Here is a 102095-nt window from a genome sequence, read left to right on the forward strand (position 1 = left end):
GATAATGGGACTACCGGGATGGTAGAAGGTGAACTCGATGGACCCTGGGTTGTATCACGCAATTACCAGGATGGTAGGAGGTGAAATCGATGGACCCTGGTCTTTGTTTGTCCAGCGACAGAAAACCTGAATTTGGCCGTTTCTCAGAATTCTGCAGTGGGTTCACTTAGAAAAAGGTAATGTACCCCGTAATACACTGATGAACAAGGTCAGAGAATGTGGAGTCAGGGGACAAGTAGCAGAATTGATTTCTGGCTGGCTTAAGGACAGAAAGCAGAGAGAAGGGTAGATATTCACAGTGGCAGAAGGTGGGTAATGGTGTTCCACAAGGATCAGTGCTGGGACAATTTACATTAACGATTTAGACTTTGGAATCAAAAACATCATTTCTAAATTTGCGGACGACACCAAATTGGGGGGGGATCGTCAATACGGAGGAGGACTGAAACAAATTACAGGAGGTAATTAATAAACTTGCAGAATGGGCAAATAATTGGCAAATGAAGTTCAACACAGATAAATGTGAAGTACAGGTAGACTATCCTTTATCCGAAAACCTCGGGACCAGCCGAGTTTCGGATAAAGGAGAATTTCGGATTTCGGAAGGTGGGTCGGCGGGGGTCCGCGGGGGGGTCGGCGGGGGGTCGTGCGCACGACTTACGCTGAACGAAAAAAACCTTCGGTTTTTTGAGGGTTTCGGTTTTCGGAAGTCCGGATAAAGGGTAGTCTACCTGTATTACACTTTGGTAGGAAGAATAGGGAGGTCACTTATCACTTGGAGGGTGTGAGTCTAGGTGGGGTAGAGGAACAAAGGGATGTCGGAGTACAAATAAACAAATCACTAAAAGTTGCGACACAGGTTAGCAAGGCCATTAAAAAAGCAAACCAAGCACTAGGGTTTATTTCTAGAGGGATAGAATTGAAAAGTAGGGAAATTATGCTAAACCTGTATCGAACCTTGGTTAGACCACACTTAGAGTACTGCGTTCTGGTCGCCATATTATAAAAAGGATATAGAGGCACTGGAGAGGGTGCAGAGAAGATTCACAAGGATGATACCAGAAATGCCGAGGGTATGCATATCAGGAAAGGATGAACAGGCTGGGTCTCTTTTCTCCTTGAAAAAAGAAGGCTGAGGGGTGACCTAATAGAAGCCTTTAAAATTATGAAAGGTTTTGATAGAGTGGATACAGAGAGAATGTTTCCACTTGTGGGAAGAGCATAACTAGAGGCCATCAATATAAGATAGTCACCAAGAAACCCAATAGGAAATTCAGAGAAACTTCTTTACCCAAAGAGTGGTGAGAATGTGGAACTAGTGGTTGAAGCGAATAGTATAGATGCATTTAAGGGGAGGCTATGAGGGAAAAAGGAATAGAGGGTTATGCTGATAGATTTAGATGAGGAAAGATGGGAGGAGGCTCGTGTGAAGCATAAACGCCGGCATGGACTGGTTGGGCCGAATGGCCTGTTTCTGTGCCGTATATCTGATGTAATCCTATGTAATCTTATGAAAAACATCAGAGAGACAGGGGCCTCAATATTAACCTTTGAGGGGTTAAAGATTAAAAGCTGGGGAACACAAACCCAACCCACCGCATCCGCGCCTGTTCCATTTTTACAGCGGGTTCTGTGCCCTCCAGAGGCAGGTCCGTCATTAACCATATTCAAATCAGGCTCCCACAGTGCAATTGGGAGCTATAAATTTAACAGCTGCTGGCCGGGTTTTGCAGGGGCTCAGGAATTCCGGCAGTAAAAGAGAGGTGGGAGCTACCGGCTCCAGAAAGTAAGTGTCTTTGCAGCATTCCCTGTGGGCCAGGAGGAGCAAGCGCCCACCCCCGCCCCACCCCCCCAGACCCCTCAAGGAAGCCTTCGGCCTCACCATGTCCCATAGTCAGGTTGAAACCCACAACCTACTGGCTCAGAGGACAGAGGCAACATCCAACCAACATCACTACCAAGTCCCCAGCACAGAGCTATCTAGAAGGCACACGACCCTGGTTCCAGAGGTGGATAACAGTGTGTTTGGAAGCCCGTGTGAAGAAAGTGTCTTAGCCCATCTGCTGCTGAAACCCTCATCCATGCCTTTGTTACCACCAGACTCGATTATTCCAAGCTCTCCTGGCAGTCTACCACCTTATGTCTGTAAACTTGACATAAACTTGAGCTCATCCAAAAACTCTGCTGCCCGTATCCTCACTCGCACCAAATCCTGTTCATCCATCATTCCTGTGCTCACTGACCTACCTTGGCTCCTGGTCCAGCAATGCCTAGATTTTAAAATACTCGTTCCTGTTTACAAATCCCTCCATGGCCTCACCCCTCCCTATCTCTGTAACCTCCTCCAGCCCTACAACCCTCCAAGATCTCTGCGCTCCTCCAATTCTGGCCTCTTATCCATCCCTAATTTTCTTTGCTCCACCATTGGCGGCCGTGCCTTCAGCTATCTAGGCCCTAAGCTCTGGAATTCCCTCCCTAAACCTCACTACCTCTCTTTCCTCCTTTAAGACGTTCCTTAAAACCGACCTCTTTGACCAAGCTTTTGGTCATCTGTCCTAATATCTCCTTTTGTGGCTTGGTGTCAATCTTGTTTGATAATCGGTCTGTGAAGCGCCTTGGGACATTTTACTCCGTTTACTCCTATTCTCTACTGCTAACCATCTTCTTAAACCCCGCTCCCCTGTCTCCTCCACCCTCACTTCCGACAACAAGTGTGAGGAGCTCATGGACTTCTTTGTCTCTAAGATTGAGACCATCCGTTCAGCTGCCTCTGCCACCTCCCTTCCTTCCCCTAGTCCACCGGGCGAAACTTCCTCTAAGGTTCCCCCCTGCCCTAGCCCTGAACTCACATCTTTCTTCAGTTTCTCTCCGATCTCCCCTCATGACCTCTCCGCACTCATCTTGTCCATGAGACCCCCTTCCTGCTCCCTCGACCCTATTCCCACCAAACTGCTGACCACCCAACTTCCTTTCCTGGCTCCCATGTTAGCTGACATTGTTAGTGGTTCTCTCTCCTCAGGTACTGTCGCCCTCTCCCTCAAATCTGCTGTCATCACCCCTCTCCTCAAAAAACCAACCCTTGACCCCGCCGTCATTGCAAACTACCGCCCCAACCTCCCTTTCCTCTCCAAAGTCCTTGAACATGCTGTCGCCTCCCAAATCCATGCCCGTCTTTCCGGCAATTCCAGGTTTGAATCCCTCCAATGAGGTTTCCGCCCTTGCCACAGTACCGAAATGGCTCTCATCAAAGTCACAAATAGCATCATAGAATCATAAAGATTCATAGAATCATAGAAATTTACAGCACAGAAGGAGGCTATTCGGCCCATCTTGTCCGTGCTGGCCGACAAAGACCTATCCACCTAATCCCACTTTCCAGCACTTACATACGAACATACGAATTAGGAGCAGGAGTCGGCCACTCGGCCCTTTGAGCCTGTTCCGCCATTCAATAAGATCATGGCTGATCCGATTACTCCACATTCCCGCCTACCCCAATAACTTTTCACCCCCTTGCTTACCAAGAATCTATCTACCTCTGCCTTAAAAATATTCAAAGACTCTGCTTCCACCGCCCTCTGAGGAAGAGAGTTTCAAAGACTCACGACCCTCTGTGAGAAAAAATTTCTTTTCATCTCTGTCTTAAATGGGTGACCCCTTATTTTTAAACAGTGACCCCTAGTTCTAGATTCTCCCACAAGAGGAAACATCCTCTCCACACCCACCCTGTCCAGACCCCTCAGGATCTTATATGTTTCGATCGAGTCACCTCTTACTCTTCTAAACTCCAGCGGATACAAGCCTAGCCTGTCCAACCCTTCCTCATAAGACAACCCGCCCATTCCAGGTATTAGTCTAGTAAACCTTCTCTGAACTGCTTCCAACGCATTTACATCCTTCCTTAAATAAAGAGGCTGAGGGGAGACCTAATTGAAGGGCTTAGATAGAGTGGATAGGAAGGACCTATTTCCCTTAGCAGAAGGGTCAATAACCAGGGGGCATAGATTTAAAGTAATTGGTCAGAAGTTTAGAGGGGATTTGGTCCGTAGCCCTGTAGGTTACGGCACTTCAAGTGCATATTCAAGTACTGTTTAAATGTGATGAGGGTCTCTGCCTCTACCACCCTTTCAGGCAGTGAGTTCCAGACCCCCACCACCCTCTGGGTGAAAAAGAATTTCTCCTCAAATCCCCACTGAACTTCTGACCTATGCCCCCTGGTTATTGACCCTTCTGCTAAGGGAAATATGGTCCCTAATAGGCCCTACTCTTACTTTAGTTATCCTCTTGCTCTTAATGTATCTTTGGGTTTTCCTTGATTTTACTTGCCAATATTTTTTCATGCCCTCTCTTTGCTTTCCTAATTTCCTTTTTGATTTCACCCCTGCACTTTCTATACGCCTCTCGGCTTTCTGCAATATTGAGTCCTCAGTATCTGTCATAAGCTTCCCTTTTTTTCTTTATCCTACCCTGTATGCTCCTTGACATCCAGGAGGCCCTAGATTTGTGAGTCCCACTCTTTTTCTTTAAGGGAACATACTTGCTCTGATCCCTCACTATCTCCTCCTTGAATGCCTCCCACTGCTCTGACACTGATTTACCTTCAAGTTTCTGTCTCCAGTCCACTTTGGCTAAATCACCTCTCAGCTCAGTAAAATGAGCTTTTCCCCAATTGAGAACTTTTATTCCTGGACCATCCTTGTCCTTTTACATAACTACCCTAAATCTAACTGAATTATGATCACTACCACCAATATGCCCTCCCACTGATACCCTTTCCACCTGCCCAGCTTCATTCCCTAAAACTAGGTCCAGAACCGCCCCCTCTCTTGTTGGTCTTGCTATGTACTGGCTAAAAAAGTTCTCCTGAATGCATTTTAAGAATTCTGCTCCCTCTATACCTTTCACACTAATTTTATCCCAGTTAATATTAGGGAAGTTGAAATCCCCAACTATTACTGCCCTATTTTTGCACATCTCAGAAATTTGCCTACATATTTGCTCTTCTATCTCCCTATGACTATTCGGAGGTCTATAGTACACTCCCAGCAGTGTGATTGTCCCTTTTTTGTTTTTCACTTCTACCCATATGGCCTCATTTGATGATCCTAAGATATCCTCCCTCCTCACAGCTGTAATTGATTCTTTAATCAATATTGTGACCCCCCTTCCTTTTTTATCCCCCTCTCTATCTCGTCTGAAAATCCTGTAACCAGGAATGTTGAGCTGCCATTCCTGCCTTTCTTTCAGCCATGTCTCAGTAATAGCTATAATATCACACTCCCACATGTCTATCTGTGCCCTCAGCTCATCTGCTTTATTCCCTAGACTCCTTGCGTTGAAATATATACCATTTAGCACTGCCAAACTCCCTTGTTATTTATTTTCTAGCCTTTGTTTCCTCTGCCTACCAAACCTGCTTCCTAATTTTCTGCCTTCCATTTCCAGCTTTGCTTCTCTCCCTTCTGAATCCACTCTCAGGTTCCCATCCCCCTGCCAAGCTAGTTTAAACCCTCCCCAACAGCACTTAGCAAACCCCGCTGCAAGGATATTGGTTCCGGTCCTGTTGAGGTGCAACCCGTCCGGCTTGTACAGGTCCCACCTCCCCCAGGAATGGTCCCAATGCCTCAGGAATCTAAAGCCCTCCCTCCTGCACCATCTCTCCAGCCACGCATTAAGAACATAAGAAATAGGAGCAGGAGTAGGCCATTCAGCTCTTCGAGCTCCGATCTTCTGCCTCAACTCCGAGGGACCGATTCTGGGGAAGGTGGGACCTGTACAAGCTAGACGGGTTACACCTCAGCAGAAACGGGACCAACATCCTCGCAGGGGGGTTTGCTAGTGCTGTTGGGAAGGATTTAAACTAGTTTGTCAGGGGGCTGGAAACCTAAATGTGGGCCCAGAACGGAGAGAAACAAAGCTAGAAGTGCAAGTTAGAAAAGTAGTCAGCAAAACTAGTCAGGAGCAGAAACAAAGGCCAACAGTAAAGAGGGTCAAAGTGCAGAAAAATATTAAATAGGCAAAGTTGAAGGCACTTTATCTAAATGCACTTAGCATTCGCAACAAGGTGGATGAATTAATGGCACTAATAGAAGTATGATGTAATTGCCATTACAGAAACATGGTTGCAGGGTAACCAAAGTTGGGAACTGAATGTTCCAGGGTACTCAACATTTAGGAAGGACAGACAAAAAGGAAAAGGAGCTGGTGTAGCGCTGTTAATAAGGGATGAGATCGGTACGGTAGAGATAAAAGATCTTGGCTTGGCAGATCGTGATGTAGAACTGGAATCAGTTTGGGTGGAGCTAAGAAACAGCAAAGGGTGGATAACATTGATGGGAGTTGTGTATAGGCCACCAAACAGTAATGGTAATGTAGGGCACAGTATCAATGAAGAGATTAGAAGTGCATGTAACAAGGGCAATACGGTAATCATGGGGGACTTTAATCTACATATTGACTGGGCAAATCAAATTACCACTAATGGTGTGGAGGACGAATTCTTGGAATGCATGCGAGATGGTTTCCTGGATCAGTATGTGGAGGGATGGCAGGAATGACGTATGAAGAGAGATTGGGTCGATTAGGCTTATATTCGCTGGAGTTTAGAAGAATGAGAGGGGATCTCATTGAAACTTATAAAATTCTAACAGGACTAGACAGACTAGATGCAGGAAGGATGTTCCCAATGGCGGAGGTGTCCAGAACCAGGGGTCACAGTCTAAGGATAAGGGGTAAGCCATTTAGGACAGAGATGAGGAGGAATTTCTTCACCCAGAGAGTTGTGAACCTGTGGAATTCTCTACCACAGAAGACAGTTGAGGGCAATTCATTAAATATATTCAAGAAGGAGTTAGATATATTTCTTAAGGCTAAGGGGATCAAGGGATATGGGGAGGAAGCAGGGACAGGGTACTGAATTTGGATGATCAGCCATGATCGCATTGAATGGCGGAGCAGGCTCGAGGGGCCGAATGGCCTACTCCTGCTCATATCTTCTATGTTTCTATAGAACCAACCAGGGAACAGGCTATTCTGGATCTGGTACTGTGTAATGAGAAAGGGCTAATCAATAATCTTGTGGTAAAGGGGCCTTTAGGGACAAGTGACCATAATATGATTGAATTTTACATTAAGTTTGAGAGTGATGTAGTCCAATCTGAAACTAAGGTCTTCAATCTAAACAGAGGAAACTACAAGTGTATGAGGGACAAGTTGGCCATGGTAGATTGGGAGACTACACTAAAAGGTATGAAGGTGGACATAAAATGGCTAACATTCAAGGAAATAATGCATAATTTGCAACAAACATATATTCCTCTAGGGCATAAAACCCCCCCCAAAAAAGTGATCCAACCATGGCTAACAAAAGAAATTAAAGCTAGTATTAAGTCAAAGGAGGAAGCTTATAAAGTTGCCAGAAAAAGCAGTCAGCCTGAGGATTGGGATCTTTTTAGAAATCAGCAAAGGGGGACCAAGAAATTGATAAAGAAAGGGAAAATGGAATATGAGCACAAACTAGCGAAAAATATAAAAACAGATTATAAAAGCTTCTATAGGTATATAAAAAGGAAAAGACTGGTGAAGGTAAATGTAGGTCCTTTACAGTCAGAGACGGGAGAATTTATAATGGGGAATGAGGAAATGGCGGAGAAATTAAATACTTTGTTTCTGTCTTCACGGAGGAAGACACAAAAAACCTCCCAGAAATACGAGAAAACCAAGGGTGTGGCGAGAATGAGGAACTTAAAGAAATTATTATTAGTAAAAAAACAGTACTAGCAAAATTAATGGGACTAAAAGTCGATAAATCCCAAGGACCGGATGACCTACATCCTAGGGTTTTGAAAGAGATGGCCATTGGAATAGTGGATGCATTGGTTGTCATCTTCCAAAATTCTATAAATTCTGGAATGGTTCCTGCAGATTGGAGGATAGCAAATGTAACCCCGCTATTTAAGAAAGGAGGGAAGAGAGAAAACAGGGAACTACAGACCTGTTAGCCTCACATCAGTAATTGGGAAAATGCTGGAATCTATTAAAAAGGATGCAATAACTGGGCACTTAGAAACTAATAGTAAGATTGGGCAGAATCAACATGGATTTATGAAAGGGAAATCCTGTTTGACAAACCTATTGGACTTCTTTGAGGATGTAACTAGTGGAGTAGACAAAGGGGAACCGGTAGATGTGGTGTATTTGGATTTTCAGAAGGCCTTCGATAAGGTCCCACACAAGAGGTTGGTGAACAAAATTAGGGCACATGGAATTGGGGTAATATACTAGCATGGATTGAGAATTGGTTAACAGACAGAAAACAAAGAGTCGGGATAAACGGGTCTTTTTCAGGATGGCAGGCTGTGACTAGTGGGGTACCGCAAGGATCGGTGCTTGGGCCCCAGCTATTCACAATCTACATCAATGATTTGGATGAGGGGACTAAATGTAACATTTCCAAATTTGCTGATGATACAAAGCTAGGTGGCAGTGTCAGTTGTGAAGAGGATGTGAAGAGCCTTCAAGGGGATCTCAACAGGCTAAGTGAGTGGGCGAGAACATGGCAGATGAAATATAATATTGATAAACGTGAAGTTATCTATTTTGGTAGAAAAAACAGAAAGGCAGAGTATTTCCTAAATGGTGAAAGATTGGGAAATGCAGATGCTCAATGGGACCTGGGTGTCCTTGTACATGAGTCACTGAAAGTGAATGTGCAAGTGCAGCAAGCAATTAGGAAGGGAAATGGTATGCTGGCCTTCATTACAAGAAGATTTGAGTACAGGAGTAAAGAAGTCTTACTCCAATTATATAGGGCCTTGGTGAGACCACACCTGGAGTACTGTGTACAATTTTGGTCTCCTTACCTAAGGAAGGATATACTTGCCATAGAGGGAGTGCAACGAAGGTTCACGAGATTGATTCCTGGGATGGGCGGGACTGTCGTATGAGAAGAGATTGAGTAAACTAGGCCTGTATTCTCTTGCATTCAGAAGAGAGGGGATCTCATTGAAGCATACAAAATTATTACAGGGCTTGATAGGATGGATGCTGGGAGAATGTTTCCCTTAGCTGGGGAGTCTAGAACCAGGGGCCACAGCCTCAGGATAAAGGGTAGGCCATTCAGGACTGAGATGAGAAGAAATTTATTTGGAATTCTCTACCCCAGAGGGCTGTGGAGGCTCAGTCATTTGGTATATTCAAAACAGAAGTCGATAGATTTCTGACTAGTAAGGGCATCAAGGGATATGGCGATAGGGCCGGTGAATGGAGTTGAGGCAGAAGATCAGCCATGATCTCATTGAATGGCGGAGCAGGCTCGAAGGGCCAAATGGCCTACTCCTGCTCCTATTTCTTATGTTTTTATGTTCAGGATTTCTCACATGGCACAATTGATGGGACTGAGTGGCCCTGCCATGCCTCTATATAATATACTGTGAACAACCTTGACAGAAATAAACTTAAAAACCTAACAAAAAATGCTCACCAGCTACTCACCAATCAGCTGCCTTGTGCTGACGTCACTTCTGACGTCACTCCTGTGATGAATTCCTCTCGCTGACTCTGTGCCTCTCACATGTCTGCCGCTCAGCTCCGGTCCCAGGCCTCCTCTCCGCGCTCCTTTTATCCTCCTCTCGCCGACTCTGTGCCTCTCACAGGTCCACCGCTCAGCTCCGGTGACTGTGACAAAGGTAAACTATCCTTCCTCGTCCTTCTTGACTTGTCTGCAGCCTTTGACATGGTTGACCACTCCAACCTTCTCCAACGCCTCTCCACCATCGTCCAGCTGGGTGGGGCTGCACTCGCCTGGTTCCATTCTTATCTATCTGATCATAGCCAGAGAAGCACCTGCAATGGCTTCTCTTCCCGCTCCTGCATCATTACCTCTGGTGTCCCCCAAGGATCTATCCTTGCCCCCCTCCTATTTCATGTTGCCCCTTGGCGACATCATCCGAAAACACAGCGTCAGTTTCCACATGTACACTGATGACACCCAGCTCTACCTCACTACCACTTCTCTCAACCCCGCCATGGTCTCTAAATTGTCAGACTGCTTGTCCGACATCCAGTTTTGGATGAGCAGACATTTTCTCGAATTAAATGTTGGGAAGACAGGAGCCATTGTTTTCGGTCCCCGCCACAAACTCCATTCCCTAGCCACTGACTCCATCCCTCTCCCTAACATCTGTCTGAAGCTGAACTACACTGTTCGCAACCTTGGTGTCATAGCTGACCCTGAAATGAGCTTCTGACCACAGCAGCAGCGGCGGCAGTGCGGACCTGCAGGGAATGAGGCGGCGGCGGCAGTGATAAAAGGTGAGCCCGAGGACCAGGTAGGCCCCACAGCAGCAGCAGCGGTGGCGGCAGTGTGGACCTGCGGGGAAAGAGGCGGCGGCGACAGTGATAACAGGTAAGCCCGAGGACCAGGTAGGCCCCACAGCAGCAGCGGCGGCGGCAGTGCGGACCTGCGGGGAATGAGGCGGCGGAGCAGGTAGGTTTACCAATCTCAGAGCTCGGAGAGAGAAGTAAAAAGTAATCGAAGTGTGACGTCACCAGAAAGCAGGTAAGTGATTGGTTGGTGAGTATTTCTCTCTTTTTAAACTTAAACTCTGTGGTTTATAGTTTCTAGGGTCTCTGTGGTGTAGCGGGGACTTTTGGTAATCCAGGGCCCTTAATTATATCATTTAACTGTAGTGAAATTGGTGGGATTGAGTTGTTTAATTTAACTTGAATTAGTTAAAGGGTAAGTCATGGCAGGACAGCTCGGTGCCGTGGTATGCTCCTCCTGCACTATGTGGGAACTCAGGGACACGTCCTCTGTCCCTGACAACCATGTGTGCAGGAAGTGTGTCCAGCTGCAGCTACTGACAGACCGCATTGCGGCACTGGAGCTGCGATTGGATACATACTGGACCATTCGCGATGCTGAGGACATCGTGAATAGCGCGTTTAATCAGTTGGTCACACCGCAGGTAAAGGTGGCACAGGCAGAAAGGGAACAGGTGACCAACAGGCAGAGTAGTAGGCGCAGGCAGATAGCGCAGGGGTCCCCTGTGGCCATCCCCCTCTCAAACAGATATACTGCTTTGGATACTGATGGTGGGGATGGCTTACCCGGGGAAGACAGCAGCAGCCAACTTCCTGGGCACCAGGGGTGGTTCTGCTGCACAGGACAGGAGGAAAAAGAGGGAGAGAGCTTTAGTAATAGGGGATTTTATTGTAAGGGGAATAGACAGGTGTTTCTGCGGCCGTAATCGAGACTCCAGGATGGTGTGTTGCCTCCCTGGTGCAAGGGTCAAGGATGTCTCAGAGCGGTTGCAGAACATTTTGGAAGGGGAGGGTGAACAGCCAGTTGTCGTGGTGCATATAGGTACCAACGATATAGGTAAAAACCGGGATGAGGTCCTAAAAGCTGAATATAGGGAGTTAGGAGGTAAATTAAAAAATAGGACCTCAAAGGTAGTAATCTCAGGATTGCTACCAGTGCCACGTGCTAGTCAGATTAGAAATAGAAGGATATTTCAGATGAATACGTGGCTAGAAGAATGGTGCAACGGGGAGGGATTCAAATTCCTGGGACATTGGAACCGGTTCTGGGGGAGGTGGGACCAGTACAAAACGGACGGTTTGCACCTGGGCAGGGCCGGGACCGATGTCCTAGGGGGAGTGTTTGCTAATGCTCTGGGGGAAGGTTTAAACTAAAATGGCAGGGGGTTGGGAACCTGAGCGGGGAGACAGAGGAAAGGGAAACAAGGATAAAAGCAAAAGACAGGAAGGAGAAAAGCAAAAGTGGCAGGCAGAGAAATCAAGGGTTTAAATCAAACATGGCCACAGTAAATAATAATTCTAAAAGATCTAAGAGCGTTAAAAAAACAAGCCTGAAGTCTTTGTGTCTTAATGCGAGGAGCATTTGTAATAAGGTGGATGAATTAGCTGCGCAAATAGAGGTAAACGAATATGATATGATTGGGATTACGGAAACCTGGCTCCAGGGTGGCCAAGGCTGGGAACTCAACATCCAGGGGTATTCAATATTCAGGAAAGATAGGCAAAAAGGAAAAGGAGGTGGGGTAGCATTGCTGGTTAAAGAGGGGATTAACACAATTGAAAGGAAGGATATTAGCTCTGATGATGTGGAATCTGTATGGGTAGAACTGAGAAATACCAAGGGGCAGAAAACGTTAGTGGGAGTGGTATATAGACCTCCAAACAGTAATGCGGAGGTCGGGGATGGCATTAAACGGGAAATCAGAGAAGCGTGCAATAAGGGCACAGCAGTTATCATGGGTGACTTTAATCTACATATAGATTGGGCTAACCAAATTAGTAACAATACTGTGGAGGAGGAATCCCTGGAGAGTATACAGGATGGTTTCCTGGACCAATATGTCGAGGAACCAACTAGAGATCAGGCCATCTTAGACTGGGTATTATGTAATGAGAGAGGATTAATTAGCAATCTTGTTGTGCGAGGCCCCTTAGGTCGGAGCGATCATAATATGATAGAATTCTTCATTAAGATGGAGAGTACATAAACATAAGAAATAGGAGCAGGAGTAGGCCAATCGGCCCCTCGAGCCTGCTCCGCCATTCAATAAGATCATGGCTGATCTGATCCTAACCGCCAATCCACTATCACAGAACCATCTCCTGAATCTAACAGAATTAGACACACGAAATAGGAGCAGGATCAGGCTCCCCACAGGGCCATGACCGATCTGAACCTAGACTCATGTCCAAATTCCTGCCCGCTCCCCGTAACCCTTAATTCCCTTTACTTCTAGGAAACTGTCTATTTCTGTTTTAAATTTATGTAATGATGTAGCTTCTACAGCTTTTTGGGGCAGCATATTCCATGGACCTACCACCCTCTGAGTGAAGTAGTTCCTCCTCATCTCAGTTTTGAAAGAGCAGCCCCTTATTCTAAGACTATGCCCCCTAGTTCTAGTTTCACCCATCATCGGGAACATCCTCCCCGCATCCACCCAATCCAACCCCTTCACAATCTTATATGTTTCAATAAGATCGCCTCTCATTCTTCTGAACTCCAATGAGTAGAGTCCCAATCTACTCAACCTCTCCTCATATGTCCATCCCCTCATCCCTGGGATTAACCGAGTGAACCTTCTTTGTACTGACTCGAGAGCAAGTATGTCCTTTCTTAAGTATGGACACCAAAACTGTACGCAGTATTCCAGGTGTGGTCTCACCAATACCTTGTACAACTGAAGCAATACCTCCCTATTTTTATATTCTATCCCCCTAGCAATGAAAGCCAACATTCCATTGGCCTTCTTAATCACTTGCTGCACCTGCATACTAACCTTTTGAGTTTCGTGCACCAGGACCCCCAGATCCCTTTGTACTTCAGTGCTTTCCACTTTCTTGCCATTAAGATAATAACTTGCTCAACGATTTTTCCTGCCAAAGTGCATAACCTCACACTTTCCAGTATTGTATTCCATCTGCCAAATCTCTGCCCACTTACTTAGCCTGTCTATGTCCCCTTGCAGGTTTTTTATGTCCTCCTCACTCACTACTTTCCCTCCCATCTTAGTATCATCTGCAAACTTTGATATGTTACACTCGGTCCCCTCCTCCAAATCGTTAATATAGATTGTAAAGAGTTGGGGACCCAGCACTGACCCCTGCGGTACCCCACTAGTTACTGATTGCCGGTCTGAGAATGAACCATTTATTCCAACTCTCTGCCTTCTGTTAGATAGCCAATCCTCTATCCATGTCAGAATATTTCCCCCAATCCCGTGATTTTTTATCTTAAGCAATAATCTTTTGTGTGGCACCTTGTCAAATGCCTTTTGGAAGTCTAAATACACTACGTCCACTGGTTCCCCTTTATCCGCCCTATATGTTACTTCCTCAAAGAACTCCAGCAAATTTGTCAAACATGACTTCCCCTTCATAAAACCATGCTGACTTTGTCCTATTAAATTATGATTATCCAAATGTCCTGTTACTGTCTCCTTAATAATGGACTCCAAAATTTTACCTACCACAGATGTTAGGCTAACCGGTCTATAGTTTCCAGCCTTCTGTCTACTGCCCTTTTTAAATAAGGGTGTTACATTAGCAGTTTTCCAGTCTGCCGGGACCTTTGCCGAGTCCAGGGAGTTTTGGAAAATTATTACCAATGCATCCACAATCCCTACCGCCACTTCCCTCAAGACCCTAGGATGTAAGCCATCAGGTCCAGGTGATTTATCCGCCTTGAGTCCCATTATTTTACCGAGTACCACTTCCTTAGTGATTTTGATCGTGTTTAGCTCCTCCCCCCCTATAGCCCCCTGTTTGTCCAGTGTTGGGATATTCTTAGTGTCCTCTACTGTAAAGACTGATACAAAATATTCATTCAGTGTTTTTGCCATCTCCATATTTCCCACCATTAATTTCCCGGTTTCATCCTCTAAGGGACCAACATTTACTTTAGCCACCCTTTTTCTTTTTATACAACTATAAAAACTCTTACTATCTGTTTTTATATTTTTTGCTAATTTACTTTCATAATCTATCTTCCCTTTCTTAATCAATCTTTTTGTTATTTTTTGCTGTCTTTTAAAGTTTTCCTAATCCTCTATCCTCCCACTAGATTTGGCTACCTTATATGCCCTTGTTTTTAGTCGAATACTATCCTTAATTTCTTTACTTAGCCACGGATGGCTGTCTTTTCTTTTACACCCTTTTCTTCTCAGTGGAATATATATTTTTTGGAAGTTGTAAAATAACTCCTTAAATGTACACCACTGATCATGTATCGTCTTACCCTTTAATCTATTTTCCCAATCCACTCTACTCAATTCCGCTCTCATACCTTCATAGTCTCCTTTATTCAAGCTTAGCACGCTTGTTTGAGATCCAACCTCCTCACCCTCTAATTGAAGATGGAATTCAACCATGTTATGGTCACTCATTCCAAAATGAAACAGTTGATTCAGAGACTAGGGTCCTGAATTTAAATAAAGGAGACTATGATGGTATGAGGTGCGAGTTGGGTAGGATTGATTGGGGAATGTCACTCAAAGGGTTGACGATGGATAGGCAATGGCAAACATTCAAAGATCGCATGGATGAACTACAGAATTTGTTCATCCCAGTTTGGCATAAAAATAAAACAAAAAAGGTGACTCAACCGTGGCTAACAAGGGAAATTAGGGATAGTATCAGATCCAAGGAGAGGACATATAAATTGGCCAGAAAAAGCAGTAAACCTGAGGATTGGGAGCAGTTTAGGATTCAACAAAGGAGGACAAAGGGATTAATTAAGAAAGGGAAAATAGAGTATGAGAGTAAGCTTTCAGGGAACATAAAAACGGACTGTAAAAGCTTTTATAGATATGTGAAGAGAAAAAGATTGGTGAAGTCAAGTGTAGGTCCCTTGCAGTCAGAATCAGGGGAATTTATAATGGGGAACAAAGAAATGGCAGACCAATTAAATACATACTTTGGTTGTGTCTTCACAAAGGAGGACACAAATAACCTCCCAGAGATGTCGGGGAACATAGGGTCTAATGAAAGGGAGGAACTGAAAGAAATCAGTATTTGTAGGGAAATGGTGTTAGGGAAATTGATGGGATTAAGGGCTGATAAATCCCCAGGGCCTGATAATCTACATCCCAGGGTACTTAAAAAAGTGGCCCTAGAAATAGTAGATGCATTGCTGGTCATCTTCCAAAATTCGATAGACTCTGGAACAGTACCCATGGATTGGCGGGTAGCTAATGTTACCCCACTGTTCAAAAAGGGTGGTAGCGAGAAAACGGGGAACGACAGACCGGTAAGCCTGACATTGGTAGTGGGGAAAATGCTAGAGTCCATTATAAAGGATGTAATTGCAGAGCACTTGGAAAAAAGTGACCGGATCGGACAAAGTCAACATGGATTTACAAAAGGTAAATCTGCTTGACTAATCTACTGGAATTTTTGGAGGATGTAACTGGTAAAATAGATAAGGGAGAACCAGTGGATGTGGTGTATTTGGACTTTCAAAAGGCTTTTGATAAGGTCCCGCATAAGAGGTTAGCATGTAAAATTAAGGCACATGGGATTGGGGGCAAGGTATTGACTTGGATAGAGAACTGGTTGGCAGACAGAAAGCAAAGAGTTGGAATAAATGGCTCTTTTTCCGAGTGGCAGGCAGTGACTAGTGGTGTACCACAGGGATTGGTCCTTGGACCCCAGCTATTCACAATATATATTAACGATCTGGACGAGGGAACTAGATGTAATATCTCCAAGTTTGCAGACGACACAAAGCTGGGTGGGCGTGTGCACTGTGAGGAGGATGCCGAGAAACTCCAGTATGATTTGGACAGGTTGGGTGATTGGGCAGAAGCATGGCAGATGCAATATAATGTGGATAAATGTGAGGTTATCCGCTTTGGTGTCAAAAACAGGAAGGCAGATTATTATCTGAACGGCAATAGATTGGGAGAAGGGGAATTGCAACGAGACCTGGGCATCCTTGTGCACCAGTCGCTAAAAGTAAGCATGCAGGTGCAGCAGGTGGTTAAGAAGGCAAATGGTATGTTGGCCTTCGTAGCGAGAGGGTTTGAGTACAGGAACAAGGATGTCTTGCTGCATTTGTACAGGGCCTTGGTGAGACCGCACCTTGAGTATTGTGTGCAGTTTTGGTCACCTTATCTGAGGAAGGATGTTCTTGCCATGGAAGGAGTTCAGCGAAGATTCACCAGGCTGATACCTGGGATGGCAGGAATGACGTATGAGGAGAGATTGGGTCGATTGGGCTTGTACTCGCTGGAGTTTAGAAGAATGAGAGGGGATCTCATCGAAACTTATAAAATTCTAACAGGACTAGACAGACTAGATGCTGGAAGGATGTTCCCGATGGTCGGGGAATCCAGAACCAGGGGCCACAGTCTAAGGATAAGGGGTAAGCCATTTAGGACAGAGATGAGGAGAAATTGCTTCACCCAGAGAGTGGTGAACCTGTGGAATTATTTACCAAAGAAGACGGTAGAGGCCAATTCATTAAATATATTCAAGAAGGCCTACTCCTGCTCCTATCTGTTATGTTTGTATATCCACAGCATATCTAAGAGTGCCTAATTCCAGCTCTGTAACATCGCCTGTCTCCGCCTTTGCCTCAGCTCATCCGCCCCTCTCTATCTCTGTAAGCTCCTTCATCCCACAACCGCCCCCCCAAGCTATCTGTGCTCCTCTAATTCTGCCCTCTTAAGCATCCCTGATTATAATCACTCAACCATTGATGGCCGTGCCTTCTGTTGCCTCGGCCCTAAGCTCTGGAGTTCCCTGCCTAAACCTCTCCACCTTGCTACCTCTCTTTCCTCCTTTAAGACGCTCCTTAAAACCTATCTCTTTGACCAAGCTTTTGGTCACCTGCCCTAATTTCTCCTCATCTGGCTCGGTGTCAACTTTTTTGTCTTTTAATACTCCTGTGAAGCGCCTTGGACGTTTTACTACGTTAAAGGCGCTATATAAATGCAAGTTGTTGTTGATTCGTATCTGTTGGGATGAAACATTGTCAGAGATATGAAATTCAGTACAAAATGTAAATAAAAATCTCTCCCCCACCTGAGCCCCTCCCCATTCGCAGTTATAACTATGATGAAGAATGCATCTTTTATTTTCAATTTTACTCATTTATTCAGCACAGACCCTCCCTGTTGGAACCAGGGTTCGGCGGATCCATCAGCTATCAGAGCAAGAAAGCGGCTTCCATCCCTTCACATTTCACATCACCTGCTGAATACAAGCTCTTTGTTAGAGTATCTCTGCCTAGCGGATAAAAACATCCTCAAAATCACCTCACCTTCAATCCTCAGCCATTTTCTCTTCTCCCAGTCGCCGCTCCGTTTAAAGATCTCCTGCCGAGAGAGTCCCTCACTGTCCGGAAAAGCAGAGCATCTAAACCCCGAGCACAGAATTCATCTCAACCGCAAATCCCCAAAGCAGAGAGACCGCGGAGCATCAACAATCCAGTCACGTCTAAGACAAAGGACACAGTCGGCATCGGCACCAAGACAGCAATAATTCTAACACTACAAAGGAATACTAACACAGCAATAATACTGACGTAAATAATACTAACTAATACAGCAGGGGAATAATACTAGAAAATACCAACACAGGAATAATAGCACAAAAGACAAGACTAACACTAAACCAAGGATCAATACTACACACCACAGGAAAATACAAAAACAGAATAATAATATAGGAATGATACTATCACTGCACAGGACTAATATTACACAAGACAGGAATAATACTAACACAGCACAGGAACAATACACCACAGATCAATAATGTCAACAGAGCAATGGCTGGCCTTTAAAGAGATGGTTTGGGTACAGTCCAGGTACATTCCTACAAGGGGGAAAGGAAGGGCAACCAAAGTCAGAATTCCCTGGATGACAAAGGAGTTGGAGAGTAGGATAAAGCAGAAAAAGAGACATATGACAGATATCAGTTTGATAATATAAGGGAGAATCAGGCTGAATATAAAAAGTACAGTGGAATTGTTACAGCATAGTAGGAGGCCATTCAGCCCATCGAGCCCGTGCCAGATCTCTGCAAGAGCACTTCAGCTAGCCCCACTCCCCCGCCCTTTCTCCGTAGCCCAGCAATTTTTTTCCCTTCAGGTACTTATCCAATTCTCTTTTGAAAGCCACGATTGAATTTGCCTCCACCACCCTCTGGTTGTCGACCTTTCCGCCAATGGGAACAGTTTCCGCCAATGGGTAAGCCATTTAGGACTGAAATGAGGAGGAATTTCTTCACCCAGAGAGTGGTGAACCTGTGGAATTCTCTGCCACAGAGGGCGGTGGAGGCCAGTTCATTAAGTATATTCAAGAAAGAGTTGGATATATTTCTTAAGGCTAAAGGGATCAAGGGATATGGGGAGAAGGCAGGGACCGGGTACTGAATTTGGATGATCAGCCATGATCTCATTGAATGGCGGAGCAGGCTCGAAGGGCCGAATGGCCTACTCCTGCTCCTATCTTCTATGTATCTATGTATCTATGTTTCTCTCTATCTACTCTGTCTGGACCCTCATGATTTTGAACACCTCGATCAAATCTCCTCTCAATCTTCTCTGCTCCAAGGAGAACAACCCCAGCCTCTCCAGTCTGTCCCTGTAACTGAAGTCCCTCATACCTGGAACCATTCTTGTAAATCTTTTCTGCACCCTCTCTAAAGCCTTCACATCCTTCCTAGGAGAAGTGAAAAAGGAAATAGGAGGGGCAAAGAGAGAGTACGAGAATAGATTGGCAACTAACATAAAGGGGAATCCAAAGGTCTTCTATAGGCATATTAACAATAAAAGGGTTGTCAGAGGAGTTTTAAATCTGAGATTGATCGATTTTTGCTAGTGAAGGGTTTTGAGGGATATGGAGCCAAGGCAGGTAAAATGAGTTACGATACAAAGCAGCCACGATCTCATTGAATGGAGGAACAGGCTCAAGGGGCTGAATGGCCTCCTCCACTCCCCTGCTCTATCCCCATAGCCCTGCAAATTTCTCCTTTCCAATTCGCTATTGAATGTTACTATTGAATCTGCTTCCACCACCCTTTCATGTAGCACATTCCACTCACTGTGTAACAAAATTCTTCTCATCTCCCCTGTTCTTTTGACAATTACCTTAAATCTGTGTCCTCTGGTTACAGGCCCTTCTTCTGGTGGAAACAGCATAGTCTGTGTAATCTATAATTCCTTGATACTGGAAAATAAGACCCAATTATCCCTAAAGTGTCTTCAGGCTCAGAGAGTCATCAGAAACAGCAGAGAGGAGCGTGAAGGAGGGAGAATGAGAGTGAAGGAGGGAGGAGAGTGAAGGAGAGAAGAGAGCGAAAGAGGGAGAAGGAATTGGCTTAAGGACAGAAAACAATGAGTTGTGGTAAATGGCTGTTTTTCAGACTGGAGGATGGTAGACAGTGGTGTTCCCCAACGGTCAGTGCTGGGGCCACTGCTTTTTTTGATATATATAAATGACCTGGATATTGGAATGCAGAGTAGAATTTCTAAATTTGCCATTGACACCAAACTTGTGGCAAACAATGAAACAGTGATGATGATGCCATTCAACTGCAGCAGTACATAGAAAGGCTAGCAGAATGGGCAGACAAATGGCAGATGGATTTTATAAAAAGTGTGAGGTGATGCATTTTGGGAGAAGGAACAGGGAGAAACAATACACACTTAATGGCACAGTTTTAAAGAGTGTGCAGGGACAGAGGGACCTGGGAGTTAATGTGCATAGGTCCCCGAAGGTGGCAGGACATATTGAGAGAGTGGTTAACAAAGCACATGGGATCTTAGGTTTCATAAATAGAGGTATTGAGTATAAAAGTAGAGAAGTTATGCTGAACCTTTATAAAGCGCTGGTTAGGCCACAACTGGAGTATTGCGTCCAGTTCTGGTCACCACATTTTAGGGAGGATGTGAAGGCCCTTGAGAGGGTGCAGAGGAGATTTACCAGAATGGTTCCGGGAATGGGGGATATTAGCTACAAGGACAGGTTGGAGAAGCTGGATTTGTTTTCATTAGAGCAAAGGGGGTTGAGGGGTGATTTGATAGAAGTGTACAAGATTATGGCGGGTTTGGACAGGCTAGACGGGGAAAGGCTGTTCCCACTAGTTGATGGTACAAGGACTAGGGGACACAGATTTAAGGTTTTGGGCAAGAGATACGGGGGGATGTGAGGAAAAACTTTTTTACGTAGCAAGCGGAGATGACCTGGAATTTGCTGCTGACGTTAGTGGTGGAAGCGGAGACACTCAATGATTTCAAGGGGAGACTGGATAGGCACTTGAGGGAAATAAACTTGCAGGGCTACGGGGATAGAGCGGGGGAATGGGACTGACTGGATTGCGCTACAGAGAGCCGGCATGGACTCGATGGGCCGAATGGCCTCCTTCTGTGCTGTTATGACTCTATGAGGGAGAAGAAGGAAGGAGGGAGGAGAGAGAAGAGTGAAGGAGAGGGAAGGAGGGAGAAGGAGAGAGGAGAGAGAAGGAGATAGAAGGAGAGAGGAGAGAGGAGGGAAAAGGAGAGTGAGCAGTTGGTCAGGCTGGTTTACTGTGTGTCTCTGCGAGGCTGAGTGTAAACTGAGGCCACGAGCGTTGGTAAATTATTTATCTGAAGCTGATCCTGTATCAGTCAGCAGGTCAGCATTCCATCAAACTGCTTTCCTGCTGAACCAGTTGGATCTGTGCATCAGTCTGTGCTTCAGGTATGTGTTGGGCTGCAGAAAGTCGCTGTTCAGAGACAAGCAGGACTTTAACCTGGAAATGAAACAAGATCCAAGTAACAATTCATCTGTCCAGTCTCGTGAAGAGTGACCTGTCTAATTCACCGTGAACTGCTCACAAGAACTTTCTGAAATCTTTACCCGTGTCCTTATTTCCTTCAAGCTGCTGATCGTGCCCATTGCTGAAGGTATGTTTGGAATATTTTACAAGTCTGTACACATTAGAGTCCACACCTAGGGATCAATTCTGCAACAGACAGGGAGAGAAGGAGGCCATGGTGGAAATATAAAGGGTGTGTACGTGTGTCCTACACACAGCGTGCCAATTCCTCTGGCTGAGTATGTGTGTCCCATTCGCAGAGTTTGATTTGTCTGAAATATTGCTACAGGTGCAATATTTTTCTGCTAGGGATTTCAACTGGGATTTTATTAATTATTACACAGGTCACAGTGAATTGTTTGCTTCATCTTTCTTGCAGGTAAAATTTAACTTGGAGTGAATTGTTGCCCTATTGTCAAAAGTTTATCTCGAATATGTCACTCTCTGATCATGACTCAGTCACAAAATATTCATGAGGGCAAGTACTGAAAACTCAGTATTGCAACCATGTAAGGAGGCTGCTGCCAAGAGACAGGATATCTGATATTTAACAGTTCTGTTGGTGTAAATGCGAGAACACCATTTCTGTATGTCTGAAAAACCTCTACAAGGACCTATTTCTGCCACAATACTTCAATTCCATCCTTAATATTACCTCTTACCTGTCGTGAAAGGATCTCACCACAGTTATTGTGTATTATTCCACCCTCAAATTAACACTCACTAATACTCCAAGCTTACATTAATAATGTAGTATTATTCAACCCTCTTACTCCAAACCTACAGTAACACTCCAATATTACTGGAAATCCAGTTGACACCCCAGTCCTGTATAAATACAAAGACCGTACACTCCAGTCCTGTATAAATACAAAGACCGTACACTCCAGTCCTGTATAAATACAAAGACCGTACACCAGTCCTGTATAAATACAAAGACCGTACACTCCAGCCCTGTATAAATACAAAGACCGTACACCAGTCCTGTATAAATACAAAGACCGTACACTCCAGTCCTGTATAAATACAAAGACCGTACACTCCAGCCCTGTATAAATACAATGACCGTACACTCCAGTCCTGTATAAATACAAAGACCGTACACTCCAGCCCTGTATAAATACAAAGACCGTACAATCCAGCCCTTTATAAATACAAAGACCGTACACTCCAGCCCTGCATAAATACAAAGACCGTACACTCCAGTCCTGTATAAATACAAAGACCGTACACTCCAGCCCTGCATAAATACAAAGACCGTACACTCCAGTCCTGTATAAATACAAAGACTGTACACTCCAGCCCTGTATAATTACAAAGACCGTACACTCCAGCCCTGTATAAATACAAAGACCATACACTCCAGCCCTGTATAAATACAGAGACCGTACACTCCAGCCCTGTATTAATACAAAGACTGTACACTCCAGCCCTGTATAAATACAAAGACCGTACACTCCAGCCCTGTATAAATACAAAGACCGTACACTCCAGCCCTGTATAAATACAAAGACCGTACACTCCAGCCCTGTATAAATACAAAGACTGTACACTCCAGCCCTGTATAAATACAAAGACCGTACACTCCAGTCCTGTATAAATACAAAGACCGTACACTCCAGTCCTGTATAAATGCAAAGACCGTACACTCCAGCCCTGTATAAATACAAAAACCGTACACTCCAGTCCTGTATAAATACAATGACCGTACACTCCAGCCCTGTATAAATACAAAGACCGTACACTCCAGCCCTGTATAAATACAAAGACCGTACACTCCAGTCCTGTATAAATACATAGACCGTTCACCAGCCCTGTATAAATACAAAGACCGTACACTCCAGTCCTGTATAAATACAAAGACCGTACACTCCAGTCCTGTATAAATACTAAGACCGTACACCAGTCCTGTATAAATACAAAGACCGTACACACCAGCCCTGTATAAATACAAAGACCGTACACCCCAGTCCTGTATAAATACAAAGACCGTACACTCCAGTCCTGTATAAATACTAAGACCGTACACTCCAGTCCTGTATAAATACAAAGACCGTATACACCAGCCCTGTATAAATACAAAGACCGTACACCCCAGTCCTGTATAAATACAAAGACCGTACACTCCAGTCCTGTATAAATACTAAGGGCTAGATTTTCAGTTGCTTGCGCCAGCAGTTAGCGCCTTAAGAGAAGTGATTTCCGGGCGCTATGCGTGTAGCGCCCGGGCGCAGCGCAGTTTGCGCCCCGCCCCAAATTAAGTTGCCCGTTAGCGCCGGCGCAAAGTTTAGCGCCCGCCCGGATGCGCGCGCAGAAAATGACGTCACATCCTCGTGCAACGCCCTTTGGCCGCCCCGATTGCAAACTTCAGTCGGACCGCCCCATTGTGCGGCGGGCGGCCGGAGCGTTTGGAAAAAGGAACGCAACACAACCAGCGCGGGCCCCGGGGGGCGCTAATTAAAGGGAACGTCCTCTCCAGTATAAAGGCCATCCATTATTTCAGAAAACAGTCTTGTGCAACGCATTTCTGGAGACACAACAAGGAGGATAGCTAACTGGTTTCAAGCAGCAAGAGCCAGGTATTTTTGGACTCAGGCAACAGCGCTGCAAGTGGCCATTTGGAAATTAGAGTGTTTGCCAGGATTTGATGGGGGTTGCATGGGGTGCCAACGCGGAGCTGCAGCTCCATGTCCGTAGGGCTCGCAGACGTATTGTGAGAGGGGCAGCCCTGGCTAGAGGCAGAGGGGGCTACAGGCGTCGGCCACGTAGGCCTTACCCAGTCAGGCTATACCGCCAGCAGCGCTCCTACCTAAACATGAGTGCCGCGCGATGTGTTAAAAGGCTCCGATTCCGAAAGGAGGTGATTGCAGAGATCTGCCACCTGCTTCGCCGAGATCTGCGGCCAAAGCTCAGGTGCAGGACGTCTCTGTCGGTGGAAGTGAAGGTGACGGTGGCATTGAACTTCTATGCCACCGGCTCCTTCCAATACGCTGCTGGGGACATAGCAAACATCTCCCAGTACGGCGCGCATCGCTGCATCCGCCAGGTGACCGAAGCACTGTTCAGAAGGAGAAGCCAATTCATCTCCTTCCCCATGGCCCTGGAGAGCCAGCATCAGCGCGCATTGGGATTTTCCAGACTCGGGGAATTCCCCTTGGTGCAGGGCGCCATTGACTGTACGCATGTGGCTTTGCGGGCCCCTCTGGAGCATGGCGAGCAGTATCGCAACAGGAAGGGCTACCATTCTCTGAATGTGCAGCTGGTCTGTGACCACAAGCAGCGCATCATGGCAGTCAATGCCAGCTTCCCAGGCAGCAGCCACGATGCCTTTATCCTGCGGCAGAGTACTGTGCATGACATGTTCCAGGCACAGCCTCCCCCAAGAGGATGGCTACTCGGGGACAAAGGCTATCCTTTGTGCACCTGGCTCATGACCCCGCTCCGCGCGCCCAGGACCGCTGCTGAAGAGGCCTACAACGAGAGCCATCAAACCACCCGCAACATCATCGAGCTAACTATTGGGGTCCTCAAGCAGCGGTTCCGCTGCCTTGATCGCTCCGGAGGAGCTCTCCAGTATTCGCCGGACCGGGTCTCCCAATTTGTGGTGGTTTGCTGCATGCTACACAACCTGGCTATCCGCAGGACTCAGGCACTGCCACCTGACGTTGGACCAGCACCTCAGGAGGAGGAGCAGGAGGAGCATGAGGAGGAGGAGGAGGAGGAGGAGGAGGAGCAGGAGTACGTTCCCAGGAGGGAGCGACCAGGGCCAAGGGCCGCACGACGCCACCTTATTACACGGTACTTCTAAGCCCCCTGTCAGGGAATGGCCAGGGGCCATGAGGGAAGATGAATGCAGCCGCTCCGCAAGCCCTCAGCCGGCGAAGCCAACAAACACTAAGAAGAACAACCATGGAGACTGCATGAATAAAGATAATTTTTTATTAAACAAAAATGAAAAGCCCTTCCCACATGAATCCCCAAAAACAATAAACGGGCCCCACAAAAAGCCCAACAAACGACTCACTCCCACAAACTGGGGAGGAGCCACTCCACCTTTATTGAAACCGGGCCTCAACGTCGGCCTAACGCAAAAAAAAAGCCCTCCAAAAGCACAACCATGGGCAAAATAAAGATGGCCACCGCCATATTAAAGGAAAGCTGGCCACACCCTCTACTGAGTGGCCCGCGAGGGCGAGACCTTGGCCAGCATTTTGCCTCCCCTGCCCTGCCTGCTGCTCCTTCGCAAGCTCTGCCCAGTGGCTGCTGCGAGGCTGGGGGAAGGCGCCTGAGGCTCAGATGCCCTTCCGCCAGATGCCGCTGGGGGGCGGCCTACACGGCGTTTGGGCCTCGAGGGGCCGTCTCCTGAGTGGCGCGCCTGAGCCTGGCCACCATCAGCTGCAGCCGCTTGCCCTTGACGCCCCAGAGGGGGAATGGCGGCGACGGATGGTGCAATGTGGGCCAGCTGGCGTCTGGGATGCGCTGGCTGGTGCTGTGGCGCGGTGGCACTCGGCCGGGCCCGCACTGCAGGATCCGCAGCAATCAGCCGACGGCCGGCTTGCTGGGATGGTCCAGCGCGGCGCCTGCCCTGGCGATGCCTGCCTGAGACAGCGCGTGTGGCAGCAGTGAGTGGCCCTGTGGTCCTGGTGTGCGCGTGCATCACATCCGCCAGGGTCTTGACGGCATCAGTTAGCATGCGGCCAGTCGCGGCAGTTGCTGCCCCGAACTCGCGCACACTGGTCGCCAGCGACTCGATGGCCTCAGGCATGCGCCCCACCACGCTCATGAGCTCCGTGTGGCGCCGGTCCGAGTCGTCGGCCATCTGATCGAGCTTCCGCACCTCCTCCGAAGTGAAGGTGTCCGGACTGGAGTCGCGACTCTCCCGCTGGGGAGGAGGGGGCCGAACTAGGGGACCCTTGCCGCGTTGGTGACGGCGAGTGTGCCGAGCAGCAGCACTCCCCTCTGATCCTTCCCCCCTTTGGGGGGAAGGCCGCGGGCCACGCGCACGGCTGCTGGGTGGCTGGACGCCACTGGTCCCAGAAGCTGCATTGCCCTGCGACAGTTCCTCCAGGCACTCGTCCAGTGAGGAGGTGTCGAGCATTTCCTCCTCTCCTGCGGGACGTGACTGTTCCCCCGAAGGTCCGGCTTGCTCCTCCTCCTCCTCCTGGTTGGAGGTGCTGTCACTGGCAGCCTCAGGGTCCTGGTCGTCACCAGCTGAAAGCAGGAATGCACAAGAGTAGCTTCAGAGTGAGGAGACGGCGTCAGCGAGGGAGTTAGGACTGGTGGGATTCAGCGCATTGGTGGGACAGTGGCAAAGGAGGTAGCTCGGATGGGCCAGTGCGACGCGAGAGGGCCAAAAGGCGAGGTCCTTACCATTGCCGGGCAGTGGAGGGTCGGATACACCGCACGCTGTGGGGACAATCACACGTGCTCCCATGAGCACACACACGCGCTCCTCCAGCCGAGTGAGCTTCTGCAGCTTGGCGCGGCCACCCCTGGCACGGGCCTGGCGATTAAACGCTACTTTAGCCTGCAAGAGAAAGGACGGGCTGTAAGTGCGCAGTGAAGCCCTGATGTAGTGTGCACTGCCTCCCATGGTGGAATAGCTTGGACAGAGTGAAGCCCTGATGTAGTGAGCACTGCCTCCCATGGTGGAATAGCTTGGACAGAGTGAAGCCCTGATGTCGTGTGCACTGCCTCCCATGGTGGAATAGCTTGGACAGAGTGAAGCCCTGATGTTGTGTGCACTGCCTCCCATGGTGGAATAGCTTGGACAGAGTGAAGCCCTGATGTAGTGTGCACTGCCTCCCATGGTGGAATAGCTTGGCCAAAGTGTAGAGTGCCGAATGGCCATTTGATGCTCATGACTGTCCCAATGCTGCTGGCTGAGGGCTGGCCAAAAGGACTTTCAGGTCCCTTTGCCCATCATGTCAGGTGTACATGCAAGAATGAGGAGGAGACTGGAAAGGCTACTCACCCTCACAATCCTGGTCAGATCGTTGTACTTCTTACGGCATTGTGTGTGGGTCCTGGGGGCCTCGCCGGTGAACGTCACCCTCTGGGCGATCTGCTTCCAGGCTTTGGTGTAGTCGTGGTGGGTTGGATTCCTCCCACTGTCTGGAAACAAGATCTTGCGCCTCACCTCCAGAGCTGTGAGCATGATGTCCAGATCACCCTCTGAGAAGCGCAGGGCACGCTGACGGGCCTTCTCTGGCGTTGCCATGACTCCCTGGGGCTGAGCAGTAGTGTTGAGGCCTCTTTGCAAGGCTGCAGTGTGCAGGGCGTGGCAGCAGACCAATTCGTCCCTTCCCCCTTTAAGAGCTGGTCGGCACCACGGGGTCTGCTGTCAGTGCAAAAATGACCGCACCCGTGCTGCGCCCCGCCTGGGCGCTATCCCTCTGGACCGCCGGCTTAGCGCCTAAAGAGAGTAGTGGAACGCCTCTTTTAGCGCTCCACCAACCTCTTAGGGCGAAGCCACTGAATTCCCGGCAACGGGGCGCTACTTTGGGGCGGGCGCTAACTTCGGGCGGGCGCTAAGGTTAGCGCCCCAAAACTGCCTATACTGAAAATCTAGCCCTAAGACCGTACACCAGTCCTGTATAAATACAAAGACCGTACACACCAGCCCTGTATAAATACAAAGACCGTACACTCCAGCCCTGTATAAATACAAAGACCGTACACACCAGTCCTGTATAAATACAAAGACCGTACACTCCAGCCCTGTATAAATACAAAGACCGTGCACTCCAGTCCTGTATAAATACAAAGACCATACACACCAGTCCTGTATAAGTACAAAGACCGTACACTCCAGTCCTGTATAAATACAAAGACCGTACACCCCAGTCCTGTATAAATACAAAGACCGTACACTCCAGCCCTGTATAAATACAAAGACCGTACATTCCAGTCCTGTATAAATACAAAGACCGTACACTCCAGCCCTGTATAAATACAAAGACCGTACACTCCAGTCCCGTATAAATACAAAGACCGTACACTCCAGCCCTGTATAAATACAATGACCGTACACTCCAGTCCTGTATAAATACAAAGACCGTACACTCCAGCCCTGTATAAATACAAAGACCGTACACTCCAGCCCTGTATAATTACAAAGACCGTACACTCCAGCCCTGTATAAATACAAAGACCGCACACCCCAGTCCTGTATAAATACAAAGACCGTACACTCCAGCCCTGTATAATTACAAAGACCGTACACTCCAGCCCTGTATAAATACAAAGACCGTACACTCCAGCCCTGTATAAATACAAAGACCGTACACTCCAGCCCTGTACAAATACAAAGACCGTACACTCCAGCCCTGTATAAATACAAAGACCGTACACTCCAGCCCTGTATAAATACAAAGGCCGTACACTCCAGCCCTGTATAAATACAAAGACCGTACACTCCAGCCCTGTATAAATACAAAGACCGTACACTCCAGTCCTGTATAAATACAAAGACCGTACACTCCAGCCCTGTATAAATACAAAGACCGTACACACCAGTCCTGTATAAATACAAAGACCGTACACACCAGCCCTGTATAAATACAAAGACCGTACACTCCAGCCCTGTATAAATACAAAGACCGTACACTCCAGTCCTGTATAAATACAAAGACCGTACACTCCAGCCCTGTATAAATACAAAAACCGTACACTCCAGTCCTGTATAAATACTAGGGGCTAGATTTTCAGTTGCTTGCGCCAGCAGTTAGCGCCTTAAGAGAAGTGATTTTCGGGCGCTATGCGTGTAGCGCCCGGGCGCAGCGCAGTTTGCGCCCCGCCCCAAATTAAGTTGCCTGTTAGCGTCGGCGCAAAGTTTAGCGGCCGGCCGGATGCGCACGCAGAAAATGACGTCACATCCTCGTGCAACGCCCTTTGGCCGCCCCGAATCCAAACTTCAGTCGGACCGCCCCATTGTGCGGCTGGCGTCCAGAGCGTTTGTAAAATGGAACGCAACACACCCTGGGGAGCGCAAATTAAAGGGCACTCCTCCTGCACTATAAACGGCAGTCTGCATGTGTTGTGTGGAAGGATGCAGTGTGTGTTGTTCTGAATGGCGTATTTATGTTTCCGGACACCACCACCACCACCACCTCCTCCTCCTCCTCCTCCTCCTCCTCCTCCTCCTCCTCCTCCTCCTCCTCCGCTAAGGTTAGCGCCCCAAAACTGTCTATACTGAAAATCTAGCCCAAAGACCGTACACTCCAGTCCTGTATAAATACAAAGACCGTACACTCCAGTCCTGTATAAGTACAAAGACCGTACACTCCAGCCCTGTATAAATACAAAGACCGTACACTCCAGTCCTGTATAAATACAAAGACCGTACACTCCAGCCCTGTATAAATACAAAGACCGTACACTCCAGTCCTGTATAATTACAAAGACCGTACACTCCAGCCCTGTATAAATACAAAGACCGTACACTCCAGTCCTGTATAAATACAAAGACCGTACACTCCAGTCCTGTATAAATACAAAGACCGTACACCAGTCCTGTATTAATACAAAGACCGTACACTCCAGCCCTGTATAAATACAAAGACCGTACACTCCAGCCCTGTATAAATACAAAGACCGTACACCCCAGTCCTGTATAAATACAAAGACCGTACACTCCAGCCCTGTATAAATACAAAGACCGTACACACCAGCCCTGTATAAATACAAAGACAGTACACTCCAGCCCTGTATAAATACAAAGACCGTACACTCCAGTCCTGTATAAATACAAAGACCGTACACCAGTCCTGTATTAATACAAAGACCGTACACTCCAGCCCTGTATAAATACAAAGACCGTACACTCCAGCCCTGTATAAATACAAAGACCGTACACCCCAGTCCTGTATAAATACAAAGACCGTACACTCCAGTCCTGTATAAATACAATGACCGTACACTCCAGCCCTGTATAAATACAAAGACCGTACACTCCAGCCCTGTATAAATACAAAGACCGTACACTCCAGTCCTGTATAATTACAAAGACCGTACACTCCAGCCCTGTATAAATACAAAGACCGTACACTCCAGTCCTGTATAATTACAAAGACCGTACACTCCAGCCCTGTATAAATACAAAGACCGTACACTCCAGTCCTGTATAATTACAAAGAGCGTACACTCCAGTCCTGTATAAATACAAAGACCGTACACTCCAGCCCTGTATAAGAACAAAGACCGTACACTCCAGTCCTGTATAAATACAAAGACCGTACACCAGTCCTGTATAAATACAAAGACCGTACACTCCAGTCCTGTATAAATACAAAGACCGTACACTCCAGTCCTGTATAAATACAAAGACCATACACCCCAGTCCTGTATAAATACAAAGACCGTACACTCCAGTCCTGTATAAATACAAAGACCATACACTCCAGTCCTGTATAAATACAAAGACCGTACACTCAAGCCCTGTATAAATACAAAGACCGTACACCCCAGTCCTGTATAAATACAAAGACCGTACACGCCAACCCTGTATAAATACAAAGACCGTACACTCCAGTCCTGTATAAATACAAAGACCGTACACTCCAGCCCTGTATAAATACAAAGACCGTACACTCCAGTCCTGTATAAATACAAAGACCGTACACTCCAGCCCTGTATAAGTACAAAGACCGTACACTCCAGTCCTGTATAAATACAAAGACCGTATACTCCAGTCCTGTATAAATACAAAGACCGTACACTCCAGCCCTGTATAAGTACAAAGACCGTACACTCCAGTCCTGTATAAACACAAAGACCCTACTCCACATTTGTGTGATGGGAACCCACATTGTTGTCTCAGAAGCTGGGAGGTTTGCTAATGCAACAATTCTGTTGAAGAAGGAAGAAAGGTACAAACCCATTAACTATAGATTTGGGACATCCTGAGGTTGGGAAAAGCATTGTTAAATGCAATCTTTCTTTCTCGTTTATTAGCAGTGAGCATCAATATGGGATAAAATTAATACTCAAGTAGAAAGACATGGGGTAATTGAGGACAGCCAACATGGAGTTGTAAAAGGACGTAACACATTTAGTAGCATTCTTTCTGGAAATAATCGAGTGTACTGATAAAGGAAAGGCACTGCTTGTTCAGTATATGTCTTTTCAAAGGAGCCATATAGGGAGGTTGTTGATAATGTTAAGACACACTTGGGGTAGAGTTTCAACTTGCTGTCTGGGCATTAAACAGGCGATGTAGATTGCCCGCCTGTTCCACTGATTTTATAACGAGCGATTGATCCACAACACCAGGTTCACACCAGGGCAGAAAGTTAAACATCTACCCCAGAGTGTTAAAGGGGATGTGGCAGCTCAGACAGGAAGCTGGTTAAAGAACGGACTTTTACAAGAAGGGTGCACACCACAGGAGAATTATACACACCTCACAATACTGGACAAGTATACACGCTGTACGCAGGCTCCTGCAGAATGATTATACACGTTGTACACCCTGACCTGAAATTTTCTCCTGTTGGAAGGTTAGTGGCGGAGTTGGAATAGTGCCACCAACGTGAATTCACCACTAATGTTCTACAGTGTCCTCTTGGGGCCCTTGTTTGATATGCAGGGTTTACTGCTACTCGGAGGAAGGAAGATTCAGTTTTGCTGTAGCCAGTTAAAGGGAAGCATCATTTTCTCAACAGCAGGAAGGAGAACAGCATTATCCTGGTAGGAGGACCCTCAGATACTCCGATGCATGGTTAGAGGTGTTGCTGGCTGAAGTCAGGGCCAGCAGAGGTAGGACTGCTGGGCACGGAAGGCAAAAAACCTCATAAGGAGATGGCGCAGGCTGTCAAGAGGGAGGTGGCAGAAGCAGTGCCACACAGGGCAGCACGAGGTGTAATGATCTCACAAGAGTGGTCGAGCGTTGAGATGCTGATGCCAAGCCACATCTGCCACCACTGCTACAGCCATCGCTCACCTCTTTATCTGCCATACACTTTCTTTCTCAGCATCTGCATGTCAGCAAAACTGATTTCTGCAAGGGAAATCATGCCAAAGACTCAAGCACTTTCTTTATTGAAAACACATTGTCTGTCACAGGGCTTACTTCTAGTCTTCAAGCACACTTCACTTAAAGAGCCGATGGACCGCCACAACTCACCATCATGGCATAGGAATATGGGAACACAGAAACATAGGAACAGGGGTAGACCATTTAGCCCCTCGAGCCAGTTCCGCCATTCAATGAGATCATGGCTGATCTGCGACATAACTCCATACGCCCGCCTTTGGCCCATATCCCTTAATACCTTTGGTTAACAAAAATCAGATTGATCTAGCATCAATTGCCATTTGTGGAAGAGAGTTCCAAACTTCTACCACCCTTTGTGTGTAGAAATGTTTCCTAATTTCACTCCTGAAAGGTCTGGCTCTAATTTTTAGACTATGCCCGCGAGTCCTAGACTCCTCAACCAACGGAAATAGTTTCTCTCCATCTACCCTATCTGTTCCCCTTAATAGCTTGAAAACTTCTAAATTCTAGAGAATACAACCCTAATTTGTGTAATCTCTCCTCATAATTTAACTCTTGGAGTCCGGGTATCATTCTGGTAAATCTACGCTGCACTTCCTCCAAAGCCAATATATCCTTCCTAAGGTGTGGTGCCCATGTACTGCCTTCACCATCTCCAAAGGGAGGCTGTGGAGGCCAAGTCACGGAATATATTTAAGAAGGAGCTAGATAGATTTCTAGACACAAAAGGCATCAAGGGGTATGGGAAGAGCACGGGAATATGGTATTGAGATAGAGGATCAGCCATGACCATATTGAATGGCGGAGCAGGCTCGAGGGCCAAATGGCTGACTCCTGCTCCTATTTTTCTATGTTTCTAAAGAAAACCCGCTGTCAAATCAGCATCACAGAAATAGAACAGGCAGAGCAACACTAATTTAGAGTTATCCAGGAGTGAAGGGTATCATGTAGAGTTATCCAGGAGATGTGGCTCTCATGTAGAGTTATTCAGGTGTTAAGGATCTCATTTGGCTATTACAATGCCATTGAGGTCCTCTGTTTGTATTATGGCCCCAATTTGCATAAATGTATGAAGTTCCCGCCCAATTCAGGGCTGTCCAAAAAAACAACTATGTTGAAATTAGTATCGGCAAGGGGTAGAAATTCCCCCTTTAATGTTTCCCAGAGTTATGATCAATATGATTAAACATAATCAAAAATACCATTAAATAAAAAAGGAATTGATGGATCACTGGGTGGCAGAACTCAGTAACCATCCACAAACATTCACCTTTAACCTGTCCCTTTCCAAATTTGTTTCAGGTTCAGGATGGCAGACACAGAACAACTGAAACAACGACTTCAAGTAATAACAGTGAGTAGGAAGAATGAATATATTGCCTTAAAAGCAGACTTGAAAATAACTGCAAGAGGTGGGCAGTAAAGAACTTTAATCAGTAATTGAGAAAACAGTAGGCAAAGATTTGTTCTATTAGGTAATTTATAAACAAGGTTACTGATTGTCTGCACTGGGGTCACTGTGTCTATATAGAGTTACTGATTGTCCACACTGTAGGTGTTTTTCCCTATGTCCCTTATCCTTTTTGCTTTTCCAGTTTTAAGTTGAAATGCAGAAAAGAACAAGATGTAACTCCTTGATATCACAGAATCACAAAAACCCCACAGTGCAGATAGAGGCCATTTCGGCCCATCGAGCCTGCACCGACACATATCCCACCCGATCCCCGTAACCCCACGTATTTAATCCCCCTAACACTAAGGGTCAATTTATCATAGCCAATCAACCTAACCCGCACATCTTTGGACTGTGGGAGGAAACCGGAGCACCCGGAGGAAACCCACGCAAACACGGGGAGAATGTGCAAACTCCACACAGACAGTCACCCGAGGCCGGATTCGAACCTGGGTCCCTGGCGCTGTGAGACAACAGTGCTAACCACTATGCCACCGTGCATTAGAAAGTGGCTGTAAGTGCAGTTTGATTAATGCAGTGAGTTTAATGAAAAGAGCAGCATAATTACTATAATGATCTTTGTGAGTAGCTGGTACAACCATCCCTGAAATAAATACAGGCAAGAATCAAAGCCCAGTGGCACTGTTAGCATCTCTTTCCTGATGTGTCACCAGTACAGTAGACTGTACAACCAGCATCTGGGACCTTCTAGATGGCTATTTCCCATTCCTGTCTTTCGTTAGTCTGTCCTAGAAAGTGGCTCTCATTTAATTGTTTCAGTTCTAAAGAAGGGACTCCATTAAACTGTCTTTTCTCTTTCGAATGTTAATGGACCTGCTATGTACTTCCAACATTTTCTCTTCGCATTTAGCTGTTTTATTTTTGCTTATTATACTTCTGCTTGACATAGAGAAATTTAAAAAAAAATCATGGACTCAGGAAACTCCCGAAATAAAAGGTTGCCTCAAAAACCTAACTTATTTTCTTCAGCAAAAGAGAAAAGTTCAGGAAAAGATTGAAACAAAGAAGAGGGAGCTGGAAGAGGAGAAACTGCAGCTGCAGCAGCTCAAGGTAGGACCTGAGAATAAAGGAAATCTGTTCAGCTTCAAGAAGGAATTTGTTCCGATTATGTAATCTATATTTCAGAGACGATCGTTGCGGGAGAGATGGCTTCTGGAAGGACCCATCAGTTCTCCAACAGAGTTGGAGGCCCCTGCAAGATTTCCAGATTGCGGCAGCCTATCACAGGCACAGAAACTGCAGGAAAGCATCAAGAGGTCAGAAGCAAGATCATTTCTATGTAATTGTTAGGATGGAAATAAGTCATCCCACAAAGAGCAGATGCTGCATCCACCCCATCATCCAGCTCATCAGCCATTGTCACTGGAGTTACATTCCCTACAACCTTACTAGTCAATCTGGAGGTGATTGTTCATCACCACCTCCCAACAACCACATCACAGTTATTACCTGAACCCTTGCTTATGCAAAAATTAATAATCCAGCGCAACACCCTCTGTGCTGAATTCCCAGGCTTAAAAAAACAACTTCAATTTATATAGCACCTTTAATGTAGGAAAACATCTCAAGGTACTTCAGAAAGGCATGAACACTGAGGGCTAGATTTTCAGTTGCTTGCGCCAGCAGTTAGCGCCTTAAGAGAAGTGATTTTCGGGCGCTATGCGTGTAGCGCCTGGGCGCAGCGCAGTTTGCGCCCCGCCCCAAATTAAGTTGCCCGTTAGCGCCGGCGCAAAGTTTAGCGGCCGCCCGGATGCGCGCGCAGAAAATGACGTCACATCCTCGTGCAACGCCCTTTGGCCGCCCCGAATCCAAACTTCAGTCGGACCGCCCCATTGTGCGGCTGGCGTCCAGAGCGTTTGTAAAATGGAACGCAACACACCCTGGGGAGCGCAAATTAAAGGGCACTCGTACAAAAGGCACTCTGCATGTTTTGTGTGGAAGTAAGCAGTGTGTTGTTGTGAACGGTCTATTTATGTTTCCGGGCACCACCACCACCACCACCACCACCTCCTCCTCCTCCTCCTCCTCCTCCTCCTCCTCCTCCTCCTCCTCCTCCTCCTCCTCATCATCATCATCATCATCATCATGTTTCCCCCCAGACTTTGCATTTGAAAAAAATACATGCACCCTTCCCCTTTAAGAGCTCACTGGCACCAGAGTGTCTGCCGTGCGCTGCGCCCGAGCTCGGGTGTTGCGCTCTCCACCGCCGGCTTAGCGCCTAAAGATACTAGTGGAACGCCTCTTTTAGCGCTCCACCAACCTCTTAGGGCGAAGCCACTGAATTTCCGGCAACGGGGCGCTACTTTGGGGCGGGCGATAACTTCGGGCGGGTGCTAAGCTTAGCGCCCCAAAACTGTCTATACTGAAAATCTAGCCCCGAGTCTTTACTGGGGCGTCAAGGGAGGTGACCAGAGCCTTGCTGAAAGGTGGGTTTTAAGGAGGATTTTAAAGGTGGAAAGAGAATTAGAGGCAGACTGATTTGGGAAAGGAGTTCCAAAGTGTAGGGCTGAAGGCTGCGCCATCAAAGGTGAAGGGCTGGGAGGAGAGGTCTGCAGGAAGGCGTGGTTGGACCAGGTTGAAGATGTAGGGTAGGATGAAACTGGAGAGATTTGTATATAAAGAAAGACTTGCATTTATGTAGCCTTTCACGACCACCGAACATCCCAAAGCGCTTTACAGCCACTGAATTACTTTTGAAGTGTAGTCACTGTTGTAATGTAGGAAACGCAGCAGCCAATTTGTGCACAGCAAGCTCCCACAAACAGCAATGAGATAATGACCAGATAATCTGTTTTTGTTATGTTGATTGAGGAATAAATATTGGCTAGGACACCGGGGATAACTCCCCTGCTCATTCTTTGGAATAGTGCCGTGGGATCTTTTACGTCCACCTGAGAGAGCCTGTTTAACGTCGCATCTGAAAGACGGCACCTCCAACAGTGCAGCACTCCCTCAGTTCTGTACTGGAGTGTCAGCCTAGATTTGAGGACAAGGATATTAAATTTGATGTGTTAGGAAAAGGAACTAATGTAGGTCAGATAGGATGGCTGAGGGGTTATCAGGGCTTCATGTGATGAGGCGGGCATTGTAGTTTCCATAAGTTGGAAGTCATGCAGAGTGGAAGTCAAGAGACTGATGTTCAGAACATTGAGAAATCACGTCTAGAGGTGTCAAAAGCATTTCTAAGAGTTTCTGGAGTCAGTTAGGGCCAACTCAGGTGGAACATCTTAAGGTGAAGCATATGGTGGAAAGGTGATGGAGAAGATCTGAAACTCAGCGCTAGATTGAGCAGGCCCCCAGAGTTCTGTGCAGTCTGGTTCGGGCTAAGCAAGCAGCCAGTGAGGGGGATGAAATCAGTGTCAAAAGAGCTGACGATAATGGCTTTCGTCTTCTTGATGTTCAATTGGAAGAAATTCTGGCTCGTACACAACTTAATTTCAAACAGGTAGTTTGACAGCACAGAGGTGGTGGTGGGCAAAGGGAAGTGGTGAACATAGGCATATAGGAACAGGAGGAGGCCATTCAGCCCCTCAAGCCTGTAACGCCATTCAATTAGATCATGGCTGATCTGTATCTTAACTCCATTGATGTGGAAAGAAACCACTCGGAGTCACGGGCAACCTGCGATATGAGAGAAACTTTATTGCAAGCATGCAGGGGAGAGCCTTCAGTGTACCGAAGTCTCTCAAATTTACAATGGTTGTGGCAGTTTATTTATACATAATCTGCTACCAATAATTGTTCAACTGTTAATTACCGGTTACGTAGGCTTTGGCAGATGCTTCCCACTATCTCAACTGTCCCGGACCCAAGGTCCTTACATCTGCCTTTTTGCAGTTTTGTTTATCTTATCCAGTTACCATTATCTTTGTTCATTGTTCCTGATTCAAGGTTTCGTGGAGAAACTTTATTACAACTGCTACTGTTAAATGCTGACACTGCGCTTTGGTCTGATTTTGGTCAAGCTTCCCATCATACCTTGCAGTTACAGTTACATTTTAATAGCATAGCTTCTAACGCAACTATAATACACATTTAAAGGTTATCCAAACCTACAGGTTACCCTATCATCCATTTACCCACCTTGGTTACCCTTTCCTAACAAAAATCTATTAATCTCAGTTTTGAAATATTCCATTTTTAATGACCCCCAGCCTCAGCAGCTTTTTGGGGAGAGAGTTCCAGATTTCCACTACCCTTTCTTTGAGGAAGTGCTTCCTGACATCACCCCTGAACGGCCTAGTTCTAATTTTAAGGTTCTACCCCCTTGTTCTGGAACTCCCCCGCCAGAGGAAATTGTTTCTAGCTACACTATCAATTCCTATAATCATCTTAAAACACCTCAATTAGATCACCCCTTAATCTTCTATACTTAAGGAAATATAAGCTTAGCCTATGCAACCTGTGCTCATAATTTAGCCTTTCTAGCACCGGTTTTATTCTGGTGAATCTGCACTGCACCCCCTCCAAGGTCAGTATATCCTTCCTGAGGTGCGGTGCCCAGAACTGAATGCAGTGTCCAGATGGGGTCTGACCAGAGCTCTGTACCTGGACCCCTAAATCTCTCGGCTCCTCCACAGTTCCCAGCTTCTCGCCATTTAGAAAATACTCTGATCGTCCTTTCTTAGGTTCAAAGTGGATGATCTCACACTTTCCCACATTGAACTCCATCTACACTCCTCACTGTCTTAGTCTTCTTCTTCTTCTTAGGCAGTCCCTCGGAACCGAGGATGACTTGCTTCCACATTAAAAATGAGTTCTCAGGTGACTGATGAGTCCAATGTGGGACCTACAGTCTCTGTCATGGGTGGGGCAGACGGTGGTTGAAGGGGCGGGTGGGTGGGGTGCTTGGGTTGATGTGTCGTCCTTGCGCTGTTTGCGCTTGGCTTCCGCTTGCACCTGGCGAAGAGACTCGAGGAGTTCGGCGCCTTCCCGGATGCTTTTCCTCCACTTTGTGCGGTCTTGGGCCAGGGATTCCCAGGTGTCAGTGGGGATGTTGCACTTTTTCAAGGATGCTTTGAGGGTGTCCTTGAAGCGTTTCCTCTGCCCACCTGGGGCTCTCTTGCCATGTTGGAGCTCCGAGTAGGGTGCTTGTTTTGGGAGTCTCGTATCGGGCATGCGGACAATGTGACCCGTCCATCGGAGCTGATCGAGCGTGGTCAATCTAAACAGAGGAAACTACAATGGTATGAGGGACAAGTTGGCCATGGTAGATTGGGAGACAACACTAAAAGGTATGAAGGTGGACATACAATGGCTAACATTCAAGAAAATAATGCATAATTTGCAACAAACATATATTCCTCTAGGGCATAAAACCCCCCCCAAAAAAGTGATCTAACCATGGCTAACAAAAGAAATTAAAGCTAGTATTAAGTCAAAGGAGGAAGCTTATAAAGTTGCCAGAAAAAGCGGTCAGCCTGAGGATTGGGATCGTTTTAGAAATCAGCAAAGGGGGACCAGGAAATTGATAAAGAAAGGGAAAATGGAATATGAGCACAAACTAGCAAAAAATATAAAAACGGATTATGAAAGCTTCTATAGGTATGTAAAAAGGAAAAGACTGGCGAAGGTAAATGTAGGTCCTTTACAGTCAGAGACGGGAGAATTTATAATGGGGAATGAGGAAATGGCAGGGAAATTAAATAAATACTTTGTTTCTGTCTTCACGGAGGAAGACACAAAAAACCTCCCAGAAATACGAGAAAACCAAGGGTGTGGCGAGAATGAGGAACTTAAAGAAATTATTATTAGTAAAAAAACAGTACTAGCAAAATTAATGGAACTAAAAGTCGATAAATCCCAAGGACCGGATGACCTACGTGCTAGGGTTTTGAAAGAGATGGCCATTGGAATAGTGGACGCATTGGTTGTCATCTTCCAAAATTCTACAGATTCTGGAACGGTTCCTGCAGATTGGAGGATAGCAAATGTAACCCCGCTATTTAAGAAAGGAGGGAGAGAGAAAACGGGGAACTACAGACCTGTTAGCCTCACATCAGTAGTTGGGAAAATGCTGGAATCTATTATAAAGGATGCAATAACTGGGCACTTAGAAACTAATAGTAAGATTGGGCAGAGTCAACATGGATTTATGAAAGGGAAATCCTGTTTAACAAACCTATTGGAGTTCTTTGAGGATGTAACTAGTGGAGTAGACAAAGGGGAACCGGTAGATGTGGTGTATTTGGATTTTCAGAAGGCCTTCGATAAGGTCCCACACAAGAGGTTGGTGAACAAAATTAGGGCACATGGAATTGGGGGTGATATACTAGCATGGATTGAGAATTGGTTAACTGACAGAAAACAAAGAGTAGGAATAAACGGGTCTTTTTCAGGATGGCAGGCTGTGACTAGTGGGGTACCGCAAGGATCGGTGCTTGGGCCCCAGCTATTCACAATCTATATCAATGATTTGGATGAGGGCACTAAATGTAACATTTCCAAATTTGCTGATGATACAAAGCTAGGTGGCAGTGTCAGTTGTGAAGAGGATGTGAAGAGGCTTCAAAGGGATCTCGACAGGCTCAGTGAGTGGGCGAGAACATGGCAGATGGAATATAATGTAGATAATTGTGAAGTTATCCACTTTGGTAGAAAAAACAGAAAGGCAGAGTATTTCCTAAATGGTGAAAGATTGGGGAATGCAGATGCTCAAAGGGACCTGGGTGTCCTTGTACATGAATCACAAAGTGAATGTGCAGGTGCAGCAAGCCATTAGGAAGGCAAATGGTATGCTGGCCTTCATTACAAGAGGATTTGAGTACAGGAGTAAAGAAGTCTTACTCCAATTATATAGGGCCTTGGTGAGACCACACCTGGAGTACTATGTACAATTTTGGACTCCTTACCTAAGGAAGGATATACTTGCCATAGAGGGAGTGCAATGAAGGTTCACGAGATTGCTTCCTGGGATGGCGGGACTGTCGTATGAGAAGAGATTGAGTAAACTAGGCCTGTATTCTCTTGAATTCAGAAGAATGAGAGGGGATCTCATTAAAGCATACAAAATTATTACAGGGCTTGTTAGGATGGATACTGGGAGAATGTTTCCCTTGGCTGGGGAGTCTAGAACCAGGGGCCACAGCCTCAAGATAAAGGGTAGGCCATTCAGGACTGAGATGAGAAGAAATGTCTTCACACAGAGGGTGGTGAATCTTTGGAATTCTCTACCCCAGAGGGCTGTGGAGGCTCAGTCATTGGGTATATTCAAAACAGAAGTCGATAGATTTCTGATAAGTAAGGACATCAAGGGATATGGCGATAGGGCCGGTGAATGGAGTTGAGGCAGAAGATCAGCCATGATCTCATTGAATGGTGGAGCAGGCTCGAAGGGCCGAATGGCCTACTTCCGCTCCTATTTCCTATGTTCTTATGATCGAGCATGGTCAAAGCTTCGATGCTGGGGATGTTGGCCTGAGTGAGAACACTGACGTTGGTGCACTTATCCTGCCAATGGAGTTGCAGGATCTTGCGGAGGCAGCATTGGTGATACCTCTCCAGTGCTTTGAGGTGCCTGTTGTACATGGTCCATGTCTCTGAGGCATACAGCAGAGCGGGTATCACTGCTGCTCTGTAGACCATGAGCTTAGTGCCGGGTCTGAGGTCCTGGTCTTCAAACACTCTCTTCCTCAGGTGACCGAAGGCTGCACTGCACACTGAAGGTGGTGTTGGACTTCATCATCAATGTCTGCCCTTGTTGACAGTAGGCTCTTGAGGTATGGAAAGTGGTCCACGTTGTCCAAGGCCTTGTCGTGGATTTTGATAACCCCACATGTTTCATTGTAACTTTCCGATGTCTCTGAGATTGTAATATTCTCTGATACCGCTGCTTAAAACAACATCACTCGCATAGTTCATTGTAGTTCCCACACCTCACTGTAATACTCTGTTATACTCCACAACTCCCTCTGTTTCCTGAGCATTCCCTGCAATTCATGTTATACTGAGCCCAACTCACCCTAATCTTGGCAGTTCTCACCTTCTGAGTTAGCTGGGAAATCATTCCTCCACTTGGATGGCTGAAATGATTGTTCCTGCCCAGTGTTTTGTATTGGATGTTGCAAAACTGAAGCATGACTGACAGGAATCAACTGAGCGGCCTGTGGGTGGCGCTGTCCAGGGAGAGTATAAATACTCGGGCACGAGCCCAGCTTGCGCAGGACATTCTTAACAGGAACTAGTGAAGGACACAACTAGACCTCCATGTTGTAAAACGGTTGATTAAAGCTTTGTTTAACGCTTAGACCAAGTGCCTAGTAGTTTTCTTACGTCAATGACTGTCTAAGATTTAGCTCAGTTTGGACACAAAGTTAAACATCAGCTTAATTCATAGAAGAATGCCTCAGCTCACTTTGTTATAGTGGCCTGAAATTGCAGTCGGCAGTGTAGCTAAGGAGTATACCGCCGACCTCCGAATGAAATCTGCACTTACCTGGTACGAAGCCCCAAACAAAAACTTGCTTTAAAATGCTGCAGAGTTGTGCGCAGCGTAGTGACCCACAGGTCTCAGGGGTGCACCATTGTGTGTAAGCGTACCTAGGATCACGTGGGGTGTGCTCCTTTCACTAGCCATTCAGGAAACAGAAATCACCGATGCTTGACATCAATCAAATTGTAAATTGAACAATGTGAATATTTATTTGACAAGTACAGTACTTGGCTTTAAAAAGCATAGGGAATACTTTGGAGTAAGTACAGTACTAGAAGATTTAAAAAAAGATGAAAACATTTCATCCCTCAAACTAAGCCTTTACACCTGCCTGGTAGGTTGATACACGGCACTTTTATGCATTCGCTTTAAATGATTTATATAATTTTCTCATCCCCCTCCCCTTATACTGGGCAAACAGGCTCTTGCGCCTGTTTGCACCAGTCTTAAAATTTTCCAGTGTAATTGATGCGCAGTTGTTGGGCAACTAGCTCAATTTCTCGCCAGCAATGAGGATCTGAAAGTCACAGCAGATCATCTTTCTATTCAGACAGCGGATCATCTTTCTATTCGGAACTTGACAGATTGCAAGTTCAGGATTTACCACATGCGCTTGAACTTACGGTCAATTTCAAAGGTGGTATGATGGCATACTCCCAGAGTATGCCGTCATAACCGACAGCAAATTCGGACCCATTTTTGTCATACTTCTCCATCAGTTCGTGGAAAACAAGGGTCTGAGATGAGGGGCCAATGGGAGGACCAATGGGAGAGGCCAATAGGCAGGGCCAATGGGCAAGGCCAATTCAAACACAGGCATTGTGTAGGATTTGTTCAAAATTGTGTTTGACTGGCAGGACCTTTGGAATTCAACAGAGAATTATTTAAATTCATGAAGTGCTGGTCAGCATTCGGAAAATATTTTTCAGGCATTCTTTTTCAAGTAAAATCAAGGAAAACCCAAAGATGTTTTATAAATATACTAGCTGGGGAGCCCCGCGTTGCGAGGGCAATTTTGGGGCGTGAGGGCAATTTTGGGGTGTTTGGTCTCCCTGCCCCTGTGTGTCCCCCCTCTTCCTGTCATGTCCTCTCCCTGTCCTATCTCTCCCTCCCCTCCCCTCTCTCCCTCCTTTCCCCTCCCTCCCTCCTCTCCCCTCCCTCCCTCCTCTCCCCTCCCTCCTCTCCCTCTCTCCTCCCCCTCCCTCCCTTCCCCTCCCCTGTCTCCCTCTCCCCCTCCCCCCCTGTCTCCCTCTCCCCCCCCACTCCCCTGCTCCCCCACTCCCCTCTGTCCCTCTCTCCGGCCCCTCCCCCTGCCTAGCGCCTGAGGTCCGGTGCCATTGCTGAGGTCCCCCGCGTATCGCGCGGCTGATGGACGGCCGCTGCGGGCAGGCGGGCGGCGCATGCGCGGTGAGTGCGGGCGGCGCATGCGCGGTGAGTGCGGGCGGCGCATGCGCGGTCAGTGCGGGCGGCGCATGCGCGGTCAGTGCGGGTGGCGCATGCGCGGTCAGTGCGAGCGGCCCGCGGGAGCCGGCAAGGCCGTTAGCGAGCGGGAAACTTCGGGCGGCGAGCCCGCGCTCCGTCCGCGACACCTGAGAGGGGGAAGTAGAGAGAGACAGAGAGGGAAGAGGAGAAGGAGAGCGAGGGAAGAGGAGAGAGGGAAGAGGAGAAGGAGAGAGAGGGAAGAGGAGAAGGAGAGAGAAAGGGAAGAAAGAGAGAGAGAGAGAGAGAAATTTTTTCAGCTTCAGGCCCCGAGTCCCCCCTGTGCAAGGGTGAGGAGGAGGGGGGGGGGTTGCTAAACACAATATAAAACTCAAATAAATTGTTAATTAATTGCCTAACACATAATTGAAATATTTACCTTAGTTCCCTAACACACAGAAAGTGTGGGGGAAAAAATCGTGGAAAATCAAGATGGCGGCCACTCACCTCGGTTCAGAAGGATAAGGCCCGCCCACACATGCACCGATTGGTCGACCGGTCAGGTCACCGAAGCGTAGGATTGGTCAATCGTCGAGTCACTCGACACTCAACTGTAGGAAGACCTCGACGTCACACGGTCGCTAATGAGATGCTAATGAGCGGAACGCTGAACGTTTTTGGGATACCGCGGGCGGGATTTTTGTCCGGCCGAAACGTAAATACGCCTATGACCGGTCCGGAATCGCAAGCTTTCTTTTGAGGCGACGCGCGCGTCGGTACGCTCTGTACCTTCCAAACGTATAGAGACCAGGTGGACAGACAGACAGACAGACAGACAGACAGAAGAGCTGCTTTATATATATAGATTAAGAATAAGAGGATAACTAAAGAAAGGGTAGGGCCTATTAGAGATCATGAGGGTAATCTGAATGTGGAGGCGGGAGACGTCGGTAGGGTTCTTAATGAACACTTTGCATCTGTTTTCACAAAGGGGAGGGGCGAAGCAGACATTGCTATCGGGGGGGGGAGGAGTGTGAAATATTAGATGAACTAAACATAGTGAGAGAGGAAGTATTAAGGGGTTTAGCAGATTTAAAAGTGGATAAATCCCCAGGCCCAGATGAAATGTATCCCAGGCTGTTAAGTGAAGCAAAAGAGGAAATAGCAGAGGCCCTGACCATCATTTTTCAATCCTCCCCGGCTTCAGGTGTGGTGCTGGAGGACTGCTAATGTGGTACCCTTGTTTAAAAAGGGAGAAAAGGATAGACCAAGTAATTACAGGCCAGTCAGCCTAACCTCAGTGGTGGGAAAATTATTGGAAAGAATTCTGAAGGACAGGATAAATCTTCATTTAGAAAGACACGGATTAATCAAGGATAGTCACCACAGATTTGTTAAGGGAAGGTCGTGTCTGACAAACTTGATTGAATTTTTTGAGGAGGTAACAAGGAGGGTAGATGAGGGTAGTGCATTTGATGTAGTGTATATGGACTTTAGCAAGGCTTTTGATAAGGTTCCACATGGCAGACTGATCACGAAGTTAAAAGCCCATGGGGTCTAGGGCAAAATGTCAAGTTGCATTCAAATCTGGCTCGGAGATAGGAAGCAGAGGGTAATGGTTGATGGGTGCTTTTGTGACTGGAAGCCTGTTTCCAGTGGAGTTCCGCAGGGCTCAGTACTGGGTCCCTTGCTTTTTGTGGTATATTTCAATGATCTTGACTTGAATATAGGGGGTCTGATTAAGAAGTTTGCAGATGATACTAAAATCGGCTGTGTGGTTGATACTGAAGAAGGAAGCTGTAGGCTGCAGGATGATATCAATAAATTGGTCAGGTGGGCAGAACAGTGGCAAATGGAATTCAATCCGGAGAAGTGAGGTAATGCATTTGGGGAGGGCCAACAAGGAAAGGGAATACACATTAAATGGTAGGACACTGAGTGGTGTAGAGGAACAAAGGGACCTTGGAGTGCATGCACACAGATCCCTGAAGGTAGCAGGCCAGCTAGATAAGGTGGTTAAGAAGGCATACGGAATGCATGCCTTTATTAGCCGTGGCACAGAATACAAGAGCAGGGAGGTTATGCTTCAACTATATAAAACACTAGTTAAACCTCAGCTAAAGTACTGTGTGCAGTTCTGGTCACCACATTACAGGAAGGATGTGATTGCACTAGAGAGGGTACAGAGGAGATTTACAAGGATGTTGCCGGGAGTAGAGAATCTTAGCTATGAGGAAAGACTGGATAGGCTGGGTCTGTTTTCCTTGGAACAGAGGAGGCTGAGGGGAGACCTTATTGAGGTGTATAAAATTATGAGGGGCCTAGATAAAGCGGATAGAAAGGACCTATTCCCTTAGCAGAGGGGTCAAAAACCAGGGGGGCACAGATTTAAAGTAATTGGTGGAAGGTTTAGAGGGGATTTGAGGGGAAATTTCTTCACCCAGAGGACTGTGGGGGGTCTGGAACTCACTGCCTGAAAGGGTGGTAGAGGCAGGAACCCGAACCACATTTAAAAAGTCCTTGGATGTGCACTGGGGATGGTGTAACCTGCAGGGCTACAGACCAAGAGCTGGGAAGTGGGATTAGGCTGGATAGCTCTTTGTTGGCCGGCGTGGACATGATGGGCCGAATGGCCTCCTTCCGAGCTGTAACTTTCTATGATTCTATCTGGAGATTTCAAAGAGAATCCGCTAGAACTTCAAAAGAGAGTTCGAAAAAACCCGTAACTTTATCGTGCACCAGGAAATGAAAAAATCGCTCAAGTGTAAGAATATTAGCACAGCGGTTACAAACTATTTATTGTTTCTAACACTCAAGAGCTAACAAAACTTAACAACGACTGTAAAAATATTGGTCGTGGTCTTGCTATTTGCTCTATTCCTGTTGAATATGATTGGCAGTTTAAGTTCGGTTATTTTGTGACTTACAGAGGAAGGGAGACCTGTGAAGGTATATAGAGAATCAGAAATCTGTAAAAGGCTTGTTCCTTGCACACTGTGACATTTTGCCCAGCAATCTGGGCAAAGGTAAACTCAAGAACACAGGGATTGAGGAATCGTCTGTAAGAGTAATCTGTATCATGGAAGACACAAATATCTCTGGGTAAAACTGTAAGAGAAGGTACTGAGGGTGTCTGTTCAGAAATGTCCTGCTGATCCGATATTTGCACTCGCTGGGAATTTCATCGGGATTCAAACAGATGCGTAAACGGGGTTACCGTCGATCTTCCGTCAAATTTACCACGGTCATTCGGGGGACCCGCGAGGAAATTCCTGGTGATAGTAATCCGATAATAAGATGAACGTTCCCATATTTGTGGTACTGACCCTCGGCATTTTCACAGGCTACAGTCAGAAATTGAGCGCTTGGAAACTGACAAAGAATTAACTTCCCAGCAGACTTCAACACTAACAACGATAGTGCCTCCTCCAAAAGATGCGATTCAGGTAAAGTATTCAGCTTTTAAAGAGCTTTAGGAAAATAAAGTTAGGTATTCAAATTAAATAGACAAATGTCTGAGCTCTCACTGTATATGTTAAATATTTCTCCGAGTGTCATTAATACAGGCAGCGTATATCTGAGAATGTTAAGGTGCAGTGTGGGCTTCAACTATAACACAAGTATTATGGTGAGGTGCCGAGGCATACGACTCTTAGAGAGAAAAGTGTTGGGCTTATCAAATCACGTTAGTGAAGAGTATAGGGTATATCAGAGTTACAGTGAGGGGTGTGAGGTATATCAGAGTTACAGTGAGGGGTGTGGGGTACATCAGAATTACAGTGAGGGGTGTGGGGTACATCAGAGTTACAGTGAGGGGTGTGAGGTATATCAGAGTTACAGTGAGGGGTGTGGGGTACATCAGAGTTACAGTGAGGGGTGTGGGGTATATCAGAGTTACAGTGAGGGGTGTGGGGTACATCAGAGTTACAGTGAGGGGTGTGGGGTATATCAGAGTGTTACAGTGAGGGGTGTGAGGTATATCAGTGTTACAGTGAGGGGTGTGAGGTATATCAGAGTTACAGTGAGGGGTGTGGGGTATATCAGTGTTACAGTGAGGGGTGTGAGGTATATCAGAGTTACAGTGAGGGGTGTGAGGTATATCAGAGTTACAGTGAGGGGTGTGAGGTATATCAGTGTTACAGTGAGGGGTGTGGGGTATATCAGTGTTACAGTGAGGGGTGTGGGGTATATCACTGTTACAGTGAGGGGTGTGGTGTATATCAGTGTTACAGTGAGGGGTGTGAGGTATATCAGAGTTACAGTGAGGGGTGTGAGGTATATCAGAGTTACAGTGAGGGGTGTGAGGTATATCAGTGTTACAGTGAGGGGTGTGGGGTATATCAGTGTTACAGTGAGGGGTGTGAGGTATATCAGAGTTACAGTGAGGGGTGTGGGGTATATCAGTGTTACAGTGAGGGGTGTGGGGTATATCAGAGTTACAGTGAGGGGTGTGGGGTATATCAGAGTTACAGTGAGGGGTGTGGGGTATATCAGTGTTACAGTGAGGGGTGTGGGGTATATCAGAGTTACAGTGAGGAGTGTGAGGTATATCAGTGTTACAGTGAGGGGTGTGGGGTATATCAGTGTTACAGTGAGGGGTGTGGGGTATATCAGAGTTACAGTGAGGGGTGTGGGGTATATCAGAGTTACAGTGAGGGGTGTGAGGTATATCAGAGTTACAGTGAGGGGTGTGAGGTATATCAGAGTTACAGTGAGGGGTGTGGGGTATATCAGAGTTACACTGAGGGGTGTGAGGTATATCAGAGTTACAGTGAGGGGTGTGGGGTATATCAGTGTTACAGTGAGGGGTGTGGGGTATATCAGAGGTCCAGTGAGGGGTGTGAGGTATATCAGAGTGTTACAGTGAGGGATGTGGGGTGTATCAGAGTGTTACAGTGAGGGGTGTGGTGTATATCAGTGTTACAGTGAGGGGTGTGAGGTATATCAGAGTTAGAGTGAGGGGTGTGGGGTATATCAGTGTTACAGTGAGGGGTGTGGGGTATATGCGTGTTACAGTGAGAGGTGTGGGGTATATCAGAGTGTTAGATTGAGGGGTGTGGGGTGTATCAGTGTTACAGTGAGGGGTGTGGGGTATATCAGTGTTACAGTGAGGGGTGTGGGGTGTATCCGTGTTACAATGAGGGGTGCGGGGTATATCAGAGTGTTACAGTGAGGGGTGTGGGGTATATCAGAGTTACAGTGAGGGGTGTGAGGTATATCAGAGTTACAGTGAGGGGTGTGAGGTATTTCAGAGTTACAGTGAGGGGTGTGGGTTATATCAGAGTGTTGCAGTGAGGGGTGTGGGGTATATTAGAATGTTACAGTGAGGGGTGTGGGGCATATCAGAGTTACAGTGAGGGGTGTGATTATATCAGTGTTACAGTGAGGGGTGTGATGTATATCAGAGTTACAGTGAGGGGTGTGGGGTATATCAGACTACAGTGAGGGGTGTGAGGTATGTCAGAGTTACAGTGAGGGGTGTGGGGCATATCAGAGTTACAGTGAGGGGTGTGATTATATCAGTGTTACAGTGAGGGATGTGATGTATATCAGCGTTACAGTGAGGGGTGTGGGGTATATCAGACTACAGTGAGGGGTGTGGGGTATATCAGAGTTACAGTGAGGGGTGTGGGGCATATCAGATTTACAGTGAGGGGTGTGGGGTATATCAGAGTTACAGTGAGGGGTGTGAGGTATATCAGAGTTACAGTGAGGGGTGTGGGGTATATCAGTGTTACAATGAGGGGTGTGAGGTATATCAGAGTTACAGTGAGGGGTGTGGGGTATATCAGTGTTACAGTGAGGGGTGTGGGGTATATCCGTGTTACAGTGAGAGGTGTGGGGTATATCAGAGTGTTACAGTGAGGGGTGTGGGGTATATCAGAGTGTTACAGTGAGGGGTGTGGGGTATATCAGAGTTACAGTGAGGGGTGTGAGGTGTATCAGAGTTACAGTGAGGGTTGTGGGGTATATCAGAGTGTTACAGTGAGGGGTGTGGGGTATATCAATGTTACAGTGAGGGGTGTGGGGTATATCAGTATGTTACAGTGAGGGGTGTGGGGTATATCAGAGTTACAGTGAAGGGTGGGAGGTATATCAAAGTTACAGTGAGGGGTGTGGGATATATCAGAGTGTTACAGTGAGGGGTGTGGGGTATATTAGAGTGTTACAGTGAGGGGTGTGGGTATATCAGTGATACAGTGAGGCGTGTGAGGTGTATCAGTGTTACAGTGAGGGTTGTGGGGTATATCAGAGTTACAGTGAGGGGTGTGGGGTATATCAGTGTTACAGGGAGGGTTGTGGGGTATATCAGAGTTACAGTGAGGGCTGTGGGGTATATCAGAGTGTTACAGTGAGGGGTGTGTGGTATATCAGAGTGTTACAGTGAGGGGTGTGGGGTATATCAGTGTTGCAGTGAGGGGTGTGGGGTATATCAGAGTGTTACAGTGAGGGGTGTGAGGTATATCAGAGATACAGTGAAGGGTGTGAGGTATATCAGTGTTACAGTGAGGGGTGTGGGGTATATCAGTGTTACAGTGAGGGGTGTGAGGTATATCAGAGTTACAGTGAGGGGTGTGAGGTATTTCAGAGTTACAGTGAGGGGTGTGGGTTATATCAGAGTGTTGCAGTGAGGGGTGTGGGGTATATTAGAATGTTACAGTGAGGGGTGTGGGGCATATCAGAGTTACAGTGAGGGGTGTGATTATATCAGTGTTACAGTGAGGGGTGTGATGTATATCAGAGTTACAGTGAGGGGTGTGGGGTATATCAGACTACAGTGAGGGGTGTGAGGTATATCAGAGTTACAGTGAGGGGTGTGGGGCATATCAGAGTTACAGTGAGGGGTGTGATTATATCAGTGTTACAGTGAGGGATGTGATGTATATCAGCGTTACAGTGAGGGGTGTGGGGTATATCAGACTACAGTGAGGGGTGTGGGGTATATCAGAGTTACAGTGAGGGGTGTGGGGCATATCAGATTTACAGTGAGGGGTGTGGGGTATATCAGAGTTACAGTGAGGGGTGTGAGGTATATCAGAGTTACAGTGAGGGGTGTGGGGTATATCAGTGTTACAATGAGGGGTGTGAGGTATATCAGAGTTACAGCGAGGGGTGTGGGGTATATCAGTGCTACAGTGAGGGGTGTGGGGTATATCCGTGTTACAGTGAGAGGTGTGGGGTATATCAGAGTGTTACAGTGAGGGGTGTGGGGTATATCAGAGTGTTACAGTGAGGGGTGTGGGGTATATCAGAGTTACAGTGAGGAGGAGGAATTCCTGGAATGTTTTCGGGACGGTTATCTGGACCAATATGTCGAGGAGCCGACTCGAGATCAGGCCATTTTAGACTGGGTATTGTGCAATGAGAAGGGACTTATCAGCAATCTTCTTGTACGAGGCCCCTTGGGTCAGAGCGATCATAATATGATCGAGCTCTCAGTCGAGATGGAGAGTGAGGAAATTGAATCAGAGACTAAGGTCCAGAACTTAAATAAAGGGAATTACGAGGGTATGAGACGGGAATTGGGTAAGATTGATTGGGTGGTGTTTCTGGGGGGATTGACAGTGGATAGACAATGGCAAGCATTCAAAGATAGAATGGAAGAATTCCAGAACATGTTTATACCGGTTTGGCATAAAAATAAACCTAAAAAGGTGACTCAACCGTGGATAACGAGGGAAATTAGGGACAGCATAAAATCAAAAAAAGGGCATATCAACTGGCAAAAAAAAGCACCAGACCGGAAGATTGGGGGCAGTACAGGATACAGCAAAAGAGGACAAAGGGATTAATCAGGAAGGGAAAATAGAATACGAAAGTAAACTTGCAGCAAACATAAAGACAGACTGCAAAAGCTTTTATCGGTATATCAGGAGGAAAAGACTGGTAAAATCCCAAGTCGGTCCTTGCAGTCCGATTCGGGAGAATATATAATGGAGAATAAGGAAATGGCAGACCAATTAAACTCATACTTTGGTTCTGTATTCACAAAGGAGGACACAAATAACTCCCAGGAATATCGGCAAACATAGGGACTAATGAGAGGGAGGAGCTGACAGAAATTAGTATCTCTAGGGATATGGTGTTGGGTAAGTTGAGGGGACTGAAGGCTGACAAATCCCCAGGGCCTGATAAACTACATCCTAGGGTACTTAAGGAGATGGCCCTGGAGATAGCAGATGCTCTAAGGATCATCTTCCGGAACTCCATTGACTCGGGAACAGTACCTGTGGATTGGAGGGTAGCTAATGTTACCCCAATATTTAAAAGGGGGGTAGAGAGAAAGCAGGGAATTATAGACCAGTAAGCCTTACATCGGTTGTGGGCAAAATGCTAGAGTCCATTATTAAGGATAAAATAGCGGAGCACTTGACAAATGGGGAAAGGATCGGACAGAGTCAACATGGATTTACAAAGGGTAAATCGTGTTTGACTAATCTGCTGGAATTTTTTGAGGAGGTAACTGGTAGAATAGATGGGGGAGAGCCAGTGGATGTGGTGTACCTTGACTTCCAGAAAGCCTTCGATAAGGTTCCACACAAAAGATTATCATGCAAAATTAAGGCTCATGGGATTGGGGGCAAAGTATTAACGTGGATAGAGAACTGGCTGGCGGATAGAAAACAGAGAGTTGGAATAAACGGCTCGTTTTCGGAGTGGCAGGCAGTGACCAGCGGGGTGCCGCAAGGATCTGTCCTGGGACCCCAGCTGTTCACAATATATATAAATGATCTGGATCAGGGAATTGGATGCAATATTTCCAAATTCGCTGACGACACTAAACTAGGAGGAGGGGTGGGCTCTGATGAGGATGTCAGGAGGCTACAGTGTGATTTGGACAGGTTGGGGGAATGGGCGGATACGTGGCAGATGCACTATAATGTGGATAAATGCGAGGTTATCCACTTTGGGGGTAAAAACAGGAGGGTAGATTATTATCTAAATGGCAATAGATTGGGAGATGGGGAAGTGCAGAGGGACCTGGTGTTCTTGTGCACCAGTCACTGAAGGAGAGCATGCAGGTGCAACAGGCGATTAAGAAGGCAAATGGTATGTTGGCCTTCATATCAAGGGGGTTCGAGTATAGGAATAGGGATACCTTACTACAGCTGTACAAGGTGCTGGTGAGACCGCATCTGGAGTATTGTGTACAGTTTTGGTCGCCCCATCTGCGGAAGGATGTTCTTGCCATGGAAAGAGTGCAACGGCGATTCACCAGGCTGATACCTGGAATGGCGGGAATGACCTACGAAGAGAGATTAAATAGTTTGGGCTTGTACTCACTGAGTTTAGAAGATTGAGAGGGGATCTCATCGAAACATATAAAATTATGGCAGGCCTGGACAGGCTGAATTCAGAGAGAATGTTTCCAATGGCCGGGGAGCACAGAACCAGGGGCCACAGTCTAAAAATAGCGGGCAAATCATTTAAAACAGAGATGAGAGGAAGAATTTCTTCACTCAAAGAGTGGTGAGCCTGTGGAATTCCCTGCCACAGAGGGCTGCGAAGGCTAATTCAATAAATATTTTCAAGAGAGAATTGGATATATTTCTGAAGGCTAAGGGGATTAAGGGTTACGGAGAAAAGGCGGGGACGGGGTACTGAACAGTAAGATCAGCTATGATCTCAGACGAAGATCAGCCATGATCTCATTGAATGGCGGAGCAGGCTCGAAGGGCCGAATGGCCTACTCCTGTTCCTATCTCTATGTAAGTAGTGGGTGTGAGGTGTATCAGAGTTACAGTGAGGGTTGTGGGGTATATCAGAGTGTTACAGTGAGGGGTGTGGGGTATATCAATGTTACAGTGAGGGGTGTGGGGTATATCAGTATGTTACAGTGAGGGGTGTGGGGTATATCAGAGTTACAGTGAAGGGTGGGAGGTATATCAAAGTTACAGTGAGGGGTGTGGGGTATATCAGAGTTACAGTGAGGGGTGTGGGATATATCAGAGTGTTACAGTGAGGGGTGTGGGGTATATTAGAGTGTTACAGTGAGGGGTGTGGGGTATATCAGAGTTACAGTGAGGCGTGTGAGGTGTATCAGTGTTACAGTGAGGGTTGTGGGGTATATCAGAGTTACAGTGAGGGGTGTGGGGTATATCAGTGTTACAGGGAGGGGTGTGGGGTATATCAGAGTTACAGTGAGGGCTGTGGGGTATATCAGAGTGTTACAGTGAGGGGTGTGTGGTATATCAGAGTGTTACAGTGAGGGGTGTGGGGTATATCAGTGTTGCAGGGAGGGGTGTGGGGTATATCAGAGTGTTACAGTGAGGGGTGTGAGGTATATCAGAGATACAGTGAGGGGTGTGAGGTATATCAGTGTTACAGTGAGGGGTGTGAGGTATATCAGAGTTACAGTGAGGGCTGTGGGGTATATCAGAGTGTTACAGTGAGGGGTGTGGTGTATATCAGAGTGTTACAGTGAGGGGTGTGGGGTATATCAGTGTTACAGTGAGGGGTGTGGGGTATATCAGAGTTACAGTGAGGGGTGTGGGGTATATCAATGTTACAGTGAGGGGTGTGGGGTATATCAGTGTTACAGTGAGGGGTGTGAGGTATATCAGAGTTACAGTGAGGGGTGTGGGGTATATCAGTGTTACAGTGAGGGGTGTGAGGTATATCAGTGTTACAGTGAGGGGTGTGGGGTATATCAATGTTACAGTGAGGGGTGTGGGGTGTATCAGAGTGTTACAGTGAGGGGTGTGGGGTATATCAGTGTTACAGTGAGGGGTGTGGTGTATATCAGAGTGTTACAGTGAGGGGTGTGGGGTATATCAGTGTTACAGTGAGGGGTGTGGGGTATATCAATGTTACAGTGAGGGGTGTGGGGTGTATCAGAGTGTTACAGTGAGGGGTGTGGGGTATATCAGTGTTACAGTGAGGGGTGTGAGGTATATCAGAGTTACAGTGAGGGGTGTGGGGTATATCAGTGTTACAGTGAGGGGTGTGGGGTATATCAGAGTTACAGTGAGGGGTGTGGGGTATATCAGAGTTACAGTGAGGGGTGTGAGGTATATCAGAGTTACAGTGAGGGGTGTGGGGTATATCAGAGTTACAGTGAGGGGTGTGTGGTATATCAGAGTTACAGTGAGGGGTGTGAGGTATATCAGTGTTACAGTGAGGGGTGTGGGGTATATCAGAGTTACAGTGAGGGGTGTGGGGTATATCAGAGTTACAGTGAGGGGTGTGGGGTATATCAGTGTTACAGTGAGGGGTGTGGGGTATATCAATGTTACAGTGAGGGGTGTGGGGTATATCAGTGTTACAGTGAGGGGTGTGGGGTATATCAGAGTTACAGTGAGGGGTGTGGGGTATATCAGAGTTACAGTGAGGGGTGTGAGGTATATCAGAGTTACAGTGAGGGGTGTGGGGTATATCAGAGTTACAGTGAGGGGTGTGAGGTATATCAGAGTTACAGTGAGGGGTGTGGGGTGTACCAGTGTTACAGTGAGGGGTGTGGGGTATATCAGAGTTACAGTGAGGGGTGTGAGGTATATCAGTGTTACAGTGAGGGGTGTGGGGTATATCAGAGTTACAGTGAGGGGTGTGGGGTATATCAGAGTGTTACAGTGAGGGGTGTGAGGTATATCAGAGTTACAGTGAGGGGTGTGGGGTATATCAGAGTGTTACAGTGAGGGGTGTGGGGTATATCAGAGTGTTACAGTGAGGGGTGTGGGGTATATCAGTGTTACAGTGAGGGGTGTGGGGTATATCAGAGTTACAGTGAGGGGTGTGGGGTATATCAGTGTTACAGTGAGGGGTGTGGGGTATATCAGAGTTACAGTGAGGGGTGTGGGGTATATCAGAGTGTTACAGTGAGGGGTGTGGGATATATCAGAGTGTTACAGTGAGGGGTGTGGGGTATATCAGTGTTACAGTGAGGGGTGTGAGGTATATCAGTGTTACAGTGAGGGGTGTGAGGTATATCAGAGTGTTACAGTGAGGGGTGTGGGGTATATCAGAGTGTTACAGTGAGGGGTGTGGGGTATATCAGTGTTACAGTGAGGGGTGTGGGGTATATCAGTGTGTTACAGTGAGGGGTGTGGGGTATATCAGTGTTACAGTGAGGGGTGTGAGGTATATCAGAGTTACAGTGAGGAGTGTGGGGTATATCAGAGTGTTACAGTGAGGGGTGTGGGGTATATCAGTGTTACAGTGAGGGGTGTGGGGTATATCAGAGTGTTACAGTGAGGGGTGTGGGGTATATCAGAGTGTTACAGCCAGGAGTGTGGGGCATATCAGTGTTACAGTGAGGGGTGTGGGGTATATCAGAGTTATAGTGAGGGGTGTGAGGTATATCAGAGTTACAGTGAGGGGTGTGGGGTATATCAGAGTTACAGTGAGGGGTGTGAGGTATATCAGAGTGTTACAGTGAGGGGTGTGAGGTATATCAGAGTTACAGTGAGGGGTGTGGGGTATATCAGTGTTACAGTGAGGGGTGTGGGGTATATCAGTGTTACAGTGAGGGGTGTGGGGTATATCAGTGTTACAGTGAGGGGTGTGAGGTATATCAGAGTTACAGTGAGGGGTGTGGGGTATATCAGTGTTACAGTGAGGGGTGTGGGGTATATCAGAGTTACAGTGAGGGGTGTGAGGTATATCAGAGTTACAGTGAGGGGTGTGAGGTATATCAGACTTACAGTGAGGGGTGTGAGGTATATCAGACTTACAGTGAGGGGTGTGAGGTATATCAAATTTACAGTGAGGGGTGTGGGGTATATCAGAGTTACAGTGAGGGGTGTGGGGTATATCCGTGTTACAGTTAGGGGTGTGGGGTATATCAGAGTTACAGTGAGGGGTGTGGGGTATATCAGTGCTACAGTGAGGGGTGTGAGGTATATCAGATTTACAGTGAGGGGTGTGGGGTATATCAGTGTTACAGTGAGGGGTGTGGGGTATATCCGTGTTACAGTGAGAGGTGTGGGGTATATCAGAGTGTTAGATTGAGGGGTGTGGGGTGTATCAGTGTTACAGTGAGAGATGTGGGGTGTATCAGAGTGTTACAGTGAGGGGTGTGGTGTATATCAGTGTTAAAGTGAGGGGTGTGAGGTATATCAGAGTTACAGTGAGGGGTGTGGGGTATATCAGTGTTACAGTGAGGGGTGTGGGGTATATGCGTGTTACAGTGAGAGGTGTGGGGTATATCAGAGTGTTAGATTGAGGGGTGTGGGGTGTATCAGTGTTACAGTGAGGGGTGTGGGGTATATCAGTGTTACAGTGAGAGGTGTGGGGTATATCCGTGTTACAATGAGGGGTGCGGGGTATATCAGAGTGTTACAGTGAGGGGTGTGAGGTATTTCAGAGTTACAGTGAGGGGTGTGAGGTATTTCAGAGTTACAGTGAGGGTTGTGGGGTATATCAGAGTGTTACAGTGAGGGGTGTGAGGTATTTCAGAGTTACAGTGAGGGGTGTGAGGTATATCAGAGTTACAGTGAGGGGTGTGGGGTATATCAGTGTTACAGGGAGGGGTGTGGGGTATATCAGAGTTACAGTGAGGGCTGTGGGGTATATCAGAGTGTTGCAGTGAGGGGTGTGTGGTATATCAGAGTGTTACAGTGAGGGGTGTGGGGTATATCAGTGTTACAGTGAGGGGTGTGGGGTATATCAGAGTGTTACAGTGAGGGGTGTGAGGTATATCAGAGATACAGTGAGGGGTGTGAGGTATATCAGTGTTACAGTGAGGGGTGTGGGGTATATCAGAGTTACAGAGAGGGGTATGGGGTATATCAGTGTTACAGTGAGGGGTGTGAGGTATATCAGAGTTACAGTGAGGGGTGTGGGGTATCTCAGAGTGTTACAGTGAGGGGTGTGAGGTATATCAGAGTTACAGTGAGGGGTGTGGGGTATCTCAGAGTGTTCCAGTGAGGGGTGTGAGGTATATCAGTGTTACAGTGAGGGGTGTGGGGTATATCAGAGTTGTAGTGAGGGGTGTGCGGTATATCAGATTTACAGTGAGGGGTGTGGGGTATATCAGTGTTACAGTGAGGGGTGTGGGGTATATCAGTGTTACAGTGAGGGGTGTGATGTATATCAGAGTTACAGTGAGGGGTGTGAGGTATATCAGTGTTACAGTGAGGGGTGTGAGGTATATCAGAGTTGCAGTGAGGGGTGTGAGGTATATCAGTGTTACAGTGAGGGGTGTGAGGTATATCAGTGTTACAGTGAGGGGTGTGAGGAATATCAGAGTTACAGTGAGGAGTGTGGGGTATATCAGAGTGTTACAGTGAGGGGTGTGGGGTATATCAGAGTGTTACAGTGAGGGGTGTGGGGTATATCAGTGTTACAGTGAGGGGTGTGGAGTATATCAGAGTGGTACAGTGAGGGGTGTGGGGTATATCAGAGTGTTACAGCGAGGAGTGTGGGGCATATCAGTATTACAGTGAGGGGTGTGGGGTATATCAGTGTTACAGTGAGGGGTGTGGGGTATATCAGATTTATAGTGAGGGGTGTGAGTTATATCAGAGTGTTACAGAGAGGGGTGTGAGGTATATCAGAGTTACAGTGAGGGGTGTGGGGTATATCAGAGTTACAGTGAGGGGTGTGGGGTATATCAGAGTGTTACAGTGAGGGGTGTGGGGTATATCAGAGTTACAGTGAGGGGTGTGAGGTATATCAGAGTTACAGTGAAGGGTGTGAGGTATATCAGAGTTACAGTGAGGGGTGTGAGGCATATCAGTGTTACAGTGAGCGGTGTGAGGTATATCAGAGTTACAGTGAGGGGTGTGGGGTATCTCAGATTTACAATGAGGGGTGTGAGGTATATCAGTGTTACAGTGAGGGGTGTGAGGCATATCAGAGTTACAGTGAGGGGTGTGGGGTATATCAGAGTTACAGTGAGGGGTGTGGTGTATATCAGAGTTACAGTGAGGGGTGTGGGGTATATCAGAGTTACAGTGAGGGGTGTGGGGTATATCAGTGTTACAGTGAGGGGTGTGGGGTATATCAGAGTTACAGTGAGGGGTGTGAGTTATATCAGACTTACAGTGAGGGTTGTGAGGTATATCAAAGTTACAGTGAGGGGTGTGGGGTATATCAGAGTTACAGTGAGGGGTGTGGGGTATATCAGTGTTACAGTGAGGGGTGTGAGGTATATCAAAGTTACAGTGAGGGGTGTGGGGTATATCAGTGTTACAGTGAGGGGTGTGGGGTCTATCAGAGTTACAGTGAGGGGTGTGGGGTATATCAAAGTTACAGTGAGGGGTGTGGGGTATATCAGTGTTACAGTGAGGGGTGTGGGGTATATCAGAGTTACAGTGAGGGGTGTGGGGTATATCAGAGTTGCAGTGAGGGGTGTGGGGTATATCAGTGTTACAGTGAGGGGTGTGAGGTATATCAGAGTTACAGTGAGGGGTGTGGGGTATATCAGTGTTACAGTGAGGTGTGGGGTATATCAGAGTGTTACAGTGAGGGTTGTGGGGTATATCAGAGTGTTACAGTGAGGGGTGTGGTGTATATCAGTGTTACAGTGAGGGGTGTGAGGTATATCAGAGTTACAGTGAGGGGTGTGGGGTATATCAGCGTTACAGTGAGGGGTGTGGGGTATATGCGTGTTACAGTGAGAGGTGTGGGGTATATCAGAGTTTTAGAGCGAGGGGTGTGGGTGTATCAGAGTGTTACAATGAGGGGTGTGGGGTATATCAGAGTGTTACAGTGAGGGGTGTTGGGTATATCAGAGTGTTACAGTGAGTGGTGTGGGGTATATCAGAGTTACAGTGAGGGGTGTGAGGTATATCAGAGTTACAGTGAGGGTTGTGGGGTATATCAGAGTGTTACAGTGAGGGGTGTGGGGCATATCAGTGTTACAGTGAGGGGTGTGGGGTATATCAGAGTGTTACAGTGAGGGGTGTGGGGCATATCAGAGTTACAGTGAGGGGTGTGGGGTATATCAGAGTGTTACAGTGAGGGGTGTGGGGCATATCAGAGTTACAGTGAGGGGTGTGGGGTATATCAGAGTATTACAGTGAGGGGTGTGGGGTATATCAGAGTATTACAGTGAGGGGTGTGGGGTATATCAGTGTTACAGTGAGGTGTGTGGGGTATATCAGAGTTACAGTGAGGGGTGTGAGGTATATCAGAGTTATAGTGAGGGGTGTGAGGTATATCAGAGTTACAGTGAGGGGTGTGGGGTATATCAAAGTTACAGTGAGGGGTGTGGGGTATATCAGAGTTACAGTGAGGGGTGTGAGGTATATCAGTGTTACAGTGAGGGGTGTGGGGTATATCAGTGTTATAGTGAGGGGTGTGGGGTATATCAGTGTTACAGTGAGGGGTGTGAGGTATATCAGTGTTACAGTGAGGGGTGTGGGGTATATCAGTGTAACAGTGAGGGGTATGAGGTATATATCAGTGTTACAGTGAGGGGTGTGAGGTATATCAGAGTTACAGTGAGGGGTGTGAGGTATATCAGAGTTACATTGAGGGGTGTGGAGTATATCAGTGTTACAGTGAGAGGTGTGAGGTATATCAGAGTTACAGTGAGGGGTGTGGGGTATATCAGAGTTACAGTGAGAGGTGTGGGGTATATCAGAGTTATAGTGAGGGGTGTGGGGTATATCAGTGTTACAGTGAGAGGTGTGGGGTATATCAGAGTTACAGTGAGAGGTGTGGGGTATATCAGTGTTACAGTGAGAGGTGTGGGGTATATCAGAGTTACAGTGAGAGGTGTGGGGTATATCAGAGTTATAGTGAGGGGTGTGGGGTATATCAGTGTTACAGTGAGAGGTGTGGGGTATATCAGAGTTACAGTGAGGGGTGTGGGGTATATCAGAGTTACAGTGAGAGGTGTGGGGTATATCAGAGTTACAGTGAGAGGTGTGGGGTATATCAGAGTTATAGTGAGGGGTGTGAGGTATATCAGAGTTACAGTGAGGGGTGTGGGGTATATCAGAGTTACAGTGAGGGGTGTGAGGTATATCAGAGTTACAGTGAGGGGTGTGGGGTATATCAGAGTTACAGTGAGAGGTGTGGGGTATATCAGAGTTATAGTGAGGGGTGTGAGGTATATCAGAGTTACAGTGAGGGGTGTGGGGTATATCAGAGTTACAGTGAGGGGTGTGGGGTATATCAGAGTTACAGTGAGGGGTGTGGGGTATATCAGTGTTACAGTGAGGGGTGTGAGGTATATCAGAGTTACAGTGAGGGGTGTGGGGTATATCAGAATGTTACAGTGAGGGGTGTGGGGTATATCAGAGTTACAGTGAGGGGTGTGAGGTATATAAGTGTTACAGTGAGGGGTGTGAGGTATATCAGAGTTACAGTGAGGGGTGTGGGGTATATCAGAATGTTACAGTGAGGGGTGTGGGGTATATCAGAGTTACAGTGAGGGGTGTGGGGTATATCAGAGTTACAGTGAGAGGTGTGAGGTATATCAGAGTTATAGTGAGGGGTGTGGCGTATATCAGAGTTACAGTGAGGGGTGTGGGGTATATCAGAGTTACAGTGAGGGGTGTGGGGTATATCAGAGTTACAGTGAGGGGTGTGGGGTATATCAGAGTTACAGTGAGGGGTGTGGGGTATATCAGTGTTACAGTGAGGTGTGTGTGGTATATCAGAGTTACAGTGAGGGGTGTGAGGTATATCAGAGTTACAGTGAAGGGTGTGGGGTATATCAGTGTTACAGTGAGGGGTGTGAGGTATATCAGTGTTACAGTGAGGGGTGTGGGGTATATCAGAGTTACAGTGAGGGGTGTGAGGTATATCAGAGTTACAGTGAGGGGTGTGAGGTATATCAGAGTTACAGTGAGGGGTGTGGGGTATATCAGAGTTACAGTGAGGGGTGTGAGGTATATCAGAGTTACAGTGAGGGGTGTGGGGTATATCAGAGTTACAGTGAGGGGTGTGGGGTATATCAGTGTTACATTGAGGGGTGTGGAGTATATCAGAGTTACAGTGAGAGGTGTGGGGTATATCAGAGTTATAGTGAGGGGTGTGAGGTATATCAGAGTTACAGTGAGGGGTGTGGGGTATATCAGAGTTACAGTGAGGGGTGTGGGGTATATCAGTGTTACAGTGAGAGGTGTGGGGTATATCAGAGTTATAGTGAGGGGTGTGAGGTATATCAGAGTTACAGTGAGGGGTGTGGGGTATATCAGAGTTACAGTGAGGGGTGTGGGGTATATCAGAGTTATAGTGAGGGGTGTGAGGTATATCAGAGTTACAGTGAGGGGTGTGGGGTATATCAGAGTTACAGTGAGGGGTGTGGGGTATATCAGAGTTACAGTGAGGGGTGTGGGGTATATCAGAGTTACAGTGAGGGGTGTGGGGTATATCAGAGTTACAGTGAGGGGTGTGGGGTATATCAGAGTTATAGTGAGGGGTGTGGGGTATATCAGAGTTATAGTGAGGGGTGTGAGGTATATCAGAGTTACAGTGAGGGGTGTGGGGTATATCAGTGTTACATTGAGGGGTGTGGAGTATATCAGAGTTACAGTGAGGGGTGTGAGGTATATCAGAGTTACAGTGAGGGGTGTGGGGTATATCAGAGTTACAGTGAGGGGTGTGGGGTATATCAGAGTTACAGTGAGGGGTGTGGGGTATATCAGAGTTACAGTGAGGGGTGTGAGGTATATCAGAGTTACAGTGAGGGGTGTGGGGTATATCAGAGTTACAGTGAGGGGTGTGGGGTATATCAGAGTTATAGTGAGGGGTGTGGGGTATATCAAAGTTACAGTGAGAGGTGTGGGGTATATCAGAGTTACAGTGAGGGGTGTGGGGTCTATCAGAGTTACAGTGAGGGGTGTGAGGTATATCAGAGTTACAGTGAGGGGTGTGGGGTATATCAGAGTTACAGTGAGGGGTGTGAGGTATATCAGAGTTACAGTGAGGGGTGTGAGGTATATCAGAGTTACAGTGAGGGGTGTGAGGTATATCAGAGTTACAGTGAGGGATGTGGGGTATATCAGAGTTACAGTGAGGGGTGTGAGGTATATCAGTGTTACAGTGAGGGGTGTGGGGTATATCAGAGTTACAGTGAGGGGTGTGAGGTATATCAGTGTTACAGTGAGGGGTGTGAGGTATATCAGTGTTACAGTGAGGGGTGTGGGGTATATCAGAGTTACAGCGAGGGGTGTGGGGTATATCAGAGCTACAGTGAGGGGTGTGAGGTATATCAGAGTTACAGTGAGGGGTGTGGGGTATATCAGTGTGTTACAGTGAGGGGTGTGGGGTATATCAAAGTTACAGTGGGGGGTGTGGTGTATATCAGAGTTACAGTGAGGGGTGTGGGGTATATCAGAGCTACAGTGAGGGGTGTGGGGTATATCAGAGTTACAGTGAGGGGTGTGAGGTATATCAGTGTGTTACAGTGAGGGGTGTGGGGTATATCAAAGTTACAGTGGGGGGTGTGGTGTATATCAGAGTTACAGTGAGGGGTGTGGGGTATATCAGAGTTACAGTGAGGGGTGTGAGGTATATCAGAGTTACAGTGAGAGGTGTTGGGTATATCAGTGTTACAGTGAGGGGTGTGAGGCATATCAGAGTTACAGTGAGGGGGGTGAGGCATATCAGAGTTACAGTGAGGGGTGTGGGGTATATCAGAGTGTTACAGTGAGGGGTGTGGGGTATATCAGAGTTACAGTGAGGGGTGTGAGGTATATCAGTGTTACAGTGAGGGGTGTGGGGTATATCAGAGTTACAGTGAGGGGTGTGGGGTATATCAGAGTGCTATAGTGAGGGGTGTGGGGTATATCAGAGTTACATTGAGGGGTGTGAGGTATATCAGAGTTACAGTGAGGGGTGTGGGGTATATCAAAGTTACAGTGAGGGGTGTGGGGTATATCAGAGTGTTACAGTGAGGGGTGTGGAGTATATCAGTGTTACAGTGAGGGGTGTGGGGTCTATCAGTGTTACAGTGATGGGTGTGGGGTATATCAAAGTGTTACAGTGAGGGGTGTGATGTATATCAGAGTTACAGTGAGGGGTGTGGGTTATATCAGTGTTACAGTGAGGGGTGTGGGGTAAATCAGAGTTACAGTGAGGGGTGTGGGGTATATCAGAGTTACAGTGAGGGGTATATCAGAGTGTTATAGTGAGGGGTGTTGGGTACATCAGAGTGTTACAATGATGGGTGTGGGGTATATCAGTATTATAGTGAGGGGTATATCAGAGTGTTACAATGAGGGGTGTGGGGTATATCAGAATATTACAGTGAGGAGTGTGGAGTATATCAGAGTGCTACAGTGAGGGGTGTGGGGTATATCAGAGTGTTACAATGAGGGGTGTGGGGTATATCAGTGTTACAGTGAGTGGTATATCAGAGTGTTATAGTGAGGGGTGTGGGGTACATCAGAGTGTTACAATGAGGGGTGTGGGGTATATCAGAGTGTTACAGTGAGGAGTGTGGGATATATCAGTGTTACAGTGAGGGGTATATCAGAGTGTTATAGTGAGGGGTGAGGGGTATATCAGTGTGTTACAATGAGGGGTGTGGGGTATATCAGAATATTACAGTGAAGAGTGTGGGGTATATCAGTATTATAGTGACGGGTATGTCAGAGTGTTACAATGAGGGGTGTGGTGTATATCAGAGTGTTACAGTGAGGAGTGTGGGATATATCAGAGTGTTACAATGAGGGGTGTGGGGTATATCAGAGTGTTACTGTGAGGGGTGTGGGGTATATCAGAGTTACAGTGAGGGGTATATCAGAGTGTTATAGTGAGGGGTGTGGGGTATATCAGACTATTACAGTGAGGAGTGTGGAGTATATCAGAGTGCTACAGTAAGGGGTGTGGAGTATATCAATATTATAGTGAGGGGTATATCAGAGTGTTGCAATGAGGGGTTTGGGTATATCAGATTGCTACAGTGAGGGGTGTGGGGTATATCAGTATTATAGTGAGGGGTATATCAGAGTGTTACAAGGAGGGGTGTGGTGTATATCAGTATTACAGTGAGGGGTATATCAGAGTGTTACAATGAGGGGTGTGGGGTATATCAGAGTGCTACAGTGAGGGGTGTGGAGTATATCAGTATTATAGTGAGGGGTATATCAGAGTGTTACAATGAGGGGTGTGGGGTATATCAGAGTGCTACAGTGAGGGGTGTGGGGTATATCAGTATTATAGTGAGGGGTATATCAGAGTGTTACAGTGAGGGGTGTGAGGTATATCAGTGTTACAGTGAGGGGTGTGTGGTATATCAGAGTTACAGTGAGGGGTGTGGGGTATATCAGAGTTACAGTGAGGGGTGTGAGGTATATCAGTGTTACAGTGAGGGGTGTGAGGTATATCAGTGTTACAGTGAGGGGTGTGAGGTATATCAGAGTTACAGTGAGGGGTGTGAGGTATATCAGAGTTATAGTGAGGGGTGTGGGGTATATCAGAGTTACAGTGAGGGGTGTGGGGTATATCAAAGTTACAGTGAGGGGTGTGGGGTATATCAGAGTTATAGTGAGGTGTGTGGGGTATATCAGAGTTACAGTGAGGGGTGTGGGGTATATCAGAGTTACAGTGAGGGGTGTGGGGTATATCTGAGTTACAGTGAGGGGTGTGGGGTATATCAGAGTTACAGTGAGGGGTGTGGGGTATATCAAAGTTACAGTGAGGGGTGTGGGGTATATCAGAGTTACAGTGAGGGGTGTGAGGTATATCTGAGTTACAGTGAGGGGTGTGGGGTATATCAAATTTACAGTGGGGGTGTGGGGTATATCAGAGTGTTACAGTGAGTGGTGTGGGGTATATCAGTGTTACAGTGAGGGGTGTGGGGTATATCAGAGTTACAGTGAGGGGTGTGAGGTATATCTGAGTTACAGTGAGGGGTGTGAGGTATATCAAATTTACAGTGGGGGGTGTGGGGTATATCAAATTTACAGTGGGGGGTGTGGGGTATATCAGAGTTACAGTGAGGCGTGCGGGGTATATCAGAGTTACAGTGGGGGGTGTGGGGTATATCAGAGTTACAGTGAGGGGTGTGAGGGTTATCAGAGTTACAGTGAGAGGTGTGGGGTATATCAGAGTTACATTGAGGGGTGTGGAGTATAGCAGTGTTACAGTGAGGGGTGTGGGGTATATCAGTGTTACAGTGAGGGGTGTGGTGTATATCAGAGTTATAGTGAGGGGTGTGGGGTATATCAAAGTTGCAGTGAGGGGTGTGGGGTATATCAGAGTTACAGTGAGGGGTGTGAGGTATATCAGAGCTACAGTGAGGAGTGTGGGGTATATCAGTGTTACAGTGAGGGGTGTGGGGTATATCAGAGTTATAGTGAGGGGTGTGAGGTATATCAGAGTTACAGTGAGGGGTGTGAGGTATATCAGAGTTACAGTGAGGGGTGTGAGGTATATCAGTGTGTTACAGTGAGGGGTGTGGGGTATATCAGTGTTACAGTGAGGGGTGTGGTGTATATCAGATTTATAGTGAGGGGTGTGGGGTATATCAGAGTTACAGTGAGGGGTGTGGGGTATATCAGAGTTACAGTGAGGGGTGTGAGGTATATCAGAGTTACAGTGAGGGGTGTGGTGTATATCAGAGTTACAGTGAGGGGTGTGGGGTATATCAGAGTTACAGTGAGGGGTGTGGGGTATATCAGAGTTACAGTGAGGAGTGTGGGGTATATCAGTGTTACAGTGAGGGGTGTGGGGTATATCAGAGTTACAGTGAGGGGTGTGGGATATATCAGAGTTACAGTGAGGGGTGTGGGGTATATCAGTGTTACAGTGAGGGGTGTGGGGTATATCAGTGTTACAGTGAGGAGTGTGGGGTATATCAGTGTTACAGTGAGGGGTGTGGGGTATATCAGAGTTACAGTGAGGAGTGTGGGGTATATCAGTGTTACAGTGAGGGGTGTGGGGTATATCAGAGTTATAGTGAGGGGTGTGAGGTATATCAGAGTTACAGTGAGGGGTGTGAGGCATATCAGAGTTACAGTGAGGGGTGTGAGGTATATCAGAGTGTTACAGTGAGGGGTGTGGGGTATATCAGAGTTACAGTGAGGGGTGTGGGGTATATCAGAGTTACAGTGAGGGGTGTGTGGTATATCAGAGTTACAGTGAGGGGTGTGAGGTATATCAGAGTTACAGTGAGGGGTGTGAGGTATATCAGAGTTACAGTGAGGGGTGTGGGGTATATCAGAGTTACAGTGAGGGGTGTGAGGTATATCAGTGTTACAGTGAGGGGTGTGGGGTATATCAGTGTTACAGTGAGGTGTGTGTGGTATATCAGAGTTACAGTGAGGGGTGTGAGGTATATCAGAGTTACAGTGAGGGGTGTGAGGTATATCAGTGTTACAGTGAGGGGTGTGGGGTATATCAGAGTTACAGTGAGGGGTGTGGGGTATATCAGTGTTACAGTGAGGGGTGTGGGGTATATCAGAGTTACAGTGAGGGGTGTGGGGTATATCAGAGTTACAGTGAGGGGTGTGAGGTATATCAGAGTTACAGTGAGGGGTGTGGGGTATATCAAAGTTACAGTGAGGGGTGTGGGATATATCAGAGTGTTACAGTGAGGGGTGTGGCGTATATCAGTGTTACAGTGAGGGGTGTGGTGTATATCAGAGTTATAGTGAGGGGTGTGGGGTATATCAGAGTTACAGTGAGGTGTGTGAGGTATATCAGAGCTACAGTGAGGGGTGTGAGGTATATCAGTGTGTTACAGTGAGGGGTGTGGGGTATATCAAAGTTACAGTGGGGGGTGTGGTGTATATCAGAGTTACAGTGAGGGGTGTGGGATATATCAGAGTTACAGTGAGGGGTGTGAGGTATATCAGAGTTACAGTGAGGGGTGTGGTGTATATCAGAGTTACAGTGAGGGGTGTGGGGTATATCAGTGTTACAGTGAGGGGTGTGGGGTATATCAGAGTTATAGTGAGGGGTGTGAGGTATATCAGAGTTACAGTGAGGGGTGTGGGGTATATCAGAGTTACAGTGAGGGGTGTGAGGTATATCAGAGTTACAGTGAGGGGTGTGAGGTATATCAGAGTTACAGTGAGGGGTGTGGGGTATATCAGAGTTACAGTGAGGGGTGTGAGGTATATCAGAGTTACAGTGAGGGGTGTGAGGCATATCAGAGTTACAGTGAGGGGTGTGGGGTATATCAGAGTTACAGTGAGGGGTGTGAGGTATATCAGTGTTACAGTGAGGGGTGTGGGGTATATCAGAGTTACAGTGAGGGGTGTGGGGTATATCAGAGTGTTATAGTGAGGGGTGTGGGGTATATCAGAGTTACATTGAGGGGTGTGAGGTATATCAGAGTTACAGTGAGGGGTGTGGGGTATATCAAAGTTACAGTGAGGGGTGTGGGGTTTTTCAGAGTGTTACAGTGAGGGGTGTGGGGTCTATCAGTGTTACAGTGATGGGTGTGGGGTATATCAGAGTTACAGTGAGGGGTGTGAGGTATATCAGAGTTACAGTGAGGGGTGTGGGGTTTTTCAGAGTGTTACAGTGAGGGGTGTGGGGTCTATCAGTGTTACAGTGATGGGTGTGGGGTATATCAGAGTTACAGTGAGGGGTGTGGGGTATATCAAAGTTACAGTGAGGGGTGTGGGGTTTTTCAGAGTGTTACAGTGAGGGGTGTGGGGTCTATCAGTGTTACAGTGATGGGTGTGGGGTATATCAGAGTGTTACAGTGAGGGGTGTGGGGTATATCAGAGTTACAGTGAGGGGTGTGAGGTATATCAGAGTTACAGTGAGGGGTGTGGGTTATATCAGTGTTACAGTGAGGGGTGTGGGGTATATCAGAGTTACAGTGAGGGGTGTGGGGTATATCAGAGTTACAGTGAGGGGTATATCAGAGTGTTATAGTGAGGGGTGTGGGGTACATCAGAGTGTTACAATGAGGGGTGTGGGGTATATCAGTATTATAGTGAGGGGTATATCAGAGTGTTACAATGAGGGGTGTGGGGTATATCAGAATATTACAGTGAGGAGTGTGGTGTATATCAGAGTGCTACAGTGAGGGGTGTGGGGTATATCAGAGTGTTACAATGAGGGGTGTGGGGTATATCAGTGTTACAGTGAGGGGTATATCAGAGTGTTATAGTGAGGGGTGTGGGGTACATCAGAGTGTTACAATGAGGGGTGTGGGGTATATCAGAGTGTTATAGTGAGGGGTGAGGTGTATATCAGTGTGACACAATGAGGGGTGTGAGGTATATCAGAATATTACAGTGAAGTGTGTGGGGTATATCAGTATTATAGTGAGGGGTATGTCAGAGTGTTACAATGAGGGGTGTGGGGTATATCAGAGTGTTACAGTGAGGAGTGTGGGATATATCAGAGTGTTACAATGAGGGGTGTGGGGTATATCAGAATGTTACAGTGAGGGGTGTGGGGTATATCAGAGTTACAGTGAGGGGTATATCAGAGTGTTATAGTGAGGGGTGTGGGGTATATCAGAATATTACAGTGAGGAGTGTGGAGTATATCAGAGTGCTACAGTAAGGGGTGTGGAGTATTTCAGTATTATAGTGAAGGGTATATCAGAGTGTTGCAATGAGGGGTTTGGGTATATCAGAGTGCTACAGTGAGGGGTGTGGGGTATATCAGTATTATAGTGAGGGGTATATCAGAGTGTTACAATGAGGGGTGTGGTGTATATCAGTATTATAGTGAGGGGTATATCAGAGTGTTACAATGAGGGGTGTGGGGTATATCAGAGTGCTACAGTGAGGGATGTGGAGTATATCAGTATTATAGTGAGGGGTATATCAGAGTGTTACAATGAGGGGTGTGGGTATATCAGAGTGCTACAGTGAGGGGTGTGGGGTATATCAGTATTGTAGTGAGGGGTATATCAGAGTGTTACAGTGAGGGGTGTGGGGTATATCAGAATTATAGTGAGGGGTATATCAGAGTGTTATAGTGAGGGGTGTGGGGTATATCAGAATTATAGTGAGGGGTATATCAGAGTGTTACAGTGAGGGGTGTGGGGTACATCAGAGTGTTATTGTGAGGGGTGTGAGGTATATCAGAGTTACAGTGAGGGGTGTGGATTTCTCAGAGTTACAGTGAGGGGTGTGGAGTATATCAGAGTTACAGTGAGGGGTGTGAGGTATATCAGAGTTACAGTGAGGGGTGTGGAGTATATCAGAGTTACAGTGAGGAGTGTGGATATATCAGAGTTACAGTGAGGAGTGTGGATATATCAGAGTTACAGTGAGGGGTGTGGAGTATATCAGAGTTACAGTGAGGAGTGTGGATATATCAGAGTTACAGTGAGGAGTGTGGATTTCTCAGAGTGTTATAGTGAGGGTTGTGAGGTATATCAGAGTTACAGTGAGGGGTGTGGATATATCAGAGTGCTACAGTGAGGGGTGTGGAGTATATCAGAGTGCTACAGTGAGGGGTGTGGAGTATATCAGAGTTACAGTGAGGAGTGTGGATATATCAGAGTTACAGTGAGGGGTGTGGAGTATATCAGAGTTACAGTGAGGAGTGTGGATATATCAGAGTTACAGTGAGGAGTGTGGATATATCAGAGTTACAGTGAGGGTTGTGAGGTATATCAGAGTTACAGTGAGGGGTGTGGAGTATATCAGAGTTACAGTGAGGAGTGTGGATATATCAGAGTTACAGTGAGGGGTGTGGAGTATATCAGAGTTACAGTGAGGAGTGTGGATATATCAGAGTTACAGTGAGGGGTGTGGATATATCAGAGTTACAGTGAGGAGTGTGGATTTCTCAGAGTTACAGTGAGGGGTGTGGAGTATATCAGAGTTACAGTGAGGAGTGTGGATATATCAGAGTTACAGTGAGGAGTGTGGATATATCAGAGTTACAGTGAGGAGTGTGGATTTCTCAGAGTTACAGTGAGGGGTGTGGATATATCAGAGTTACAGTGAGGGGTGTGAGGTATATCAGAGTTACAGTGAGGAGTGTGGATTTCTCAGAGTTACAGTGAGGGGTGTGGATATATCAGAGTTACAGTGAGGAGTGTGGATTTCTCAGAGTGTTATAGTGAGGGGTGTGGAGTATATCAGAGTTACAGTGAGGGTTGTGAGGTATATCAGAGTTACAGTGAGGGGTGTGGATATATCAGAGTTACAGTGAGGGGTGTGAGGTATATCAGAGTTACAGTGAGGAGTGTGGATTTCTCAGAGTTACAGTGAGGGGTGTGGATATATCAGAGTTACAGTGAGGAGTGTGGATTTCTCAGAGTGTTATAGTGAGGGGTGTGGATATATCAGAGTTACAGTGAGGGTTGTGAGGTATATCAGAGTGCTACATTGAGGGGTGTGGAGTATATCAGAGTTACAGTGAGGGGTGTGGATATATCAGAGTTACAGTGAGGGTTGTGAGGTATATCAGAGTGCTACATTGAGGGGTGTGGAGTATATCAGAGTTACAGTGAGGGGTGTGGATATATCAGAGTGTTATAGTGAGGGTTGTGAGGTATATCAGAGTGCTACAGTGAGGGGTGTGGAGTATATCAGAGTGCTACATTGAGGGGTGTGGAGTATATCAGAGTTACAGTGAGGAGTGTGGATATATCAGAGTTACAGTGAGGGGTGTGGAGTATATCAGAGTTACAGTGAGGGGTGTGGAGTATATCAGAGTGCTGTATTTGTAAGTCTGAAACAGCTTAATTTTGAAATGCTAATCTAGAGAATATACTACAGCCCACTTTTAAAAAGATATATGCTCCATCTTTATTATTTTTCATAAATAGAGAGTAAGGAAATGTAATTCTCACTGTGAAAACTGTACTATTCATTCATGTAAATATTAATTTGAAGCTGTGGCTTATCTTTGTAAAGTGCTTATTCAGACTGCTTTCCATAAAGAGAGAATTCATATGATATTATACAGATAAAAGTTTACTTTTCCGATTGCTTGGTTATGCTCTAGGGATTAAAACCTGCGGTCTCATTACGGAGACATGTCGTCTCTTTATGGCAATGCTGAACCCAAGAGAATGTCTAGTAAAACACAAAAGTCAGTTACTACTAGCTGTTTCTGAAGGGTGTAGGGAATTTATGTTACAGATCGGCTAATATTTATACTTCAGCCTAGGCAGCAGTTCATGACATTATAATAGAATGGGGGGCAATCTGAGGCCATACGAAGTATTTGGCAGAGATCAATGAAACTGACCATCTCATTCAATTCCAAAATCACCTCATTGATTGACATCCTTGGGTAATAACTCTCGACTGACTGTGGTGACTCACTGTATCTGTGGTGAATCCCTTTCCACCGGGTGTTTCCAATTACTGGGTTATTGGGTGATTTGCACTTGGCTCCTCAGTGACAGTATTTGGCTAGAAAGTCTGTGCTAAGACTGATATTTCATCACTCGATCAACCATTTTCAGGGATCCAGTTATGTTGAATGATAGCTTGGGAGAATGCCTCTTATCCTGGTACACAATATAACATTTATAATTGATGTAACTTGCAGTTTTATAAAAATTATGTTAATTTAGCTGTTCTAAATCATGGAATCATACAGCACAGAAGGAGGCCATTCAGCCCTATGTCAGCTCTTTGAAGGAGCTATAAAATTTAGTCTCACACCCACTGTCACTGGGGCCACTGCTTTTTTTGATATATATAAATGACCTGGATACTGGATACAAAGTAGAATTTCTAAATTTGCCGATGACACCAGACTTGGGGGTGTAGCAAACAGTGAGGAGGATACCAATCGACTACAACAGGACATAGAAAGGCTAACAGAATGGGCAGACAAGTGGCAAATGGAATTTAATACAGAGAAGTGTGAGGTGATGCATTTTGGCAGAAGGAACAGGGAGTGGTAATATACACTTAATGGCACAGTTTTAAAGAGTGTGCAGGGACAGAGGGACCTGGGAGTTAACGTGCATAGGTCCCTGAAGGTGGCAGGGCATATTGAGAGAGTGGTTAGCAAAGCATATGGGATCTTGGGCTTCATAAATAGAGGTATTGAGTACAAAAGTAGGGAAGTTATGCTGAACCTTTATAAAGCGCTGGTTAGGCCACAACTGGAGTATTGCATCCAGTTCTGGTCACCACACTTTAGGAAGGATGTGAAGGCCCTTTAGAGGGTGTAGAGGAAATTTACCAGAATGGTTCCGGGGATGGAGGATCTTAGCTACAAGGACAGGTTGGAGAAGCTGGATTTGTTTTCATTAGAGCAAAGGAGGTTGAGGGGTGATTTGATAGAGGTGTACAAGATTATGACGGGTTTGGGTAGGCTAGACGGGGAAAGGCTGTTCCCACTAGTTGATGGTACAAGGACTAGGGGACACAGATTTAAGGTTTTGGGCAAGAGATACGGGGGGATATGAGGAAAAACATTTTTACACAGCGGGTGGTGAGGACCTGGAACTCGCTGCTAACGGAAGTGATGGAAGCGGACACACTCAATGTTTTCAAGGGGAGACTGGATAGGCAGTTGAGGGAAATAAACTTGCAGGGCTACGGGGATAGAGCAGGGGAATGGGACTGACTGGATTGCTCTACAGAGAGTCGGCACGAACTCGATGGGCCGCATGGCCCCCTTCTCTGCCATTATGACTCTATAACATCAGTCCTCTTCAAGTACATGTCCAGTTGCCTTTTGAAATTTCATATGGAATCTGCTTCCACCACCCTTTCAGGTTGTGCGTTCCAGATCTTAACAACCCTCTGTGTGAAAAAAATCTAATTTCCCCTCTAGTTCTTTTGCCAATTATTTTAAATCTATGACCTCTGGTTGCTGACCCACTTACCAGTAGAAACAGTTTCTCCCTATTTTCTCTATCAAAACCACTCATTATTTGGAATACATCTATTAGATTTCCCTTTAACCTTCTCTGCTCTAAGGGGAACAATCCCAGCTTCTCTAATCTCTCCACATAAATGAAGTCCCTCATCCCTGGTATCATCCTAGTAATTCTCCTCTGTACCTTTTCCAAGGTCTTGACATCCTTCCTAAAGTGTGGCACCCAGAATTGGCCACAATACTCCAGCTGAGGCCTAACCAGTGGTTTGTAAAGGTTTAGCATGACTTCCTTTTTTGTATTCAGTGTCCCTATTTACAAAGCCAAGTATCCCATACGCTTTCTTAACCACCTTATCAATCTGCCCTGCCAACTTCAAATATTTGTGAATCTGCACTCCCAGGTCCCTCTGCTCTTGCACCCCCCTCAAAATAGTACCATTTAGATTATACTACCTCTCCATGTTGTTCCTCCAAAGTGCATCACTTCATACTTATCTGCATTAAATTGCATCTGCCATGTCTCTGCCCATTTCACCACTCTGTCTGTGTCTTCCTGAAGTCTGCTACTATCCTCCTCACTATTTACTACGTTGCCAAGTTTTGTATCATCTGCAAACTTTGAATTGTACTCCCTATACCCAAGTCCGAGTCATTTATATATAACAAGAAAAGCAATGGTCCTACTACCGATTCCTGGGGGACCCAACTGCATACTTCTCCCCAGTCAGAAAAACATCCGTTAACCACTACCCTTTGTCTCCTATCTCTTAGCCAAGTTTGTACCCTATCCCTTAGCCAATTTTGTACCCAGGTTACCACCACCCCTTTAATACCATGTGCTTCTATTCTCCGAATAAGTCTGCTGTGTGGTACTTTATCAAATGCCTTTTGAAAGTCCATTTATACAACATCTACTACACGACCTTCAACTCTCTCTGTTACTTCAACGAAGAACTCAATCAAGTTAGTCAGACACGAATTGCCTTGAACAAATCTGTGCTGGCTGTCCCTTATTAATCCAAGCTTCTCCAAGTGTGAATTAATTTTGTCCTTGACACTAGTCTCTAGTAGTTTTCCCACCACTGATGTTAGACTGATTGACCTGTAGTTACCAGGTTTATATCTCTCCCAATTTTTAAACAGGGGTTAGCATTCGCAATCCTCCAGTTCTCTGGCACCACTCCCATATCCAAGGAGGATTGAAAGATTGTGATCAGAACATCCGCTATCTCCGCCTTAGCTCCCCTCAGCAACCTAGACTGCATCCCATCCGGACCGGGTGACTTGTCAACTTTGAGTGATGCCAACCTATTTAGTACCTCCTTTCTATCTATTTTTATTCCCTACAATATCTCTACTCCGTCCTCCTCGACTGCAACATTAAATTCATAGAGTCATAACGGCACAGAAGGAGGCCATTCGGCCCATCGAGTCCGAGCCAGTTCTCTGCAGAGCAATCCAGTCAGTCCCATTTAAAAAAAAATTGTTTATGGGATGTGGGTGTCGCTGGCAAGGCCAACATTTATTGCCCATCCCTAATTGTCCTTGAGAAGGTGGTGGTGAGCAGCCTTCTGGAACCGTGTGATGAAGGTAATCCCACAGTGCTGTTCGGGAGGGAGTTCCAGGATTTTGACCCAGCGACAATGAAGGATCGGTGATATACTTCTAAGTCAGGATGGTGTGTGACTTGGAGGGGAAATTGGAGGTGGTGGTGTTCCCATGCGCCTGCTGCCCTTGTCCTTCTAGGTGGAAGAGGTCGTGGGTTTGGGAGGTGCTGCCGAAGAAGCCTTGGCGAGTTGCTGCAGTGCATCTTGTAGATGGTACACATTGCAGCCACGGTACGCCGGTGGTGGAGGGAGTGAATGTTTAAGGTGGTGGATGAGGTGCCAATCAAGTGGGCTGCTTTGTCCTGGATGGTGTTGAGCTTCTTGAGTGTTGTTGGAGCTGCACTCATCCAGGCAAGTGGACAGTATTTCATCACACTCCTTACTTGTGCCTTGTAGATGGTGGAAAGGCTTTGGGGAGTCAGGAGGTGAGACACTCACCGCAGAATACCTAGCCCCTGACCTGCTCTTGTTGCCACAGTAATTATGTGACTGGTCCATTTAAGTTTCTGGTCAATGGTGACCCCCAGGATGTTGATGGTGGGGGATGTGACGATGCTAATGCATTTGAATATCAAGAGGAGGTGGTTAGACTCTCGCTTGTTGGAGATTGTCATTGCCTGGCACTTCTGTGGCGCGAATGTTACCTGCCACTTATCAGCTCAAGCCTGAACGTCGTCCAGGTCTTGTTGCATGCGGGCATGGACTGCTTCATTATCTCAGGAGTTGTGAATGGCGCTGAACACTGTGCAGTCATCAGCGAACATCCCCATTTCTGACCTTATGTTGGAGGGAAGGTTATTGATGAAGCAGCTGAAGATGGTTGGGCCTATGACACTGCCCTGAGGAACTCCTGCAGCGACGTCCTGGGGCTGTGATGATTGACTTCAACCACCACAACCATCTTCCTTTGTGCTAGGTATGACTCCAGCCAGTGGTATGTTTCCGCCCCCCCCCCCCCCGATTCCCATTGACTTCAGTTTTACTCGGGCTCCTTGATGCCACACTCGGTCAAATGTCGCCTTGATGTCAAGGGCAGTCACTCTCACCTCACCTCCGGAATTCAGCTCCTTTGTCCATGTTTGGACCAAGGCAGTAATGAGGTCGGGAGTCGAGTGGTCTTGGCAGAACCCAAACTGGGCATCAATGAGCAGGTTATTGGTGAGTAACTGCCACTTGATAGCACTGTCGATGACACCTTCCATCACTTTGCTGATGATTGAGAATAGACTGATGGGGCGGTAATTGGCCGGGTTGCATTTGTCCTGCTTTTTGTGGACAGGGCATACCTGGGCAGTTTTCCACATTGTCGGATAGATGCCAGTGTTGTAGCTGTACTGGAACAGCTTGGCTAGCGGCGCGGCTAGTTCTGGAGCATTCAGCACTATAGCCAGGATGCTGTCGGGGCCCATAGCCTTTGCTGTATCAAGTGCGCTTAGCTGTTTCTTGATATCACGTGGAGTGAATCGAATTGGCTGAAGACTGGCTTCTGTGATGGCGGGGACCTCAGGAGTAAGCCGATAGGGATCATCCACTCGGCACTTCTGGCTGAAGATGGTTGCAAACGCTTCAGCCTTGTCTTTTGCACTCATGGGGATGGGGATATTCATGGAGCCACCTCCTCCTGTTAGTTGTTTAATGGTCCACCACTATTCTCGACGGGATGTGGCAGGACTGCGGAGCTTTGATCTGATCTGTTGATTGTGGGATCACTTAGCCCTGTCTATAGCATGCAGCTTCCGCTTTTTAGCATGCATGTAGTCGTGTGTTGCAGCTTTCCCAGATTGGCACCTCATTTTTAGGTACGCCTGGTGCTGCTCCTGGCATGCTCATCTACACTCCTTATTGAACCAGGGTTGATCCCCTGGCTTGATGGTAATGGTAGAGTGAGGGATATGCCAGGCCATGAGGTTACAGATTGTGGTGGAATACAATTCTGCTGCTGCTGATGGCCCACAGTGCCTCATGGATGCCCAGTTTTGAGCTGCTAGATCTGTTCTGAATCTATCCCATTTAGCACGTTGGTAGTGCTACACAACACAATGGAGGGTGTCCTCAGTGTAAAGACAGGACTTCGTCTCCACAATGACTGTGTGGTGGTCACTGCTACCAATACTGTCATGGTCAGATGCATCTGCGACAGGTAGATTGGTGAGGACGAGGTCAAGTAGGTTTTTCCCTCGTGTTGGTTCTCTCACCACCTGTCGCAGGCCCAGACTGGCAGCTATGTCCTTTAGGACTCGGCCAGTAGTGGTGCTACCAAGCCATCTTGGTGATGGACATTGAAGTCCCCCACCCAGAGTACATTCTGTGCCCTCGCTACTCTCAGTGCTTCTTCCAAGTGGTGTTCAACATGGAGGAGTACTGATTCATCAGCTGAGGGAGGGCGGTAGGTGGTAATCAGCAGGAGGTTTCCTTGCCCATGCTTGACCTGAAGCCATGAGACTTCATGAGGTCGGATTCAATGTTGAGGACTCCCGGGCCACTCCTTCCCAACTGTATACCACTGTTCCGCCACCCCTGGTGGGTCTGTCCTGCCATTGGGACAGGACATACCGAGGGATGGTGAGGGAAGAGTTTGGGACATTGGCTGAAAGGTGTGATTCTGTGAGTATGACTATGTCAGGCTGTTTCTCTATCCCCATAGCCCTGCAAGTCTATTTCCGTCAAGTGCCTATCCAGTCTCCCCTTGAAAACATTGAGTGTCTTCGCTTCCACCACTTCTGTCGGCAGCGAGTTCCAGGTCCTCACCACTCGCTGCGTAAAAAAGTTTTTCCTCACATCCCCCCTGTATCTCTTGCCCAAAACCTTAAATCGGTGTCCCCTAGTCCTTGTACCATCCCTACTTTTGTACTCAATACCTCTATTTATTAAACCCAAGATCCCATATGCTTTGCTAACCACTCTCTCAATATGTCCTGCCACCTTCAGGGATCTATGCACATCAACTCCCAGGACCCTCTGTCACTGCACACTCTTGAAAACTGTGCCATTAAGTATCTATTGCCTCTCCCTGTTCCTTCTGACAAAATGCATCACCTCACACTTCTCTACATTAAATTCCATCTGCCACTTGTCTGCCCATTCTGCTAGCTTTTCTATGTCCTGTTGCAGTCGATTGGTATCATCATCACTGTTTGCCACACCCCCAAGTTTGGTGCCATCAGCAAATTTAGAAATTCTACTCTGTATTCCAATATCCAGGTCATTTATATATATATCAAAAAAAGCAGTGGCCCCATCACTGACCCTTGGGAAACACCACTGTCTACCATCCTCCAGTCTGAAAAATAGCCATTTACCACAACTCACTGTTTTCTGTCCTTAAGCCAATTCCTTATCCAAGTTGCCACTGACCCACCTATTCCGTGAGCCTCAATTTTGTTAACCAGCCTTCTATGTGGTACTTTGTCAAACGCCTTCCGAAAATCCATGTAGACAACATCCATTGCATTCCCTTCATCAATCCTCTCTGTTACTTCATCAAAATATTCAATTAGATTAGTCAAACACAATCTGCCTTTTAAAAATTTGTGTTGGCTCTCCTTAATTAGCTTAAACCTCTCCAAGTGCCCGTTAATTTTTTCCTTGATTATTGTTTCTAAAACTTTATCCACCACTGATGTTAAACTGTCCGGCCTGTAGTTACTAGGAATGTCCTTACACCCTTTCTTGAACAATGATGTCACATTTGCCACTTTCCAATCCTCAGGCACCTCCCCCGCATCTAGGAAAGATTGGAAATTTATGGCAAGCCCTTCCGCTATCTCCTCCCCCAATTACCTTAGCAACCTGGTATGCAAGCCATCTGGACCAGGTGACTTGTCCACTCTAAGCATACCCAGCCTTTCTAGCACATCCTGTCTATCAATTTTCACCCCATCCATTGCTTCTACCTTTTCCACTTCTACCGATATTTTGTCAGCATCCACCTCCTTAGTAAACACAGATACAAAGTACTCTCTCCCACATGGCAGCTGTCTTTCATTCTGCCAGTGCCATTTACACCTCATCTAGAGCCATCCTTTGTTTGTTAACTTGTCCCATTACCATCTCCTTTTGCCTTGCACCATCTCTTAATCTCTCCTGCCTTCCATCCTATCACAGACCTTCCCTTTTGTTCTTTCCTCCCCTCCTCCCTTTCCCTGCCCCAACACTTGCTTAAAATCTGTTACATCGCCAGTTTTTCCCAGTTCTGACGAAGGGTCATCGACCTGAAACGTTAACTTTGTTCCTCTCTCCACAGATGCAGCCTGACCTGCTGAGTATTTCCAGCATTTTGTGTTTTTATTTTTGATACCAAGTACTCATTGAGTATTCTAGCCTTGCCCAGCACCTCTAAGCATATATAACCTTCTTTGTCTATAATAGGCCCCACCCCGCCTCTTACTAGCCAGTTACTGTTTATATGCCGGTAGAAGATTTTTGGGTTCCCTTTTATGTTAACCGCCATTCTACACTCATATTCTCTCTTTGCCAATCTTATTTTCATCTTCACTTCCCCTCTCAACTTATTGTATTTGGTCTGGTTCTCTCTTGAAGAATTCACCTGACATGCATCATACACCCTCTTTTTTTGTTTCATCTTCTCTATCTCTCCCGTCATCCAAGGAGCCCTTGCTTTGGTTCCCTTACCCTTCCCTCTTGTTGGAATGTACCTAGCCTGTACTTGGAACATAGAAACATAGAAGATAGGAGCAGGAATAGGCCATTCGGCCCCTCGAGCCTGCTCCGCCATTCAATGAGATCATGGCTGATCATCCAAATTCAGTACCCTGTCCCTGCCTTCTCCCCATATCCCTTGATCCCTTTAGCCTTAAGAAATATATCCAACTCCTTCTTGAATATATTTAATGAATTGGCCTCCACTGCCTTCTGTGGTAGAGAATTCCACAGGTTCACCACTCTCTGGGTGAAGAAATTCCTCCTCATCTCTGTCCTAAATGGCTTACCCCTTATCCTTAGACTGTGGCCCCTGGTTCTGGACTCCCCGGCCATTGGGAACATCCTTCCTGCATCTAGTCTGTCTAGTCCTGTTAGAATTTTATAAGTTTCAATGAGATCCCCTCTCATTCTTCTAAACTCCAGCGAGTATAAGCCCAATCGACCCAATCTCTCCTCATACGTCATTCCTGCCATCCCAGGTATCAGTCTGGTGAATCTTCGCTGCACTCCCTCCATGACAAGAACATCCTTCCTCAGATAAGGCGACCAAAACTGCACACAATACTCAAGGTGTGGTCTCACCAAGGCCCTGTACAACTGCAGCAAGACATCCTTGTTCCTGTACTCGAACCCTCTCGCTACGAAGGCCAACATACCATTTGCCTTCTTAACCGCCTGCTGCACCTGCATGTTTATCTTCAGCGACTGGTGCACAAGGACACCCAGGTCTCGTTGCACTTCCCCTTCTCCCAATCTATTGCCGTTCAGATAATAATCTGCCTTCCTGTTTTTGCCATCAAAGTGGATAACCTCGCATTTATCCTGCATCTGCCATGCTTATGCCCAATCACCCAACCTGTCCAAATCATACTGGAGTTTCTCGGCATCCTCCTCACAGCACACACGCCCACCCAGCTTTGTGTCGTCTGCAAACTTGGAGATATTACATCTAGTTCCCTCGTCTAGATCATTTATATATATTGTGAATAGCTGGGGTCCTAGGACCGATCCCTGCGGTACCCTACTAGTCACTGCCTGCCACTCGGAAAAAGAGCCATTTATTCCAACTCTTTGCTTCCTGTTTGCCAACCAGTTCTCTATCCAAGTCAGTACCTTGCCCCCAATTCCATGTGCCTTAACTTTACACGCTAATCTCTTATGGGGGACCTTATCGAAAGCCTTCTGAAAGTCCAAATACATCACATCCACTGGTTTTCCCTTATCTATTCTACCAGTTACATCTCCTCATTAACGATCATCCATTGTTCCGTTACAGTTTTTCCTGTCAGTCTTTGGTTCCATTTTACCCTGGCTAGATCCTTTCGCATCCCATTGAAGTTAGCCCTATTCCACTTTAGAAGTTCCACTCTAGATTGTTCCTTGCTCCTCTCCGTTGCTAATCTAAATCTTACGATACGATGATCACTCATACCCAAGTGTTCTCCCACAGACACTTGGTGGACCTGGCCCACCTCATTCCTCAGCACCAGGTCCAGCAATGCCTCCTTCCTAGTTAAGCCAAGAACATACTGGTCAAAGAAATTCTCCTGAACACATTTCAGAAATTCCTCCCCCTTCTTTCCTTTTACCCCAGCATTATCCCAATCGATATTTGGGTAATTAAAGTCCCCCCAATATCACCACTCTATAGCTCTTGCATATCTCTGCGATTTCCCTGCAGATTTGCTCCTCTACCTCCCTCTCACTATTTGGAGGCCTACAGAATATCCCCAATAGCGTCATCATACCCTTTTTGCTCCTCAACTCTAACCAAATGTGTTCTGTCCTTGTCCCCTCAACAACATCCTCCCTTTCCAACACTACAATGTCTTCCTTAATCAGCACTGCCACTCCACCTTCCTTTTTACTTTCCCTATCTTTTCTGAACACCTTGTACCCTTTGAATATTAAGTGCCCGGTCCTCACCATTTTTAAGCCACGTTTCCGTTATTGCCACATCATATTGCCCAACAGCTAATCGTGCTTGTAGCTCACCAACCTTATTCACCACACTTTGTGCGTTTACGTACATGCATTCTAAACCCATTTTTGAATTTTTCGGAGTCTTTCTTAGTTTGCTCCTATCTAATATGGTACTAGAGTTATACAGCACAGAAAGAGGCCCTTCGGCCCATCGTGTCCACGCCGGCCATCAAGCCCTATCTATTCTAATCCCAGTTTCCAGCACTTGTTCCGTAGCCTTGTATGCTATGGCGTTTCAAATGCTCATCTAAATGCTTCTTGAATGTTGTGAGGCTTCCTGCCTCTACCACCCTTTCAGACAGTGAGTTCCAGATTCCAAACACCCTCTGGGTGAAAAAGTTTTTCCTCAAATCCCCTCTAAACCTCCTGCCCCTTACTTTAAAACTATGCCCCCTGGTTATTGACCCCTCTACTAAGGGGAAAAGTTCCTTTCTATCTACCCTATCTATGCCCCTCATAATTTTGTACACCTCAATCAGGTCCCCCCTCAGCCTTCTCTGCTCTAAGGAAAACAACCCCAGCCTATCCAGTCTCTCTTCATAGCTGAAGCGCTGCAGCCCAGGTAACATCCTGGTGAATCTCCTCTGCACCCTCTCCAATGCAATCACAAACCTCCTATAGTGTGGCGACCAGAACTGCACACAGTATTCCAGCTGTGGCCTAACTAGCGTTTTGTACAGCTCCATCATAACCTCCCTGCTCTTATATTCTATGCCTTGGCTAATGAAGGCAAGTATCCCATATGCCTTTTTAACCACCTTATCTACCTGTCCTGCTGCCTTCAGGGATCTATGTACATGCACACCAAGGTCCCTCTGATCCTCTGTCCTTCCTAGGGTCCTACCATTCATTGTGTATTCCCTTGCCTTGTTAGTCCTCCCAAAATGCATCACCTCACACTTTTCAGGGTTAAATTCCATTTGCCACTGTTCTGCCCATGTAACCAACCCGTCCATATCATCCTGTAGCTGGAGGCTTCCCTCCTCGCTATTTATCACTCCACCAATTTTCGTGTCATCTGCGAACTTACTGATCATACCTCCTACATTCATATCTAAATCATTAATGTACACTACAAACAGCAAAGGACCCAGCACCAATCCCTGCGGTACACCACTGGACACAGGCTTCCAGTCACAAAAACAACCTTCGACCATCACCCTCTGCCTCCTGCTGCTAAGCCAATTTTGGATCCAATGTGCCAAATTGCCCTGGATCCCATGGGCTCTTACCTTCTTGACCAGTCTTCCAGACTTTGTCAAAAGCCTTACTGAAGTCCATGTAGACTACATCAACTGCACTACCCTCATCCACACACCTAGTCACCCCCTCGAAAAATTCAATCAAATTGGTTAGACATGATCTCACCCTGACAAAGCCATGCTGATTATCCTTGATTAATCCATGCCTCTCCAAGTAGATACTAATTCTGTCCCTCAGAATTTTTCCCAATAAGTTCCCTACCACTGATGTTAGGCTCACTGGTCTATAATTCCCTGGTTTATCCCTACTACCCTTCTTGAATAATGGTACTACGTTAGCTGTTCCCCAGTCCTCTGTTACCTCCCTTGTGGCCAGAGAGGTCCTGAGAATTTGTGTCAGAGCCCCTGCAATCTCCTCACTTGCCTCACACAGCAGCCTGGGATACATCTCGTCAGGGCCTGGGGATTTATCCACTTTTAAGCCCGCTAAAACCGCTAGTACCTCCTCCCTCTCAATACTAATTTGTTCAAGTATATCACAATCCCCCTGCCTGATTTCTATGCCTATATCGTCCTTCTCCACAGTGAACATAGATGCAAAATATTAATTTAAAACCTCACCGACATCTTCCGGCTCTACACACAGATTGCCACTTTGGTCCCTAATGGGCCCTACTCTTTCCCTGGTTATCCTCACTCTTAATATACTTATAAAACACCTTGGGATTTTCCTTTATTTTGCCCGCCAGTGTTTTTTCATGCCCCCTCTTCACTCTCCTAATTTTTTTTTAAAGTACCCCCCTGCACTTTCTATACTCCTCTAGGGCTTCCACTGTTTTTAGTCCTTTATCTGCCGAAAGCCTCCCTTTTTTTTCTAATCCATTCTTGTATATCCCTTGACATCCAGGGTTCCCTGGACTTGTTGGTCCCACCCTTGACCTTTACGGGAACATGTTGGCGTTGTACTCTCTCTATTTCCTTTCTGAAAGACTCCCACTGCTCTGATGTGGATTTTCCTACAAGTAACTGACCCCAGTCCACTTTGGCCAGATCCTGCCTTATCATATTAAAATCGGCCTTCCCCCAATTTAGAACCTTTATTTCCGGTCCATCTTTGTCCTTTTTCATGATTACCTTAAATCTCACCGAATTATGGTCACTGTCACCAAAATGCTCTCCTACTGACACTTCTACCACTTGCCCCGCTACATTTCCTAGAATTAGATCCAGTACTGCCCCCTCTCTTGTAGGACTTTCTACATGCTGGCTCAAAAAGCTCTCCTGGACGCATTTTAAGAATTCCGCACCCTCTAAGCCTTTCACACTCTGACTATCTCAGTTAATATTGGGGAAGTTGAAATCCCCTACTATTATTACCCTATTATTTCTACACTTCTCTGAGCTTTGCCTACATATCTGTTCCTTTATCTACCCCGGACTGTTTGGGGGCTTATAGTATACTCCTCTAGTACTATCTTCTCTAGTACTATCCAACACACTCACTCTTTTATGCACCTTATTCCTCTGTTCTATTCCTATATAAGAACATACGAACATAAGAAATAGGAGCAGGAGTAGGCCAATTGGCCCCTCGAGCCTGCTCCGCCATTCAACAAGATCATGGCTGATCTGATCCTAACCGCCAATCTACTATCAGTGAACCATCTCCTGAATCTAACAGAATTAGACACACGAAATAGGAGCAGGATCAGGCTACATGGCCCCTGGGCCCGCTCCGCTACCCACAGGGCCATGACCGATCTGAACCTAGACTCATGTCCAAATTCCTGCCCGCTCCCCGTAACCCTTAATTCCCTTTACTTCTAGGAAACTGTCTATTTCTGTTTTAAATTTATGTAATGATGTAGCTTCTACAGCTTTTTGGGGCAGCATATTCCATGGACCTACCACCCTCTGAGTGAAGTAGTTCCTCCTCATCTCAGTTTTGAAAGAGCAGCCCCTTATTCTAAGACTATGCCCCCTAGTTCTAGTTTCACCCATCATTGGGAACATCCTCCCCGCATCCACCCGATCCAACCCCTTCACAATCTTATACGTTTCAATAAGATCGCCTCTCATTCTTCTGAACTCCAGTGAGTAGAGTCCCAATCTACTCAACCTCTCCTCATATGTCCATCCCCTCATCCCCGGGATTAACCGAGTGAACCTTCTTTGTACTGACTCGAGAGCAAGTATGTCCTTTCTTAAGTATGGACACCAAAACTGTACGCAGTATTCCAGGTGTGGTCTCACCAATACCTTGTACAACTGAAGCAATACCTCCCTATTTTTACATTCTATCCCCCTAGCAATGAAAGCCAACATTCCATTGGCCTTCTTAATCACTTGCTGCACCTGCATACTAACCTTTTGAGTTTCGTGCACCAGGACCCCCAGATCCATTTGTACTTCAGTACTTTCCAGTTTCTTGCCATTAAGATAATAACTTGCTCTACGATTTTTCCTGCCAAAGTGCATAACCTCACACTTTCCAGTATTGTATTCCATCTGCCAAATCTCTGCCCACTTACTTAGCCTGTCTATGTCCCCTTGCAGGTTTTTTATGTCCTCCTCACTCACTACTTTCCCTCCCATCTTAGTATCATCTGCAAACTTTGATATGTTACACTCGGTCCCCTCCTCCAAATTGTTAATATAAATTGTAAAGAGTTGGGGACCCAGCACTGACCCCTGTGGAACACCACTAGTTACTGATTACCAGTCCGAGAATGAACCATTTATCCTAACTCTCTGCTTTCTGGTCGATAGCCAATCCTCTATCCATGCCAGAATATTACCCCCAATCCCGTGATTTTTTATCTTAAGCAATAATCTTTTGTGTGGCACCTTGTCAAATGCCTTTTGGAAGTCTAAATACACTACGTCCACTGGTTCCCCTTTATCCACCCTATATGTTACTTCCTCAAAGAACTCCAGCAAATTTGTCAAACATGACTTCCCCTTCATAAAACCATGCAGACTTTGTCCTATTAAATTATGATTATCCAAATGTCCTGTTACTGTCTCCTTAACAATGGACTCCAATATTTTATCTACCACAGATGTTAGGCTAACCGGTCTATAGTTTCCAGCCTTCTGTCTACTGCCCTTTTTAAATAAGGGCGTTACATTAGCAGTTTTCCAGTCTGCCGGGACCTTTGCTGATTCCAGGGAGTTTTGGAAAATTATTACCAATGCATCCACAATCCCTACTGCCACTTCCCTCAAGACCCTAGGATGTAAGCCATCAGGTCCAGGTGATTTATCCGCCTTGAGTCCCATTATTTTACCGAGTACCACTTCCTTAGTGATTTTGATCGTGTTTAGCTCCTCCCCCCCTATAGCCCCCTGTTTGTCCAGTGTTGGGATATTCTTAGTGTCTTCTACTGTAAAGACTGATACAAAATATTCATTCAGTGTTTTTGCCATCTCCATATTTCCCACCATTAATTTCCCGGTCTCATCCTCTAAGGGACCAACATTTACTTTAGCCACCCTTTTTCTTTTTATATAACTATAAAAACTCTTACTATCTGTTTTTATATTTTTTGCTAATTTACTTTCATAATCTATCTTCCCTTTCTTAATCAATCTTTCTGTTACTTTTTGCTGTCTTTTAAAGTTTTCCCAATCCTCTGTCCTCCCACTAGATTTGGCTACCTTATATGCCCTTGTTTTTAGTCAAATGCTATCCTTAATTTCTTTACTTAGCCACGGATGGCTGTCTTTTCTTTTACACCCTTTTCTTCTCAGTGGAATATAATTTTTTTGGAAGTTGTAAAATAACTCCTTAAATGTACACCACTGATCATGTATCATCTTACCCTTTAATCTATTTTCCCAATCCACTCTACTCAATTCCGCTCTCATACCTTCATAGTCTCCTTTATTCAAGCTTAGCACATTTGTTTGAGATCCAACCTTCTCACCCTCTAATTGAATATGGAATTCAACCATGTTATGGTCACTCATTCCAAGGGGATCCTTTACTAGGGCATTTTTAATTAATCCTGTCTCGTTACACAGGACCAGATCTAAGGTTGCTTGCCCCCTGGTCGGTTCAGTTACATACTGCTCAAGAAACCCATCCCTAATACACTCAATGAACTCATCCTCAAGGCAGCACTGCCCAATTTGATTTGTCCAATTAATATGATAGTTAAAATCCCCCATAATTATGGATGTTCCCTTATTACAAGCCTCAACTATTTCCTGATTGATACTCCGTCCAACAGAGTTGCAACTGTTCGGAGGCCTATAGACTACGCCCACTAGTGTTTTTTTCCCCTTATTATTCCTTACCTCCACCCAAACTGTTTCATTATCCTGATCTTTTGACCCAATATCATTTCTCTGTATTACAGTGATTCCTTCCTTTATTAACATAGCCACCCCACCCCCCCTTCCTTCCTGCCTGTCCTTCCTGATCGTTAAATAACCTGTTATGTTTAATTCCCAGGCATTGTCACCCTGCAGCCATGTTTCTGTAATGGCCACAAGATCATACCCATATGTAGTTATTTGTGCCATTAACTCGTCTATTTTGTTACGAATGCTACGTGCATTCAGATAGAGAACTTTCAAATATGTTTTGTGACACTTAGTTCCTGCTTTTGCCCTTTTTATTACTTTACCTTTTACTCCATACCTTCTGCCCCTTCCTGACACACTCTGGTTTTTAATTTCCCCACTGCTACCTAAGTCTATGACCTTCTCTGTTGTCATTTTTATTATTTGCTCTCTAGGCTGGTGCCCATCCCCCTGCCAAGCTAGTTTAACCCCTCCCCAACAGCACTAACAAACCTCCCCACAAGAATATTGGTCCTGGCTCTGCTGAGGTGTAACCCGTCCAGCTTGTAGAGGTCCCACCTTCCCCAGAAATGGTCCCAATGCCTCAGGAATCTAAAGCCCTCCCTTCTGCACTATCTCTCCAGCCACACATTCATCTGTTCTATCCTCCTATTCCTGTACTCACTAGCACGTGGCACTGGGAGTAATCCGGAGATTGCTACCTTTGAGGTCCTGCTTTTTAATCTCTCTCCTAGCTCCCTAAACTCTGCCTGCAGGACCTCATCCCTCTTTCGGCCTACATCGTTTGTACCAATACGGACAACGACCTCTGGCTGTTCACCCTCCCCCCTCAGAGTGTCCTGCAGCCGCTCAGTGACACCCTTGACCCTGGCACGAGGGAGGCAACATACCATCCTGGAGTCACGTCTACGGCCGCAGAAACACCGGTCTAATCCCCTAACTATTGACTTCCCTACCACTATTGCTTTTCCACTCTTTCCCCCCCCCCCCCCCGTGCAGCTGAGCCACCCGTGGTGCCGTGGACTTGACTCTGGCTGCACTCCCCAGAGGAACCATCGCCCTCACCAGTACTCAGAACAGAATACTGGTTGGAGAGCACGATGCACTCTGGGGACTCCTGCACTACCTGCCTGGTCCTCCTCTTCTGTCTGGCAGTCACCCATTCCCTCTCTGTCTGCATACTCTTAAGCTTCGGGGTGACCACCTCTAGAAACGTGCTATCCACGTAATTCTCAGCCTCGCGGATGCACCGCAGTGACTCCAGCTGCCGCTTAAGCTCCGAAACCTGGAGCTCGAGGTTGCTGTAGCTGGCGACACTTCCCGCACATGTGGTCATCCAGGACTTCCCACATGGCACAGGATGTGCACTCCATGGGACTGAGCTGCCCTGCCATGCCTCCATTTAATAGACTGAGGACTAACCCAGCAGAAATAAACTTAAAACTGAACAAAAAACACTCCCCAGCTACTCACCAATCAGCTCTTTCCCTCTATTTAATAGGTTATTAACTAACTTAGCAGAAATAAACTTGTAAACTTAAAAAAAAATACACTCACCAGCTACTCACCAATCAGCCCCTTCCCTTGTGCTGATGTCACTTTTTTTACTCTGCCGTCACTTTTTCAAAAACTGCCTCTGTTGAGTTGCTGCCGCTCGGGACTGTTCCGCTCTCGCTGCGCTCCCTCCAGGTCCGCTCCTTCTGGTCTCAGACTCTTCTTTTGTGAAGGCAGATGAAAAGTACTCACTCAGTACCTCAGTCGTGCCCTCTGCCTCCACAAGAAGATTTCCTTCATTGTTCCTAATCGGCCCCACCATTCCTTTAAGTCTCCTTTTATTTTTTACATGGTCTGTTAGTTTATAGTCTGAGCCTGATGAGGAGAATCAATTGTGGAATGTGGCAGATTCCACTCCAGGAGTAAGGGTTCTTGATCGATCCCAGGGTCTTGCTATTGTTTATCTAGATACTTGGCTAAGAAAGGCACACTCCAGATCATAGGGAACCAGAGGTACACGTATGCTGAATTTGAGTACATTATCTGCTGTAAAATTCAACAAAACTTGAGAGTTCACAACCATTACACCATTAAATTGAAGGAGCATTCTCCAGTTTTGGATTGACAGCGCTGGATGTTAATAACTGTGGTGACTGCTGAGCACAATTTGAGCTAGTGCATAACTCCTTGTCTTCAGACTGAGGTTCAGATCGATATATTATTACTGAAGATCATTTTCTCTGTATTCTCTGAAGATCAAATAATCTGTTTCCATTGTTCTTGTTTTATAGGTGCTTAAAACCACCATGAGAGAAGGTAAGAATTGGGCCTGGTTCATAGAGGAACATTGCCCAGTGCATATTTCTTACCTTGCACCTTCTGTAGGAAGCATGGTACTGCATCAATCCCCCGTACTTTCTGTGTATCTACACAGTACTGTACCTGTCCCTGTGTATCTACACAGTACTGTCCCTGTCCCTGTGCATCTACACAGTACTGTACCTGTCCCTGTGCATCTACACAGTACTGTACCTGTCCCTGTGCATCTACACAGTACTGTACCTGTCCCTGTGTATCTACACAGTACTGTACCTGTCCGTGTTTGTACACAGTATTGTACCTGTCCCTGTGTTTATACACAGTACTGTACCTGTCCATGTTTATACACAGTACTGTACCTGTCCGTGTTTATACACAGTACTGTACCTGTCAGTGTTTATACACAGTACTGTACCTGTCTGTGTTTATACACAGTACTGTACCTGTCCATGTTTATACACAGTACTGTACCTGTCAGTGTTTATACACAGTACTGTACCTGTCCGTGTTTATACACAGTACTGTACCTGTCCATGTTTATACACAGTACTGTACCTGTCCATGTTTATACACAGTACTGTACCTGTCCCTGAGTTTATACACAGTACTGTCTGTACCTGTCCATGTTTATACACAGTACTGTACCTGTCCATGTTTATACACAGTACTGTACCTGTCCATGTTTATACACAGTACTGTACCTGTCCATGTTTATACACAGTACTGTACCTGTCCATGTTTATACACAGTACTGTACCTGTCCATGTTTATACACAGTACTGTACCTGTCCATGTTTATACACAGTACTGTACCTGTCCCTGAGTTTATACACAGTACTGTCTGTACCTGTCCGTGTTTATACAGTACTGTACCTGTCTCTATGTATCTAAACAGTACTGTACCTGTGTTTGTACACAGTACTGTACCTGTCCCTGTGTTTATACACAGTACTGTATCTGTCCCTGTGTATATACCATACCATATCTGTTCCTGTGTATATACAATACTGTATCATCCCCACACACAATGTGCATATCTAGTTCTGTACCTGTCCCTGCACCTATTGGCTTATCCGATGAACTTTCTTGATTCACGCTTCTTGTGACTATTTAGTTTTCCTGGCTTGAATTAATGTTTCCCAGGATTATCATGGTTTGTCCATCAGTTGGCAGCTTGCATGCAGTTTTATCATTTGACCAAATTCAAAACTGCTTCTGTGTAGCTTCACAGTGAATCAGACATAAGATGCCCAGTGACTTGTCACTTCTGTGTAGCTTCACAGTGAATCAGACATAAGATGCCCAGTGACTTGTCACTTCTGTGTAGCTTCACAGTGAATCAGACATAAGATGCCCAGTGACTTGTCACTTCTGTGTAGCTTCACAGTGAATCAGACATAAGATGCCCAGTGACTTGTCACTTCTGTGTAGCTTCACAGTGAATCAGACATAAGATGCCCAGTGACTTGTCACTTCTGTGTAGCTTCACAGTGAATCAGACATAAGATGCCCAGTGACTTGTCACTTCTGTGCCTTATTTACTCCTATTCTTCCACTGAGCCAAGCTTTAACAAACTGACCTCAAAGCCACAGCTCCTTCGACTATTGTCTGTTTTGGGTCACTGATGATTAGTTTCACTGAAAATGCCACTAATCCACTCACTGACAATGTTTACCTTTAATTCAGAGCAAAAGAAACCAGTAATCCCAAAGAAGCCGGAAGTGTTCAGAGCAAAACTACTGCCCAGAAAAAAAGACTGTACATTGATGACAGGGAATGAAGAGAAGCACAGAGCTAGTGAGTGAAACAGAGCCGTAGTCATGTAATGTGTGTGAAGCTTCCTATGGTTGTTATTTGTTGATGTGTTGATTATTTCTACCAAATTAAATGTTCTGATCACACCAGTAAAATTGCATAATAGCCTGTGTGAAAAGTGAGGAAAAATCATCTAATTGATAGGTTGATTTGTTTTTAATTTTTTAAGTTACTTTTGATTGATTATCCTTTTTAGCATTATTTACAACTGATGTCAATGTTGGGAAAGACACAAAGACTGGAATTGTATCCGTGGTGCCTGAAACAGAAGACAATACTTTGGAAGTGTGTGATGCCGAGCTGGCTTTCGACACTGGAAATGATGTGACACAAAAGAAGCTCACTCAAGAGAACACTGAAGTCCTTTTAATTCAAACGAAAATGGCAAGCGATCACTCACCTCAGAAATGTACTGCCAACCAAAACAGGGATCAGACTACTGAAGGGAGTGGACTGGAGGATGAAAAGTGTGTCAGTATAGTGAATGACATAGGTAATAATGAAAGTCTGAACTATGACAGAGATTCACAGAAAGATACAAAGATACATAACTCTAACCCTTACTCCAAAACTGGAAAGACACTAGACATCATCACAAGTGATGTTCTGGACATTGACAACAGCTACACAGGTGCTCATTGCCCCTTGGACTGTAAACCAAAAACTGTTACTCAAGATCATAGTGAACTGGAAAAAATGGATCTTCCTCAAAGCAGCAGTCTGTCCAGTAAATCACAAGTAAAAGCTGGAATCACTTCAACTGAAAAGTCTAATATTTGTTCAGAGGAAGAGGTACAGGAACAAAGTGTTCAACTCAACATGGAGGCTATAGTATGTGGTGAAGGAGAGAGAGGCATTAATAGTTTAAATCTTGCTCAAGAGGATGCAGTTAAACTTCCGCATTCAGAACAAAACACAGAAGATATTGAAACAAGCATCATTCTGTGTGAAACTGTGGAGAGTTTACAAAGTGGATATGCTATTACCTTTGAAAAGAATAAAAAGCGTCAACATTTGATTAATTTGGTGACAAAAACAAAGACTCATGAGGACAGTGCTACAGGAAACAATAAATTGGGATCATGTCCCACAGACGAAGAAACTGCCACAAAGATACAGTCCCTTAATGAAGCTGAACATGGCTCTGTCAGTTCCATTTACAGAGAGGACACGGTAACCACGATTGTCACGGGTTATTCAGTGCTAACTGAAAATGATTCAAGAGAGGTTTTAAATGGAATAATTAAAGCTGAGCTGGTGGTAATAACTGATGATGGTGAAGAATTTCCTGTGGCACCTGTTATGGAGCAGAAGGGAGAAGAAACAGACTTGAGAACAAATCAAGATGAAAAAGAAAATGACAACAAGGAAGAGGAAGAATTGGTACAAGAAACGATTTCCTTACTCCCTTCAAATGAAGGTGGTAAATTTGATCTTTCAAAGGAAAATGGTGACACTGCATCATTGAATGTTAATGAAGATCAGCAAAGTCTTCTGAAAGGATCCAGCAACCAAAGGGATGCAGAAAAACAGACGGTCGCGATCATTGAAAAGACAGAGCAGCAGCATTTACTTTCTGAAGAAATCTGTTGGAATTTGGTCAGTACAGATGGCACTGAGTTAAAGCTGGGGGTCAGCTCGGAGCTAGAGGAGGGGGTCAGCACTGAACTAAAGGAGGGGGTCAGCACTGAGCTAAAGGAGGGGGTCAGCACGGAGCTAAAGGAGGTGGTCAGCACGGAGCTAAAGGAGGGGGTCAGCACGGAGCTAAAGGAGGGGGTCAGCACTGAACTAAAGGAGGGGGTCAGCACTGAGCTAAAGGAGGGGGTCAGCACGGAGCTAAAGGAGGTGGTCAGCACTGAACTAAAGGAGGGGGTCAGCACGGAGCTAAAGGAGGTGGTCAGCACGGAGCTAGAGGAGGGGGTCAGCACTGAACTAAAGGAGGGGGTCAGCTCGGAGCTAGAGGAGGGGGTCAGCACTGAGTTAAAGGAGGGGGTCAGCACGGAGCTCGAGGAGGGGGTCAGCACTGAGCTCGAGGAGGGGGTCAGCACTGAACTAAAGGAGGGGGTCAGCACTGAGTTAAAGGAGGGGGTCAGCACTGAACTAAAGGAGGGGGTCAGCACGGAGCTAGAGGAGGGGGTCAACGCTGAACTAAAGGAGGGGGTCAGCACGGAGCAGCACCCACTGTTGCATGAAGGTAGCAGTGCAGAGAATGCAGCGTGGGGTACACAGCTAAAGACAATGCTTCCTAAGACAGTCCTGATTTCTCAAATGTCTGCTCCTGCTGCAAGACAAGACAGGGCAGCACACTCTGGTGCTAACAGAGATCAGTCTCAAAGACAGACAAAAGAATTAGCAGGAAAACCAGAAGATAGTACACGGGAACTAGTTGTATCCAAAGAGAAGAGATGCCAGTGCTGTGTTGTTATGTGATACTCAAACCAAAGTCCTGCTGAAGGAATTTAACATCAGTAAAATGTGGCACTGTCATAAAACCAAAACAGCTGAAAAGAATACTCCTGATGTGCTTCCATCTTTGGCACATGGTTTTGGTTGACAGACTACAACATAGAAGGATAGAAATGTTCTAGCACTGTGTACCATCAGACAACCTCTGATCAAAGCTATGTTCATAGTTGTTTAGCTTCCTCTCTGATTACTCCAACTGTACTTTAATTAATGGTACATCTTCTGAATCTTTCCCACTTACTCAGGAGTTCCAAGGGCTTTGCTTTCTCTCAACATATGTTCCTTCCTCATATCAATGACTTCCTTCACTCATCATCCAACCTTATCCACTCATTTGCTGATTTATTTCCACATTCACAACTTCTTTGAGATTGTACAACTGCAGTGCTCACAAGCTCCAGGTCACTTGCTGTGTAATGGATGAATTACAAGATCTTGACCTCCTTCAACGAGGCAATAAAAATCTTGTCACATGATCACAGTATCGATTTTGATGAAGAAGACCCATTTGATCTCATTGTACCAGAATACTTAATACTTAATATTAATACTTAATGTGAATAGCTTATTGCTTGTATCTGTAAACCGACCATGCCCCTTATGAACTGAAATATGCATCTTTTAATATCTATCAAATTGAATTAACTAGAAGAATGAGAGGTGATCGCATTGAAACATATACGATTCTGAAAGGGCTTGACAGTGTAGATGCTGAGAGGCTGTTTCCCCTGGCTGGAGAGTCTAGAACTAGGTGCCATAGTCTCAAGATAAGGGGTCGGCCATTTAGGACTGAGATGAGGAGAAATTTCTTCACTGCTTCGTTTGAAAATGTTCATTGCTTCTTTTGAAAAATGTTTTTATACTAACCAAGTTGAGATGTTGTGATGCACACAGGGTGTTAAGACCAAGTGTAGTCTTCAGGTGAAGCAGGGTTAGAGGGTAGAGATAAGTGAACCAGTGTGCCGACAAAATTCAGTTCTCATTTTAAAGTCACGCATTCTTTCTTTATCTTAATACTTTCATTACAAATTCCTATGTCCAGGTTTACCATGGACACTGCCTGTTGCACTGTCATTGCACTCTGTCTAGTTGATGGATTACAGTGCCACCTCAGGCATGTGGGTGTCATTACAGGAACAAGTTTACAATTGTTTCCATTATAAATGTGGACATAAGAATTTATAATGGAAAAAATTGACAGGAGGTGCGTGCAAACATAAGATTTGTAATGTTATAAAGAAAGATAGATTTTTAAATAGTAATAAAATGGAAATGACTGCCAAGACTCATTGAACAATTTTAAAGGGGGTGAAGGATCAGAGAGACCAGGGGGCTTACATACACAGATCTTTTAAGGTGACAGAACACATGGAGAAGGCTGTTAAAAAGGTATACGGGATCCTTGGCTTTATAAACAGAGGCATAGAGGACAAAAGCAAGGGTTAAGCAAGGATGTTTTGCTGAACTTTTATAAAATACTGGTTAGGTCTCAGCTGGAGTATTGTGTTCAATTCTGGGCACCACACTTTAGGAAGGATGCCAATGCCCTAGAGAGGGTGCAGAGGAGATTTACTAGAATGGTACCAGAGACGAGGGAATTCAGTTATGTGGAGGGACTGGAGTTGTTCTCCTTGGAGCAGGGAAGGTTAAGAGGAGATTTGATAGAGCTGTTCAAAAACATGAAGGGTTTTGATAGAGTAAATAAGGAGAAACAGTTTCCAGTGGCAGAAAGGCTGGTAACCAGAGGACACAGATTTATGGTGATTGGCAAAAGAACCAGAGGTGACACGAGGGAAAAAGATTACGCGGCGAGTTGTTTTGATCTGGAATACACTGCCTGAAAGGGTGGTGGAAGCAGATTCAATAATAACTTTTAAAACAGAATTGGATAAATACTTAAAGGGCGAAAATTTACAGGGCTATGGGAAAAGAGCAGGGCAGTGGGACTAATTGTATAGCTCTTTCAAAGAGCCGGCACAGGCACGATGGCCCGAATGGCCTCCTTCTGTGCTGTATCATGCTATGATCTCTGACCCTAACTCATCTTTTCCCTGAACTTCAGAACTTTGGAACACCTTATCTTCCTAAGTCTTTCTTGTCTCCTACAATGTACAGAATTTTACAATGTAAGCTTAGTGTCTCCTAATAACTACTTTCTGATTTAGCTCCATCTTTTTTATTCTTTTCAATTTGTGATGTCCTGCACTATGTGCTTTGACCATTTACTTTAGATTCTCAATAAATATACTTATATGCATAAATAAATAATGTATCTTTGGTACATTTTAAAACTAATTGGACAGACTCATGTTCTTTAATCTTTAAACTAATTTACGCACAGTTCCTAAAAACTATGATCTAAGTTTTACAGAATTTTGACTCAGTTGGAACTAAACCTGGAAGAAAATAATCCAAACAGAAAAACTGAAAGCTGAATAGTAAAAGTAGAAATGTGAAGGTTAAGAATTTTGTTGAGCTACCTTATCTTGTGTGGGTGTAACTCTGGATTAACACTGGGTTTGAATGTGACAATGAATGGTGGAGGGGTGAAAATGGCAATGTAGGGTATGAGTGTGATAGTGGATAACACTGGGGATGGAAATAAATAACATTGGGAAGCTTTCTCAGTTTGAGTCTGATGCATCGTGTGTAGAGTCTGCCGTAAGTGTGCAGAACTTTAAATTTCCATGCATTTGATTTTTTTGGTATGATTAAGGTGAATAGTGAAATCTGGAGTTTCACTGCGTAAACCTTTAAACATTGGACCTGTGACCCAATTAATGTGATATGATCTTTGACATCATACATTTACGTGACCAGTTGCAGCTCAATTGGCTGATTCTAGGTTCACTACTGGGTAGTTTCTGCTTTTTGCCCTCTTTGAACATTGAACTGTCTAGCCTCTGGCCCTCCATTCACCACGATACTTCTGCAACTACTGATCTGCTCAATTACACCCTCACCCTAACCTTTGATGCCCTTGTCCGAAGGTGTGCAGGTCTAAGGCGGCTACACAAGCAGTAACGGACTGTAACCAGGGTGTGCAATAGTATATAAGCATCTATGGAAGGTTCCTGAGGGTGTAGAGAGGTCTAAGGAGCATGCACGAGTGTGTGCAGGGGTCTAAGAAGGGTGTGTGATGGTATATGGACTCTAAAAATCAAGCACGATCACGTGTGAAGTCTAAGGAAGGTTGCTGGGGGTGTAGGAATCGAAAGAAGGTGTGTGAGCGTATGTGAAATCATAGAATGATATAGCACAGAAAGAGGTAATTTGGCCCATCGTGCCTGTGCCAGCTCCTTGGTAGAGCTATCTAGTTAGTCCCACTCCCCTGCTCTTTCCCCATAGCCCTGCAATGTTTTCTCCTTCAAGTATTTATCCAATTTCCTTTTGAAAATTTTGAAAGAGGGAACTGGCGAAAGCGGAGCGAGTAAATAAAGTCTGAGGCTCGAGGCCCAGAATGAGCTATTGGGAGCAGACCGACCTGTGAGGGAACAGGCGATTTAAAGAACAACAAAAAACAAGGAGTGACATCACAGGAAAGCAGGGAAGCGATTGGTTGGTCAGTATTTCTCTCTTTTTCTTGGGTATTGGTTTAAATTAAAAGCCGGGATTAAAAACTAAACGTTCAAAACTTAAACACTTAATTAATTAAATACATTAGAGATGGCAGGGCAGGCGATGTGTTACTGCTGCAATGTGTGGGAGCTGGTGGACACCACTGAGGTCCACGGCGACCACATTTGCAGAAGTGTTGGTTGCTTGAGGAACTCTGGCTCCGTGTTGATGAGCTGGAGTCCGAGCTTCAAACACTGCGACACATCAGGGAGGGGGAGAGTTACCTGGATGCTGTGTTCCAGGAGGCAGTCACACCCCTTAGATTAATTCATTCAAATTTGGTTCGTGGTCAGGAACAGGTGGGTGGGCTATGAGCGAGGCAGGCATGGGGACCCAGGAGGTAGTGATGGAGGAGCCTCAGCCTTTGCTCTTGTCCAACAGTTACAAGGCTCTTACACACTGTGTGGGCGAGAGCAGGGACTGCAGTGAGGATGAGCAAACTGACCACAGCACTGTGGTACAGGGAGCCATTCAAGTGGGGGGAGCAAAAAGAAATGTGGTAGTGGTAGAGGACAGTATAGTTAGGGGGATGGGCACTGTTCTCTGCAGCCATGAGCGTGAGTCCCGAAGGCTGTGTTGATTGCCTGGTGCCAGGGTGATATACCTATCAATTCGTCCAATAAAAGGCGACGAGTTAGGAACGTAACTAAAGGTTTTTATTGACTAAATAACAGAGCCCACCCTCGTGGGTGATCGGGTCCAACAAGGAGGAATACCAGCCAGTCGACTACCTTTATACCTGGGCAGGTAGGTGGAGCCATGGGCGGAGTCGGAGGTGGTCAGCCCAGGTATAACAGCGCGACAAGAGGCGACCTCGTATCGTGATACAACGGTGATAACAATACAACAGTGATAACTATAGTGTAACGATAAAGTGGTTTACCACATTCACCCCTTGTTTAGATTTGAGTCCGGCGGGGTGAAGTGTACTACCAGTTCTGGTATGTCAGTCTGTCTGGAGGCCTCGTAAGCCTCTCCGATCGTCGCAGCGGCGGTGCTGCATTATCCGGTGTTAGTGCTGGTGTCTGCGTGGTCGGCGAAGGCTCGTGGGGTTCCGGCATGCCGTCTACCTGGGCTGGAATTGGGGGGGTGGTGGGGGGGGGTAAAGGTGGTGTCTCCGGAGTGCCCGAGGGTGCGAGGTCTCGTAAGGAGACAGTGTCCTCCCGCCCGTCTGGGTAAGCCACGTAGGCGTACTGGGGGTTGGCGTGCAGGAGGTTCACCCTTTCGACCAGGGGGTCTGTTTTATGGGCCCTCACGTGCTTTCGCAGCAAGACGGGCCCCGGAGAGGTCAGCCAGGTTGGTAGAGTGGTTCCCGTAGTCGACTTCCTGGGGAAAACAAACATTCGTTCATGGGGGGTGGCGTTAACGGCAGTGCAAAGTAGTGACCGGATGGAGTGCAGCGCTGTCGGGAGGACTTCCTGCCAGCGGGAGGTTGGGAGGCCCTTAGACTTTAAGGCTAAGAGGACGGCCTTCCATACCGTCGCGTTCTCTCTTTCCACCTGGCCGTTCCCTTGGGGGTTGTAGCTGGTGGTCCTACTTGCTGCAATACCTCTCGCTAGTAGGAACTGACGGAGTTCCTCGCTCATGAAAGAGGAGCCCCGGTCACTATGTATATAGTTTGGGAACCCGAACAAGGCGAAGAGGTCGTTCAGGCATTTAATGACCGTGGTACTGGTCATGTCTGGGCAGGGGAAGGCAAAGGGGAAACGGGAGTACTCATCAACAATGTTGAGGAAGTACACATTACGGTCAGAGGACGGGAGGGGCCCCTTAAAGTCGATGCTCAGGCGCTCGAAGGGGCGGGTGGCCTTGATCAGGCTTGCTCTGTCCGGCCTAAAGAAGTGCGGTTTGCACTTGGCGCAGGTCTGGCAGTTCCTGGTTATGGTCCTGACCTCCTCGATGGAGTAGGGCAGGTTGCGGGCCTTAATGAAGTGGTAAAGTCTGGTGACCCCGGGGTGGCAGAGGTCGTTGTGGAGGGTCTGAAGTCTATCACTTTGCGCGCTGGCGCATGTAATTCGTGACAGAGCATCGGGGGGTTCGTTCAGCTTACCTGGCCGGTACAAGATATCATAATCGTAGGTGGAGAGCTCGATTCTCCACCTCAAGATCTTGTCATTCTTGATTTTGCCCCTCAGCTTGTTATTAAACATAAAAGCGACCGAACGTTGGTCGGTAAGGAGGGTAAATCGTTTGCCTGCCAGGTAGTGCCTCCAGCGTCGTACCGCCTCCACAATCGCCTGGGCCTCCTTCTCGACCGACGAGTGTCGGATCTCAGGGCCCTGTAGGGTCCTTGAGAAGAAGGCCACCGGTCTCCCCTCCTGGTTAAGGGTGGCGGCTAGGGCGAAGTCGGATGCATCGCTCTCGACTTGGAAGGGGATGGACTCATCCACTGCGTGCATAGTGGCCTTGGCAATGTCTCCCTTAATGAGGGAGAAGGCTGCGCACGCTTCCTCCGTAAGGGGGAAGGATGTGGACTTCATGAGGGGTCTGGCTTTGTCCGCATAATTGGGCACCCATTGGGCATAGTAGGCGAAGAGCCCCAGGGTTCTCTTAAGTGCCTTAGGGCAGTGGGGGAGGGGTAGCTCCATGAGGGGGCGCATTCTTTCGGGGTCGGGGCCGATGAGTCCGTTCTCTACTACACAGCCAAGGATGGCAAGGCGCGAGGTGTTAAACACACATTTCTCCTTATTGTAGGTGAGGTTCAGCCGTTGGGCTGTACGGAGGAATTTCTCCAGATTCACGTCGTGGTCCTGCCGGTCGCGGCCGCAGATGGTGACGTTATCTAGGTAGGGGAATGTGGCCTGCAGTCCGTTCTGGTCAACCATCCGGTCCATCTCCCTTTGGAAGACCGAGACCCCGTTGGTGACACCGAAGGGGACCCTAAGGAAGTGGTATAGGCGCCCATTCGCCTCGAAGGCGGTGTACTGGCGGTCCTCGGGGTGGATAGGGAGTTGGTGGTAGGCCGACTTAAGGTCGATGGTCGAGAATATGCGGTATTGTGCAATCTGATTGACCATGTCAGATATGCGGGGAAGGGGGTATGCGTCCAGCTGGGTGTATCTGTTTATGGTCTGGCTGTAGTCGATGACCAGGCGATTTTTATCGCCGGTCTTAACGACCACGACCTGGGCACGCCAGGGGCTGTTGCTCCCCTCGATGATGCCCTCCTTCAGGAGACGCTGCACCTCAGAGCAAATGAAAGCTCTGTCCCCAGCGCTGTACCGCCTGCTCTTGGTAGCGACGGGTTTGCAGTCGGGGGTGAGGTTAGCGAACAGGGAAGGTGGCGGCACCTTGAGGGTGGATAGGCTGCAGGTGTTACGCGGTGGGCGGTTTAACCTTCGCTGGTTGTCGACTGTGAGTGGGGGGAGGGGTCCACCGTATGCTAGGGTTACACTTTGGAGGTGGGATTGGAAGTCCAGCCCTAGTAGGACGGCAGCGCAGAGCTGGGGGAGGACGAGGAGTTTAAAGTTTTTATACTCTGTACCCTTAACCGACAAGGTCACAGCACAGTAGCCGCTAATGTCCGTGGCGTGGGACCTCGATGCCATCGAGATTCGGTTGCGCGTTGGCAGGACAGGGAGGGAGTAGTGGCTCACCGTGTCTGGGTGGATGAAGCTCTCCGTGCTTCCGCTGTCGAACAGGCAGGTCGTGGCGTGGCCGTTTACTTTGATGTCCATCATCGACTTGGACAGGTGGTGTGGGCGGGCTTGATCCAGAGTGACGGAGGCTAGCGTGTAGGTAAGCGAGTCGTTGTCGTCTGCGGGCGAGGCGGTCGTCGGGTCCGGGGGCCCGGTGGCAGTCGGGCGTGGTGGGTAAAATGGCGTCTCCCACGAGGTAGGACAAAATGGCGGAGAAGATGGCTGCCCCCATAACTCACATGAGGCACTATTGGGGTCGGTTGCCTTGATCAAAGATGGCCGCCCCCATGACTCACGTGTGGGGATACTGGCCTCAGTTGCCGTGAAAGAAGATGGCCGCCCCCACAGTTCGCATGAGGCACTGCTGGCCTCTGAAGATCCGCTCCTGCAGGCCTTAGAGAAATGGCCTTTCTTCCTGCAGGTTGTGCAGGTAGAGTTCCTGGCTGGGCAGCGCGACCTCGGGTGCTTCTCCTGGCCGCAAAAGAAGCAGCCGGCGGCCCGATCGCGGGTGCCCGATGTCGGAGCCGGTACCGGGGGTGGCGGGCCCGGTCGGGTCCGGGACGCCGACGCTGAGGTAGGTCCCGGGGGCGGCGCTGCGAAGGGTATTGCGGTAGGGGTCGGGCCCGAGTCCCAGGGTCGTGAGCAGTACCTGGAAAACGCCTCCTGGTCCTGATGGGCCACCTCCAGGGAGAGAGCGAGGGCTTCAGCTTTGTCCAGGTCGAGGTCTTTAGCTTCAAGCAGTCTTTGCCGTGAGTAGTCGGACCGTAGGCCTTTCACAAAGGCATCGCGGATATTATCTTCCGTATTTTCAACAGCCGTCACCGCTTTAAAGTCACAGTTCCTGCCGAGTGCTCTTAGCGCCCGTAAAAATTCAGCTACAGACTCTCCTGGCTGTTGCGGGCGGGATCTTAGGAGGTGCCTGGTGTACATGTAATTTACCGGGCTGCGGTACTGCTGTTTCAGTAGGTTGATAGCGGCCTCGTACGTAGTCGTGTCCTGTATGAGTGCGTATACTCTCGGGCTCGCTTGGGCGTTCAGAAGTCTTAGTTTGGATCTCTGCGGGGCGCCGGATTCTTCCAGGTAGGATTCGAAGCAGTCCAGCCAGTGTTTGAAGTTGAGGGCTGCGTTTGCTGCCTGTGGGTTTAGATCCAGGTACGGTGGTTTGAGGGCTTGCAGCCAAGCCGGCTGGTGTGGCTGT

The 102095-nt window shown here is 46.7% G+C and overlaps 1 protein-coding gene across 1 annotated transcript; it reads left to right on the top strand.

Moving 5' to 3' along the window:
• Nucleotides 1–21238: 21238 nt before the first annotated feature.
• On the top strand, nt 21239–93369 carry LOC147097829 (uncharacterized; the record flags this gene model as incomplete). Its single annotated transcript, XM_085971436.1, has 8 exons — nt 21239–21433; nt 33644–33695; nt 34785–34865; nt 34941–35071; nt 47009–47111; nt 89332–89356; nt 91047–91157; nt 91372–93369. Coding segments are annotated over exons 2-8 (2494 nt in total), but the record flags the coding sequence as incomplete, so codon positions are not given.
• Nucleotides 93370–102095: the final 8726 nt, after the last annotated feature.

This window comes from Somniosus microcephalus, chromosome 31 (genome assembly GCF_052327205.1).
Source record: "Somniosus microcephalus isolate GS21.2 chromosome 31, FLI_Smic_1.0, whole genome shotgun sequence".
Taxonomy (NCBI): Eukaryota; Metazoa; Chordata; class Chondrichthyes; order Squaliformes; family Somniosidae; genus Somniosus; species Somniosus microcephalus.